Below are 144,179 nucleotides of genomic sequence, written 5' to 3'. Positions count from 1 at the left end.
GGCTATCTTTAAACCTACAACATCACTCAGGGCAGATAGACTCTGGCCTGCTGCAGAATGGGTGTACTTCCCTTTATTTCAGTAACAACACATGGTATCCTGATTCTACAGAGAGGAAGCAGTAGACCATGCTACATTGGCCAATGTATATCAATTTTTAGGCTGTAAATGCTTCCAGTTGCAATGTCTCTCATCTCCTGTCCTCCCTGGGAAATATCTTCAGTGAAACTATCCATGTCTAGTGCTGTCCTAAGCCATCTACAGCATAATGGTTGGGAACAAAACTCTGAGGCACAAAGGGATGAGACTACTGGGAGTGAAATCTTAGTGGGCAATGATTCCTTCTTGAAGGTGGTCTGGGGGTGCCTTTCAAAATACAGTGGAGTTTTCTGCTTCTAAATGTTGCACTGCTGTTTTGTATCGGTAAAGGCATATTCATTTTTACCCTGGAGGGTAGACTTTCATTACTTTAATTGTAACAGTTCATATGCTGCAGAGAGTCTGATTTTTAACATATGTTCCCTGGTATATCAGTCGGAATGAGTTACACTCCTTTAAAAAGTCACTTTACCCAGTACAGGATATTTCTTTTTGTACTAGTTGTTTGGAAATGTTAACACTCAAATGATCACGAGTATCCTTTGAAGTGAATTCTGGTTTGGAGATCGATTGCTGAAATTAGCACCTTGGTTGTTTTTGCTTTAGTCTGTCTGCTTGAGGTCTCTATAACCATGTGGGTTGATTGTTTTACAGCTTGGAGGTTATCTTTGACATCTAAAGGGGCAAAGCACTTAATTTTCTTCGCTTCCCATTTGGGGTTTGGAACTAGAGAACGTCTCAGTCATGAGAGTCTCCAAAATTTCTCTGTCTGACAAATTGAATTACTCAATTTTGATTCAAACTACCAGGACAGACATTTCAGTCTCATGTGAATTACTCAATTTTGATTCAAACTACCAGGACAGATATTTCAGTCTCGTGTGGGAGAGGAAACATGGAGGAGTCTCTGAAGCAGGAAGGTTGTGGGTTGTTTCACACTCAGTATCATCAGTGGGTTACAGTAGAAGTTGATGTAAGGGAAAAGTCTAGTGAGTTGTGGTGCCTCTGTGCTAGACTGGCTAACAGGAGGCACCAGCAAGGCTGCTATTTTCAGGCAACACCTTAAGCCCTGGAAATCAGACCTCTTTATGGAGTCTCAAGGCACCTACAGTCATTAGTCACTTAAAAAAAATCCTGACTCTTGTTTGGATAAGGCTTAAAGGATACTGCAAGGTTATTTTCTTCCTTGCTCACTGGTCTCAGATTGGATTATGCTTCTAAGGAGCGCAGTCTCACGGGAAAGCAAGTAATTTGATGGGTTTCAGATTGTCACTCAGAAAATTCATACAAACATGCCAAGAAGGATTTTTACCGCTCCCAAATGTTTTTCCCCTTTTGCTAAGAATATTTGCAGATCTTGACTAAATTTGTAAAAGAAGATATAAGACACACATTCTTCACTGTGAAATATACATTAAGGAAGTTGGAGTGTGATTTATTTCCCATATATATGTAACTTAATGTTCCACAATCTGCATCCACTATCTCATACTACGAGATGATGGCAACCTGTGTGCATCAAAAAGATTCATCAATAACCCTTTATTTGGAATGCAGCAGGGGAAAGAATATAACAGGAAAACAACTTTGCAGCAATTATCTCAAAATATCTCAAAAACAGCAGCAATAAAACCTTTCCAGAACAAAAATGGCTACATTCCTAAGGATATGTCCAAACTGCTTGAGATAACCAGAGGATACATCTAAATTTCTGACAAGTTAGCAGTTTGAGAAAATCACCACAAATCCTTCTTCATGAGGTCTGAAGCCCAAAATAAAACCTGAAGAGGTTGCAATGGACTCTATGTGGTCTGAGAGAGCAGAAGGGAATTCCAATTGTTATTCTATAGTAGCATGAGAGCTTTTAAACTTCTGCTGAAGTTTCTGGAGTTTATTGCTAGTGACAGCAACTACTTTAGTTCTTCTGTGACTGTCTTGAATTTTGTCCTTGGCAACTGTTAAGGGAAAAGAATCTGTGACTTACTTGAAAGCTTCCATGAAGGGCTCTGTTAGAGACTTTCTACTGTACACTTAGACTTTTGGAGGGCAGTTTTGTGGAACTGCCTGCCTTCTCCTCTCCTGGGCTTAGGGAGTATCTGGAATGAAAAAGCTTGTTCTTCTGATGTGGAAAAAAGACTTCTGAACTGATGGAAATGACAGCTTGGGCAATGCCAGAAGTTTAGGATCCTGCTCCAGGACGTGTAATTAATCACTGGAAGTCTTGTCCCCAGGTTGTCATAGAAACAAAATAAACTGCATAATCTGAAGCAATTGTATTAGCTGAGATTATATAGAAATTTTTAAAAGGAAATATGGTATCAAAAAGGGAAAAGTTGGTCTATAAAAGGATAAGGAAAAAGCTTTTCCAGTGATTGGGTCTCCTCAGGGTGGATTTCTGGCACCTGAATGGTGGCTCTTGTCACCAAGATTTGAGTAGGATGATTCACAGAGTCATAACCTTTTCCTATGTGTTGTGCTGCTCCGCTTATATGTAGGCTATACCAAAAATAATTGTAGTTTGGTGTTGCTGGACAAAACTGTTGCATAGGACTGAGCTAGCTGACACCAGACCAAAGCCTCAGAAATCTTCAAATAGGGAAAATTATTGTCAGGCTTCAAAGTTTCTGAACTGCTCTTTGACTGTTAATTGACTTTGGTGGGACTCAAACCAGGCAAACACTGAAAACTTTTGCTGAGTAAGGGTATGAGGAATGTTAAACTACCAGCTGATTCTAATTTGAATTATTGTCTTAATTAGTCATTTGATTTTGACACATCTAAAACACGTACTCTCTTGGAATAGAGCTTTCTCTTTCTTCTGACTAGCCTGTTTCTCAGTCCTCCTCCACAATTTAACCTGTTCTTCAAACAGCAATATTAGTGCAAGAACAACTAGCACTCTGCCCTTGTCAAGACTGAACTCTCTAATTTTTTTCCCTCCTGAATCATCTGTTGGAAGGATGTGAATCCAGGAAATTATTTTAAAAATATTATCCCTGTGATGGAATATGGCATCTTTGATGTGGGTGACCCATTCAAAAAATACATCCTGCTGGTAGGTTTTGAGCCTTTCATTAAAGTTTAATCGTGACTTCATTATAAAGATGTCAATATAATTTATTTAACTTAAATGTCATACATAGTTAACACTTGGAAAAGTAGTTGACATTTCAATAGTCACATGTAAATGCTCCTGAAGAATAAAACTCCAATATTGTATTCTGCCACTGTGCACTTTTTTGTGGTGAAACTTCTGTTTCAGTTCCCCAAAACTCTGCACATATCCATTATTCTTGGGGCCAACACAGGAATTAGATGTTCCCTCAGGATTGGAGAGTCTGTGCCTTGTTCTCTTGCTACCCCCATGAAAATCCCATGTAATTATTTCTGAGTTTCTTTTCATTGTTTTCGTGACTTGGGAGTACTTGAAGGCAATGAAAAGGATGGAATTTGTTCTAAATTTAGATGAAGCAATTCAGAGCACAAGGTATAGGAGAGATGAAACCAGCCTCTAGTAGCATTCCTGAACCGTGTCTTAAAAAGTCATGGCACATCATGGATCCATCTTCTTTAATAAATTCAGGATGACCACACATGAATTCCTGCCAGTGCATCTCACAGAATTTAAACAATCCCTTTTTGTCTTAAGCATGCAATTTCTGTTTCAGCTCAGGTCTGTGTGTCTGGAGGACACTGGTGAAACCCTTCAAGTGAAATAGAATTCACTGTACCTGCACACATTGCTGAGAGGATTAGTTACAACTGCTGTTTTGATAAACTCCCAGAGCTAATTTCAAGGAGATGTTTCTGTGTTATCAATCAGGTATGTGCACACAGTAGGCTGAGGAGACCATGGTTGAGTTTGCAATACCATGTGGTCTTTTCTGTCTTACATGACCTCTTTTGGAGCCACCTGTTCAGTTTCACTCAGTAAATCCTCTGGGTGATGTATATGGTTGCAATTCATTACTATGCTGACTTCAGACAAGTAAATAGAATTGCACTGCAAATAAATTGTATTCATCATTTAGTTTAAAAAAAACTTTTACTCCTCTTTTACTGAGCACAAAGTTTGCAAGGTTGCAGTAGTTCCAGAAAGAGCAGAGTCTGAGGTCTCTTACATTGTCAAATGACAAGGATCCTGTAGTTGTGAGACAGATTAATAATATATATATTTTCAAAACCTCAATTTGTAACTTGTTTATCATCATTTGATCTCTAATCCAATTTGACTGAGTCTTAACTGAAACTCCTCCTTAATATTTCGTTATCTCCATCAGCTTTGGACTTTTAGCCCATGTTGACAAATTTAAACAGAGAGGCAAGAAATAAAAATAGTTTAGTTAGTAGATTAATTTAACAAGCAAGAGTAGGAGGAAGCTGTTATTTTGTACTTTTAATTTATAGCCATGTGACCAAGAATAAAACCTAGGTTTCACCAACAAACTCATCTGGAGTACATGTGTAAGCAGTTAAAAAAGTATGCTGGACTTTGGCAGCACATCTGTCCTAAATAGTCAAGCAACAGACTGGAAGTTTCTTTTATATTCATTTCACAACAAAATCTTTAACATGAGAGTCTAAAGAGGAGAAAGAGGAAGGGAAAAAAAACAAACCAAAAATCCCCCAACAACACAATCTTCAAACATTTCACCCTCATAAATGAGTTAAATTTCTATTGTGACTTGTTACCAAAATCCAGAGGAACAGTCAGAATATAAATAATTTTAAACCTCCTATTCCCTTCAGACACAGTGACAGCAGATTTCCACAAAGTCACCTCCAAATGCACCATTTGAAGTAAAACTGTGCCCAATAGATACATGGCTACTGACAGCTGCCCTACAGAATTTCAAAGAAATTATGTTCCTTTTTTGGTTTTTTTGGTTTTTTCCCCCCCTATCAGTTAATTACTCTTATGCACTTAGAAGAATAAGATGTGCTCACTCCTGGCATAAGAAGGAATCCACTAGTGTAATGAATCCACTAGTGTAAGTGAGGCATCCACAGTAAGACAGAAGTTTAGTTAAATCAGATTGCACTTCTTTTGTCCTTTCTTATTCTAGTGGATTTAATTGACACAAATCTGTGCAAGCTGTAATGCATTCTGATGGATTTTTACTGACAAAAATATTTTTTATGTAAACCTAATATTCCTTTTCGGACTTCTGTTAATGCTTGGTAGCTAATGGTTTTTATTTCTACTAATATTTCTAGTGTTTTGATAGTATGAGTTCTGTAGTGCTGACTCTAATTGTGCACCCCAGTTAAGAGGAGTAACAATAGGAGATTTGGGGTTCTTTGGGGTGGAAAATTTTACTTTTTTATGTAATTTTAGAAACTTTAATCCACAAAACCACAACAAAATTACGTGGGAAACTCTGGAAAAAAGGAGAATGCAAATTATATGGAAATAATTCATTAAAATATATATTAAAATGTTGATTAACTTGAGTCTGCTTCATATAAAGGCTGTTTAAGAGCCTGACTGACCTCCCTGTGGCTCACTGAGCCCAGTTTTCCTTTGTGCCAGCCTAGTCCTAGGTGAGCCACCATGTTTTGGGCAGAGGAGAGATGTTTGGGGGACTCTTCCATCCTCCTTGTGTTTGAGATCAGGTTTTAGTACAGGGATCTGAATACTGTGAGTGCTCACAAAGCAGCCTGTTGGATCGCTGGGTTGGAAGGTGAATTATGAGGAAATCGCTGTGCATTTTACCTCGTCCTTTGGGAAAATTCAGGTTACCACTGTGCTTCCCTTGAGGTGAGGGAATCCAGACATTTTTGGGATGGAGCAAAAATGTTTGAATGGACAAAGCCATTAAAGCAGGAAAGCACAAATAAGACCACAGCTACCTCTTAGTTTCTAGTTCCTCCTAGCTGAATTTTAAAGACTTCTGCTTTGATGGATGCAGGCTTCAATTAAGGTTTCTCTCTGGCAGTTCTGAGTTAGGGATGTCTTGGGAATGGCTGTCATTAAAACCTCAATATCTGTAAGGACCTGGGTACAATTTTGCAACATCTGGTAGCGGCCACCTGATCTCTGACTACTGGTGCTGATTTGTCCACACTGAGACAATTTCTACCACAGGTATCTCTAACATTTGTTCTCAAGACTGAATGCTTTGCAGGCTGCATCAAGCAGCAAGTAGCTTAAAAGCAAATACTTGCCATTATCTGGAAGGTAAATGTCTTTCAAGCCTCTACAAGATCTACTCGTACTGAGCATCAAACAAATCAGTGTCTGTTATGCATATTGCTCCAAGAACACAAGTACAAGAACAGCTTTGGACAGGTAGTGAACAAGAATTTATTTCTCAACCAGTTTTTTCTCTTCTGTTTTAGTTACAAGAAAACTTTTTGGTTTTTTTGTTTTCAAACGGGACAAAACAATATGAGAAGTCACCCACAACATCTGGTAACATCTAGATAAACATCTCAGTGACTCAGGCTGCTTCTGCCCTGTCTGCCAAGCCTCTACTGCCACCCACCGTGGGTTGTAGAGGAGAAGCTCCAGGTGTGCTTTCAGCTGGAAGTCTTTTGTATCTGTTATGCAGACAAATTGCCAAATGAATCACCAAACCATGTGATTTACTCAGTATGTAGAATTTTGCAATGGGAAAATTGCAACTATAAACAAGCAAATCTTCAAATCTTTTAAAGGGCTGTTTCCATTTGAAAGGATTGCTGAATAATACTGGTTAAATCCTGTAGAAACAGAATTTAAAAACTGCTCAACTGAGCTTGAATTTTGTTCTCTGGAAATACGGAGTAAATGGCCCCAAGTTTTTCATACATTGGTCTCTGAAACAGCATAGGCACATTTGAAAATGCCACACTGTGATAAACCCCCATCTGCTGTCCTTCCTCTGTGGAGAGCTGATGTATGTCATTGTTCTTTGCCCTGGTGCAACCCAGGACTTTCCAACTTGAACCATCACATTTGGGTAATGTCTTAAAATCATTCATATCTGAAAGTACTTGGATGATTATTTACTTAACTTTTACCCCACCAATTGATCCCAGACAGCTCCTCAAAAGCAGCACCTGGTTTCCTGCTGGCTGGGGGCTGCCTGCACCCCACAAAGGCAGGGGGAACTCTGCCTGCAGTGAGCTTGGGCACAGCACTGCTTCCGTGGCCACTGCTCTCTTCAGAGCTGTTCTCACACCAGCTTTCCCAAACAATAAATTTCTCTGATATAAAACAGCACTGTGTAAATTTTATTATTGTATGTCACTAGAACAAACCAAAATGGTCTTAGTGATGAATCAGTTAAGAAAACCCTTCACCCTGTCCTTTTAGTGTCTCATCTCCCCTATAGTGTTTGGGTTTATGGGCTTTTTAAAGGCTCCAGTGATAACTCTCACGAGGAGAGTCTTATATGCAGCCATAGATAAGTGTAGGCAGGAGACGGTCACTGACATGCTGGGAAATCTGCTGTCTCCTCATGCAGGGCAGTCCAAAAATAGTATCCCAACTGGTCCTATTAACTCTTTAAGGTCCTTATCCCACCTTTTGTGCATGTTCTTGGGCTGCCTTTGGTCAACTGACATCACATTTTCCCTTTGGACACCCCATAAATGTGCGATCTGTTTCCTCACGGATTTTGGCATGTTTAGTTGTTCACTGGTGTGCAGCACTTAGCAAGACCTGTCACAGATGTTACCAGTGGAAACAGGCTCTGAAATATTAATGCTTTGTGTTCGCAGACCCTCATTACATCAGCTGAGGCCAGTGTTCTCCAGTGCCCAGAAAGAGGACGCGGAGAGGAGAGCAGAGTGTGCCCTTCCAGAGCCCTGCTGGGTTACAGGCTGGGTAGTCTCTCTTGCCCTCCTGATGTCTGGCACACCCCTGGCTGGGAGAGAGGAGCAGCAGGTCAGCTGCACACCCACAGAGGTCCTGCTGGGAGGTGACAGTGCACAGCAAAGCTCCTTTGGTGGCTGACACAGCTCCACAGTTTGACTGGGGTTCACCTTAGGCAAATGCATCAGGGAGAGGAGCTGCCCCAGGCCGTGCAAGGCAGGGGTGTCACACTGCAGGCTTTCCCCAGAAGGAACAGGAGGGATTGGTTCTGCCCTGCAGTGCCTTGCTAGACTGCCCTGCAAATGATAAATGGCTTCTCTGAGGACTAGTCATAGGGGAAGCTGTCCAGACAAAGTGGGTTTACATCCAAGGCTCTCCTGTGTCTAGCTGACAGTTCTGGTGCTGCTGATGGCCCATACCTGTGGCCAGCCTATCTCTCATTTTTGGTATCACAGTATTTTCCCATCAAAGATGCTTTCAGAAGAACTAATTTTCAGCTGATAGTTTGGTGAAAGCAAAACCTTTTATTTCTGACTACTTTGCCAAGCTTTACTATGAGTTATGCCGTTTTAGATGAAGATGTCTGACACTTTTGCTGCTTCCTCTCATGAACTCTTCCATTTGGCATTAAAGTAATATAGGGAACAGAGTGCCACATTTCCTCTTGGTGGGAGCAGGGACTTCGATTTGTGACTGAAGACAGCTGTAAAACCAAAATATTATGAGGTAAAGTTTAGATCACAGATTAAAATTTTCTGATGGAAGTCATGGAAAACCTTGCCAGTCATCTAGCTGTGTCCCCTTCAGCTTCCACAGCACAAAGCAAGAAAAGCACAGTGTCCAAACAGAAAGGATGTGATCACACATTTTTCAGGTTGCTGCTAACAACAATTTTGTATAAAAACAGATACATCTTGTTGTGGCACAAAGCAGTAATGGGCATGCTGAACTCATAGTATGAAGGTCATTTATGTGAAAAATGTATGGTAAATACTTATTGATAAGTTGCAGGCAACCACAGACAAGAGTGAAGAGCTTTATGTGCTACTAGCATAAAACAGAGTTTTCAATCCAGTGACAGCATTAACCGTTTTGAAACCCCTCAGGGTCAACAGTGCAGGTGTGTCCTCATATGCCCAGGATTCATATGACTTTCTCCATCTGGCTCTTCTCTCAAAACAGTTTTATATTGTTCTACTGACTGCAATATGTATATCATCCTGCTCAGATCTCCAGGAGAGTAGAACTGAGTCAAAAGAGCTGAAGATGAATGAAGTAAAATTTTGAGTGAGACTGGGTTACAGGAAAGCATCCAAAAATGAGCATTTTAAAGGGAATTAGGGAAAAGGTTTAGACAAAGAGGAAAACTTAGGGCAGAGAAAAATTAATAGTTGTTTTGAAGGTACAGAATTCAGTCAGTACAGAGAAATGTAAAATTGCATCTTTAAAAATTTTGCAGAGTATAAAAGAAAGTGCTTTTGTTTTACAAGTTCTAGGTAGGAAAAGGGGGGAAGCGAAGTTTTTTATCTAGGATTGCTAGTGGGTTACTAGACATAACCATTAAAAGTTCTATTATTGATCATTTTAAAAGCTGAACGGGCTTTTTGGATATGTGTGTTATCTCAGAAATTGACTCCATATGAGTGGTATGTGAGTGACATTTTACTGATTCCAGTCCTAGCTGTGTGTGTGACATGGCCTGTCACTGCTTTTTCACCTTTTGTGCACTGGAGCTGTTTGTTCTGGCTTAAAGTTTGCAGAGAATTTAAGACCTGTCATGTAACAAGACAGCAAAACGTGGAAAGGGGCCATAAAAGCCAGAGGAATCTTTGTTATATTAATCTAATATAACTAGGAAACATAGATATACAGCTCTGCTGTACTCTGTCCACATAAGTAGGGGATGCTGAATGCTGATGTTTAAAAGAAAATAATTTTACTCCAATGAGGCAAATGGCCCAAGAGACAGAATCTCCTGTTTTTTTTCTGGCTGAAACTCAGTTGCTGTGTTTTAAGGGCCAGATCACCAGCCGCTGCATTGCTGTTTTGCCTGTGTGTGAGCAGACTTGACATGGCCAGGCAGTGATGTGCAAACCCTAATGGACAAAGGCTAAGGGCTTTGATGGACTGGAGAAGGACACCAGACTGCCCTTGAGAATTACACTGCCACAAGTCTGAGAAGGAGTTGCTTTTCAATTTGATGGATTATTATAAACTGGTCGTGAGTGTGCTCTTTGGGTTTCTCTTCCCTTCCTTTAGCTATCTGGTTTTAACGAAAAGATATTTATTCTTTATTAGCCCTTTGGTGCCTGTCTCCCTATTTCTCTTTTCCAGATACCCCTCACAACTGTTGCATTGTGCTCTCTTTGGGGATTTCCTCAGGAGAGGCACATACCTGTCCTGCAAAGAAAGGATTGTACAGGGGTTGCACACAGTGCCATCAGGAGCCGCAGAAACAGACCCTCATATTTCTTCATCCGTTTTTGCAATAAGGAAAATTCTATCTGACTTTTGTAGCAGTGTTGCTTGTGTTCTCATTGCCTCCCACTTGAGCATAGCAATTCTTGGTCGGGTACAGCATCAGGTTGCAGCGGGGTTAGCATGTGGTAACAAGAATGATGCTGGGGGGCCTGAAGGAGGGAGAGCATTGCTCTAATTTTAAATCACTGAACTGGCAGCTTCATCGTAGATCAGCTTACCCAGACTCAAAGGATATTGCTATCATCTATTTAACTGAAATTAACCTTCACTGGTACGAGGTAATTGCGTTCCAAAATCATTGGCAAACTTCTGTTAATCAGTCCCCATGTGACACTGTCCTTAGGTTTAGGAGCATTATTTTCAAGCTGTGGGAACAGATTTTTAAACTCAGCTTTGGGACTTCCTGAATTCCAGCCAAATTGTGGGCAGCTGAGCATGTGTGCTATGCGGTTTTTAAATCAAATATGTTTTATGCTATGAGAAAACTTTGCACAGGAAGCTGAGTCTGACCTGTGACCAAGCTTACCTGGTTCCTGGGCTCTCTTGTTCTTAGGAGGGAAGAATAAGGTAAGAAGCCTTCTGGTATGTTCTCTTCCTGTGTGCAGTGAAAGTCTCACCTCCCACAGTCTGTGCTCTGTGTAGGGACAGCACTAGCATGGCTGCAGAGGCCTGCTCTGAAAGAAGGCAGGAAGAGACTGGGCAGAGCCAGCGCTAGGGACACCTATTTCTGGAAAAGGGCTGAAAGCCATCAAAGCAATTCATGTTTATGGGTCATGAAGGAGGACAGAAATAGGAAGCTGCCTTGTTCGTGTCCTCATTTAACAATGACTTATGGACATGGGAGAGGAAACTGTTATTGAATGGCAACAGCAGATGCCAAGTCAGGTTACTCTGCTGTCTGAATAGGTTAAATCTAGTGGATACCATCAGAGGGTGTTAGAGTGTCCTAGAGAAAGGACATGTGGATGAGAAGGATGAGCAGTTTTGCTTCTCAGGCTCATCCTTTCCCATAAGCCTGTAAAGAGACCTTCCTATGGAGTGGCATTTGGACATGAGGATGTCTGGTCATTTGAAAGGAATCTTATGGGTTTGAGGAATCAGCCCTACTTACTGATATTTAATGCTATCTAAACATTCAAACCTTCACATTTAGGCAGTCATCTGAAGAAAGAGGTGAGTTAGGACCCATGTGTAAACTCCACAATAGTCCCTTGTTTTATTCTAATGGTTTTCCAGACTGGCAACTATTGTGAAGATACTTTGGGATTGAAGCTTTGCTTACCTTTGTTAAAGCTGACATTGTTGTGATCCTTTTTCTTCTTTTAATATACTGTGACAATCTTCAAACGACTGTTTTCTGCATGTGGCCTTAGAGCCTGTGTGGAAGATTTCTTGTTGTGCCTTGGTTCTCATCAGTGGTGTTAAATTTGTTGAGGGCTGAGTGCAACAAACTCTACTGTAGAGTCATGGGAAGGCCCTGTGTGGCTATAAGGCAAGGTAAGAAGGAGAAGAAAAGGTAAAGTGTTGTTTATTTAAATTTAAGCACAGCTGAGCTGCTAAGCCAGCTCCAGTTCCCCTCCATGCCCAATGCATTCCGTCCTTGTGGGTACTGGTGGTGGTCAGTGCTTCTCAAGGCTCTCTCAGCTGTTTCAAAACACTTGCTCTTCTATTTGATGCTTTCTTGGAAGCCCCCCCAACAAAGTAGGTATGAGCAAATGTGCTTTTGCTTGTGTCATCTTGAGTCCAGGTTCAAGTTGTGTCCAGAAAGAGCTCAGCATTTTGTGTGCCTCAGCCCATATAGAGAGGGAAGCAGCTTACTGGAGTCAGGACCAATAACCAGACCACTTTGTTTCTACTGAAATAGAAGTGATATGGGAAAAGATCAGGCTTTGTTTATTCAGGGTAGAGAAAAGATCCTGTTATGGCTGAGACACAAGGCAGTAGGGTATACACATCTAGATGTAATGCTACTAAGGTGCTTGTAGGAGTGGAGAGCTGCCAGGCATCCGGATTGCATTCTAGTGTCTAAACCAAACAGAGTGGAAAAGTGCCTCTGTGCTTTAATGACCTTTCCTGGGGTCATGTTCTACTCCCATTCATTTGGGGTTTGAATTTTTTTTTCTCTCTTGAGAAAATGTTTAAAAGTTAAAGTTCATAGTGAGTCTTGGATGAATTTCTGAACCCTTCCCAAAGGCCTCTGAAGCACTCACACCTGTCTGTTGATGCTGACTTGTTGCATTCCTTATTTTGTATGAGGTCTCAAAAATTGCCGGGTTTGAGCAGCCTGGTGATGTTCTCCATAAAAAAGAAAACTTTAGGAATACCAAGAGCCTGGATAAATAGTAGAACTATTGCTCTTGTAGGTCACAATTCCTGTGTTCTTAGCCCAGTTTATGCATTGACTCATTGGATGACCTTGGAGAAAGTGTACTGGAACAGGGATTGACTTCATCAGGCTGGTGATTAACTCATCTCAGCCTTGTACTGGTAAAAGAAAGGTTTCTGTGTGAAAAGAAAGCCCCCACCAAGGCCTTAATTCAGCTTTTTCATGCTTGCTGGGCTTTACTCTGAGTATTCTTTTACAAAAACAATGCCATCTTTTATGGATGGGAGGAGTGGAGTTTATCAGAACGGAGTGATATAACAGAAGCTTCCATTTGCTAAAGATTCAATCCAACACCGATGCGAAAATCTAAATGAAGCTCCTCCAAACATTTCTGATCCATGCTGCAATATTATTAGAAACTGGAAATATCTGCATGTTCGTCTTGTTCATAAAAGACTACCCCAGAAACTCACATCCCTTACTCTCAATTATGAAAGAAATATCTAGCTCTTTTCTTCACCGTGTTTTGATAGTGAGGTTGGAGAGTGTTTGCACTGGAAAGTTGCCCAGAGAGAATTTTATTGGTCACATTCAACTTTAAAATGGTTTATCTCTTCCTAAACCCTAGGTTCACAGTATTTAATATTACTAATGGGATGGTGAGATTGCCAAGCCTTTATCAGCATAGAGATATCAGAATGGAAATAGTAAAATGACAAATTAATCTTTGAGTTCTCAATATGTCACCATAGAAACACCCACTGCCCATTATCTGTGTTATGAAAATACCAAGTTCTTAATAACAGACACGTTGGAGGAGCAGTAGAAGTGCTGGGAAATGAATATTGCTGTTGGCCCAGTCCTCCCTTTCCTTATTCATCTTCAGTCACAACCTGGACTTGCAGGCAGCACTGCCTGCCTCCCATGGAGAAAAGTCATTGCCATGCTGTCTTCAAAGGAAAGATAAGAGACAAATTGTTTTTTGGGGGTTTTTTGTTGTTTTTGGTTTTTTGGGTTTTTTTTGTTTTTTTTAATTAATGACGCGAAGTACTCCTATGCATGATGGTTGATCTGTGGTGATAGCAGAGCTCTCTGTGGCTTCACTGTCACTAGGTGAAACTCTTGGGGACCTGACATTTAGTTTAGAGCCTTATAGGTGAGGAGAAAACCAAATAGCAGGCAGCTCGTGGCTTGCAGGGCTGTGATTTAACAAATAGCACCATTTCTAGGCTTTCCCCTCTCCCTGTTGTTCCAGATCCTGACCATACCCATAACATATTCCCAAAGGAAAGAATCAGAAAATGGAAGAATTGCCTATTTGACATTTCTGGCAGATGAGTGGAGAGTTAGCATCAGCAGCATTTGCACCTCTGCCTCTCAAGCTGTTTCCCACTGGCTTTGTTGTGTAAATGAAGTTTAGTCAACTGTCATCTCATTAAACAGCCTGCTTCCCTCTGGGGAGTGAAGGAACTGGAGGTAAGTAACACATTCCTGAAGGTGCTTCCGCTTTCTTCTACACACAGAAATAATTGACCTCTTTGTACTAATCAAATAGAAAGGAATTTTTTTTCATTTATGACTGGAGAGGTGAAAAAGTAGTCTGAGCGAATATTTTTTGATATATTGGGGTGATAATCTTTCCTGAGAAAGAAGGCTCTCCTGGTACATTCTCTAGCATACTCAGAAAGAGTTTATTCTTTCAGTGAAACAAGGGGAATTCAGCCTCTAGTAGTAGTAGTAGGAGGAGGAGGAGAAGAAGATGAAAAGAAGAAGAAGAGGAAGAGGAAGAGGAAGAAGAAGAAGAAGAAGAAGAAGAAGAAGAAGAAGAAGAAGAAGAGGAAGAAGAGGAAGAAGAAGAAGAAGATCAACAACAACAACAACAACAACAGCAACAACGACTGGTCCTGCTTGGACCAGGAATTATGCTGCAAAGAGTAGTGCACCACCCGTGCTGAGGGTTCTGAGCAGAAGAAGCATCCTATCCATATGTTATGGTAACAGTATATTCCAAAGGCTGTTTATAAGCAATGCAACTGGTGCTTTGTAACTTGTCCTAATGAAAGTGGTGATGATTTTACTTGTGGAACAGGCAATGGGACAGAACAGAGATTCTTTCTTTTAATCCAAATGTCCTAAGACATAGAGAGCATATGAAGCCAAATGCAGGTTTAATCTGCCTTAATATGCAGCTGTACCTTTTTTATGAGGAGTGCATACAAAACCTCTCCCTCATGAACAAGGGTTTGATGTTAACTGGTACAGATACAAGCTCACAGTCCTTTGGTATGGCTCTCTAATAGTACTGTTGGCCCATCTCTTCCAAAATCAGATTCCACACACAAAATGTATGTTTAAGTCAAGCTTTCTCTGTGAGACACTTATCCTAAGCTCCACAGAGGCTTTGCAGGTGTGCCAGAAATAACCAGAGCTCACATAGCTGCAGGGAAAATAAAAAGCTCTGTTTATTCACTTAGTGATCTGGCTGCTTGTGTCATCCACAATGTCAGACAGAATGTCAGCACCTCTGTTTAACTTATGTTTCCACTTTTCACAGACCTGATATCCTTAAGTATAACTAATACCTGCTGTATATCTTATGAAGGGTTGGGAAGCATGTCTGAAAATTGCAGTTATATAAGAAATCAGTCGATGCTTGTACACTTTACCAGCCACAGGCTGTCTCACACAACCATGTATAGATAGCAATGATCCTTTCAGCATTTTAGAACAATAGAAAAGCCCCAAATACCAACCTTGCAGATTCTTTCATATTACTTGCCCAGAGCATTTTATTCAACCAGAATAAACACCGTGCTCTGGTGATGACCTAGTGGAGCACACTGCAGGGGAAATCATTAATGCCCACACATTTGTTCCCTTGGTCACCATGGCCTAAGAATAAAAAGTCATCTGTGGTGATACATGTGCACTTTGCAGGGATTAGCACATCTGTATATTTCCATTTTTTAATAAAATGTCAGCTACATGAGTGTTACAGCACTCGTGATGATTACTGTATTGTGCATCTGCTAAAACTAATGAGGCAAGGAATTTCTAAAGTTCAAACACTTTCTTCATTTCCTAAAGCTTAAAGATAGAACACTTCTGGGAACTGAATGCAAATTTCTGAATTGAATTAAGAGGAAAATTGAATTAGGAAGGGGTTTTTTTCATTTTATAAAAGAGTTACGTGTCCTACCACAGCAAAACTGCACACAGTAGACCACACATAGTAAAACTTCACAACTAGATAAATAAAAGTCTTGATTCACATTTATTTTTGGTGGCAAAAGATATGACAGAGCCTCATCTTCTCATACAAATGAGTGAAGTTCTGCTTGTGGAGTTTTTTTGTTTACTTATGTTTGTTTTTTGGTGTGTTTTTGTTTGTTTTTGGTGGTGCTTTTTGTTTAGTTTTGTTTTGGGGGTTTTTTGTTTTGTTTTTTTTTTTTTTTTTTTTGTTGTTGTTGTTGTTGGTTGTTGTTTTTGTGGGTTTTGGTTTTTTTTTTTTTTGATTACTTGGTTGAGGGTCTTTTGGTCTTTTTTTGTTGTTTTTTGTAGGTTTTTTAATACTGTGGATATGGTGTTTGATTTTCCCTAAATAAGTGCAACCCAGTCTTATGTGCATGTATGTATATATATATATATATATATGTATATATATGTGTGTATATATATATGTGTGTGTGTGTGTGTGTGTGTATTCATATATATATAAATATTTTTTCTATTGAATGGGGCTTAAACTTGCATTCTAAGCACATATCCCTACCTAGACTTGTCTGTAGCTGAGGACTGGACTGCTCTTGCCAGCTCTGTACTCAGCTAGTCTGGTGATCCAGACCTGACCACCCTTTCTAGCAAAGCGACCTGCTGAGGCTGACTGCAGCAAGGCATCCATTTCAGCAGAGGGCTGGTCCAGGCAGAGAATATCATGCATATTGAGGTAGTGTGTGATTTATACTGCAGTCCTATTCTTCATTAGCTGTCCATAGAAATAGGCTTAGTGAGCAGATGATGTGGATAACAACTCCACTCTGATAGTGCCAGACATCACCTGGCTTTGAAAGCAAAGGAATTTCCTTGTGTTGGCAACTATGTGTGGTTGGACTAGGGCAGATTTATTTCTTGGTAAAGAGAAAGTAACTGTTCCCTGCCACAGTAGCCTAAAGCCAGCTCTTAATCATCCATCAGCTGACCATTCCTCTGTGGTGTCCTATAACAGCTGTTATGGGCCAAAGATCACAGAACCTTTGGTTGCTTGGTTGTTTTCAGAATTAAATTCCTAGTCCAGAAAAATCTCCTAATCCTATCTCAGTCATAGGAGCAGTTAAATTTTGGATTTGCTTGGACTCTTAATGGAAGGCAGTGTTCTGGTGAGCTGAGACTTCGGCCAGGCTGAGTTTCAGAGATCTAAAGGAGCACATTGCACACCTGCACTGAGGATGTAACATCAGCCACTGTGATCCCAGAAATAAGATCCTCCCAATGTGTTAGTTCCATCCTATGGAGGTTCAGGCAGAGAATAATAAAAAGAGTTTTTGGTGAAGCACAGGATATGAAACTTTAGCAATAGTTCCTAAATCAAAGACATCCTAAAGTACTTTACTTACCTTTTGCATACCACAATTTCAGTCAGTAACTTCCTTATGTCCTTAGCTCCTCCTGTCTGCATTCACATTTACTTTCAGCTTTCCTCACCCTATCCCTATCCTCATCTCACCTATGGACATAGAAAACCTGCATCCTTGTCTCTGGGAATGGTGGAACAACAGACTGAAGTATCTGAAGGTAATACCTCCTCATTTTGGAAATTCATATACTTCCTTTTCCTTCCAATAGGGTGATGCAAAGTATGATAAAGAGCAAAACAGAGTTGGACAAATAATTTAATCACTGTGGTACAGTATTCATTTTTCTGAAATAGAAGTCCTAAATGAAGACAATCCTGTAAATTTTCCTATGGGAATTCATTTTAGTAATGTAAAATTCCTACTTAGATTCAGCAGTGCATTCAATGGTAGAAGGCACAAAACTCAGTAGTAGTCTATTTTTGGGTCATGCCTTTATGTTAAGAACATCTTTTCCCTACTTTTGGGAACATTTGGAATTATGTGGTGAGATTGTCATAGTAGTGCCCTGTGTCTAAGAAAACAGCTTTTACAGTTCTTTTTGCAGAAGGAATATCTGAGGAATCTTAAGGCAGAGAGTGCAGGTTCATCTTACTAAGTTGTGTCTCCCATCCCCTTGTAGGCAAGAGTATAGTAATTCCAAACAATTGTTTAAAGCAGCCTCTGAGTTCCTGGGATAGCTTGAGAAGAGAATTAGGGTTTATAAAACCTCAGTAGCACCCTGCATGGAGATTAGACACGGCTTTTCCAGCCTTGAAGCCTCTACATTGCTGTAGAGACTTTGCTCTGCATTTCCAAGCTTGTGGTGCACAAGGTTTTAAGTGTGAGTTGCATTAGAGCCTGGAGGTTTGAGCTGAGATCCAGAGGAGTGTGTGTGCCCAGGAGCAGCCAGACACACTCCTGTTCAGAGGGCATGCTGTCCTGTGCCTGGAGGAGTCTGCCTTGTCCCTGCAGACTGCTCCAGCAGCCTGCCACGTGGGCAGAACAGGTGCTTGTGGGTGGCAGTATCATTTACCCACTGCCATCAGCATGGAGTCACCCCTCCACGCACTGAACGGGGTCAGCAGCAGTTGTCTGCTCCAGATAATGATCCACACAGGCAAGGGATTAGAGCAGATTGCTGGCTGCAGCCACCTGAGACCATAGTGTGAGTGCTTGGAAATGGGTTGCTGGTTTTGCTTTCTCTCTATATTTGTATTCAGCGTGCTTCATTTAGCATAATGCAGCAGGACACAAACTGATAGTGATGAAAAAGTGTAGAGAATTCTTAATTTAAGAGAATACATGCTAGTAGATGCATAGATCCTGAAGGGGGGGAAAAAAGGAATTACAGGACCAGCACAGATTTCTCTGCAAACATCTTTGAGGAAACCAAACCTGAAAACATTTTCCATATAAGAGGAAGGGAATAAATAAAGCACATCTTTCTCACAGGAAAGAGCTCTGTTCCCAATGTTTCAGCATAGTGCAAACTTCTGTTGACTGCAGAAGTAGAAGCAAAGCTCGGGCTGGTAAGTACCTACGCTCTTGAGCTGTGTTGGACAGAAATAGAGGTAGCTGAAGAGCAAATGACAGCAGAAAGAAGCAGCTGCAGCTCCTTGGTGTGGGCATCTGCACTGTTACTCCAGAACCACATGACCACTGATTTTTGTGAAGCCAAATCTGTTCACAGAAACTCACAGAGCATCTTGATTTAGCTAAATCTCTCAACTTGTAAACTTATTCTTCTATCTCTCAGAGTGCTGGGAATATTCTTTCAATCTGTATGCTGTAACTGTAACCCATCAAGTTATCACTGGGCAATCAGCATCCACCTGTTTACCGTGAGCATCAACAAGAACAGCAGGTTGAAGAAGAACAAACCTGCTTTTCGTCTGCAGGTTACCTCCATCTCATCTTCATCTGACAGTGTGAGACTGCTTCATTAGGAGCCATGTGAGAAGGCACAAACCTGTCTTTTTAAAACTTCAAATGGAATTTAAAAGTGTCTGTATACAACCCTGCTATAACTTTCCTTATCCTTGAGTAGTGCAACACTGATTTCTATTCAAAGTCTTAACTTACCTGAGTAATTTTCCTTTATGCTTTATGGAGAAACCACTTTTACCAGTGAATTATTTTTGCTTTATTTCACATTTATTAAGAAATCAACACTTACAGTGCTTTACACAGGGGCTCACTTGTACAAAGGGCTACTGAATACCATCAACCCCGTCAACCAGAGGCTTCCAGTAAATAGAAAACACCTTGCAGAATTGAGGTCAAAATTAATCTTATCAGGGAAAACAGTGTTTGTTCTGAATATGTAATTTGTATGAATTTTTGCATGTTTCAATAAGCAGAAGATACTCAGCATGTATTGAAGCTGGGGCAGTCCTGCCAGAAGTGTTTCATCAGACCAGTCCTTCCCTGTGAGAGGTCAAGGACATTGAGTACATTGCAAAACTGATCCTGAACATGGATTTATTTCATGGAGTCTTAAAAGAGACTGGTGAAACTTAACAACCTTGTATACTGCAAAAGCCTTTTCAAACAAACACTTATCTAAATGCATTTGTCCCTGAAGGTCAGCACAGGGAAAGGTACAATACATCCACTAATGGCATCTCTCAGATATGGTTTCTCTTGTTGATTTTTGTCTCATCTGGACACCTTCCCTTGTGCTAGGGGTGAACTACAAGAGAAAAGCTTTTCAGAAGCAGCGAGTAGTCAGCAGCCTCCTTCACCATTCTAGAACTGCATGGCTAGCTGCTGGTGCCAGTGGAAGCATGCACAAAGATCTTCACAGGCTTGTACCCTTGGATAAATAGTTGGAAAACCAAGACAGTGGAACAACCACTTGACATTCAGCAGATCTTCCATGGCTAAGATTTTACCTGCTTTGTGGCAGGTAGTAGAGCTTGAGGATAACTACAAAATCAGCCCCAGCTGTCAGAAGAATGAATATGTCTGCTTAAATGCTGTGTTTGATCTGGCCTTTAAATTCTGGCCCAGGTGAAAAGCTGGCATGCTGCTACCTAAATATTCATGGATAACAGCAGCAGAAATGCATGTAATGCACAGAAACCTGTTAGAAATGTCCTGTTTTGCAAGAGTTCTGTCAGTTTTGAAGGCTTTCAGGATTCTTGAGAGCTAGCAAATGTGAAGTTCTTCAGATGACAAACTACTGCTCTTTCTCTCCATTTATTGTATATGCAGAAGGACAAACTCAGAACTGATCCAACTTTTTTTTGGGATGTGGCCGAGGCAAACTTTGCCCTTTTAACTCTTGTTTTTCTTTACAAGCTGTGTTTAAATACTTTGGGCCCATGTAGTTTTTATTACAAGGAAAACATACTTGCTCTGCGCCTCCTCGTGTCACTATTTTGACATACCAACCCCTTCGTTTCTCTCCAGGCAGTCTCTGGAGAGCCTGGATGAGTGTAACAGCTCATTGACTTGCAATGTGATTAATCCTTGGATTAGTAAAAATATGATGCAAACAGATCCTGACCCAGTGCTGAATGCTCTTCTTGCCTGTGCATGCAGTGTTAGGTACCTTACAACTGTCTCGAATTGATCAGGACATCCGGATTTTGTAACTTCATTTTATAACTGTTCCTCTCTCTCAAATTCCATCCTGTGAAGTTCTGAGGATATGTAACAAGAAGCCACCCAGTTACTATTCCTTGCAGCTATCTGCCAGTGTCACCTGCTTCTCTGGCATCATCATGCAAGCATGCACTGTCACACTCCCCACTGGAATCTCAGCTCGCGAGTTGAGATTCACACCATCATTCAGCCTGACAAGAGTGTTGACTCCTGGAGCCAGAGCTGTGCTTGGGAGCACATAAAAGCACCAGAGTCCCCTACAACTTGGCAGGACTTCAAGGACTATCCCAACGAAGAGATCTTGACAGAATAGTTGTAAACTCCACAGGCCCCAAGGGCTCAAACACCATGATATTTATGCTGCAGACTGGATTGCCAAGATAGTATCAGTGTTATGCAGACATCAGTCCCTGGGTAAGAAGTAGCATTTCTCACACCTGTTAATTGGCATTTGAAAAAATTGAAGCTGACTGGAGTGGGCAGCACAACTGAGGAAGACAATGCATGCAAAGGCTGTGTCCAGTGTTTCTTCTGTTCAAAAAGACTTCAGCTGCATGGGTACCACAAATAATTGCAGAAGCCACTATTAACTGAAAGAATTGCATGCTGAATTATTGAAATTCCTGGTATATTTAAGACGGTTGTTTTACAGCCTTTCCAGTTCTTGTTACAACTTCAATCTCTGCAAAAAATGTGAGAAGTCCAGAGCAGTTAAACCCAAAACATACTTAGGAAGCATCTAATAGTACGACCAACTACTTTATGATTACATGCAGGCTTTCAAATGAAGCATGACTTATCTCTAATGAAAATACTGTATCTAAAGTAGGTCCTTCAGAAGTTTCACTAGACTGGTCTGACTGTAGAAGTATGTCCAGGCATTTTTGTATTAGTAGATAGTAATTAAAACATTAAAGAGGAGAGATAAAGCTGGAGACCTTTGGCAGGTAGTGTTTCTGGCACTTGAGGCTGTACAAGTGCAGAAGCACCAAAGTAAATTCATGAAGTCAAGTATTTACAGCAGATTTCAGACTCTACCTGTTGAAGTAAATGGGGCAGTTAATACCTTTGAAAGCTGCTATTTTATGTTCATTCATGGGGGGAAAACCTTAACAAATTCCAAAGAAGTAACTGCATTACTCACCTCTAATCCTCAGATTTTTTTCCTGAGAATTGCAAGGATTATATATTAGCATAACATTTAAAAAGAAATTGGACCACACAAAGTATAATTATGTGACTCAGACAGATTGCTCCATAAGCAAAACAACAGAATAGAATATTCAAAATTCTGCTAATAACTCTGAACTCTATTTTTTTTAATCTAAAGGCAAAGTTTCTGAACAAACTAATTTTAACTTGGAACAATTCCATTCATTTCCAAGAACTTATAATGAAAATAAGGTATATCTTGGTAATATGAGAATCTCAACCATGAGAAGTCAAACCCCAAACCATGTTGAAATTATTCAGCCTCATGTAAAATATCTGGAAATTGCTCCCATCTAGTAGCAGCAATTCATCAGATTCTTAGGAAAAACCTCTCCTCAATGAATGCAAGAAAAATGAGAACAAACAGTAAAATTTTTATGAATAGCTGAAGATATGCATCCTAAAGCTTAACTCAGAATCAGAGCATGGCTTGGGTTGGAATGGATCTTAAAGGTCGCCTAGTTTGAACCTAGCTCCTTTCCATGCCACTCACCAGGTTGCTCAAAGCTGAATCCAGCCTGGCCTTGAACACTTCCCAGGATGGGGCACTTGCAGCTTCTCTGTTCCAGTGCCTCATCACCCTCTGAGTATCAGTTTACTGCTAATATCTAATCCAAATCTCTCCTCTTTTAGTTTTAGACCATTGCCCCTTGTCCTATCTGCTGTAAAAAGTCACTCTCCATCATTTTTATGATCTCTGTTTAAACACAAAAAGGTTCTCTCTGGAACATTGCATGCCTCAGGCTGAATATCTCCAATATCCCTCTAAGTCTGTGCTCCAACCCCCTGATCAGCTTTGTGGCCTCCTCTGGATCCTCTTCAACAGGTTCAGGTCTTTTTCATGCTAGAGAGCCAAGAGCTGGATGCAGCTCCCCTCCAGGTGGGGTCTCACAAGGACGGAGTAGAGGGGCAGAATCACCTCCCTTGACCTGCTTGTCTCATCTGCAAAAATTCCACAATAACATTCCTGCTCAGATTTTCTCCTAGCTGTTTCTCTATTTCTAATAAGAGTAGAGAAAACAACACCCTATGCCAGCTACTGTTGTGCATTTTTCCTCCCTCTCCCCTCACTCCCCATTCTTTATAAGCCCTCGGACTTGTTGCTCTTTTCAATTTTTTTTTTTTTTTCAGATGTCAACCTTTGTACTTTTCTCCTATTGAATCTTGATACAATCTGAAAATTGTATCTTTTCTCCTCTTGAATCTCTCAAATTCTACTGTTTTCTTTTTAGGGTTTTTTGGGGGTTTTTGTTTTTAGGATGGCTTTCCCACCTGTCTCCCCGAGGAGCATCTCTGACATTTGAAGCCGGTGCAAACAGATCCTGCCCGTGAGGTAAAAGGGGCAGGAAAGGGCCGAGGGCAGGGAGCGGGAGAGCTGAAATGAGACCGGAGAAGGACGGAGAGAGGTCCTGCGGGGTCCAGGGTCCCTCTGGCGGCCACCAGCCCCTGTCCCTGTGTCCCCCGCATCCCTGCTGGTCACCCCGCGCTTTAAACCTGCTCGCCCGTCTCTTTTTACTTCTTGGAGCAGCAATTTTCAGCTGTCAAACTCGTTCTCCTTTCCTTTGCTAAGTCCGGTACTTAACCTGCATTATATAAGTGGCTTGAAAAAATGTTGGCTGTGTCAACTGCCAAAAGCTTGACATCAGAATTTAAAGTGCAAAAACGTTTACATGATGCTAGCCTACTATTTCAGCTGATGCTATTTTAAACTTACAAATCTCCATTTATTGACTGAATATTCTTGTCACAAGCACACTTGTGTAGACTTTTGCAGAGAGGGGAAGCACCAAGAGAATCCCTGGCCAGAGTTGCACACTGTGCAAATCAAATTCTGAATACTGCCATAAAGCTTTTCAAATGGCAGCTCATATCTTTAGAACTCACTGCAAGTTTGTGTAAAACTTTGGACCCTGAAAACTAAAAACATTGATTTTGTCCTGCATTTTTGTTCCTGGGATGCTTTGTCTGGTGATGTTAACATGAGGGCTTCAGCTTCTTCTCACTTTCAACTTAAACCCACTAGTAGGAAGCCTATTTTCCTTAGCGGCTTCCAATTAACTGAAAGTTTGAACTCCTGGACTTGCTGTGATTGAAATTATCATATTATGTTGTTTCATCCCCAAATAATGTATTTTGTGAGTCTGCAAGTTTTGATACTGCAGTACTGCATAAAATGGTTTCAATTTCTTCCAAAGCATTATAAGAGAGCTCTTACTTTCCTTTCTTGATTAAGCTTTATTAGAGAGAACAGTTCTCTACACAGGACTTTAGACAAAGACTTCACCATATTTATTAGAATTCATTTCAGGGCTGAACACAAAATTCTCGGAGAGATTCCTTCAGCAGTGTTGAAATAGCATAAGCGGGCATATCTGATGCTGACCATGCATATGATATTCCCAGCAACTGACTGACATGCCTCCAAAAGATCAAATTCAGCCTTCCTTGCATGATGTAAGATAGAAATCTGGCCTAGGATTTAACTGTACCTGGTAATTAAGTTTAAAGAACAATAAGGCCTCACAAACCTCTCCAGGCCTACAGTAAGCATGCTGGAATCTTGGTTGCCATTTCTGCAAACTGTTTACAATTCACATACCTCTGCAAATCCAATCCTGATCTCAAATTGCTGCTCATAAACAACATAGCAGAGATTTGATGTATGAGGACATGCTCTGAATATCCCTTTGCTAGCAGTAGCATGGCTAACTTCTAGCATTAAAAATGCCTCTTATTACAAGCCGTGCTCAATTAACTACTTGAAATATATCTCTCAGCCAATTTTTCTTTTTTGTGACTCGTGGCAAAAAGGCAGGTATAACATGCTTTATTCTCTTGTTCTTTTGCTAGCTGCCTGCAAATGAGTATTTTTCATAACTAGAGTCACGGCAGCCTCTTTAAACCGTCCCAGAATTTCTGCAGCAGTCAATCAAAGCCAGATGCTGTCACCTTCAAAGCACGATACAAAGCTGATCTTTCAGGCAGTGTTCTTCCCTCATCTTAACACATCAGCTGTACATTAGTGAACCTTGCTGGTGCAGTGATTGTGAAACATGAGGTAAACTCTCCTGCTTCATGAACTGTGTTTTATGAGGAAAGAAAGGTCTTTGCAGGACCTATTGTTCAAATAAGAAAGAAAGAAGTTACACACCTATATTTATTTGACTTTACAATATAAAAAATTCAGGGCTCTATCTCCAATATTAGCAGTTTCATGAAGACAGGCAAGTATCCCAACTCTGAGGAACTTGTGAAATGTTGCAGAAGTGAAGCTTGATCTGATTCTAAAAGAATTGTGTTTGAAGAGAGGTTTGAGGGCACGAGAACAGAGAGAGGGGAACTGGGATATACAAGACTGAAAGGAGAATTGACCAAGGTCAGGAACAGGAACAGCTCTCACTCATTTTACATTGCTCTTCCATACCTGTGTTGAACAGGTAAAGCTTATGTTTTATGAGCTTATTTAAATTAGGGAAAAATGTCATGTCCTGAGCTGGGCTTATTCCCAGTGGGCATTGGTGTAATGATAAGTTATTTCTAAGAGAAAAAGGATGGGGATCTTAAAAGAAGCAGAGACACCAAATATGCATTCAGACATGAATACCCCCCATCCTAGTCTCAGGATGTATAAATTGGTTGCAACCGAGGTTCTATCCTTGCACTGTTGAATTTGCTCTTGTCTGGGTTGTGAGGGGTGATACAAAAAAGGGTGACAAAAAAAACAGCCTAAACTCAATTCAGGGAAACTAAACTCAGGGAAACTCAATTCAGGCTCCATGGCACCACTGCAAATTAGATTTAGTAGAGATGTGAATTGACTTGCCATAGTGGAGAAGGATTGGGTGTGACTTTAAAGGAAGAAAGTAGCACCTCAGGATTGTGTTGGGTCTCTTTGATGAAGCTCTTGGTTATGTAAGCATGTGCTTATCTCCAGGATGCTTTCAACAATGAGTCAAAAAAAGTGTCAAAAAACCCCTGCTAATCTATAAAAGAATGAGATTAAATGTTCCTCCTAGATTGATAAATAGTTACAGGTAGAAATGTGGAGTAGGAATAAAATCGTTTTTTCAGTCCTCTGGGGAACCTAGAGGACTGTGCTATCTGACATATTCATAAATGATATACAAAAAAGGAGAAGAAGATAGCAAATTTTGCATACGATAAACTACTCATGACAAGAAAGCCAAGAAATAGCTGTACAGGAGAAGGTGCTGAGCAGAAAGATTTCATGCTATTGGTAGGTTAGAGGATGCAATACCTAGTAAAATCCAATGCTACCAAAGATGCAGAAATGCATTTGGAAGGAAAAAAATCACAGGTACTATGACAGATCCAGCACTAACTACTACCTCTGAAGATGGCACCTATTTCTTTGGAAGTGTCTGCTCACTTTGCAGTGTCAGTTAAGCATACAATGGTAAGAGTTACTGGGAAAGGAAAAGTAAGTAACAGGGACATACCACTGTGCAACTACAGAAATTCATGGTGTGAGTGTATCCTGATGACTGTTTTCAGCTCAGAACTGCTGTCATTGAGAGGACATGCCAGAAATAATAAAAAAAGAAAATGTTTCAAAGGGTGGCAAAGATGAACCAAGATTTGCAGCAGCATCAGTTCAAAGGTCTACTGAGCAAAGATGCTGCTACCTACAAAGAAAGGCATGTTAGAGAGAGAGAAAGGAGAGATGTCTAAACAGACAAACACAGAGAAGGTATCTGGAAAAAGAGTCAAATCTTCGGGAATAAATTGTCTTTTGCATTGTCTAATGCAAAAGATAATTTCTACAGGTAGTGGGGTTTCACTACAGATGGTCTATTTAGACGTTACATAAGGAAGAAAGGATTTTTTACAAGGAAGGTGGTGAGGCACTGAAATAGGATATGTTGGACTTCCCACCTTTGGAAACATTCAAGATCAGGTTGGATGGGACCCTGAGCAACCTGACCTAGTGGAGGATGTCCCAGCTGATTACAGGAGGGTTGGACAAGGTGACATTTAAAGGTATCCTCCAACTCAAACTACGGAATGATTCTGTGATTCTTCTTCATAATGATACAGAACGGAGAGATGTCAAATGAAACAAGGTAGTGCCAGACTTAACATCAAAAGTATGTATTTCATAGTGGGCTCTGAACTGTGGAAAACATTGGCAGAAGTTTGTGAGTGGCAGTGTGGATTAAAAGACAGGATTTGTTCATTGAATGTAAAAATTCTGTTTGACACAAAGAGAAAGCTCAGAATCATTTCTGAGAAAGTGCATAAGCACGACAGTAACCTTCTTTTCCCGCTAGATGTCCCACAAACCCAGCGATTGCAGTCATTCTGCTCAACCGGCACTTCCTTCAGCCACGAAAGTTTATCATCTCTAAATTAAAAAGGTTCTAGCAAAGACAAATTCTTTATTCATCTGTATGCTGATGCTTGAGAAATACTGGAGGAGAAGCTTAATATTAAAAAACCACATTGATTAAACTAGATTTCAGTGGGAATTTATTGTTAGAAGCTGGGCTTCATTCAAGGGTTCAAGTCGAGCAAGTTGTGAAAGTCTAATTGGACCTCAGGGGACAAGAATGAACAAACCAGTTTAGGACCTGGGCTGTAATGCTATTCACAGCTCACACACAAGGGCTCTTAACAAAGCTGGTTCCTAACTTGTTATTAGTAATGTTTGGGGCTTTTTGTTTCTTTTGTGGTACTGCCTTTCTAAATAAGGCTTTTCCTTCCAAAATGTCAACTCTTCTGTCTCTAAACATATATAAGACCCCCACAGAGGTCTTAGCATACAGAGATCCACTTAATAACTCTTCCGCTGAGGATATGGAAATTTAGTTGCCTGAGAATCTGTATCTTTTTATTATGTGAAAAAAAGTCAACAGCTCCTGCTCCTGCTTTTAGGGTGAGAACACAGGATTTGCGAGCTAAAAGATAAAATTTGCTGCAATTATTGACTCTACAGCTATCACAGTGCCCTGGAATTTTTTCCTGTGCTATCTAGGCAGCTGAATTTGGGATACCCTGTCCTAAATGTTGCTAAACTATATTTACAGTGAAAAGTTAATTTTTTTTCATTTTGCAGTAGAAATACTACTCAAAAATGTCTTAATATGCTGGGTTTGCTTTTTTAAAATTTTATTTTATAAATGAAAAGAATTATAAGAACTTTTTTTCTGACATGCTTTCAGTATAGACCAGAGATACTGGCCATAGAGCTGCTAATGCAAGTATTTAGAAAGGTTTCAAGTTGAAGTATTTGCTGAAAGTAACACAGGTACCTATAGATACCTAAACTGCAAGGAAGAATGCAAAATCCACTGTGATCCCAGGTGTGTTGCTCTGTTAACTCATTGCTCTCATTACTTAAAATGTGTAGATTTCTCCACATGGAATTTTCCTGCCTTTACTCCATCCCTGGACCTGATTTTGCCTTTCTGAATTAGGCTAAAAACCACCAGAGCCAACACTGAGGCCTCTATTTGTTCTAATGAACATTTGTTCTGATGAAACACTTTAGGACCTGTCAGGATATGGCATGGTACCTGTTTGAAAGAGAGGAAGAGTTCACAGAAACTAGATTTAGATTACTAGGAGAAAGCTTAGGTCTTGACTATTACATCACTTGCAATGGCTCTCCCTTCAAGTACCTGCTCAGTTAGAGACTGAGAAAATAGAAAAAAATATTTAGTGTCGTGTGTTTTAGTGGGAAGGAAAACTTTCGTGTTTCTACAGCCCTGCCTGGTAGAACTTTTGGTAAAGTTCAAATGAAGATGAAGGGTTTTCTTCTCTAGTTAATGTTTCTTAAAAATCACAGTGTCTTTTTGGGAAGTGGTGTCTTTGTAAAACCAGATAACCAGATAAACTTAGATAGTCTGAAATAGCACAGGTTAGGAATTTTATGGCTATTTCAGTGTTAAAAACGGATTAACAAAGCTTGTCTTCTTTGTTGGCAAAGAGATTTTTAGTGCTTCCTTTTTCTTTCTTTTTTTTTTTTTCTCCTTCTTCTCAAGCCTATCACAAAATTGTATTCCCTTTGGAGAATGAAAATATTTTCATATTTTCAGCATGTTCTCAGCAGTTGCTGCCAAAATCTGGGGTTCTTTGACTTCATATTTCTACTTATGACAAATCTCAGGGGAGACTTTCTAGCAGGCCTGGGGTGAAAAAGGCACCGGAGACTCTGGCTGTACAACGCGTACGAGGGGGAAATTTGCAGTGCAGTGATAAGAGAGCAGCTGAGGAAATGGTTTAGATACTGACCTTCAAGTTAGAAGGGAGAAAAATCTAGGACAGCAGAAGGAAATCTAGTAATTTGAAAGAAACAAAGAGCTTGTGAAAGATGTTTGAGACAAGAATGGAAAGAAGACTCTTGAAGTTGGGAAGGTTTTGAACAGACCTAAGCTTTTCAAAAGCTAGGTTCAGCAGTATTTTGGGAAGGTGAAACAATAGTGGGAATAGAGGGTCATGAGTTGTACGTCTGGGTTCCTGTGGGACACTAGCTCATCCAGTCCAGCTACCTGTGTAAACATCTGTATTCTTGCCCCACAACTGGTCCTGTCAGAGGACTTACTCAGACATTTATTTATTTGACTATTACTAATGTTCTGATTCTCAGATTAAATATTTGCAAACCAATACCATTTGCAACCATTTTTTATGTTATAGAATCATAGAATATCCTGAGTTGGAAGGAACCCACAAGAGTCATTAAAGTCGAACTCCTGCCCCTTCACAGGACAGTCCCAAGAGTCACACCATGCTCCTGAGAGCATTGTCTAAACAATGCTTGAATTCTTTCGGGCTTGGTGTTGTGACCAATTTAATGGGGAGCCTGTTCCAGTGCCCAACCACCCTCTGGGTGAAGAACCTTTTCTAATATCCAACCTGAACCTCTCCTGACACAGCTTCAGGCCATTCCCTTCAGGCCTTCTCTGTGGTCCTGCCACAGAGAAGAGGTCAGTGTCTGCCCCTCCTCTTCCCCTCATGGGGAAGCTGCAACTGCAATGAGGTCTCCAGACTGAACAGATAAAATTACCTCAGTCACACCTCAATGGCTTCCTCTACAGACCCTTTACCTTCCTTGTTGCCCTTCTTTGGACAGTTTAATGTCTCTTTTATGTTGTGGCACCCAAAGCTGCCCCAGCACTTGAGGTGAGGCCGCCCCAGTGCAGAGCAGAGCAGGACAATCCCCTCCCTTGCCCGGCTGGTGATGCTGGGCCTGATGCCCCCAGGGCAGGGCTGGCCCTCCTGGCTGCCAGGGCACTGCTGGCTCCTGTTCAGCTCACCATTGACCAGGAGCCCCGGGTCCCTTTCCATGGCCCTGCTCTCCAGCACCTCCTTCCCCAGCCTGTCAGTACATCCAGGGTTCACCTGGCCCAGGTGCAGAATTCAGCACGTGTCTAAGTTAATTGCTTGGTGATTCCCATCTCTGATTTGTCAAAAAGTCACCCTGCAGGCTCTGTCTGCTCTTGCAGACATCAACAATTCCTCCCAGTTTAGTGTCTTCAGCAAACTTGCTCAGTGTCCATTCCAGTCCTGTGTCCAAGTCATTCATGAAGATGTTGAAGAGCACAGGGCAGAGGATGGAGCCCTGTGGAACCCCACTGGTGACAGGTCACCAGCCTGATGTCGCCCCAGTCACTGTCACCCTTTGTGCCCCACCCGTGAGCCAGGTGCTCACACATCACAGGATGTGTTTATCCAGCTGTGAGCTGGACATTTTGTCCAGAAGGACACTGGGAGACACTGTGGCAAAAGATCTACCAGAATGAAAAAAAATTCCATCAATTGGCTTCCTTTATCAGCTGGGTGGCTTACCTTGCCATGAAAGGAAATCAGGTTTGGTAAGTAGGACTTTCCCCTTATGAAGCTATGCTGGCTGTGACTGATGACTGTGTCACTCTTCAGCTGTTTTTTAGTATCTCCCAGAATAATTTTCTCCATAACTTTACCAGGAACTGAAGTGAAGCTGACAGGTCTGTAGTTTCTAGGATAATACTTCTTGCCTTCTTGCCTGGACATCTTCCAGTCAAATGGGACCTCTCTAAATTTCCAAGACTGCTCAAAAGTCATCAAGAGAGGCCTTGTGATGACATCAGCCAGCTCTTTGAGCATTCTCACATGAATCCCATCAGGCCCCATAGATTTTTAAGGCTTCATCTGGAGCAGCTGATCCCACACTCGTTCGTGGCCAGCTGAGAACTGGTCACTCTCACAGCTGTGTTCCTCCAGCTCAGAGCACTGAGTCTCCTCAGTCCTTCATCTGTATTGAAGACAGAGGCAAAGAAAGCATTTTGCACATCTTCCCTGTCTCTGTCCCTGGTCTGTGAAGGGATCATCCTTCAGCCTGTGACAGGCTGATGCTTTTTCTGCACTGACTTCTGCCAACACTGAATTTGAAACTCTTTTTCATTTGCTCCCACATTTCTGTCCAGCTTCTACACCAACTGAGCTTTGGCCACATGAGTTTTCTCTCTGCTGTAGTATATTTCTCCCACACCACCTAACTTGCTTTCACTGGGAATACACTTTTATTTTTGCCTTAGCTCCTTGTGCCCGTTCCTTATATCAGTGCTGCCCTTTATTTTAAATAAGTTTTTACTTTCCCTGATTTTTACCTTTAGAATATGATCATAGAAATCATTGTCTCATGATTTTTTTGTAGTACTTAATCCACTCCAGTAGCATAGAATCTCTCTTTTTTTACATTAAAAATGTGTCTTATTTGCACATCTGTATTTAAATCTGGTATACAGTCATAAATGTTTGAAAATCACTATTGATTATCTGTGAAATCAGCATAACATTTAAAAAAGAAATGAGATTATACTACCATAATTTTTTAAAATATCTGTAAACATACTTGTTTTGCCAGATTGAAAACTGAGTCTGTCATGAGCCTTTGTAAAGTAGATTTTGAAGCTGGAACATGTTAATTTAAGGACAGTATTTTTAACACTTGTTTTTATTTTGCTCAGGTCTCTGTCTTTGCAAATATTTTGTCTGTTGTTTTTCACTATAATGGACTGAGGAGTTAAATTTTCATATTAGAAAATATTTGCCTGATTGAAGGAATATTTCAATTAGGCAACTACCTCAGGTACCACATTTTGTATTTCAGAAAAACGTAACACTTTCATTTTTTCACCCCACTAAGTTTATTTTACAGTTTGAAAACACATTTTCTTCCAAGTGCCCTGTGAAATGACACTCAAGCAAAAAGTGCCAGAAAGACATCAAGTTTGCAGAGTTAAAAGAGTTTTTATCTTCCTTTGGTGATTTGTTGCCATTCTTGAAAAAGTCCTTTTGGAGTTTTGTTCTTTTGATGTTGAGATCTAGATTAAAAAAAGAAAAAAAAAGATAAATGTGTATTATTGGTTTAATATGTACACTCAAGCCTGATCCAATACACAGAGAAAGCAAAAGCCTTCCATTAGCTTTTATGGGCCCTTTAAACATCAGCATATCCTCCAGAGCAGCAGCTGATAAATTGTTGCTGATTGCGGCCTTTGAAAATGAACCATGCTGGGGTTTTTACCACTTCCAACAGGATCCCACCAAGGTAATCATCATGTACAAAGCTAAGTAGAGAAACTTTTGTTCTGTAGCATATTATTTATGTTTCTCCCCTTGTCTCACAGTATCTCTTTCATTACACTCCCCTTTCCTATTTATTATCTCTGTGATCGGATTCTTTCAGTACGCATAATTTGTTGGAATATAGTTGGTATGAAGGGCACCATAGGAAAAAAGGTTTTATTTCATAAAGAATTGTTTTTAAATGTTGGGCATATTGGCCATTGGTTTCATTTTTATTGCATTATGAAATCATAAGCCACTTGAACACTTGAACTCTTATATCCTTCACAGCAAATAAGCAATGAAGTAATGAATAATACATTTTTTATTTATGTTGCTTCCTGCAAGTTCCATCTAAGGCTATTGGGTGAAGATTTAATTTTAGTGCACTGTGTAGCTAGCAGTTGTACATCCACAATCTATCACAAAATAAATATTTGTATCACTGCATTTAAAAACAAGAGGAAAAACTTGGTGGGGGGGGGGGGGGGGAGGGTGTGCTTCTGTGGAATAAGAATCATTTTGTTTTTGATATCAGTTTTTACCCAAAGATCCTGCTATGGACAGGTGTGGTGAGTTTCCTGTTTATGTTTTATGTGAAGGTGGGTGAAAGTAAATTGTATTTAGGTATCTAAGGAAAAGGCTATGGATAGACAAACTGTTAGCTTAGGTATCCAAGTTAACATTCCTTTGGCAATGAGGGTTGATGTGCCTGCTTTGCAGATGACACACAAGTGTTAGAGCAGCCTCTTGATTATTCCTACCTCAGACATTAGACATATCCAACACATGGGAGCCTCAGGAATTCAAGTGTCTTGCCAACACTCAGATGATATCTTGATGTTTGCAAAATGAAGTATCATTCCCCCGCACCCTCCCTTTCCCATCCATCCTTCTCTTCCATGGCTCATTCCCTCCATTTTTGCTAGCAAAATGACCTGGGGTTAATCTGAGCTATTTTTGTGTTGTTTTATTTTGTTTCAACAGACAGAGTCTTATCCAGCCTTTTTTGAAAATCAGATTTGAGGGGTTATTATCAAAATAACTACACAGTCAGTTCTAAAGGAATAAGAAGACAGGAAAAGGCACATGCACAGGATCAGTAAAACTAACTGAAGCACAGATGTGGCAGTTTTTCAGGTACTGGAATCTTTCCTAAACTAAGCTACAGGCAAATGCTTGTTTTAACCTGAATGCTCATATTCAAACTTTCCAGTGCCTGTTTTGCCTTTAGATCTCCTCTCTTAAGGATGAGGAACTCTTTGTAACACAAGGAACGTTCAGAGGTGGCCTTTGTGATGACTTAAACCATTCCAGTGGCACAGATGGAACAGAGGCACCCTCCAGTCCTAGAAAGACCTCAGAAATTTGGACTGCACTGAGTAGTTCTGAGCCTGCCAAGGCTGAGAGGCCTCCAGAAGGTTCCTTCTCCATAGCTCAGCTCCCTCACCAGCTAGGAGGCTGGAACCCCTTCCTAGTAAAACGCTTTCAGGCTCACTGATGGTGGTCTGAGACTGAGGACTGTCAAACTGTAATGCAGCATGACAATGTGTCCACAATACTCCAGTGACATTGCAGGTAGGCACTGAACGTAAAACAGCCCTGTGAAGATAGTCAGAGACCCTCACAGAATCACTCATGAAACTGATCTGAGGGAGTTTTCTTCCACTGCCAAAACACAGGAAGTATAAAGGTTCTCTTAAACACAATATAATGTGTACGGCAATTCAATTTCTTTCAATGAACTGACCTTATGTCTATGATCTCTGGTGCTGTTAGGCAGAGCGAGGCTCTTCGTAGTTCTTGCTGGTACCCAAAGAGCATTGGTGTCATGACATTGAAGTTTTCTTCCATGAATGTCTTTAATGCCCAGAAGAGTGATACAGAAGGCCCCTCTTAGTCCTGTGAGCCTGTGCTGGGGGCCCTTTTGAACTCCTGTTTGTCCTACAACACCATGGGTGGTATCCCTGAGACACACAGTGGGCCGAAGTAAGACTGTCACTGAAATACAGGGCTAGATCTTAAGCTTCATTACCTCACATTCCAGCTACTTGTATCGGTTACCTTCATGTTTACGAGCTTTCCTTCTTGCTGCAAAGGCTAGGATCTTATTTATTTTTAATGGAAGGTTGATCTTATGTTTCTGGAGCATGGGGCTCTCAGTGTGGTATGGTAATACTTACAATATAGGTTGAATCTCCTAAAGAAAAAAAAATTAGATAAATTGTTAGTTTATCTGGGGGTAAGAACTCACAGTGACTTTCAGTTTTACTGGTATAGATCCTCCACTTGTGATCATTTGTTGCTAAGCTTAACCCCTCTTCCAAAGGTTTCTTCTTGTTCATCACTATTTTCAATTTTAAATACCTAACCTCCACTTTGAAATAAGCTCAAAGCTCAGATCATACTTCACAGCTTCTCTATCTTTGTGCTTCTCTTGGCCTCTCAATGCCTTTCTCAGCCCATTGCTGTCATCAGCTGCTGCCTTTTTCTCATCTCCCACAAAAGACTGACTTCGACAGGCTCAATTAGCATTGAAGTGCATTGGGTGAGTGTTTCCTCAGCACCTGACATGGTGTTCACAGAAAAGGAAATTAAAATTCCCAGTTTTTCTAAATATTCCTGTGTGTCTTCTCCTTTGAAGGGGGTGAATTTTGCATCTTGTACATCTTGATTCTGTTGCTTACCAGCTCTTGGGCCATTGAGGGTTTATCGCCCAGGATCCCTTGCTGACATACACATTTTCCTTGAATATTGTAGCAGAAGTTAGGATGCAGCTTTGCTGATTAAGCAGTGGTATTGAGCAACAATAGCTCTATACATGATCAGAAGTATTTTTCCAACCAGCAGCTCTTCGCAGCACAAAGCCCCCTCTCATCAGGCAATGCCTATGGATATGTGGAATACAAAGTCAGGCTGTGTGCAGGAGCTATTTATCAGAACAGCACCATGCACTTTACCAACCATAGGCAACAGTGGAAAGGGGACCAGGGCATGGAAACTCAGACCAAGAACAAAACTTAGCTCTTGGACACAGGGACCAAATCTGGTAACAGCTAAGCTTGTCATGCAAAGGCCTGTTCAGTACGAGCAGTCCCCCTGAAAATACATCACTGCAAGTGTTCTGCCACAGAAAGAATACGTGTCTGTCCTATTTACTACATGGTAAATTGGATACAGCACAGCTTTCCATCCTTCCACAGTAGGGAGGCCCTGTGCTATAGGAGAAAGGGTAATTCAGGAACATTTGTGCAGAAATTTCTGAGAAATCAGTGATGGAGGTTATAGCGCTGCTCACCTTTCACAAGGAAAAATGATCCATTTTACAGGGGTATACTACAATGTCCACATCTAACAACAGCAAGTTTCCTCACATATCCCACAGAAGTCTCTTTTGCCTCTACACCACTGCTATGTAAATATAAGAAAGGAGATGGGAGTCTCCTTGTTCTTTTTTGTTCTTTCAATCTGAATCTGGACATAAGTCTGAGACAGAGGACTTCAGAGTTACCTTCAGAGCAAATGCTACTAAATACCTCTTATTATTTGATGGTCGTTTTCCACATGAGAATCAGTCTTGCTTCATTTTCTTCTGCCAAAGCTGGATTAGGGGGCTGGGTGGGAGGTTGTGAGATGTCTCCTGATTATGGTCTCAGCACATCCAGCTGAGTGCCACAGAGATTCTTTGAGGTTACATTGCAGCAATGAGTGGATAACCTGCCAATGTGTTCTGTTTCCTCCACAGGGAGTAATTGAGAAGAGCACTCACAGGGGAATTAACATGAGATAACCAAAATACTGCAATTCCCTTGCCAGTCAGTGACCCTCCTGGCAGATAAGCATTCTTCACGCCATGATCTTAAACCAGTGCAGTGAAATGTGTGCTTAGCATTGCTTTGCTGTAAACTGTCTGCTGTCCCAGTAAACGTTTTAACTGCTGGTGTCAAACATGATTATCCTTGGCTGAAATACTAACATTCACAGAGAAATTTGCACCAGCTTGGCTGGAGAGCATCTGTGTCTGGAGCAGTCTGGGCAGCAGGACCTCTTTGGAGACCCAGCACAGAGTGGGCATGCAATATCTTTGCTCATCTCTAACAGCTGGGCTCCTCTAGGCAAAACAGAAAAAACCCCACATCTTCTGTGTGCCCAAAACCACATCTGCACTCCTGACCTGTGACAGAAGCATCCATTTCTGTATGCAGGGTTTTACACTCAGATTTTTCTTTATTGCTGATCCTTGCAGAATGGAAACAGCTGCCAACAGCAACATATTGATGATCCCAGCATCCGTGTACAGAAGGGCAGGAACTTTCTGCTGCAGCACAGGGGTGCAGCCCCAGACTCATGTCTGGTATCTTCAGGAGAGCAGCAGGTAGACAAGAGAGTGGAGATTTTTTCCCTAGAGTACTGAAGCTTTTTTTTCACATACATTTTCCATCAGTAACATTACCTGCTAGCTTAGCATATTTAAATTACTAGAGATTTAGAGAATATTACATTGATTCACTGACAAAGACACTGACCAACTACAGTCAGGTGGAGCCAGTACAGCTAATGCAAGAAAGCACTTTTGTCTTTTATCGCTGTCGTGAGCTGTTGTTTGTGTTTGACTCTCTGTGTGTGTGTGTGTGTGTATGTGTGTGTTTTTAGCAGCTTGGGTATAGAATAAAAGTAACTTCATTCCCTTGACAAAAAATATTAAACATCTGACAAAAAGTGTTATGTTCAGCAAATGCATTCCACATCTATTTTTTTTGCCTTTTAAATTATTTATTCAGTTACACCCCCCATAGCTTCACAGTGCTTTGAAGTCAATGAAAAAGTTTCTCTGTGGATAGGATTCACTCTTTTGTCTTGTCTTACCTGCTATAAGACATATAAAATACAATGCAATAACAAACAAACGGCAACAGATTATATGAAAAAAAAATTAGATTTTTATTACATGAATATCTCAAAGACAAAAAGAAAAGAGTTTATTTCTTCAAAGGGAAAACAGAGAAACAGAGAACAATAATATAAATACTGTAGCAAAACAAATAAATAGATCATATTCCTTGGCTTGCTCTCCTGATTAATTCCAATAAAATGCAAAGATTTTTCTGGTTTTAATTCCAGACAAAACATGAGTGGCTTTTCACTGGTGAAGTCACAGTCTGATGGTCTGAATTTAAGAGAATGGTGGATTCTGAATATCCAGCATCAGCCTGCGAATCAGGTTATATGCAGTCAGACGAAACACACTGGTAATGTAAAATTATAGAGACAATGAACCTGAGGCCGCACCTTGTCCTTAGCAGTGCTGATGGCAAACTTCCCACTGGCTTTAGTCTAAATCTTTGCTTGATTGTGACGTTGGATAAATTATTATTAACTTGAAGCTATGTCACAGAAATGTTAACAAGGCAAAAAGATATAACAAGGACACAAATTTTAGCAGGAAAATGAATCATAATATATTCCATAGAAAATAATTTATGTTCTTGAACTGTAAATTATCCTTGGAGATCACTCTTTTGCAGATTTCTCTAAAACCAAACATCAAGAAAAGATTTACATTTTCTCTTTAGGAACTTCCTTGTTGCATTAGAGAAAATAAAGTCTGACTTAAAACAGAAATTTGAAACTAAGCACTGACATTTTGAAATAAGCACTTTGGTTAGTTTCAAAATGTTGCTTTGAAAAATTGAAGTATTTTCTCAAAATTGCTATTTTCCCAGGGGTGGATGGGACTCTTTAAATTAGGAAATGCAGGAAACCTTTCTCCTCCACTAATTCATCTACTTGACTTTGGAATTTGGGAATGAAGCTGAGGCAGTTTTTGAAGGAAAACTGAGTGTCTATAAAGAAGAATAAACTCTAGTGTATCTCTCCATCTGCACAATATTTGATCATGTCAAATATTTTCTGCATTTTGCAAAGCAGGAACAGAAAGAGACTATACATCTATGCTGTGCTTAACCTAAAAATATCCTGATTTTCACCACAGTGCTAACAAGAACCAAAATTGGTTTGTCCAGTTCACTGTAATGTTTAATAAGCCAATGAATAGAACTTCTGCACATCCCAGGGAGGTAGATTAAAACACTCATTCTACCAATGGTTTTTTTCTAAATATTCCTCAGGAAAGTGCCAGGACCTTCTGCTGCTCTTCAGCACATTCCAGGCTGTGTCACTCACATGTTCCAGAGCTCTGATGCCTAGCACATATCTGTGTTAGAAGCTTTATCCTCCTTCAAGGCCATCACTTCCCTGTCCTGTCTGATTTTCTGCAGATTTTCCTGGGGTGAAAAGAATTCATGCTTCAGACAAACTCAGTCCCCTTGTGCTGGGTACAGCGATGATACTAATCTTGCTAAGCCTAGAAGCTCAGCTCTAATGTCCAACACGGTAAGTCGGTCTCATCCTGTTCCAGTTTCATAGCTGAAGATTTGCAATTTAACCTCACATGATGGTTTTCATCCGGAGGAGCCATTTGTTTCAGCTGGGTGCACTAAGGACATGCCTCAGATGACCAAAAGCTGCCAGACAAGATTGGTGATAGCTGCCAGAGATGTGCTGTGCTTAAACTCACTGTCCCAGCCTCAGTGCTGGCAGAAAGACACTGGGATTACCAGTGGTAAAATTTTATATATATATAAAGAAATGGCTGGCTAACTCAGTCACAGCCTCAGTGCTGGTAGAAAGACACTGGGATTGCCAGTGGAATAATTTATATACATATATAAATACCAATGTAAATGTAAATGTATATGTATATGTATATGCATATGTATATGTATATGTATACGCATATACAGAAACGGCTGGTTAACTCAGTCCTTCACAAACTACACTGTTATGTGTTTCACCTCATCCTAGTTTTTTCCTAACAAAGAGATGAAGTAGCCATCAATCCTGGCTTTCCAGCCTGCTCCAGCATCCTCCCCACCATGTTGTGCCAGGGTATGCACCAGGCTTAGGTCACAGCACAAATGATATGTGCTCTTGCTCATTTCTCTGCTCTTTAACACGCTGCCCCCTGAACTTGAACTTGCTGATAGAAAATTACAAAATGTTCCACCCAGCTGTGCTTTACACTCCACTTATCCCAGATTTCCCCTGGGATAACATGTCACTTCCTTTCAGGTACTAGCTTGCAAGCTTTGCACTGTCACAGCATGAAATCACAAGTCTGGACCTTATTTTGGTTTTTTATTAGTAGCTGATGGACACCAGTAGCCAAGTAGAAAATAGACTGATATCCTGGAATACAGTGAAAAGCAAATGGAGTTGACAGTTGCTGCAGATACCCCAGGTTATCTTCTCATTTCCTCACAGAATGGGAGAAGGTTCATTTTTCAGGGCTTTGCTGTCATTTGGCCATTGTGAGCAAAAGCAGAGCCAGTGCAGCCACCTCTGGCTGTATGGGTGCCAGACAGAGCATTCCAGCCCCAGGGCCACCTTCATAAGCAGCCGTAGGGCATCCTGTTTCTTCATCACTCATTCTCTTTCTTTGGACTATTTTATTTATTACTGGAGGTACAACACAAACACCTCCTTGTGAAGACATTAGGCCTCTTGTTGTTAAGCACTAAGTTGTACTGGATAAGGGAGATCCAGCACAACCCTTCGTTTCTCATTCCCCTGCTTCAAAGGCATGTGAGGCAGTGTGGTTTTGTGTGTTCTGTTATAGCATCCCCTCTGCTCAAACACAAAAAGATATTCCTGGGATGACCCCAGGAATATAAGTTCATACATGGATATCTTTGAAGAGGATTTTTTTTCAAGTAGGACTGCCTGTAGACATAGGAGGTGTAATGTTTTTAAAGTGAAAGAGGGTTAATTCAGACTAGATATAAGGAGGAAATTTTTTATGCTGAGGGTGGTGAAACACTGAAACAGGTGAACCAGAGTAGCTGTGGATGCCCTATCCACGGAAACAGTTAAGGTCTGGTTGGATGGGGCTCTGAGAAAATGGTGCAGTTGAAAATCTCCCTGCTTATGGAGGCTGGACTAGGCAACCTTTAAAGGTCCCTTCCAACCCAAACTGCTCAGTGATCCTATGATTTTTTTTCAGGATAATGCTTTTAAAATATGTATTTTCTGGTTCCAATGTAAAACATCCTAACACCTATGTCATGCAAGTAGTCATCACTGGGCTGTGAGGGCATATGAAAAGGACTGGAGAGATTACTCCTGGCTCCTCTGAACTTCTGTCCTCAAAGAGGGACTGGGGAATAGGTAAGACAGTGGATGTTCAGAAATAATATTATTTGCTTTAAAATAATGTAAAATTACCCAGATGAATAAATTTCCTTCCCACAGATTGCCTTTTGCTGATGGATTTTTTTAGGATTTATGCAGAACGCTTCTTTTTTCCTCCAATTTAAACTACAAAACTGAGTTTTAAAATTTAATTCTCTATATGATCATGTAACTCCTGGAGCTCAAGTTTTATAATGCAAAAATTGTCGCCCCAACTGTTTCCTCAAAAAATTGAGGGATTCAGAGCTCCTACAGAGCTTTTCAATAGAGCTGCAGTTCTGAGCTTGTTCCTTTATCTTCATCTTTGACTTGCTATCTTTAGCACTCTCCCTAGACTTATTTAATGTCTCTGATCTTACATACCCTGCATGCTTACATACTTGGCTCTAGTTTTTCCCCCTGAACTTTGCTCTTCACTGGTTCTTCTCTCTGGCACTCACTTCCTCTCTCTATCAAGATACATCCTCTTTTGGAGTGTGCATCTCAAATCTCCCTGTTTTTCATTATGCTAAACCCATTTCAGGCCTGTAACTATGTACTTTTATCTTTGCCTTGCAAACAAAGTGGATTTAATCTTCTCTTTTAGCTGCTTTTTTATTTTCTTTTATCTTCTGTATTTGTACTGTTTATCTGTTTATAGTCAAGTCTGTGCTAAACATTCTTGCACTCACCTCTGATGAAGCTTTTTTTGACTCTGGTCAAAAAACTAGTACCACTTTCCTGCATGCAGCCATCACTAGTAATTTCTTTGTTGTTGTTCCTTCCTTGTAGTGATTTATGTTGGTATTCCATTGCCTTGATTACGCACGGATGTCATTTACACACACAATTTAGGCAACTGGACCATATTAACCTTGCTTTGAAATGATGGCTCTCACTCTTTCACAGATTAACTCATTACAAAGAAAATCCTGTCCCTCACTTACTAGAAGTTAGGCATTTCATTTCTCCAGCAACTAGAAATACATCCATTTTATCAAAGAATAGCTACTGAGGTACACAGACTTCCAAAGGAAGAAATGGAGAGCTGGACCATTTTGATGAGGCCAAGGGCATCTTATAGACTTAATATCCTCTTAGCAAGGAAAGGTTTGCAAGAGCCTGTGTCTTGTCTAAGTCATCATTCTCCTTTGTTCATGGAGAAAGGGAGGAACAACACAGCCACTGCTGGTATAGAGCCCTCTCTCCCTATCACTTTGTTCAATTCAAAAGGGAAAAGTTTAGCTGTCCTACCTCATCTTTGACCATCTTTTCTCTGTCCAGTTGCATGGGAGGAACAGCAACCATCACAAAAGTAGTTTTGTACCTCAGACTGGGCTGCTGCACTGCAGTGTGGAGGCCATGAAGGACAGCATCAGCTGTACCTACCAAATTGTGTCGGGCGTGCACAACTGTTTACACAGATAGGAGTCAGTTCAAGGTTTCATTTCCTTTGTTTCCAAGAAGTGCTCTGGAAAAGAAATGTTTCAGTTACTTGCAGCTGTCCTACAATTTTCTAATAATCCACTCATTTTCCCTTTTCGTGCAAGTTTTTTCTGGAACATATTTCACCAGTTTTCCTTTGTAAAAGGTATTGTGTCCCTCTATCACCATCTTCCAAAGTAGATCTTCACTCACAGAATCATAAAATTGTTGAAGTTGGAAAAGATGTCTAAGATCAAGTCCAGTCTAGCACCACCATTATGTTCACCATTAAGCCAGTCCTCAAGTGCATATTCACATGTTTCTTGAAGACTTTCAGGGATGGTGACTCCACCACCACCCTGAGCAGCCCACTCCAATGCTTAATACTGTTTCAGTGATTAAATTCTTCCTGATGTCTGACCTGAACATTCTCTGGCACAGCTTGAGGCCATTTCCTCTTCTGCTGTCACTGATTGCCTGGAAGAAGAGGCTGATGCCCACCTGGCTACAACCCCTGTCAGGCGGTTGTAGAGAGTGATAAGGTCTCCCCTGAGCCTCCTTTTCTCAAGGCTAAACACCCCCAGCTCCCTCAGCTGCTTCCCAAAAGACTCGTTCTCCAGACCCTTCCCCAGCCCCACTGCCCTTCTCTGGACCCTTTCCAGCACCTCGACACCTTTCTTGTACTGAGGGGTCCAGAACTGGATAGAGAATGTGACTTGTGGCCTTCACCAGTGCCCAGTGCAGGAGAACAATCCCTCCCTGGTCCTGCTGGCCACACTGTTGCTGATGCAGGCCAGGGTGCCCTTGGCCTTCTTGCCCACCTGGCACACACACTGGCTCATGTTTAGCTGCTGTTGACAGCACTCCTGTTCCTTTCCCACCCAGTAGCTTTCCAGCCACTCTTACCCCAGCCATAGCACTGCCTGGGGCTGCTGTTACCCAAGGCATGACCTGGTTTACTGAGCCTCCTACAATTGTCCTTGGGACATGGACCTAGATCCCAGATCCCAACTGACCCACCAGGTCTTAGACAAGAGAGCAGGATTAGGGCTGGATTGTGAATCTCCAGCCTAAGCTGAGATGGATGGGAGGAGCAGCATCACTTTGTGTGGGGATCAAAGTATAGGCTTTATCCTTACCTCTGGCTCCTCCATTTGTTTTGGAAAAGTCATATAACTTGCCTACAGAATAGCACCACACTGCTCCCTGCCCTTTCAGGGTCAGTGCCCAACAGTGGCTGGCTTCCACAGGAATGAGGGGCACTAATTTTTCTCTGTTCTACTGCTATCCTTTTCCTAAGTTAACGGTTTGCTTCTTGTAGTGTGAGGAGAATGAAGGTCTTTTTATTTTCTTCACCCACTAAGTTGGAGCAGTGTCAATTTAGTTCTCAGACAGCAGGTCACACCAGCCAATAAACAAACCCCAATGATCCCCTACAGCTTTCACAGCCCTGCACTTTGACATTTGATTTCTGAGACTCCCACTGCAGCTGAAAAGGTCTGTTCACATTTTGTTTCTGAGAGCTCTGGATGACATTCAAACTATCTTGTGTACATACAACATGGGTGAGGAATTTAATTGTTTATTACATTGCTAGGTATTCATAAGTGTTTAAAGTGTCCCTAGACCAAGCCCCCAATGCATGGTTGCATTTCCAAGTCCTATTTGTTTTTTAAAATCCTTCTTGTTCGTATGAAGAAAACTAAGCACTGTTTTTTACCACCTAAACCAATTTTTATTTTTGTTTTTCCAGAGTTCAGGAACAATGGGTTTGCAAATAGCAAGAGAAGTGGTTACAGCATGTGATTATAACCAGCAGCTAAGCATATCTGGATGGTTTGCCACAATCATTGTGACACCAACTCTATTGCACTCAAAGGTGACAGATGGGCCAGCAGGGTTCAGATGTCTGTGCTGTCACAAGTGCTTCAAAGTCAGGGGCCAACAGAGCAGTTTGCTATATTTTGGTGTTGCAGAACAGTTTGCTATATTTTGGTGCTGGTTCTGGATTCTGGTAGTGAGTGGAGTCTGCAGTGCAGCTGAGAGCCACAGCCCAAAAGCCAGAGCATTCTGGTGAGACCAGAGACAGAACACTGCAGACACTCTCTTCCTGATGTGGCTGTGCTGGACAGAAAAAACAGTAGCTATTTAAGAATTAAATTCTGCATAAAGTCAGCATTAGATTAGTAGTGAGAGCAAAGGTTACAGTATTTTTTTTCAGCAGTACATATTAATGTAATATCTATAAATATGGAGATATAAATAATTTTATGCTTTTAATTACATGCCACATGCACATAACACAATCACAATAGATTTGGTTAACTGAGATCTTGACAAATTTACAGGCTACAGAAGATGAAAATATATGGAGTCCATTGGTCAGAGAAATTTAAAGAATGACCCTCTTTAATAACTGCCATTCTGCTGCATATGAAGAAGAAAACAGATGGATCCAAGTGGTGTTTTCTTAACAGAAAACAGAATGGCATAACTCTGTGATTGGTGCAGTAATAGAAATAAATCAAAGAAAAATTACTCTAGGAAGATACAGAATGGTATCCTTGAGGAAAGATATCTAAATGCGACACCAACAAAGCAGCATTCAATACATTTTAAATTGGCTTAATCCAAGAGACAGTGTGATGCCTCATAGATATGATATATGTGATTCAAGATTCTATTATTTCTGTTAACAGAGTGCATCTGGAAAGGTCCTAAAGATCTGAGAAATTTTTATGGGCATAATTTGTTTCCTTCTTTCTTTTGAAAATATTTTTTCCTGATGGTAGACAAAGGGAGAACAATCACACCTGTTCTTTCACCATGTAAAATAAAATGTAAAAATAGTTTGTAGTGTTAAATATAACGTCAGGATGCTTTCAATTCATAGGAAGACTCAGTCATTGTCTTCCTCCTGGATGAGTGAGAAAAAGAAAGCCTTGATGACTTCAAAGAAAGGTTTGGAAAACACAGGCTACATAAACACTGGAATCCTATTTCATAAGCAGGCTGTCCCTTCTGCCCTTACTGCTATAAGGTAATGTGCTAGGGCCAGACCCTTGGTGACTGTGAGAGGCAATGTTTTTCTGAAGCTGGTGGAGCATCCTAGGAGCTGCCCTGACTCAAATCAACAAAGGACCTGACATAATAAATTACAAAATATAATATAGCTGATGTAAAGGGGACATACATTTATATCCTTATTGGTCATCTGTGTGTTTGGCAGCAGCAAAGTGACCTCAGGAAACATGGTTGCGAAGCAAAGATACAGGTGGCATTTGTTGCTATGGCAGTTTGAGACAAAACAATGAGCTTAGAGTTACAGAGCAAAAAATTACTTGGTATCTCCTCTTAATAAAATCCCTGGACATCCTGTACCCAGTGTCTATGAGATTTTTCTCTATTATATGGAAGGTCCTTTAGTAACTAGAATAGAGAAATACAGCCTGGTTCACCCTACTTAATCTAAAGTTATGTATGTGCCCTTTATCACTGCACTGTCTTGAGCCTGACCTGAAAAATGATCCTGAACTGAAAAATGGTACTATAAATCCAGAATAGCTCCATAGATATGGGTAGAGGTGGACAGATTACTCTGAGTATAAGCTGTTGTATTTTTGCTTTCAAATTGTGTAAAAGTCAGTATTTCCTTCCTTCTACAAAGCAGGTGGTTTATCTAATATTGATAGAGCTCATTGCTTACTAGAATATAAACATGAAAGAGGCACTATCCAATGTAGTAAGAGCAGCCATTTTTCTGGCTATTCTTGTTCTGTCTGGAAATTTTTATCTGGACAGAATTTAAGGACTTCTGCACATTTTCACAATCCCTCGGAATCAGGCCTAATGAAGGAGCAGAGCTGATGACACTCATTAAGAATCCATATCCCACCCAGTACACATGCTCCTTATACCAGCAGAGTAGGCACTAGACCACGCACACAGAGATGTGTTTCTGAAAGGAAAACCTGGTTAAAGCCACGGTAGTACCACTGAAATGATAATATTTAAGAGTACTACAATTCAAAACAATTTTTAAAAGATGTGGCACATAGTAAGGAAGTCTCTCAAAAACGTGAAGTTCTCAATTCCTATAAAAGAATATTAAAAAAAAGCAACAAACATTTTATTTTTCCCTTTTAGCTCTTTTTTTTTTTTTTCAATATTACAGCTGTTTTAGTTCAGCCTTAGGTTAACTGTCCTTGTTACAGCATATCTGTGCAGATATTAAGACTGCTTAGGAAACCCTAATAATCTGTAGCTTGTGCACCTGAAGAAATAGGGCAGTCTTTAGGGGGCTGGGTCAATGGTTTCCTCTCTCCTGTCTTGTAAGCCAAAGCATAATTTGTTGCTTTTTAACTTTTTGTTAAAAAGTAAATTTGATGGGTTCTTACAGTGTCCGCATCAGGTTTCTCTTCTCACTAAGACTACACAAGACTTTTGCTCTTACACAAGAGCAGTGTAGCTCTGAGACCTTCACACTTTTTGGAAGCTGGATACAAAGTCCTACATATATGCATAAATCAGAATACAAAGTGGTGTTTCCCAACTGCTGCCCTTTTTTGCCTAGAGTAGGAATAGCATGGTTGCAGCTTCATGTATCCCCAAGCACAGAGCTATTAAAAATCATGCCTGAACACCTCAACATTCATCTGACAAGTGCAAAATCCACTGAAGTCACTAAAAGGTTTTCAGTTGACTTTACCAGCTTTGGTTCTAGTCCAGTGAGGCAATTCCATTAATAAATTTTCCAGAACCATGTGGTCTAAGTTACAAAGTGTCTTATTTGTATTAGACCCATAACAAAAAATGCTAAATCAGATGGAGAATTCATATTTGAATTACAAGCTGAATATACCATTCTGTTCCCTGTCTCTGAGAGAAAATAAATTGGTATGTCCATTGGCAAGGACACAGCTGGCCAAATTAATGCATAACTTCAAGTGCAAAACCACTGCCTCACAGTGACTTTGCTCTGCACTTGGGTCTTAGCAGTGGGTACCAGAGAAGCAAATGGCAAGGTGGCCAGCATTGAAACTGGAGTGGAAATTTTTTGAAAACAAGCTCAAGACGGACATTGGGACAGGATATAACAGGACTGTTGGGTGGACATGCATGTCAAAACTGCCTTGGCATTAGAAAACTGTGCTGGAACAATCTGGCCTTGAATTTCAAAGTCAAAGGAAAGGGAGATGCATGAACACACCAGAAGGCAGCACAACTGACCCAGGCTTGAGAGAGTTTTACATAGCATGGATATGTAAAATCCATGAATAGATTTTACAGTTTTACATAGCATGGATATCACATGTGACGTGAGTGCACAGCTGCCCTGCACAGAGACCATCAGTCACCTTCAGAGTTATGCTGCGTCAATGGAATAGTTCCTTCATCTCCTGCATTACAGATCAGCCCCATTTCCCTTGGACTTTGCAGCCCACCAAGACACTTGGAACCTGAAATATGGATCCACAACACAGTCATTATAAACATAAATAAAATGAATGATGACATTTCCTACTCCATAAAATCTGCTGCTCTGTGACTGCTCAAGAGTTCATTTGGTCTTGTGCTCTTGGGGAAACAAAGAATCTCCCAGATCCCTTATGTTAACAGTCTGGGCAGTGCTGTGCTAGTGACTACCACCAAACAGTGGCCCTTGGTAGCCACAGCTGAACTTGTCCGTCTAGAATTTTATGAAACCTACATATTACCCTATGCAGGTAAGCAAAAGGAAATTGCTGTCTTGTTTCAAACATCTTTCAGCCTAAAAATAAGAATAATGATTTTAGGATGAGTACCTCAGTAACCCACTGTTTTCATATTTGCACAAGCAGGAGGCTTTTATAATGACAAGAAAGATGTAAGATCAGATTGAGTTAAGCTTGTGAAATAAATAACATATCTTGTGAAATAAATAACACATCATATTTTTTTAAATCTTCTTAGTAAAAAAAGAGAAAAAGTTAAAAGGTTTCACAACTTATTCACCTTCTAATCCTACCCTAATGCTGTTGGTGCCTTTATGGTTTATTGGCTGGACCTTGCTACCAGCTATTTTTATATAAACATTACTACTCTGCTAGGGCAAATACTAAAAAGTGCCTTTAAGTATATCTTCAAAAATTATGATTTTTAAAAACTCCTTAGAGGCTTGTAAATCTGCAAGACAGCTGGAGTTAATCTCTATGGTATTTTCCCTGTGTTTCAAGACAGTGAATAATGTGTGACAAGTGAAGTTTTCAGTGATCTTTGGAAAGAAACAGAGAAAGAAGATCTTAGATGAATCAATGATCAAAATTAGCTGGACGCCTCTTATTTTTTATATTCATGTAAACTTGGAGACCATGTGATACCTACAAGAGGGTTTTTAATGTCAGGTTCAATAGGTAAACTAGTACATGATGTTATAGCTATGGAAATATGTTGGAACACTCAAGACCATGGCTCCTACAAGGTACATGACACTCATTCAGCAGTTTTCTCCTTGACTTGGAAAGAAAAATTCATCTTATTAAAACTTTTGCTTTTTCCTCCAGTGCTTACATTTCTCTATGGAAGGAGGAGAAGAGAATGACTGAGTGAAAGTGAGCAAGTAGATCTTTTGGCCTTCCACGTCTTCAATGACCTTCCCAGAAATGCCATTCCTTCTGCAAATTCATCTTTTAGTGCCCTCTCTGGCAAGGAAGAAGGGAGGAGTGGATGAGACCCCAGAGTGCTGCACAGTCCTCAGAAGAGCCTTGACAGGTAGGAAAGATAGACAGACGAGAACAGTTTGAAATTCTTCGAGGGCAAATGCAGGGTCCTGCCCCTGGGGAGGAACAGCCCTGGGTACCAGCACAGGCTGGGGCCCAGCCTGGTGGGAAGCAGCTCTGTGGAGCAGGAGCTGGGGCTCCTGGTGGACACCAAACTGTGCATGAGCAGCTGTGCCGTGTGCCCAGGAAGGCCAACAGAATCCTGGATGCCTTTGGAAGAGCACTGCCAGAAATTCAGGGGAGGTGATCCTGCCCTGCCACTCAGCTCTGGTGAGGTCTCACCTGGAGTCTGCTCTGGAGCACAACAGAGATATGGATCTCCTGGAGTGGGTCCAGCAGAGACCTGCAAAGGTGATCAGGGGACTGGAGCATCTCCATTATGAGGAAAGGCTGAGAGAATTGATCCTGTTCAGCCTTGAAAGGGGATAACTGAGAGGGCACCCCATCAGTGTCTGTCAGTGACTGCAGGGAGGGGTTAGAGCAGGGACCGGGCTCTGCTCGGTGCTGCCCAGCAAAAGAACAAGAGGCAAAGGGCAGTGAGAGGTGCACAGGAAATTCCACCTGAACATTGGGAAGAACTTTACTGTGCAGTGCCCCAGCACTGGAACACCTTGCCCACAGAGTCAGTGGAGTCTCTCTCTCTCTGGAGATATCCCATTTTTTTGATGCAATCCTGTGCCGTGTGCTCTGGGATGGCCCTGCTTGGGCAGGGGGTTGGACCAGATGACCCACAGTGGCCCTTCCTACCTGACCCATCCTGTGATTCTGAAATTCTGATCACAAACGTGGGAAAAATATCCTGGCAAATTATATCCTAAGCAGGAGTTATACATCAGTTTGTGAAGATAACAGATGAGAGGGTGGGGAGATGGTACATATTATATTAAACAGAAAAACAGCGAAAGACAATCTTTGAAGTCACTTTTTTTTGAGAGCAGCAGAAGGACTGAAATGGGAAAACAAATAGGAAGATGGTGCCCTGAGCTCCTCAAAGCATTGTTTATCATTCATTTTTCATTATATCATTATCATAAAGAGAAAAGACAAAAAACCCATCATTTTTCCAACACCTCCCACACTTACAAATAATAAATATTTAATATTTGATGCATGTAAACTTTATGAGTGCCTAAAGCAACATCAAGTTTGTAAAAGACCACATTTCTTCCTTCTGCTGCTTTTCATTGCATTTACCATTAGTCCAAAGAACTGACTTGGCAAGAGGAGAACTTGCTTTGCTAAATCACCAGGAATAAACTGGAATTGTTGACTTATTTGAGATGAAAGGATGAGAGAGATGTATAAAAATATGCTCATATTCTTAAGTGAATATTTTTTTGTATTTTGGTCCTTGTGCTTCTGCTATTTCTTTATGAGTTGAATAAAGGACACTGTAAAGAGTGTCTGAGTTCAAAACAATGCTTTCCCCACCTTACCAAAACACAGCCAAGGAAGAGGAAAGGAGAAGGAAAACAAGGTTATTAAACCAGGAACCTACAAATCCACAAACAATTCTGACAGAAAGAATAACTAAATATCTTTCTAAATAACAAGTGTCAGGTTTGACTCTCACAAGCTACCACATGTTGCTGGGCCCCATTTCCATGGGGCTCCTTTGCTTAAGAATCTTCCAATCTTGTAGTTAAATTTATTTAGATTGAACAATCTTTGGAGCTTACTTTGGACATCTGTAGCACACTGAAACCCTAATCTATGACTGAGGAGCTGTCAAATTCGTTGCTACAAGAGTCAGAAAAAGTAATATTTACCAAAAGAAACTAGAGGATTACATTTTTGCATTTGAACACATAGACTACAACATCCATTTTGGAGTGCTGGCACAAATGAGTGATTGTGCACACTCCTAGTCACATTTATTTTAAATTTTAAACAAAGTAACAAAGTCGGCCCACAAACAGAAGACCTATAGTTTATAGCATGTAATCCTATTGTTTTAGCAGTGTAATGCATAGCAGTTCTTCATTATAAATTATTATAAATTATAAATATAGATGATCTAATTATAAATATACTGCAAAGTGTGATAAATAAAAAATGTATAGTGTGTTAGGGAAGAACACTTGATAACACGATAAGTACTAATGTGACATAAAATAAAAAGTGAAAATTAGTGAGGGCAAAAGAGTGAGACAACAATGAGGAATGCAATGTTTTGTACTGGCCAGATGACTGCAGGGCTGTGACCACTATTTTTCTTGTTGCTCATCATCCTCCCATTCCCCACTTTTGTTCTCAGCATTTACTTGTGGCATGCTTGGAAGTCTGAGCCACAACCAGACCTTTCTATGTAATGTCCTGGTCTCTGTGTAGAGCTACAGGTCCTGGCTGTGGTTTGTGAGTCCTGATGGAGTACAAGGAACAAAGTAACCTGTGAAATGTATTTAGTAAAACCATTCTGAAATGTCATAGGAAGCGAAGAGATGGAGGGACCAAAAAATAGCCCATGATACAGCAGGGGGCAAGGAGGTTAGGAGAAAGAGCTGACAGCACATGAATGAAGGTTGTAAAGACTCTCTTCTCTGTAGCACAGTCGTTGCTTGCAGATGCTCCTGTGTGCTTCTGGCAATGCTACAGCCAGTCCATATGAGAGACAAGGGAGGGCAGAAAGAAGAGTGACAAGAGAAGGCTGATGATGTTTGGTCTTGTTTTTTCAGCATTTAGTACCTGTCCATGTGTAGTATGTCTCTGATGTACAGTTGTTTCTATAGTGAGATACAAGTAAATAGGAGGCAGGGATTGGTTTGGGTTCCTTCCCTTAAATGAATTAAATCAGGACTTCATAGACTGTCTTATGGAAAACATAAAGACAGAAAGAGCCTTGAAGGCTCAGTTGAGATCCAGATCTAAAATAAGTTGATAGTGTCAGAAGCTAAGAACCTATTGGGTGAACTCATCCCTTCACTGTTTCCATGTAGTTTAAATTCACATAGACCTTTATGTGTTTCCTAATAATATGCTAAGGAAGAAGCCCTACCAACTCTGCAGGAAAACTAGTTTCGATGATTCTTGAGTTTGTTGGGCAGCCTGAACTTCCTAACTTGTTCAGATGTATATTGGCTGAAAGAAGCTCTACTCAAGACACTTTTTAGTTAAGCCAGGAAAAACCAGTTTATGCAGAAGAGTTATGGCTTAAAGTGAGATATTGTCATATGCACTCTATGCACATCTATAGCATTTTGAAAGTTAGGCAATTATTTATTATAAAGATTAGTAGAAGCAACACATATATTAATTTATTAAACATCACTGGTTTCTAATTTAATAATAACATACAAATTACCATTGGTTTGCTTGTTATTGCTATAAAACAAAATGTGGCTTGCTAAATTAAAGTTTGCTGGTTTTAAGTGATATGACATTTTTGAGGTTTAATTTTGAAAACTAGTAAGTAATAGTTCTTCCATTTTCCATAAATATATGAAGTTACCAAAGTCAATAAAAAGATCTTTTCTTCTATATAATTCTATTTAACACATATACAGATTGGTAAACCTCTTAATCAGTATCTCATTGGAATAAATACCAGGATGGTAAAATAGATAGAGTGACCTTGGCATACTAAAAGGACCTTTATAGGTCAAAAGTTTACACTCTTCCTTTGAGAAGAACCTATGGAAAACTCCTGACAAAAGTCTATAGTGGATCATAAACAAATAGACACAATGCTACATATTTGGAAATTGTCTTTTAAAAAATGCTGATTGTTAAGAAAAAAAAAAAAAGAGAGAGAGAACAACAGAATTTTTAAAGCTTTAATTCATGAGAAAATAATCCATTCTTCATAATTATGAAAATGTCCAGATTCCAAATGTCTTAATCTGTCCCCTATACTCTTATCATAAAAAGATTTATAAAGGTACAAAATATCCCATTTCAACATGAGATGCCCCCATTTTTACACTTCTATCTCAAAAGACTTTTTCACTGTTTTTCTTTTAATCCTATTCTGGACTAAATGTATTCACATGTTCAACAACTCTGGAAATGTTATAAATTTACACTCCTGATTCAAGTGAAGACAAGCTCCAAGGCAAAGATGAGACTCTCTGACCCCCATGAATCACAGTGGAAAAGCCTGCTAACCTCACTGGACAGATTCTTCTGCTCCCCAGCCTCTTATCTTCTCACTTAACTGCCCACAAGCAAAGGTTTCCTTGCTTCTACTAAATAGTTTTGGGGTAAACATCCTGTTTTAGGTCCCTTCCACAGTGATTTATTGTAAAAGCAGGTGTTGAAAATAAGAGTGGGGATCTATTTTTAACTATGAATGAATAATGTTCTAGATGCCTACTAAACACACTTTGTTCCTTAGAGTCCTGATGTGCCAACTTTGAAATTTACCCAAAAAATGAAGTCCTACTACACTGGACCTCCAAAACCTGAAAGGGAGGTTATGGCCATGCTTGAATATTTGGTGCTTTGCATTTATATCTATTTTTACCTTTTCAAGGAAAAGGGGTGGCTCTAGATTCCAGCACTTGGAAATCACATGTTGATATAACAGGCTAATGGAACTGCAAGCTGAATCGGGTTGATCAGTTGATCCTCTGGATGCAGAGCTTTTAAAAGGCGTCTGAGTACATAGAAGTAGGAGACACACTCTCTCCTGCCTTCCCAGGACATCATTCCTTGCACCCCTATTGCTGTATGCATATGCATTGCCTCTTAAGGAAAAGAGGTGAGAGGAAAATTCTCTGTGTTGTATTCCTTTGCTTCACTGAGTAAGAAACTACATGGACTGGAGTCTGATTCCTTCCCAGACCTACAGAGCAAGAGAAAGAATGGAATATTCAACCTGAACACAGGGCTAGTATATCCAAATTCACGTGCTGGCTTAGTCAGCATCTTCCCTGGCAGCAGAGATACTGATGGAAAATTGCCTCCACCACCACTAGACTCCTGGGTTTACGGGCTTTTGAAAGACTGTGTCTCAGTCCTTATCAACAATTATTTACATCCACTGGATAACCAGGCACCTGAAGGATATTTTACATATTCTCTGGAACAAAGCAAAAATCTCATCACTGGTAGAGAGGTGGCTCTGAGGCTGAATCAAATGGCAGACCACTGATTAAAGCTAAATCCAGACAGAACAAGTTTCAGGTAAGGACAAGGAGAGGCAGCTTGAAGAATATGCTGACAAGAGGTAACAATAGCAACTGTGCTTTTCTGGTACAACACACTCCTCCATGATAAAGGTAATTTTTTGTCTGTAAGACAATGCTGTATCTCTCAAGCTGGTCTGAGACAGGCACAAAACTCAGCAACAGTCGAACCTCCCAAAACTCAGCACTGTCAAAAGTTCATGTAACTCTTCACTCATCTTGCCATCTCCCAGATCAGTGAGCAGCAATGCATATGTTTATCCTTTAAACGAAATTCTAAGCTTTAATTCTACATACTCCACCAAAAATGCTTTTCCCTCTGATAGAGGTTGCATTAAAAAATGTGTGCCAAGTTTTATTAATTTTAATCATTATGCTACTGGAAGACAACAGAGACTATGCCAATGAGGAGAGTGTAAAAATCTTACCAGTGAGAAAGCTACTGGGAATTGTGTTGTTATTTAGAGGGAATTCACCAGGCTTGTGGTGGATTACCTTTGTTGGTCAGATTTTCAGGAAGAGCACTTCTCCATACATCCAGAACTGAATATCCTGCTCCATCGCAGCAGAAGGCAAGTTGCCAACTTGCATGGCTGCAGAGATAATCTCCTAAAATTGTAATTAAAATTACAAAACCTGTCTGAATCTTATAACTGCCTGGAACTCAGCAGTATCAACTTTGGTGTTCCAATCATTTTGGCCTCAATATGTCCAACTACAACTTAATCACAGAATACTTTGGGTAGATGGGCATACGTGAGAAGACAAACTACAGTGGTTATTATGAGTACTGCCAGAAAACAAAGTCAGAGGAAGGCAGTGGGGGAGTGAAGGAAGGGAGGAAGGCGATCAAGCAAGAAGAAAAGCAGAAATGGTAATGAATTTGATGACAGCACACTGTACAAACCAAAATTACTCGGAGTGTATATAAAGGACAGGCTTTGCTTTTCTCCACCCTTGGCTGTGATATGCTTGCCATTTTTGCCAAGGAGTGAGCAGTCCATGTGCCTTTGGGGCAAATATGGAGTCCAGAGTTCATTCTCTGCCCTGTGAACTGCAGTTTCTTAGCTCACCACAGTTACTGACCTTGCCAGGAATTCCTGCCATGAGTCCTGCAGCTCTCCCACATGTACTGCAATTCCTCTGTCTCTGCAAAGGCAGGCTGATAAGAGTGTGAGACAGACACACCACTGGCATCCCAATCATGCTAACAAAACTACTCCTCATCATTAATTCCTTTAGCCTCGAGCATATTCTCCTGGCAGTGATCACTCTGAAGCTTGGATGATGCCCTTTCTAAGGGGACCAGGTTTCTGTCTCCTCTCCTTTCCTGAGGCAGGCAAGGGCTGTCCTCTCCACTGTCTCCTGTAAAGGTTTTGATTAAAAGTTGTTGCCTCCAACAACTTCACGAGGTACTTGCAGTACTTTTACAGGATCCCTTCCTCTGATCTTCTGTCCAAAAGGACTTCATCACCATTTCCTTGTCTCCTTTCATACCCTAAAGAGGTACAGATTTCCTTATTTTCCTATATCAGCATTGCTCCCACAGACAGTTTTTCTTCTGATCTCTTCCTGGTTTTTCTCCACATGTCATAAAATTACAGCATGGAACTCATTGAACAGAGTATCAGTTTTACAGATTCACAAAGAGACTGTGTAAACATACATAATTTATATGGACATCAAACCCACTGAAAGTTATCAAAGCAAACAGCAAAATAAACAAATGAAGCAAATTTCCAAACCAAAGCCCACACAAACCCTCAAGACATAACAACTCTGGTGTTTCAGGGTTTATACTGATCTCTAACTAACCAAGCTTAGGATGAGACCTGGAGCAGAGGACAGATAATCTCATGTCTGCTAATAAAAACTTTCTGCACTTCCTTCTCTCTTTTAAATTTCAAAGACGGGATACTGAACCAAATGGATTTGGTCCTTCATCCCACCAATGTTTCATTGCTCTGAAGAGATGCCTTGGATTTCTTGTTTATCTCAGTTTTCTTCTCGTATGGTCAAACTCCAGCACTTCCCTTTGCCTTCCTCCCCCTGCCCTCCCCATCCCCTCTAATCTCCACGGGGGTTTCTATATTAGTCTGAGTGGCTGGATAGGTCTCAGCCTCCATCTGGGGGGGGGGAGGATTAAACTTAATTTATCCTCTTAATTCAGCAACAATTTCCTCACCAAATCCTCTTCCTAGCTTCGCCTTCGCCCCAGCAGCTGGCTAGCATTTCAGCCCCGTACGTTCGGGGGAAAGAAAAAGGAGGAAACCCGTGTCAAATGCCGATGCTCCCTGGAGCGAGCAGCCCCGGGGCTGGGGTCCCGTCGGGCGGAACGGGCCGGGGGGCAGGAACGAGCAGGGGTCCCCGCTGAGGCAGGAGTGACACGCTGTACCCAGGGGTGACACAGGGCCCCAGGTACCCAGGGGTGACACAGGGCCCCGCTGTACCCAGGGGTGGGTGACACAGGGCCCCACTGTTCCCACGGGTGGCTCCTGAGGGCAGGGCCGCGCCGCCGAGCGGCCCCGCGGGCACGGGGTCTCCCGGCAGGGGACGCCGCGACCCCTTCGGCGGGGCTGGGGCGGGCGGCGCCCCGGGGGGAGGCGCCGAGCCGTGCCCCGCTCCGAGCGGCCGTAATCCCATCAAAGGGCCGGAGCCAGCCTCCTCCCCCCTTCCCTCCGTCCCTCCCCGCCCTGCCCGGCGCTCGTCCCAGCCCCGCTGTCCGCTGCTCGCCGCCCCGGCTCCGCTCCGCTCCCGGCAGGGCGCCGGCGCCCCTCGCCCGCGGCCAGCGGCCCCAGCTCCGCGCTCGCTCGGGCGGGGGGACTTGGCGCACATGGAGGTGCCGGGCGGCTGTCACGGCCGCTGCCTCGCCGTGGTGCTGCTCCTGGCTTCGTGCATCGGTTGTGCGGCCACGCCGCGCAGGAACATCCCCCGCCGGCAAGGTAGGACGGGCGGCGGCGGCAGACGAGCGGTGCCCGCCCCGCGACCCGCTCGCCCCGGCGGAGTTCCCTTGGGCGCTGGCGCTGCCCCGGCTCGGCACAGGCGGCCCCGGGGCCCGGGTGGGCAGCGGGCAGCGGCGCAGGTCGGGCCGGTCAGGGAGCTCGTCCGGGAGCCCGGCGGGGCGTACGCCGCTCCTCGCCCTTCGCTGCGAGCCCCTGCCGCCCTGGCGTGGGGAACAGAGGATGCCCAGGCAATGGCAGGGACCCGCCAAGTTGCCGGGTCGCTGTGTGACCCGTCGGATCGGTGTATAACCCGTTGGGTCTGTGTGTGACCCGTCGGGTCGGTGTATAACCCGTTGGGTCTGTGTGTGACCCGTCGGGTCGGTGTGGGACCCGTTTCCTCCGACGTCTTGCACCCAGTGCCGGTGGGTGCGCTCGGTTTACAAACCAGGACCAGGCTGCAGCTACTGCGGAAGAAATTGGCGGAAATTTTATCCGGTTTTCCCTGCATGCCGTTACCTGCGGTGCGGCGTGAGCAGAGTTAGAAGCCAGGTGAACCCCTAAGCAGTCAGGGGTGACCTGTCGGGAAGGCTGTCCGCGGCTGTGACATTGGTATGTGTGTCAGCGAATGCCCTAAGACACGGAGTAGTACATGTGAAAGAAAAATGACGAGAGAAGCAATGATTTTGTCCCAGAAATGCAGCTGTCGTGTACCAAGCATGATGTGGTTGTGTGCCTCCGGGTCCTGCTCCTGGCTGAGCGCTGCCCGTGTCCTGCGGGAGTTCCCGCGGCTGTCGAGGGGAGGTTTGCGCTGATCAAGGAGGTCCTGCACGAGGTTGAAAGTTAAAACCCCGAGTCTGCTGAAATCCTTTTACAGTCTGCAGCATATGAAACAGTAAGGTAAAATGTAAACAATAAGATGAGACATAGTGCATGGTGAAGTTTGACATTTTGTATACTTTACGAATTGCGGTGCTAAGAGAAGATAACAATGCCTGGGACTGTCTCAAACACTGTGGCTGTTCTGGAGTCTGTGACCAACATTGGCTCTTATCACTAAGTTCACTGAGACCATTTCAGCTGAAAATAGAAAAAGTTTAGTAAGTTCTGCCTCATCTCACAAAATGTTTGTAGCTTTTGATCTTTTTTGTATCTATCCCATGGTATTGAAAGATTTTTATTGCTGGTTTTTAGAATCACTATTGTGCCTTTTCTTGCTCACATATGAGAAGAAAACAAGTGCCTGTACAGTTGGAAACTTAATACTTAAATACAGCCTGAGCTTAAAACCCTTACTGGACAGATGGCTAATTTTACTGGTCTGACCTTGTCTCTTAGGGATCTAGTCCCATGATCCTTGGTTGTCATAATAGCCACCATTAAGTACTTGAGGAAATTAGGCAGACAGACGTTGTGAATGAAATGATTAGTAGTTTGCATTAAAAATACTGGGTATGTGGAGTTGGGGAGGCAAATATGTGAATATGTTAAGATATTCTTCCACTGTAACATACTGCTACATGTGTTTCCTGCTAGTCGCAGGAGAATGGCAGACCTGGGGAAAATGTATTTCTATGCATTAAATTAAAATGGCTTAAAGCTTGGAAATTTAACTGTAGTGTTCTGAAGGAAATTAATTAATATGTTTGTATTGTGTTTACCTTACTTTTGTTAGCAGGCATTTTTATGTTAATTTTTATAACAAGCTTCAGATTCACCTACTGATTCAATCATTCCTTTCTTTCTTCTTTTGCTATATAAGAAGTAATGAGTTTTACTGGGCAAAATTTTTTCAAAATCTGTGCAAACATTTGAAAATCCACTTGTAACAAGACTTGCAGAGGGAGAGCCCCTTATATTTTGTGGGGACTGTTGGAATTGAGGGCTCCCAAGCATGCCATGACCGGGTCCTTACTATGAAATATTGCCCTCAAAACACTCAGAACAGGTGTAGTTTCAAGCAGCTGGAACACCTCTGCCTTGTTTTGCAGCATATCATATGCTGGGTGGTTAAGAGTGGAAAAGAACTATAATTTGCTCATACATACAAAATTACACATTCAGTGAGTAAAGAAGAGATAAGATAGTAAAAAGTTCTTTAGGGTTTTTTTTTTAAATTTTGCCCTTTTAATATGGATAGAAGTGAGGCTTGTATAGGAATTTTAACTGAGGTGACAGGAAGAGGTTATATCAAGAGAGAAGTCATAAAACCAATTGATCTTCAATAACAGAAGCTGAATTTGAGGTCCTGTGGATCAAAAGAAAAAAGATAGTAAAATGGATCTCCGTTTTTTCTCAGGTTTCAGTTCAGGATTTAGTTTACAAAGACCAGTTCTGTAATCCCAAGAAAGCAGCAAAGAGAGAAATCTGTTTGTGAAGTTAAAAATATGTAGTAAAATGGCCACAAATGCACCTTCTTAAATTAATCTTCAGGGAAAAGGGCTGTCCTACTCAAATACAAGAGATTCTGATGACTGCTGAAATAATTTGAACATTTATTTACAGTTACATAATACATTTTCTGGAGACAAGAAAACGGGATGACAGACTCTTTGGGAAGGGCTTAAAACAAATCCTTAGACACCGTGTGGTGAATAGTATAGCTGGGAACAGATTAGCCTGGGATTCTCTATATCTTGTACTCCCAGAAGCTGGCACTCATGCTGCTGTTTTCACATTGTTTTCTTGCTTTTGCCTTCTGCAAAGGCACAGGTTTTTGCCATCTCTGTTTCAAGTTTCAACTGATTGAAGAATAGAGAGTCTGAAGCTAGCTCCCAATGCGTTCCTTTGCTACTAATATAAACACAGTATTTAATTTTAATGGTTGTGTGATTTTAGAGAATTTTAGGGAAAAGAGCTGACCAGTCCTGTGGATGTCCATGCCGTAAGGTTGTTGCACTGTATTGCATTGATGCTTCTTTAGTAACAGAGTGTAAAATTCCAACGCCCTGTAGAATAATAAAAGGGGTAAGATGGTCTGCATGGAGAGTAAAAATAATCATATCTGATGCTTAGGAATGCTTCTCCTTTTATAAATATATTATGCTTGCCAGCTAATATAAATAAAGAATTTGGCTTGTATCTCTTTCCCAGATGTCCACAGCAGTAGATATCACCAGCTTTCTGTGTAAATGCTGGAGGAATCAGACCAGTTAAAGCCTGAAGACTTTACAAGAGAGTAGCACTCAAATACCAGGGCCAGAGTTTCAAAAGAGTGCAGATCCTTGGTCAGGACTACAGTAAATGACTTTTTTTTCCAGTGGATTTGGCACTGGGATACTTGAATTATTTAGAAAATCTGACTATAATAAGAGCTGCTACATAAATAACACTTCTGAAATTCTAGCCTCATATTTATGTATCAAAATAGGTCAAACTGCCTTGAAATCAGGTCTACAGATATGAAAAATGCAACAGTCTTTGGGAAAGAAGGTGCTTATTTGAGTTTTTAAATATTACAGTTTTTTGGAACAACAATAGGATGAATTCTTACTCACTGTCATTATAAATCCCACACGTAAAGCATGCAAGGGTAAGGTTGATTTGCTGCTGGATGTGAAGTGTCTGAGAAGAGGAATGACTTGGAAGCTGAATGATTCCTAATGTGAGGGATGTAGAGCTGTCAGAGACTGTGCATACCTGTGAGCTAGAACTAATAAAGAAGATGTGAATAATTTATTTGAGGGAAGATTAGTATCATCCTCTTACAGTTTCAAAAATGCCTGATTTATTCAACACCAATAAAATCAAGCACTTATTATATATGTATTTGTTGTTTGTCACCTTCAGGTGTAAGTTGCATCACAACATTGTGTGACATTTTGATTTTGATTGGAGCTCCTCTTGTGCCTCTGGGATCCATGGGCTGGTAAATTCTGAAAACTGATCAATCACATCACCAGCTCATGCAGATAGGAGCATTCTGAGAATACTTCCCAGGGTAGCAATATGAATATGGTGAATTAGTCCACTTGAGCATGTTACTCTGTGTGTCACTGTTACTCATTTTGGAGTATGTTTTCTGGCTTTAGTTAGTCTCACTTGCAGCAAAATGTCTTGTGCCCTTTCCATCATGTAATTGCAATGTTCCTCTGTACAGGGAAACTTTCAGTAAATGTTTTTCATTGACACCATTTTGCCAGTGTCAATGTCTGAAATGACTATTCAGACTTCCACCGGTGTTCAGAAGGGTAAAATAAACCAAGCATTCTACACCTGATGCTGGGATTCACAATGATGCTTTGAAGAGCGGGGTTGTTTTGGAGTTAGGGCACTACAGTGAGTCTGGGGAAATCTTTCTGCCTTGAGGCTGTCACAGCCTGTCTTTGATGGCTTGCCAGTCCTTCACAGGCCAGATTTTTATTTTTAAAAATGGGATTGGAGTGTTTTTATGCTTTTATCCTTTTCCAACCATGCCACTTTAGACAGTGAAAATACTCCTATAGGGTGCTTATCACAGCTGTACCCCAATTTTAGTCAATGCTTCCACGGTTTAACTGAGTGATAATGTGTGGGTGATTTTCACGGTGTCTTCTGGTGTGCCTTGCAGAAAAAAACCCTCTTTTTCTCTCAGTGACACTGGACTAGGCAGGACACAGCACTGTGTACTGTTTGCAGCTCATTAGAAGTGAACACATCCAACAGTGATACTCACCTTGAACTTAATGGCAGGGATTCTGAGTGTCAGTCACCCAAAAGACATCCTGAGGAACAGAATAGTACCTTGTTTTCTTAAACTGGAAAATTTCAGTATTTGAGTTCTATTCAGTGCCTCTTAAAGCTCATTGATTAGCTGAGAGAATACTTGGAAGTTTGTAACTTCATGCTTAAATTTGCACTCAAATTTTTGCGTGTTTCTATTATCTTTTAATATGTGTTTATGCTTTTTTTAAAATTGAAAATAAAATTAATTCAAAAAAGGTGACTATTATTGCTTCATGTCCTCAAAACAGGACTGATAGGACCCTTTCACAACTTTTCCATCACAAGGAAATGAAACTCTCAAATGCTTATAAAAAGTTTTTCATATTAAAAAGTCATTAAAGGATATTAAAGATACCTGTAATCTAAGCAAACAGCCATGAATAGGTTGTTGCAGAATTTATTATTTCATTGTTGACTGTACAGTTGGGTGCCATATTTATCAGTGAGTGTGTGATGGTGGCCTATGATTGCATAACAAAAGACTTCCTAAATCACAGGGACACAGGAGATTATGTTAGATGTATGATCTTGAATAAAATTTCTTAATTGTTTTCTGTGCAAACAAATGATCTATCTAAAAAAAAAAATCCACAAATCAAACAAATTCCTTGTTCTTCATGACTAATTCTAGCTGAAAGGAAATACTTTTGGGTAAGTCTAGGCAAGATTTTTTCTTTTATTTTTTACTTTTAGTGAACATGCTTTCACATGACAACCAGATTAGTTGTTTCAGATAATGTGACCATCCAAACCACAGCAAAATATCAACATTACTTTTTCAGACTTCTCAGAGCCACTGAGCTGAGAACAAGCACACCAGAATTCATCTTTGAAAGTAACTGCTTCAGGAGGCCATAAGCCACTGAAAATTGAAGGCTTAGGGGGAAAGCTTTCGCACAACCAGGTGCCTAACTCAAACCTAGATAATGATATGCTGTGTGATGATCCATAAAACTCTGCAGGTGAGAGGTGTGTAATGTGAAATACACCAAGTTCATGCCAGTTCCTCCACTGAACACAGGGTAGCTACAGTCAGGAGTAAAGATTACTGTTGAGGAAAGTCCCTCAGGATATTGGCCTCTAATGAAAAAGAAATCCACACGATAATGATAAAGGGAGCCATTTGTTCCCATAAGGGATAGGACAGCTATGTGGTTGTGGGAGAAACCCTTTCTTCTCTTGGGCTGGATCACTGTAGGTGGATAGACAAAGTACATTGGCTTTCTTTTCTTAAAAAGGTGTCTCACTCAAGCATTGCCAAAGTTATCCTGGATAGTTTTTAAAGTAAGGAAATAGCAACTATATGCAGGTGCCAAGAGCTGAACATGGCTTTCTGAGTGTATCCCCAAGTAGTGATAGGATGTCTTCCCCCTTTTATATGTTAACCTTACAGCTAATAGACACATTTTATACAGCAGTGCAGACAGCAGCCGTGTCAAGAGCAGTTCTTCTGAGATGTGGACACTGAGTGGGTCTGAGTTTCCCCACATCCTCAAAGGATAGACAATCCAGTGTTATTTGCACAGAAAGATCTCTGAAGCTGGAAGAATCCCAAAACAGATTACTCTTCAAACCTCTCTCAATTTTAAAAGTAGGTTAAAATTGCTGGCATCTATGAAAACGATGGTATATATCAATACCTATGTACATTTGGAACTTGCAAAATTGTCTTTCTAAAATGATGGGAAATGAACATCCTGTGAATGTTGATCATACTATAGAAATCATTCTGATCTTTCTGTTGTGCCAGAGGTATTGTTGCACATACAAAGTTTTAAATCAAGACTGGCTTTGTGTTTTTACACTCAAAAAATCTTTTGATAAAAAATCCTAAGGGCAAAAATTATACAGTATTTCACTCAAGTTTAATTGCTTTTATGCATTAAAAATTTCAGCTAGAGTATCATTTTAGGAAAAAAGAAGCCAAGCTGTGAACAAAACCCGTCAAACTGTACATGATGGAAAGTATGTGTCTAGGACCAAAATTTTTGTGGTTTAATTAGAGATTGCAGAAGCCAAAATCTGTTCCTTGGAACTGAAATGTGAGGTCTCTTTCATATTCTGCTTTCTAGACAATTACAGGAGAAGGTAACATGTTTCCAAAAATAAGAAGGCATTTTATGGAGATGATTGTTTATGGAGATGTTGGCATTGCAGCTGATACTCCAGCCATGCATGGAGATTGGTGCCCTGCTGGCAATTTTAGTTCCCTTTCCCATTTCATGGCGTTCTTGTTCCCATGTGAACCTGTGGTGTGCAGGTTGCTAATGTTCCCATCTTAACTGATCAGTCACAATGGCAGAGTTGAACTTGGCAGTGAAGAACTGTTTCTCTGTCCATGTGTGTGCCAAAAGACTCCCTCAGGAGGGTGAGGTGAGGCCATTTACCCCTGCAGAGCCATAGGGGCACAGGATGGAGGAAGAAACCTGCAGGATATAAGCAGTTCTTTCAGGGACTTCTGGACAAAGAACAAGACAGCACCTAAAAGGGCTTTAAAGGGGGAAAAAAGTGAGCTGTTTGGACCAGCTGATGCCAAGTAAAGGGCATGGTTTGCATGAGGTGGCCCTCGTAGAGGTTTAGGACAAAGGGTTGGACTCTACAGGCTGCAGGAGGCAGTGAGCAGGGAATGCTTTGAGAGGATTAGGGAGCATTAGATACTGTGTGGACATCATAGCTGTGCCTGGGTCATGTGCTATTTTCTGCCCTATGTATTTGTTCTTTATGCTGGGATATATTTCCATGTCTCATTGTCTCTTGCACCAAAGAGGGTTTTGTCCTTCCCTGTCGGTCTCTCAGCTCTCACATCCTGCTGCTTGTTACTGGTTCTTTGAAAGCACAGGCCGTGTCCCACGCTAAATCAGTGCAGGGATTCAGGTTTAAAAACCACAGTTATTTCAGTCACTTAGTACAGACAAAGAATTTCCTCTGGTTTTACTGATAGTGTTAGTGAATGGAGAGACTTGCTGACTGCAGAAGGTATTGAAATGATCCCATTTCTTATGGAGGAACTGAGCTGGGGAAGAATTTCCTGCTCCTTGAGAAGAAGCCAGATTTTCTTCAGAAGTAAAATACTTGTGGGAATCATACAAGTGTATGTACATGATGAGGAAGTAATGAAGATGGAACTAGGCTTTTCTCAGTGGTGCCCTGTGACAGGGCTGAAGGCAGTGGACACAAAGGGAAAGCAGGAAATTCCCTTTAACATGAGTAAATACTTTTGTTACTGTGAGGGTGACTGAGAATTTAGCCTCCAGAGGCCATGGAGTCTCTGTCCTTGGGGATATTCAAACCTCTCTTTGCAAAGTCTTGGGCAGTCTGGTGCAGCTGAGCCTGCTCTGAGCAGGGGTTTGGACTGGCTGATCTCCAAATGTGCCTTCCAGCCTCGCTCCCTCTGTGATTTTGCAGAGTGTCACGAGGATCTCCTGAAAATGTCTGTTTCACCTTGCAGGTTTAGCTTCCTTTGAGCTCTCACTGGGTCCATGCACCCAGTCATGGACTGAAAACACCAACTGGGCCAACCACTGTGCTTTCTGCAGAGAAATTAGTGTTTTCTGGCGTTGTGATCAGTATAAAGTGTTTGATGGGAGGTGTCTACACTTTGTGTTGTGTACCTCTATGAGGCCTGTGCCAGACTCTCAGGGATAATAAACCCACACGCTGATTTTTGTGATACTTTCTGGGGCAGGACCAGATCGTTTGTGTCCAAGAATAATGAGCTTCAAAACAGTCACTCAGGACTTGGAAGGATTGTGGGAACCCAAATGCTGCACGTGTCACATCCTCCCCCTGCACATTTGTGGCCTGTCACATGGTCAGCTTTGTCCTCTTTACACTTTAATCTTTCTGCATGTGTGTATGTAATGCATGTGTGGTTGTCTGATTGTAATTTTTTTCTATCTGACCACTATTCAGGAAGCTCCCCTTTAATTATTTTCTTGTACCAAGTAAGATGTTTCTTCAAGAACTGTTTTGTTCTGGGTTTCAACAAGAAAGAAATGTGTAGTAGATAAAGTGAACAATTAAGGTACATCAAGGAGAACACTTTTCAACTCTCATGAACAATTTTGCCATGTGTTCCATTGAGTTAATAAGATTTGGACAGCAAACACCTGAAAAATAAGTGATATTAATGGGATAATAAATTTTCAAGTTATTTATTTGGCATTTTTAAAATTTCACTGGCCTTTTTACTTTTTGAACTGCTGTGGTTTGTGAAGCTCCTCCACAGTGCTTCCTAGCACCTTGGAGGCATAACCCATGAGACAAAAGAGGTGGGAGGAGATGCCAGGATATGGTACTGGCATGCTGGTTCCTACGCAGCCCACCCCACTGCTTACAAAATCTATTACAAAATCTATCACACAGACAGGGTGATGTACTGTTGCTTTGAGAACTGCTGAAGCAGCTGATGGGAAGGCAGGCAGTGTGCTGGCAGCAGGCAGGGCTGACTGCAGCCTGCCAGTCACTGGACACATCCACAGGGACCAGGCAGGTTGGAGCCCAGACTGGAAACCCCAAGCCAGGAAAAGTGTTGAGCTTTGCACTCGAGCAGCTTGTAGGCTGGAGAAGGGAGAGGTGAGCCTCGGTGCCATCCCATCCCTTCTCCAAGAACAGGAACCTGGTTAACAATTTCCTCTGCCAGGCCAAGGTGCTGCAGAGATATCAGGAGCTGGGACAGCCATGCCCCAGCACTGGGGCTTCAGTGGGGAAAGCACAAGCCTGGTTTTAGAGGAGTAAGTGCTAGGTTTGACTCAGACTTTCAGAAATGCACTGGAAATTATGCAAGTGGAGTGTCTTGGTAGGGTTTTTTTTAGGCACCTATACTCCATTTCTTCTGGAAGTGGAAAATGCTTCCATTAGGAAAGCATAACTTCCACCAGGTTATCCAGGTGCAGGTACAAGGTATGAATGTATGCACTTGTGTGAATCAAACTGGCCTCTGAGCAGTAATTATTAAAAACACAAGCTTGTAAGAGTTGCCTAGAGACTGCCTGATGTGCTCATTTTGACTAGGGCAAGACAGCTACAAACTTTGCTCAGAGATATGATGTCCCCTGCTTTTTATAACCTTCAGCACCAGGAGTTCTTCAAAAGTGTGTCCAGGGCATAACCATGCATAGCCAGAATTTTTTATATATAGCACTCCAAAAGTGTTTTGTTTTTTTTTAAAGTAGTTACTGATTTTCCTTTTCAGTTGTGGATGTCCCTGTTGCACTGTGCTGAGCTCACCTCCTCTCTCCTTCCCTTTGCTGCAGCTGGAGCCTTCCTGGGAGCAGAGCCTTGCTCCAGGAATGAGTGTCAGGAAAGAACTTCCCCTTGCTGCCTTTCTGTTCAGTGATCTGCAGGGCCAAGGTACAGCAGGAAAAGCCACGACAAAGCCACCTGTGACATTGTGCCTGTTTGCTCTTAATGGGATTCGTGGTGTTGCACTGTAGCTTAAGTTCTGAGCTTTGTATCCTTCATTCCCCTTTGCTGGGCTATAAAAATCCCAGTGACTGTCACCTCAGTTGTCCCTAGGGCAGATAACAGATGCTGTATAAGCATCAGCAAAACATCACATGAGTCCAAGCCTGTTATTTATTAAAATGTTGAGAGATTTTTTTTTAAATTGTGGTTTCTTTTGCAGTATTTTTAAAGGACTAATGAAGGTCAGGTTAGTCTCTCCAAGGATTTGTGCCCTGTGGTTTGAATCCAAAACCATGGTACCTCTCTAGGGCCATGTTACCTGCCATCTCTGCTGCAGGATCATTCAGAGAAATGACTATCAAGATTTTCAGTGTGTGGATGTTGCTGCTCCGGGTGCAGAACCAGGACAGGCTGGCTGAGATTTTCCAGCTTTGAGTCCTTGTCCTTTGTAGTTGTTGTGGCTGCGACATTCTTGCTCTCTTACGTACTGCAGCTGGGCAGTGGGAGCTGGAAAAGGCTTCAAAGAAATTTAAAGATGGCATATTTTTTTCATTTAGAATTTCCTGACCTTTTCAGTTTGTCACATTGTCTTCCTTCCACTGTGGTGTTTGCATAACTTTCAGTCTGTAAAATAAGGGAAGCAAAAGACCTTATCACTGTTTATTGTTTAATAAATAAGAATTTCACCAATATTTCAGTGAAAGAGTGAATGGGCTGTTCTACACTTTGTTTCACCTCTTGGAGTGGACAAGCTTTTTTCCTTTGAAAACAGCTATTACAATGATAAAATGCTATTTTAATAAAATTCATAGGGAGTTTTTCTTGTGAATTGGTGAACACAAATAATGTTTCAAACAGAAGAAATTCAGAGGAATTTCTGGAAAGTGTGTTTTTTTCAGAAAACTTCAATTTATAATTAATTTGAATTGTTTTTCTTGAGCTTTTTTTACTCCTCTTTTCTTATATTGTGACATTTTAGTAGTGACAGCTGGCATTTCATCAACAAGTTTCACTTGTTTCATGAAATGGGAGACACATCAACCTGGAAAATAAGTGGCCCTTCAGTCAGTACCTCCTAGGCTGTTACCCATAGAGATTTAGGAGTAAAATAGTGAAATGCTTATCTCCTTTCATTGGCTTGTGCTCTCTCGTTAAGAGTAGTACAGAAAATGTAGTATATGTAGTTTGATTTTCCAAACTACAAACTCATAAAGATGAAATTAACCATCTGTTTTCCCTTGAATGTATTCCTGTATTATTGCATGTGGATTGTATCAGTGAATTTGCATGTTGTTTCAGGATCTGCAAGTAACTGTGACTACCTGCATGCCTTGATACAGCAGCAACATCTAAAAAAAAAAGATTAAATTCAAAATATTATTAAAATTCTAAAAGAAAGATTTCTAACAGAAATCCTTTCAGATATTCCATTCATCAGTATTTAAGATTAAAACTGTTTTCAATCACTAGTATTTTAATCTAATTTTAAATTTGAATCAGTTTTGAAATTTGCTCTAAAATAGTAGTACTAGTAGTATATACTAGTCGAGATAAGCTTTATCCAGCTCATCCAAAGTGCTTCAAATGTGAAGCTTATGAGCATTAGAAATGTATTTGGCTTGAAGTTGAGGTTTTTTCTCACAACTGTTCATCACTGTAGTAAGATTTTGGTTTCCATCCATGACCAGAAGGAAGGAAGGAAGAGCTTCCTGTGTAAGCAGTTTTTTTTGGAGTAGCTGGAGGAAAGGATCCGGATGAGGTGGCTGCTCCTGAGCCCTGCACGAGGCCAGCATGGCTGGCCTGGGAGCAGAGGGTGGATTCACTGGAAGTGTTTCTGCTGTGTACCCAAGGTAACTGCACAAAATCACAGGGGCAGACATGGAAGTGACATTTCTGCTGGTGGATTCAGTGACGGCACTGGTAGAATGGTAGCATGCTCAGGGGTTGAAGGGACCTTAAAGACCCTCGAATCCCAATCCCCTTGCCAGAGGGACACCTCCCACTAGACTGGGTTGCTCAAGGCCTTATCTAACCCGGCTATGAACATTGCCAAGGTTGGGGCATCCATGGCCTCTTTGTGCAGCCTGTGACAGTGCCTCACCACCCTCACAGCAAAGAATTTCAGCTCTTCATTGCAGTAAAGGATAACGCCATTGATGGGCCCAGGCTGGGGACAATTCCCAGGAGGCACACCTTTAGCCTGTGGGCACCCTGATGGTAGCCCATGGGTGTCTAATATTTGGACAGAGGCTGTTGTATGTGGCAGTGAGTGCCACAATAGAAGTGAGACTTGTATTGATGGCATGAGCTTTTTCACCATTTTTAATTTGAGTTGCTTTTGTGAAGCAGAAATTTAAATAATGGTCATTATTTTGAAATAGCAAAATTTACTCCACCTCAGGAAGACTTCTTATGTATTCTTCAGCCTACTTGGAGAGCTTCTTTGGTGACTTTTTTACTGGTTTAGTGTTTTTTGCATATTTTAGAAGTATGGAACCAAAGACGTATAAACGGGAAGGAGAATAGCTGTAAGCAGAAGAGTAAACACAACATTGTCAGTTCAACATTGTTTATCTAATGAGGCTAAATCCTCATTAAGTTCTTGTGTATGATATACTTTCACAATGTATGGTCATAATATATGTGTGAGAGTACTCCCCCTTGATTAATGGCTCCTTTGCATGGCACTGGAGTCATTGCTTCCATTACCATAAGAGCATTTTGGACAGTATTGAACTGTCTGTGCCTGATGGGCCAGAAAGGAGAATGACTGTGTTTGTACAAAACATGTTTAATTTTATTATTTATATAAATTGGCTCCTTGTTCTTTATGATCAGAGCAAACTTCCACGCCTTCTTAGGTATTCACTGACCCAGCTGCAGAGGGCACTGGCAGGGGGATCATCGCTCAGGCAGATCTTCAGAGCATGTACAAGGAGTGGATATGTCTCACCCCCCTTGTCTGCAGATTCCCAATCCACAGGGTGCACAAGGGAGGAGGCTCTGTTGTGGTTTTGCACTGTGCCTGGTCCTACCAGATTAACAGAGGTTTCATGCTGAGTTTTGAGAAGACCAAATTCTGACCCCAATTGTGGGAGAAACTACAAATACCCCAAGAGTTTTACCCTTGAAAACTCTTTATTATTTTTAATAGTCTAAACATGATGTTTGACATAAAGATGTAAATGTTTAGACCAGCTTCAATATCTGTGTTTAGTGTGTTTAATACATGATGCTCTGTAAAATCATGCAAAATACATTAAGCTCAGGTTTATCTCAAAATGGTTTGTCAGTAGAGCAGTGACATGTGCTGCAGCAGTTGTGGTCAGCTGACAAACCTCTTTGATATGGTTGTTCAAAAGCCATGACATCTCCTGCAGCTCAGTGCCACAAACAGTGCTTGTGTCAGACCCTGCCGTCACTTTGCCGTGGCTGAGAAGGAAAAGTTCAGTCCAGAAATGGACATTTTTTACTTTCTGCCAGCTTGTGCGAAATTCTGACAAGCAGAAGTGACTCTGAATCCCCAGATGCACATCACTGGGCTGTCAGGCCAGGAGTGGTGACAGCAGAGGACTCTGGGGCTGCCATGCTGCATGAGATACTCCTCTCTGCCTTGCCCTCTAGCCTCCCCAGGAAATAACTCTGTGCAGGGGTCACAGCTGCCACTGGCTTTCCTCTTCCTCTTGGCTGCTGGTGGGGGCATGAGGCAGCAGGTTCCCTGCAGTGTTGGTGCCATGTGCCTGCCTGTCACAGACAGGGCAGAGTCCAGTGTGTGCTGAGCCTGGCCATCACCTGAGGCTGCTTGCAAAGACACTGCTTGGGCTGATGGTGCTTATTCCTGGCTCCCAAGCAAGCATCCAGCCTACTTGGGACATACACCTGTTGTGTTAGGGGAATTCCCTAACTTCTAGGGATAGCTAAACAGGGAGGATAAAAATATAGGCCTCTCTGGCTCCTTGCTCTTATTTTCCCTGGCATAGTCCAGGGCTTTGTATTTACTTCACAGTGACAATTTATAGGCCTGTGTAACTGAGGTCACTGTTTGGCTCTCTGTGTCTCTTTCATCATCTGCAACCTGGAGATAGTAGTGTTTTCTAGGGCTGAGTGAATAATTCATTATGTGGCTCCTTATTAAACAGATGTTGTCTCTCTGTTTGCAGATAGTCTACAAATGGATTGCATTTTGTTCAAATTTATTTGTTGTTCCAAATTATTCACCAAATACTTTCAGTAAATAATGTTATTGGCCTATAGTGCATTCAGAATATGAATTTGAAACTTGCCTTACATGACTATTTGTCATTGCTGGTTAAAATTCATTATTTAAGCAACTATGCCTTCCAGCAAATTTGTCTCATAGAGCTTCCCCAGAAAGTAACACAAGGATGCTATGAATATGTTAAAAGTGAATGTTTAGGGGGTATTCTTTCTTCCTTATTACTAATGCAGCTGAAATGCTAATCCATCTCTTTGGGTGTTGTGAAGATTGGAAAGCTGTTTTCTGAATGTGAAATGCTTTTTAAGTGGACACTGATACACCAGCCCTGGTGTATCATTCCTTTAGGTAGCAGGTGGTATGTGGTTCCACCTACTGCTGAGTGCAGGGCAGAAGGTGAGCATAGGAGGTAGCACATGCTGTTTTCAGAGCCACTGGGCCAAGCAGGAATCCATGGGGCTAAGTCCGTGCTAATGAAGAAAATGGGTGAGGGCCCAGGGAACGTGGCATGGCTTGGCTCTCTTCCACACGGTTGAATTTTGCTTCCCCAAAGATGTCCATACTGACTTACACCTGTGGTGTATGAGAGGTGCTATCTTCAGACCATTCTTGGGAGACCTTCCCAGTAGTCCAAATCTCTGCCACAGCTGTACTGTACTGTACAAGCAGTATGAATGTGTGAATGTCACTGTCTTTGGGTCCTGGGTAGTATCCAGCATGTCACGAACAAATGTAAAAGCCTATGAGTTGTTCGGTGGCATTGCTTGAAGCACTGGGTGGTCCTAAGCTAAGCAACAGCTTGCCCACTAAGAAGAGATGTCCCCCTTTGCACCCCCTCTCCTGGTGTTCCACTGCTACCTTGGAAGTCAGAAATGGAGAGGGAAAAGGAGCACACAAGTCAAATTTGAGTAGTGGTATGTGTCTGACAGTTTGGAGTGAGAGCAGCACAGGCCTATTCTTGAAAGACATACCTGCCAGGCAGCCAGAGGAGAGGGGTTTTGTGCTACGGCTCCTCACACAATGCCGTTTTGTTTTTAGCAGATAGGCTGGGGCCTCCTCTGGATATTCTGCTGGATTCACTGAACTGCACGGCGTTCAGCGTGCAATGGAAGATGCCAAAGCAGCACACGAGCACCGTCACAGGGTACACGGTAAGTGATGCTCTGTGCTGCTGCCTGGCCCAGGCTGCACACTCTGAACCCAGCAGCACAGCCCTGCTCCTCACAAACAGTGCCACTGCCCAGAAAACAGCCAGGGGACAGTGGGCTTGAGCGGACTGAACTGTAACCTTAAAAAACAAGCAGCTCATGTTCTCGAAACAAGCTGTGATGGGCATTTGGATTGGATGCCAAGGGCCTGCAGTGGATATAGATTGCTGTTTTGTTGTGGTTTTCCTTCAAGTGCTCTCTGATAAAACAGTAAAGTGGAGCAGAGCAGGTTGATATTGCACTGTGCAAGTGAGGGTCATGCAGATCCTTAGACTTGTACTTCCAGCCTGAGGATTACTTTAGCAGGAATATGTTTTCAAACTAAGCCTCTAAAACTTCTCAGACTTGCAGTAGGTACAAGGAAAGGACTGTTTCATGGAATCTCTTCCTAGATAGGTACTGTGCTGCATAGAGTCCCTGGGAACCCACCTGCAGCCATAAATATCAAAAGGGCTTTTGTTTTATTCCCCCTACCTCCGAAGTCAGTTTCTGTTAAAGAAGCTGAATGATTTTCCTGTTGCACTCAGCAGTTTTTTTGGGAAGTCTCTGACCCCCATCAAGCCTCTGCCATGTTACCTTCTGCCTATAGGACAAAAGAGAAGGGCTAGGCTAAACTGGTTACTGTATTTTAGTGTGCAAGTAGAAAAACAATGAGCACTAACATGCCATTCATTCATTTTTGTTAGGTATTGTTTTAACAGGTATTCCATGGCAATGAAACTCAGTCCCAAAACAGAAGTGTGTCAGTGAGAAATTAGGACCAAAGATGCGAGATGTTGACTAGAATATGTTGCTTTCCCTCTCAACAACAAAAAAACCTGAATAGCAGTTTTTTTTATTAGCATTTTCTGTGGACAGATTTGAAATTTCCAGAAATAAAATGCCCAAAATTCAGCTTTATGTAAAAAGGTGGGAAGCAGAATACTACTGAGTACCTTACTATTAATGTACACTAAGATAAAGAGAAAAATCCCTGCAATAGATATTTCTGATACGCATGCTCCTTTATCCCACGAGTCTTGTAAATGGCACCAGTGTAGCCCAGCTGCAGAGTTCATTTTATTGTTATGAAAGTGCTATGAACTAGCATATAGTAGTCTAAAACTCCAAAAAGACTTGCTGACAGCCAGGAGCTGCCTCAGGTAGGCTCTGTGTGTAGCTGGGTGCACCCTTCTCTGTGAAAGCAGAGGTGCAGGGAGTAAGTGGCCTAAGTCATACACAGTGGTCACTCTTCATGCATGCAGATCAAGAATCTGAGCTCCACTTCTTTTATTAAGCCTTGAGCTGGTGTGTGGCATGATCATAAAACCAATGACAAGCAGCAACAATAGTGCTCTACCCAAAATGTCTTCACTGAAGTGTCTTGACCCTCTGGCATCTCTGGGTCTATGTGCACAGGAAAGCTGATTGTCTGTCTCATTAGTCCCCAGTGGCAACAGATATGGAGAGACATTTTATGATAGAGCAATTTTTATAATGTCATAATCATGAAATGTCAACATCTTTCTTGCATGAAGTAAGGTGTCTGTATAGTGCAGACTAGTCCCACAGCTCTTCAGCTGTCCATTTAACCACAGACTCATGATGCACAATGAAACAGCTCAGGCCTGTGCTACAAGCACTACGAATGTGTTCCACATTAGGTAGGTGTATTCACTGTTTGATGGTGTCCTTTGGTCACACTGACAACTTCTAGCAAATATGTAAGGAGTATTAAAGGACTTCAGCTTTTCCTGCATTTGAAAAGGCAGGGGATCATGGGCTCACATTCTGTCCTCAGTATGAGAGTGATGCACTGGTGCACACATTCTTAAGCGATTCTGAAATACTGAGCTATTGCTGTAACCGGTTTGACTATATCTTCTTCCCAAGGTCTTTTACTCAGAAGTTGAAGGTGACAAAGCAGTTAAACAGCTCTCACACGATGTTCCCCTGAGTCTGGGTATGATTAGCATGGTGAGTATTTCTTTTCAGCAATCAGACCACTGGAGCAGAACATGCAAGTGGAAACTTGCAACTGTCTCCTTGTAGTTTTGTGAAATATGGTGGTGAGGATCCAAGTCCCAAATCTGCTCTGGATATTGAGCAGAAGGAAATCACAGTGTTTTTGTGTTTGAGTGATGCACTTTTCCTCCTTCTTGTCTTGCTGTTTTATCATGTAAAACTATTGGGACTTGCTCACAGCTTCCTAGTACTGACCTTTGTCAGGAAATCTACTGAAATAGAACTTTTAATCTTAAATGCATGCATTTTCACACATGCAAGGGGTGGAATTGCACGAGTCTGTGAGAGAGAGCTGCATTATCACTGTATGTGTATTGCAGTGTCTGACACAGCTGTGTGATTAACACACAGAGTGTTTCCATTTCTGTGTGAGACTGTGGCCTCCTGAAATATGGCCACTTTAGTTGCTGTTCTGCAAGTTCATATTGTAGAAGATTCCCCCAGTTGCTGGTGTTTATTTTGCTCTTGAAAGGAGTACTTTTTCTCATTGCTCTCCATTGTTTTTAAAGTTATGTTTTTCCTTTTATAGCTTTGGGTTTTTTTCCCATTTTCCCCTTCTCTTTCCTCCTTCCCTTTTTCTGCCCCACTTCCTCACTAGAAGCAATAGTGAGGAGGGTGTTCAGATTTCCTGCAGGTTTCCATCACTCTGGTTGTCAGTTCTGACTTCTGCAGGATTCTGGGATCACAGTGAATAAAACAATATTGTTGTCATGATATATCATTTCTTTATTCATGCATTATTTTCTCCCTTCTTATCTTTATCTCTGTATTCCTTTCTTGCCTTTTTTGTTTCTTAAAAACTAGTTTCGCTAGTAGTGCTGAGAAAGATCAAACAGCACTGTTATTTTATCTTAATCCTAACAGTAGTACTTCTTAATCAGTGGGAGAGGAAAGTCTGTATCCCCGTACTCATGCAGATGATTAACAGCCACATAGACTGCTATATGCTGGAGCATTGGTCTTGTTTTAATTCCCTGACCCATTATTTATGTGTTTTTGCCATCACTTTTTATTATTTTAGTTTTTAACAAGTCCTATTTGCTTTTTCCCAGGGTCAACTTGAAGGACAAGCAATTTTTGTAAGTATTGCTTCACATGAAACTTGGTCACAGATGTGATTAAAAATAAAATTGAATGTTTCTGACTCGGTCTCTCCACAGACACATGCAAAAGTTGATCTCAAAAGTTGATTCTATGTAGCACTTACACGTGATCTTTTTTGGTCAAAATGTAGCAGATAGTAGTCTCAAAAAGCTCAAAATCCACAGGTGGACAGGGTGGATACGTATAGGCAAAGTAGCTCCCTTTTTAGCAATGAATTTTTCTCAGTCACCAGAGGTATCTATGGATGTCTTGTTTTGATGGAGTAAATTTTGTGAAAAAATGAGATATATCCAGGCAGTGAGGATTTAGAGATTATGGGGACAGTCAAGTAGTCAGGCAGACAGTAGAAGGGAAGAACAAAGTCTGGCATTTGGAGAGGAGATGAAGAGGGAAAAACCTGAGCCAGTCCAGAGAGAGCCAAGGAGGAGGAGGAGCACAGGAAGAGGCCAGCCTTGCAAGGCCCAGGAGGAAGGAGTGGGAGACTAGCTACTGGTATAAAACAAGTTTGAAAGAAATACCAACTCTCCTAATGGCTTTGCAGCTGGTGAATTAATCAGATTGATTATTTCCAGTCCTGCACTCAGTCCAGTCTGCTTCCTGTGAGCAGTAAACAGGTTGGGTTTATTGTGGGCAGGAAGCAAGCAGAAGGTGCTTGGGTTTGGATGGGAGAAGGACAGCAATTTCAGTGTTTAACTGAAATCCTTAGCATCAACAGCCTCTTGCAAACTTTTGTTTTCTGAGAGCTATTTTAGGAATAGAGAAATCTCACATGGTTGGTGGAGCTCACAGAGCTTCTGTGGTCTGAAATAAGGGCAGTTTGTTTGGACTACAGGAGGCTGAGTCCTCAGGATGCACTTGAACCAGGACTATCTGGTTCAATCCTAGATGAGCTGAGTCTGGATTATGGCATTTCAGAACTGAGGTTCCATGCTGGGCACTTTTTTTCTGCTTGATAAAAATAACACTTCTGAGGGGTACTTGTGGAGAAGTATGAATGGCTGGGATTAATCAGCTCCCAGCTGTCATTAATCCTCCAGGAAGTGGTGTTCTCGATGAAATGCTTTCTGTTGTATTCATACCAAACTCAACAGAAATCTGCAATAGTTTTGTGGTTAAGTCTGCATAGTTCATGTTTCCGTCACTCCTCTCCTGGTGCTGGTGTGACCCTGCTGCTTTCTTGGAGGCTTCTCTGGGCCACGTGGGACTGCTTTAGCAGCAAGAGCTGATTTGCACTGCATGTTCCTGTTTATGTGTCTGTGTGTTAGCAAAGTGGATAATGTATTATTGTATATTATTTCATCGTAAAGCAGAAAATATGTAAGTGACAGCAGCCAGGGGAAGTGCAGATGCAGTTCCTTTTAGTACAGCAGTTGTTCTAATGGGGCATAATATTCAGGAACTCCAGTACACGTAAAAAACAAGAAAAATCAATAAAAATTAGTAGGCTGTAAAGGTGGGAGGTTTTAGGCTGGGCACAGAGCCCTGGAGAGCAGCACTGCTCCCTGTCAAATCACAAACATACCAGTACAAAATGGGAAGTGACCAGCTGAGACCAGTAGTTCAGGGAAGGAGTTGTCGCCAGGGGAGAGAGTGTCATTAAAACCAGCTCAGTTCCTGCAGCTGTGCTGTAATCCAGAGTTTGATGGTCTTTTGGATTAAAACAAAACAGAAAACAGACATTCCTCTGGAAAACAATTTGTAATCCTGGTTTCTGTGAGGCAGCTTACTGAGCCTCACTGTTTCAACACACTTGTAGGAAAGGGAAGCAGTGTGGCAGGGCAGGGAGGGATATATGGGATAATCCGTGTGAAATTGGCTCCCCTGCCACTGAAAAGGCATCACATTGCCTCACCCTGTTCAACAATGTGAGATTGTAACGAGAACACCAAATGTCATTTATCAGGATTTTAGCAAGAGAGTTGTGCAAGACAAGAAGGTGAAGCTGGTGACTATTGAAGCGTCATCAGTAATTGAGTGTTGAGTTTGGGGCATCAGGCTTCAAAATATAGAGCTAAGCTGAGTGGAGGGGGCACTACAAAAATGATGAGGATAACTCTTCCATATACTACCTAAATTTGTTATCTGTGAGGCTTCTCTGTCTCTTCTGAGAGGGACAGAACTTGGATTTAAGACCTGTCCTTTAAATACAAGGAAAAAATAAATTACTATGTATTCCAAGGCTACTGGACAGTGGGGCACAATGAACTGTGTTTCTTTTCCAGAATCTGATTTGAAAATGTTCCTGGTGTGAGGAGGGTATTCCCCGACATTGCCACAGGTTAGGGTAGATTGATGGTGTCCTGACTTTTTACTTATTCACTGATATCCCTGTCCTTGAAGATGAGATGTTTGGTTTCAGAGACACTCGCTGTGTGTTCCAGGGCTGTGTTCATGGAGAGGGCACTGCAGGAGGAGGCAGGTAGCCATGAGTGTAAGACATGAGTACACCTTGCTGAGGTTTTGAGGGCACACACATTGAACTTGCTGAATACCTTAGAAGATGTCAGGGCTTTGATCTTGACTGGGCAGGAACTCAAAGAAATTCTCTCAGTTCAGTTTATTGTAGACTTGAGTCTGGAGGTAATAATATGAGGTGCATACATGAATATCTAACTCTCTCCAAGGGCCAAGTTCTATTTCATACTATTCCTGAATAGTGTGAAAACAGTAAGACAGATAAATGAAGGATTTTTCCTCCTAAGCATAAGTGTAATAAAGAGGAATACTGGCAGGAAAAAAATGCAGATAGTTTAAGGGCAGACAGACAGTATGTATGTCATGGAGGATAGAAAGGCAGGAGCAGGGGATCAGTTCTGTCACCAGAAGGAGGTACAGGGTTTTCAGCAACTGGCTTCTCAGATCACATTGTAAAAGACCTCAGTCCCTTCAGCTATGAGACTGAAACACCCAGATTAATCTTTCAGAGTGAGTGTTCTTGCTGCCTCTCTCTGGACAGTTACTATTCCAGCATTGTTATCATCTCAGATTCATCTCAGTCCTGTCCAGATCATTTGAGCAGATCAAGGGTGAATGATGGAAAAACAAGATAGTGGTCAAGTGATCCATGTTAATAGGAAATCAGTGTTGGACCTCCAAAACCAGGTCCACAGAAATGACAGATGGCAGGGTGTTGCTGAACAATGTTGTAGTAATAATGTAAGTTCCCCAAAGAGTAGAGAGGAAGTGGATTTTTCCAAAAGACCATCAAAAGGAAATTTAGCAGTTAGTAAGATTTTGGGATTGTTTACTATTTTAATGCAACTGGAAGTGCAGATTTGTTCCAATATGAAGAAAAGTGAGAACTCTACATTTTCAAATACACTTTGACTAATGTGTTTAACATCAGAGAATGAAACCCAGAAGAATAATAGCTGTAAAACAGGTTTTTTGTAAGTGCTTATTTTTCACACCATAACAGTCTGTGGTATAGAACCTGATATTTCTCTTTCCTTGTATATGCTGTCAAAATTCATAAGTCTGGGATTAACATAGACATTCCAGGTAGGCTGCAGGTAAAGAATACTCAGTTGCTGTACACATGTATGTACTCTCCATTAAAGATCAGATCTAAATGTCTGATGCCGATCCATGTGATGTGAAGCAGTCAGTGATGAAATGTAATGTTTTGGTGATGTTTTCTATTTTCTGGGAGATTTGAACAGGCTCCTCTGAAGAGTATTCATCAGCCCAAGCTCTCCACATGGAGCTGAGTGCTGTCTCCTTTACGGTAGTTGTCTGTGGGTTAATCTTTTTGTGTTTATGGCAGAAGGACAAATAAGGGAAATGCTTGCTTCAGGTCAAGGCTGTTAGCTGAGCTCATAAAATTGTGAGAGATGATGGGATAGGGCTCTGCTCCGTGAGAAATTAAGGATCATCAGTTCACACTGCATCAAATTGCTTCGCTCTCAGGAGGTTTTATGGCCTCTGAATTTAAAAGAGAAATAAAAACAAACAAGAAAAAAAAAAGAGGAAAACACACCAGACTGATACCAAATGCTAGCAGTTGGCTCAACAGAGGAAATAATATGTGCCTTTGACTTCACCATGCATTGGATATAAAATGCAAATATCTGCAACCTTATGAGTTATGCTGAGAAATGGGTCCAGGTCGACCTTGTGGATTTCCCTGGGGCGAAGCTGCAGCTTGAGAGGAAACATGATTCTATTTGTGTTTGTTGTTTCTGAGCTGTACTGGGCAGGGGACAATCTCCCATGGAGAGTACAGGGAAAACACCATGAAAGACCCCTGGGTCCCAGCTCACAGCACACACAGAAGTGCTGTCACAACGTGCTTTTCTGCTCTTGACTTGGCAGGATGTTGTTATTGGTGACCTGAAGCCGGGCACTGCGCACCGCGTTAGCGTTGGAGCGTACAGCTGGGCAGGGAAAGGACGGCCCAGCATGCCCAGGGAGGTGACAACTTTACCCCAAGGTAACTCTGTCTGCAGGGCTCTGCTGCACAGCTGGCAGGGCACATGCCTGTAGCACGCACACTTGACCTCTGTCGTGTGCAGCATCATGGTATTTCACTGGTACTTTTCCACACATGTAGGGTTTTAGAGGGGCAATTGCGTGAGGGGAGAAGCCTATGAATTTGATTGCTAAGTCAGTGTGTGTTGGGTGTTGTGTGCAGCAACCCAGCTGCTTCTCTAATGCTGCTCCTTTGCACTTCTTCTTAGATAAGTGCATGCCTCCTGGGCCACCCTATCAGCCCCAGATCGTGGTGGTTTCTGATTCAGAAGTTGCGTTGTCCTGGAAGCCTGGAGTGAGTGAAGGAAGTTCTCCCATCCAGTACTACATGGTGGAGTTTATCAGGCAAGTTTGCTAGTGGAGTCTGAATTTCAGTGTTTGAGCACTATAGTGTTTTGGGGTTTTTTTTAACCTCAACTGCGCTGTTCAACTGCATATAGATATGATTTATTTACTTTGTATTGTATGCTTAGTTTTCCTCTCAGTGTGTGTTGAATTACCATGGAAATTTAAAGACAAAACCAGAAAGGATCCAATTTGTTATAAAATCACCAATAAGTTGTACTTTCTGATGGAAAAAAAAATAAGGTCTGATTTGATCTGTTTCCTCTCACAGCGGCCTGGATTAATGAAGTTTAAGTTTCTCCTGTTATCAAATGCTGTCAAATCATGCTGAGAAAAGGATGTTTGGCAGAGTGGTTTCCCTGGGCTGCTTTAGAAAATAATCTGAGGACTGGAAATTCAGTGTGTTTGACAGTTTTACCTGACAAAGTTATAATATCATAGAAATATCAGTTTTGGAAGGGATCATCCAGCCCAATCATCAACCCAACACTGTAGCCCCTAAAGGAATAAATCACATAATTCAGTGCCAGACCCAGACACCTCTTGAACATGAAGTTGTTTTGTCTTGATTTTGCAGAATTTAGACTTGCTTTGTTATGCTAATGCTAATCAAGTTTACATGAAAAGTTGATCTCTCTGTTTAGATCTGGGGGAAAAGTGGGGTGTTGGTGCAGTGCTTTTTTTGTTCTTTTATGATGAACTCTTAAAATTCTCAACAATAGAACTGAACTGTCAGAAGTTTCCAGTCAAATTGGTTTTATAAACTGCATAAAAAGGGCCAGGAGGAGGTGATTGTATCTGCAAGCATGAACAAGTATTTGTACTTGACTGTTCATATGCGTGTGTGAGCTAATATCTGCATACAAATCTATTTATTTGTCTTCGTGTTTACCCTTACAGTGAATGTAAAATTCACCCTTTTAATCCTTTGAGCAAATACTTGATTAGAGGTTGTAGTTGAGGTTCCTGGAAAAGAGAGAATTGATTCTTAAACTACTCAAATGTGTAAAAGGTCAAAAAAAATTGTTCTTAAGGAAAACATAGTAATTTTTTAAAAAGAATTGTTGTTGTTAGAACACACAGGAAGAACTTGATTTTCAAAGTATGGGTACAATCTAGAAGATATTGATATAGCAAAAAGAATAGCAAAAAGATATTGATATAGCAAAAAGAATACCCAGACCGAAAACCTACTTGTTAACTGGTGCACTTTGTTGGGCTGAAAGCCCCCACATTTAGCTGGAGGCCATCCAATATTCAGTGCACTGCGAGGCAGGACATGAGAGCTGAAGATCCTTATCTCCTTTGTGTAATGTCTGCTGTAGATCTACAGTGAAATTTCTTCAATATCTATTTTTGAACACAATTTTTATCTGAGCTTTTTGCTCTCTCTCCATCTATTCTCTCTCATTTACTCAGTTGATGGAGAAGGGATTTTGTTGCCTTCTCATTTACTGCACAGTGGAACCTGGAGGCTTATGTAAACTTCTTCATAGCACCAGGAGCCTGCTAATGGAAGAAGTGGGCACCATCATCTCTATCTGACACACCAAAAGTGCACCCTTGAATGTTTTTGTTCAGCCAGGGAGTGGAAAGCTGCTGTTTAGGTCAAAAGATGCAAGTGATTGAAATTTCAGTGTTTCATTGGCTTTAGACTTTGGGAAAGAATTTGCTAACAGCAAAATGTTTTGATTACATTGTTTAGTTTGAGGTTTAAAGCTAAGTTGAAAGTGCCTTTGTTAATCTTGGGATTATGCTCTCTTAGCCTTGGAAACTTGGTTGTATATTTGGAGTAAGTTCAATGAGCCATAAGCCCTAATGGCAGCTAAAGGTAAACATTTAACTTTAAGCTTCGTTGTCTTTTGCTGCATATAGTTTTAATTACTATAAAATGTATTATCATGAGTTAAAGCCAGTAAATTAAAGCCAGTAAATTTAGTCTTACCATTGTAAGACTAAAACAAATCAGTTCAAGTAAATTAGAATTAGGTCCTCTAATGTCAAAGAAATACACCATTATCCTGTGATTTTGCAAAATTAATAACTTTCTAATGCAAATCTGTACTTTTTCTTGGGCACTGCACAAATGCCTAAACACTCTGACATTATTTAAGCAATTTTCATCTCCTTAGAATTAACTTTATGATTTTAACCATAGGAAAAACATGCTAGGACAAAGCACTCCTCTCAATTGCTCAGCTATGATACTGGTGAAATTCATTGCATTCATGAAAACTCAGTATATTAATTGTTTTGAGATACAGGAATCTAATCAGAACCAGAGCTAGCTGATATGGTGCTTTATTTAAGCTCTTGCCTAAGGGACTTCCCTTGGCACCCAAGGAAGTAGTTGGTTCAGTACAGGCAGTGGAGGGTAGCAGACAGCTTCAGGTAAAAGATGAGCTGAGCTAATTCAGACTCTACTGTGCTGCTGACTAACAGAGATCACAATCCCACTTGTCTAAATGCTGGAAGCCTGGAGGGAGACTGTAGGATTCATTCTTCACTGGATAGTTATAAGGGAATAAAACAGATATATATATATATATATGTCTGTGCGACTTTTTAGGCTCAGTGTAAATATTCTATTGGTTAATGGTGAAAAGTATTTAATGAAAAATTACATTATTATGGAAGTCTCTAAAGTGAGACCCCAGACTTAAGCATATGAGCTTAGGTGTTTTTCCTAAAGATGCTATGCAAAATTAATTCTTAAAAATGTCTTGGATATTTTCACTCAAATACTCAAATTTTTAATCAGTTAAATGCCTACATGATCTTTTAAACTTGGTGATTAACTTACCTGAATTTTTATAGCCACATAGCAGCTACAGAACCACAAGTGTTTAGCAGCACATGCCCTAAAACAATCAGGTCACTTTCTTTTCATCTCATTGGTATGTAGATGAAATCAAAAGCTTTTAATATTAATCTTGGCATGCAAAGGAAATTTTTCAGTATCTTGGTAGTGACATGAAACTTCTGCTGCAATGAACTAGTCAGGTTCTGCTGATAAAACTGGGAGATTTATTAGTATTCAGATGTTAGGGTGGTGCAGATTCAGCATAGTGTTGTGCACAGATTTCTTGATTAGTTTGAAGCCTTCCCTCTCCCTCCCAGAAAATTCTACCCCTGAATCCATTCCCTGCTGAACTGTCTCTGGCACTGCACTGAACCAGACAGTCATTGTTTGCTTTTGTTTGCAAAGAACCTGAAACAACAGATCTGACCGGGGAGACACCTCCCAGTGTCTAGGAAAAAATACTTTTAATACTGTTTCCCTGATTATTGGATGAAACAGGCATATTTGACTCAGAATATAGCTCACTGCTTGTGAGATTAACTCCTTGAAGGAGAAGGTAACTGATGAAGAAGGAGGAGTGAAAGATATTAGGGAGGAAGTGCTTAACAATATTATATTGTATCAGAAGAATATCTAACAGGAAAAAAAGTTACCAAAATTGTTCACTTTTCCTTTCCTCACAGATGGCCTGGCATATCAGTTGATCTATTTTTCACAAAGTGTCACAGTAATGTGAAATAATAATAGTTACTAAAAATAATATGTTATAGTGCAGTATATTATACAAGACATTTTTCCATCGCAAATGATGATGTATTGTACTTGTCATCATATTTATTATTTGCTGGAATACTTTTTAAAACCACTATAAGATGAATTTTCCCCTTGAGATGAGTACAAATACAGCATGGAAGAACAATCAGAAACGTTAGAAAAATTGGATTGCTAGGGGGTGCCTCACACTTAAATAATTTCCAGGTGATTTTAAAAGGAAGTTCAAGTGACTATAAAATTGCTGCTCTCTGCATCAGAAAGAATTACCTTCTTGGATTGAATCAGTTCCCAAGTTACAACATAAAGCAATAATCCAAAATTTTGGGTACATTTGTCATGGAATTCTGCCCTTGGTTTATACCCATCCAGTCTTATTTGCTTTAGCCATATATTTATTATCTTAAAACCACCATGACTTGTGTCAGATTTTTTTCCTGCATATCATTTATGTGTTGGAGATGCAGAGCTGCATCAAGAGCAGGCAATGTCCATGGAAGGTGTCTGATTTCCCCAGTCACAGATACAGTGCTTGGAGCTGCCCTGCAAGGTGCTGTCCCTTGTGTTGGGGAATGTACTGCTGCAGAAAAATGGGAAAAGTGGTATCAGAATGAGCCCTTCCAGTGTAAAAGTTGACAACACATTGAAATAAAACATAAAGAAAAGGAACATGAAGACAGTTTTCAACAAAATGTTCCCATCTCAGGGAACATGGGAGCTGGCTTGCCCTGGATGCACTCACCAGCTGAATTTGTGTTCCCTTCCCCATCTGTTTGCCATGTTTTCATCTCATACTGTTTTGTTCACACACGGAGCATTCTGGAGAAGTAGCAAAGGTCAAGTGATAAATCTCCCTCTTTCCCTCTCCTTCAGCTGCAGATCCTTACATGTTTGCAGGCATTTCCTTTATTATAAACTTCTGCAGAAGGAAATGTTGGGAGGGACAGTCAGTGTGTTTGAAGCCTAGCCTGCTGTTTGTGTTATCTCCAAATCTTTTCAGGGTGCAGTGCCTCCTTTGGGTCCCTTCATCAAAGGTGTGTTGTTTCCACTTGGGCGGACACACGGGCAAGGTCTGTTGCAAAGAGGCAGCTCTTGAGCTAGCAGGAATTCCTTGGATGGGAATTAAAACCAAAAAATGATGTGTACAGGAAAATTGAAAACACTACTAAGCGAGCCTTTGGAAGGAGGCAGTGTTAACAGCTTTCATTTGGGAAACACTATATATTTTCATTTTGGCCCAGGCATCAAAAGCTCAGAGAAGGGAAACAATGGAAGAGTAGCCAAAATAAATGCTCTCTGTCTACCAGGAAATGGTGGTGAAGGGTGACTTAAGATGGTCTGTTTAGCTATCACTACATCTTGTACGTTTGTCTGATTTTGTTTTTATATTTAGTGAGACAATGAAATACTCATGTCCTGTGTGCCACTGTGCACTTGAGACAGGCAGCTGGGAACTGCTGCTTTGCCACTGCATTTGCCATGCTGGCACAAAGCAATGGACTTCAGTAATCAATAAATCCTGTATTGACCACTAAAAGAAAACATAAATTAACTTCGGCATTTCCTTCCAGCTGAAAATAAACAAATACAAAATGCCTGCCTTGTGCTATAATTTTTAATTTGAAGACTGTTGGAGACATTTGCAGCTAGTCCTGTGTAAACACTGGTAGATTCAGGGTGCACTTGGAGGTTATTTCCTGTAATAAATATTGCAAGGACACTGGAATAATTTTCTCTGCAAGCTATTTCTGTCCTTATTTTACTTTCATAAACTTTAATTTTAATATTTTGGGTGGCCTAGAGTGAATGTTTACATTACTCTGTTGTTTGTATTTGTTTAGCTTCTTATTTTGTTCTCTCTTTGATAAGAAGAGGCCACTTTTGGAGAGAGTGGAAATGGTGTGAAAACTTCAGAGTACTTGAAGTTGCCCACCCCTTTACAATGTGCCTGTATGCATGAACTTAGAACACTTGATAACAAACTGCCATGTGAATGATTATACTGGTTTCACTTGAAATATAATGGCACCTAGAGAAGTACTTATTGGCAGCTGGCTTGCAGTATGAATTGGGAGTTAACCAGGCATTGTCCAAAAGCAGCTATAGGAATGTTGTTACAAAGTCTGGGCACACAGGCCATGTTCTGTGCATTTTTGTTCTGTGGGTTTTGTGGGTTGTCTGTGTGGGGTTTTTTGGTGGTATTGTTTGGGCTTTTTTGGTTTGGGTTGCTTTTTTTTGTCTGTTTGTTTTTCTGAAGAGAAGACTTTGGATCTGTATGTTCCTATGTAAGTGGATTAACCTGATTACTTGGGAGATCAAATGTTGGATTCTCATCTTGCTAATGCTTGTGTATGTTTGAAGGGACTTACTGACTTATTGGCATTAGAACACAAACTCTTAAGAAATAAATCAAGACCTTTCCCTCTATTGCAAACTATTGCTTTATATAGCCACGTAGGGAGGCGGGAACTGTGGGTAAGAGACCCTCACCTGAAAACTATGAATCCAAAATCCACAAACCAGATAAACTTAACTAGATTTGTCAGTTGTTCCTTGATTTTATAAGCAAAATCTGAGTAACTGTGTTTGTATGATTATACAGTTTTGACATCACAGGCTTCACAGCTTGGTAACGATGGGTTGCACAGTCTGATCCTTTAAGAGTGAAGGGTTTCGGTGATGATTTAGTAGACTTCTGTCTCATGTATTAGTGTATTTCCTGGAAAAGTATAAATGCAGCTAATTTATACAGCCAGCTTTAATTATTCAAGATCTGGTCTTTGTTTGATCCTCAAGGCCAGACCTTGACAGCAACTGGACGGTAATAAGAGAGCAGATCCAGATGGAGTCCATGGTTCTCAAAGGACTTCTCCCAAACACCAAGTATCAGTTTGCCATCCGAGCAGCAAACTCCTTTGGATCCAGCGCCGCCAGTGCGCCAAGCGACGTCATCCGCACATTCAGTGAGTACAGATACCTTTTTGTCATTAAAGCCGAACAAAAATGAAGTGTATCTGCAAATAAAGTGTATCTGGGGCAGCTGTGGAGGCCTGCTGGTGGAAAGAGTTGCTCTCCAGGCACAGTCACCTCCATTCTGACACCGCTCAGTCCTGACTGAGGAGCATGCTGCAAGCACCCTGTGAAAGACCAGCCATGAGCAAAGAGCTGAAAAGACCCAGGCAGCATCACTCTTGTGCCATTTCTTTGCTCTGGAGGTCACTGACAGGTATTTTTGGATCACTACTTTCTGAATTTTGTGCTGGCTTCATGCAGTACTAATAATTGAATATCAAGGGGAGAAATGAGAGACACAAGTCTATTGTTCATTTTTTCTATTCTTTGAAGCTGAACCTTATATATTACATTTATAATTTCAGCAACTCAGAGAGATCAAATCAAACTTGTACAGTTTTCTGAGGAGTAAGACTCTTAACTAATAAACGCAGTCATGAAAATAATTATATAAGGGAATAAGCACCCCTTTTTGATCAGAAGCTGCATAGCAAAAATATGAGGTGAACCTGCCAACATATCAAATTGTTAAATATTATATTTACATTTGTGTAGCAATATAGACCATGCACACTGCAGTAAGTGTTGGTCCAGTTGCTGCTGGGCTTCTTCAGCAGCAACTGAGGCAATTCTCTGCCACTACCAGTGTCTCTGTAGGCTGACTTTAAGGGGCTATTTCTCCTCATCACACCCAAATTCATAGCTTGTATGTGAGAATCCCAACCACGACAACATAGAGCATATTGGGAATCACACAAATCACATCTTCTAACAGCAAAAAACCCAATGTCACAAAGAGAAACAGTGTAGGAAACACAGCCAAAGCCAGCAGGGTATGGGGACTAACTGAGCTATATCATTAATGTTCCAAACTTTTTCTATACAAATGCGTGTCAGTACTTTTAAGTTTAAGTGCCTTTTTTTTCCTTTTCTCACTCTCTCAATTGCAAACCATCTCTAATTAACTAGTGAAAATGAGCAGCAATTATTCAGGTAGGACTGTGAGCTCTGCAAGGAAAGTTTGCATGCTGCAAAAACACAAACAACATGCTTAGTGATCCACCAGGTAAACCTGATAAAGATTTATTTCTGAACTGCCTCTCTGTTGTGGAATCCCTTTTCTCATTGACTCTAATATGGAAGTTTCCATTCCTTTTGTCCCTCTGTCATAAATTCAGTTACTTGAACAGTTTGCCTGTAGTTTGCTATGGCTGCTGAGCTCATAAGTTTGACTTCTGAAGTAAATGTTTGTGAAAACCTTGTGCAGTGTACTCTGGAGTTCCTTGGCCCATGGATCCTCCAGGGTCAACTCCTGCTGCCTCAGGCACACGTGTGCTTCCTGGTATCTTGTTTATCTTTGGATGCTAGCAGCTGCATCCTTTGGTCAGAAAAGATAAAGTGTTTAGCTCTGTTAATAAGGGTGGAATCATCCTCATGCTGTGCTTATTACTGCAGTACTCCAGGGAAAGCACTTTGCCTTGGAAGCTGCTTGTTCTGCAGAGGCCTGCCAAGATGTCTCTAGAACATGGGTTTCTGTCATTAGAGCTTGGAATCAAATTCACATCTGCTGTGCATAAGCATTGACTTCTAGAGAGGTTCATAAGGGACATTAGCTTGAATCTCTATGCCTGGATCAGATCTGAAAATTCAGTATATTATGCATTTTGCACTGCTCTTTGATTGGACTTAAATGTCTGTGCTGGCCCAGGGTAGGCACATTGGTGCTGCAGTGGCTGAGAGGTTCATTTCCCTGCTCCAAGGGCCTGGCAGTGCTTGGCAGAGACCCTCATGAGCAGGCAGGGCTCCTGCAGGGCAGGGCCATGCCATGTCCGTGATGTGCTCCAGCCCTGCTCCAGGCTACTTGTACTTGGGGCTACTGTGGTGCTCTGGACCCTTTGGCAAATGTTGTTCTTTTGTCAGTATACTATTTGAAAATAGGCTTAAAAGCTACATATAGCCACTACCCATGAAAACCTGCAGTATCTTCTGGATACCTGTTGTCACAACAACCAGATTTGTGCAGAGCAAGAAGTGTTGCTCAGAAGTGTCAGGGAGGCATGCCTTTAGAAATAAATTATTTTGTTTTCTGAAGGGAGGAGTGCAGCTGAGATGATAGTCTAGCTGATAGCAGCTCTCACTTGTCTTTACTTGTGGTGTCTGTGTAGGAGACTGACTTGATGTTAGCCAGATACACAAGTACTCTGCATATTACTAGAAAAGCTAAACTTTAATGAAGAAAATTTTTCTTCATTAAAGCTGTGTGTAGCCTGAACATTTATTTTTTCCCAAAACATTAAGAACCTCTGAAGAATGATTTAATGCACAAGTTTCAGAAAAAAAAAACAGGAACAGAAAAAAACTCCAAACTACACACTGTGCTCAAGGGCATCCAATTAAAACTCACTCCTAATTCACATTATGTATCTGAAGGTACCCTCCTGCTTCTAGCATCCAGAAAGCCCAGAATTTTGGTCCAGTTAATCACTCACTTCAGCTGCTCAGGAGTTAGTGTTCAGCAGATTTGAGGTCCTCAAAGTTTTGTGGTTTTCATCAGTCACTGGAGGAGGGCATGTGCCATTCACAGATACCTGATAGTCCCCGGGGGCTGGCTCAGGTGGCACCAGCTGCTTGAGTGTCTCAAAGTGCCAGCCAGTGCCCTCTTTGTCACCTGCGAGTTTGAAAAGGTTCCAGACAGGTGGTATCTCTGAAACTGAAGCACCTTTTTTCTTCAGAATGCACATCATAAGAATTACCACCTTCATTATTACTGTGATTCCTTCTTCTACCTAAGCAGTGAAACATGCCACATGCCACAGATTTTTGATGCTATTTTCGGTCTGCCTATGTATTCTTCAGAAATTCCTGAAATGTCTTAGAAAGCTGGCAGAAGTTATGTCTGACTCCTTTGCATTACATTTAGCTCACATGGTGCTGGCACTAAGGTCCTTAGTGTGTTTGGATTTTAAAAATTTGCAGATTTACACTTGTGTGCTGGATTTTTTATGCATGACTTGATATAAGTAGTGCTTTTCTGCTGTTTGTTTTAATTGATTAACAAATTCCCAACATTACCTCAAACACAGAGGACCCTCAGGGTCCATGATGTCTTGCACAAGTTCTCTTGCAGCTCTTGCAGGCAGGCTGAGGCAGAGATGAGTCCATGCTACTTGGGGATGTTTTCTGTTGAGGTTTATCTCATTCTCATAGGTAGTTCACTCATTTTGTTTTTAAAATGGGGGTGGATTTGCAGTACTCTTGACTGCATTGTTTCAGGTCAGCATAGGAAAACATCGTCTTGATTTGCTCCACTAAAGGGATGCTGACAGTTTCACCTAATGTGACAGAGCTCCCAAGGCCCTTGAAAATAGAACATGTGGCCTTGATTATAAGCAGTTACCCCCTTACCTACTAAAAAATGCCTGCTTCGTTAATTGCTCCATTTTCAGAGAGTAAAGAGAGGGCAAGTTTCCCCAAGGGTTCTCATTTATTTGTGATTTGGTTTCATTAATTTTTTTTCTAGAGGGAAATGATGCAATAAATCAATTTTTTGTTGCCTTTCTTAATTACAGTTGCACATTGTGGGTGTTTCACCTACATGGTTGTTGGGATTTTGTTTTGTAAAATCTTTCAAAATGTCATGGACAATTCACTGGAAAACAAAAGATTGCACATACTCAGTTTAGAAACAACAAAATAAACGGTCCCAAAGAATGAAACAAAAAAAATGTCATCACCTGCAATGCTTAAATACCCTTCATCTCCTCGGGAAACAGATGGGGTTTGCACTGTGCCTGCAAGGTCGCCAGCCTTGGGCTTTACCAGACCAACAGAGGAAGTGTCTCCTGTTAAAAATACCCTCCTACTTGTCTCCACAACAAACGTGACAGAAGTGCCTGCTCAAGCAGGGCACATCCCTTCCTCTGCTCCTGGCTGCCACTGCCAGGATCACACAGAGCAGGGCATTGCCACAGATGCTTATATATTCTGCATGGAGCTTGAATGTGTCAGCTGAGGCTCAGGCACAAAAAAAAGGGGCAGTCTCTGGGGCCCAAACCTTGATTTAAATGGTGGTGGTGTGTCCTGGAGATAGTAAAGGGAGAAGGTTTTCCACAGAACTGTTTCCCACACATGTCCGGAGAATTTACAAAAGCAGCGTTGGTACTTGTAGGGACAGTGACAAAAAGCAAGAGACAGGCCAAGCGATATGCAGGGTCACACTGTGAGTCACTGAAAGGCATAAAATGTGTTTTAAAATGTTCCTGATGTATTTTGGATTAAGACCTGTGTGGGATTCTGGATGAAGCCAGTGAGTCTGTTAACACTTCCATTCAATCTGTCTGTGTTACAGTGCCCCCTGTTCTACCTCCTACACTCTCTCAGGTCTCTTCATCAGAATGATGATGGCAACCTAATTAGCAAAACAAAAGTTTTTTCTGGCTTTATATTTGTTTTGAGAAGGATTTCTTTAGTATAACTTAATCCCTAATTATTTGGAAAGAAGATGTCTAAAGTTCATGACCCCCAGAAGTTCCTCAATTATTTGTAAAACAGGATTATAGGACCTGGTAAAAGGTCTTACTCAGACTTCATCTCCTTGTACACTGGAACACTGATTTACTTAAATATATCCTGCTTATAATCTCTGCAGTCATTGTTTTGGTATTTGCAGAGTACCACTTTGCTTAATTGTCCCTGATTTACCACCCATTACGAGATGAGTTCTCCAGGAGAGCAACACAGTGCACTTAAGAGATAGGCTGATGTCATGGTTTATCTACAAAAAGTCCTGTTAATTTCTCTGCATCCTGTTTTGTAGTTATATTGCACCACATCACATGTGGCTATCATGTTATGTCCAGTGAGCGATGACCAAATGTAGGGAAGAACAAGGCAGCTGAGAAGCCAGTGGTCTGACACCTCATCAGTCCTGTGTATACTCACCTGTGGAAGTCCAGACATGGTCAGGAGTGAGTGCACCCACTAGCTGCATTGCTACCAAGTGCATTGCATGTTACCAAAACTGCTCACACATCAGCAGGTAGAGCAATGTGACATGTGCTGGCTGAAATGCAGATAACTAGAGTCAGGAAGGGGGAAAATTGGAGACCTGTGGATGTTAGGACATCTTCTTAAGTCACACTAATTCTGGTGACACCAAACTTACATAGTGAATGTCTTTGAAGAAGGGGCTCAAAGCAGTCTTTTCTACCAGACACAATGAGCCATGCCTTCTTTGTTCTCTCCAGGCTCTAAATGTTGTACCAGTTCAATAACGTGAAAGGAGCCGTGGTCCAGTTTGAAATAGTGGGTACATTTGGTGTCCCAAGGTCTTCTGTTGGAAAAGCATGGAACATTTTGATCTGCTGGATGAAAGAGGCATACCTGCTGTTTGGAGAACTGCCAGTCTCTTCTACGCTAGCACATCTCATTGCATGCTGGTGGTTATTAATGTATTTTAGTGATAACCACTCAAATCAGGAGGGTTACATTTCTGTGAAACTGGTATGACATTAAAATCATACCCATACATGCAAATGCATTTATCTGAATATTAATTCCAGAGCTAACATTTTCCTATATATGAATATATGGATACTTCATTTTCTGCATTGCTTCACTCCTGCCATCCTCATTGAACTTACATCCCATTAAGCCAATAGAACATTTGATTGGAAGGAAAATAAAATATGACAGCATTTTGACCATAACAGATGTTTATTTTGTAGCTTATGACTTTTAAGTCAGAAAATGGAGTTTGTGTATTACAGCTTGTTTGGATACAGATTAGATTGTTTCCCTTGACACATCATTGTGAGTTTTCCCTTCTTTATTCCAAATTATCTTTATGGCTCCCATTGCTCTTAGGCAAATTATACTTTTATATATTGAAAGAACAAAATTAGCTCTGAAATACTTTCAGACATAATATAAAGGCAATAAGTAATAGTGCTGGAAATGATGCAACTTCTAAAACATTTAACTAACTTCAGTCAGGGGTTTTGTTTGTCTTCACCCTGAGGTGAAGGGAATGGAAGTTTCTTTTTAAGGGACTGTTCCCTGGGCAAGGCCTGATGAGCTTGACATCTCAATGGACTGGGAGCTGCCAGAGGATGCAGAAGGAATTAGCATTAACCATTTGCAAACATCAATGCCTGATCATCCTCCCTGGTGTTTCAGAGACACTTGGTCTGGAAAAAGATCAATAAGAGAATCAAGAATGAGGACTTAATTAGCATTGAAGGCGAAGGGATCAGTAACCGATAGGAAACCAAATACTAAGAACTGTGTAACTTAGGACCAATGAACCAATGGATTTCTCTTGGTTTTGACTGTATAAGTATGTGAAAAATCTAGTAAAGAGCCATGTGTGATGGAATGATTTTCTCTGCCCAACCCAGGCACTGTGTGGATGAAATTATTTCTGTTACAGATCCTGGCAAGAATAAAGTAATGCCTTAATTTTGTAATACTTAAAAAATGTTGTTGGAGAGCTTTTGCTTTTCCTGTGGTTTTGGTGACAGTAGCATGGACCTGATTTAAAAGCAACAGTGTTCAGGGAGCTGAAATTGCTGCAAATGCTGGGAGCTGAGTTAGTGCTGTCCTTTCCCATGGCATCGAGGTGTGAGCAGGATGAAACTGAACATCTCTTTCCCAGCCACTGGCTGCCAGAAGCCATTGCAGTGGGTGATGGGTGCAAGCTGAGAACATTTTATGGGAAACAAATGGCCACAGAGGTCGTTGGTGACTCCCTCAGTGAGGAGTGGAAGGGATATTGAGTTAAAGCAAAGAGTTGTTTGGACATAACTGCTAGCTGCAACATAAGGAGAGAAAGTTTTTGGTTAAAACTGATGTTCTCCAGCAGTAAGGTCAAGAGCATACCTGGATTGCTCTCCAAGTGGAGTTTTTGTTGTCATGGTTTGATGCTGGCGCAATGCCAGTGCTCCAATGAAAATACATTCTCTCTGGTGTCTGCTGTGAGATGTGACTAGGAATAGAGCAAAGCAGGCTCTAACTTAGGAATACAGAAGAGAAAACTTTATTTATCTACAACTATATGTACAAAGAAATACACAGAAAGAATGAAAACTTTCTAAAAACACTCCTCCTCCCCCCCACCAAATTTCCAATACATCTATCCTTCAGATCACCAACTATCACTACTCTTTAGGTAATCAATTCTCAGTTCATCAAGGAGTGAGGAGTCTCTCTTGTGCTGCAGGCTTCTCCTGGAAAGACAGTTGAGACCTCTTGTGTTTCGTGTCACATGCGGCACCGCCTGGAGATCATTTGCTATCATGACATCTTCTTTCTATGCTCAGTGCTCTCACCACTGCAGCTGCTACAGGGACTACAGCTGCTTCTAGGGTTTTCTTTTTAAAGGTACTTTGTCCAGGCCTTGTTGCCCTCCTCTGGATGCATTCGAGCATCTCAGCATCCTTCCTAAGGGCCCAGACCTGGACACAGCACTCCAAAGAAAAGCACAGTCTCTCACTTTTCGGGCACCTGTCCTCCCCAAATTTCACTCTCTGGGGCTGAGAGGTCTCAAGAACAGAGATCTTCTCCTCCACTGAAGATCGAGGGCATCAACTACTCTCTTCACCTGTTGTCTGTTCATGCACTCCTTCACATAACATCACTGCACTCTCTTGGCTCTGAGCCATTGCCTCCCCCTAAATGCAGTCTCTGTGTCACAGGAAAAATGGTTCTGTCCATGGCTATACAAGAAAAGTCCAGCCAAAGGCCACTCCATCATCTCCTCCCACCCAAGATTATTCTCCCCTTCTCTCGTGGCCCATTTCCTCTTATCTCATCTCTCTCTTCTCATTCACCTCCAGGAGGATCAGCATTTGTAAGGTTTCCATCATCTAGGAAGAGGGTTAAAAATCTCAGGCTCTGCCTTCCAGAACTCCCATGGCTGCCCTGTCGGGCACCTTCTCTCTGCAGCCCCCACCCCCTTCTCCTTCTCGGCCGCCCGTGCTGTCAAATTTCAGGGTGGCACAGGCACAGTCACAGGCTCGCTCTCTCTCTCTCCTGGTGGGGGGAGAGTGGCTGCCTGATGCTTCTTGGTGCTCCTCCACCCTCCCATCCTCAAGGGCCTCTTCCGCTCCCCTCTCTGTCTAAGGCCTCGGCCTACCTCACCTGGCCTCATGGCTTCCCTTCCCCCATCCACCCACAGCAGCTGGGCAGGGGAGAGATCTGAACCTTTCCCTGATCAGAACCAAGAGAAGGTTTTCCTGGGAGTTCTCTGCTTTTAACCCCCTGTGTTCTCAGAGGCGTATCCATGTCCTCAGTGGCCACACCAGGTGCCAATATTCAAATCTGAACACCTATTGGTTTGACCACAGCATCTCAAAAAAACTCACTTCCTCTCATACCACGGCAGTTGTACACTTGTAAAGCTTGTCTCTGAGAAGTAACTGGCAAAAACTGCAGCTAGGACCTGAGAGGACTGGAACTTTTGCAAAGGGGGAAAAGAAATCTCCTGGCCAGGTAGCATGTGGTCAGTCTAAGAGGGCCGTCCCAAAAGAGATAAAAAACATAAGGGGGTCTTAAATGGCTACCCTAAAAGAGAAATACATTTTTGCTGAGGAGCTGATAAAGGTGCCAATTGCCTTGAAAGCTGAAACAACAGCTTGTCCTCAGGGCTGAGGCAGAACTGATGGCCCAAAAGCAGCTAGCCCAGAACCCAGACACCTATTTGTGCAGAGCTGAAGGGCTCTAGAATGCAAATCAACATCTTTGAGGGAAGCCTGGATGCCAATCTGGATGCAGTGCTGGACCACCCTGCACATGACCTCACCCCCAGGGAGGAGTTTGCCCCACAGCCAGACTCCTCTCCACAACACTGGACTCTGCCCACCTGTAAAAGATGAGGAGGCAGAGAGGGAGGCAGGGCTTCCTGACCATGATGCCACTGATGCCACCTCCCTTCACACCTTGGAGGAGGGGGATAACTGATCGGAGCCACCCTCTCTGATAATCACCCTCAGGCCTGCTCTTTTTTAAGGCATTAGCATGTGATGAAGCAGAGCTGATGGTGATGATATCACACCCTGCAACAGAATTAACTAAATTACAAAGGGCAGAGACTCTTGAAAATTTTACTAATGTTGGAAAATTAAATCAAGCTTTCTGAAAAAAAAGCACATGGTTTTTAGACTATGCTATGTCTTTTAATCTCAGCTATGTCTTTTAATCAGAGTGTATAATGTTGCTTGAGAAGTTTGGACTTGTTGGGAAGAGGGGAACTGATCCCCCTCTACCCACTCCAACATGTGATAAAAATATTGGGAGTGTGGGAGAAATGGTGAGCTTCCAAACAATGCCTGAGAGGGTGTTGATACCCCATTGGCTTTTTCCCAGGTTATTTTTATTCATTCCAAAATTTAAAGATTAGTGCTGAGACAAAAAACTCTCAGAACCACTCCCAGAAGGTGAGATGGAAGTGGGAGCCAAATCAGAATATCCCAAAAAGCTTACTAAAAATGCATGGAAATTTAGTTTCCCTGTATTTTCAATGAAACTTTGTGAACAGTGTTCAGTGTGCCCAGGTGGCCAAGAAGGCCAGTGGCATCCTGGCCAGTCTCAGGTACAGTGTGGCCAGCAGGAGCAGGGCAGGGATTGTCCCCTAGCATGTGGCACTGGTGAGGCCACACCTTGAGTGCTATGTCCAGGCCTGGGCCCTTAGGAAGGATGTTGAGATGCTCAAATGCATCCAGAGGAGGGCAACAAGGCCTGGAACACAAACCCTGTGAAGAATGGCTGAGTGAGCTGGGTTGTTTAGCCTGGAAAAAAAAAGGGCTCAGTGGACCTTATCACTCACACCCTATCACTCTCTACAGCTACCTGAGAAGAGATTTAGGTTACTGGCGGGTCAGTCTCTTCTCCAACCACTGATGCAACAAGCGGTAAACATCTTTTGCTGCACCAGGGGAAGTTTAGGCTAGACATTAGGAAGAAATTCTTCACTTCCAGAGTGATTGGGCTCTAGAATCACCTGCCCAGGGAGGTGCTGTAGTCACCATCCCTGCACATGTCTAAAAAATGACTGGATGTGGCACACTGCCATGGTTTTGTTGATAAGGTGGTCTTAGGTCATAGGTGGGACTTAATTATCTCAAAGATCTTTTCCAACATAGTTAATTCTGTGATGCTGTGATTCAGTGAGCTGGAAATTGCTGTGAATGCTGGGAGCTGAGTTAGTGCTGCCCCTTCCAGCAGCATCAAGGTGTGACCATGATGAAACTGAACACCTCTTTCCCAGCCACTGGCTGCCAAATGCTCACTAAAGTGGACAATGGGTGCAAACTGAGAACATTTTATGAGAAACAAATGGCCACGGAGCCATTCTGATTCCCTTGGTGAGGAGTGGGAGGGATATGTCATCTGGATCAGTGGTGGCAATGACAAAAGTTTCTCCATGAAGCAAGGTGTCCTACCTCACAGATGTGTCTGCCTTCTGCTCAGCAAGGAGCATTCCTGTTATCAGCCCAGAGGAACTGGAGAGAGAAAGCACAAATCCATTTGTAGTTGCATTGTTGATGCAAAGTTGAGTGTCCTGAAGTCTGTCATAGTGAAAAAGAGTGAAAAGGACATGCTGGGGATGACTGACACAACCCTGTCTAAGAGGACCAGCAGAGTCCCCAAGCTGTCCAACCTGTCTAAGAAGAATGATGTTTGCCAGTATGTTGTGAGGAAGCCTCTGAGCAAGGGGGGCAAGAAACCCAGAACCAAGGCTCATAAAATCCAGTGACTCAAGTGCTGCAGGATAAGTGCAGGCATGTTGCTCTGAAGAAGCAGGGCACTCAAAAGAACAAGGAAGAAGCAGAATACAAAGCTCTTGGCCAAGAGAATGAACAAAGCCAATGAGAAAGGCTGGGAGCAAATTGTGAACTGGAGCTGGCTTTCTTTGTTGGGAGCTTCTACATCTAAATCAAGGCAGAAATAAGGACATTGTATGTGATACTAAAAAGATATTGTACTAAAAAGATATTGTGATTTATTGTATTACCAATAAATCCCTTTTGTGGTGAACTTAAAAAAACCCCCCTACATGACATCCAAAATAAAATTATCACAACACAGAACAAAAATGAACAACTTGCACAAAATTCACTCCTTTGTCCTTCACCACCATTACAAGACAAATTCCCCATGATCATTCTACTCTGTAATACTTAACACTTTTCAGTGCTTGTTTTGCCCATTACTTCTCCCAGTTACTGTCCTTATCTGAAAATCTTCATGATTGCCCACATTCTCCAGTAAGAGGACTGGGTTAACCTGGGCCAGATGCCGGGCCCCCACCAAAGCCTCTCTCTCTCTCCTCTCTGCAGCTGGACAGAGGAGAAAAAAATTTATGAAGGGTTCATGTGTTGAGGTAAGGACCTGTAGAGATCACTCATCAAATACCATCACAGACAAAACAGCTCAACTTGGAGATAAGAAGTGAATTTATTACCATCAAAATCAGAGCAGGATGATGAGAAGTAAAACCCTTAGAAACACCTTTCCCACCCCATTCCGTCCTTCCATCTACCTCCTACCCCAGTAGTGCAAGGAGAGAGGGAATAGGGATTGTGGTCAGTTCATCACCCAGGGCTTCTTTCACTGCTGAGGGAGAGGAGTCACTCCCTGCTGCACTGTGGGGTCCCTCCTGTGGGATTCAGTTCTCCATGAACTTCTCCAGCATGGCTCCATCTCATGGACAGCAGCTCCCTGCAGATTACTGCAGTGTGAGTGCATCCCATGGGCAGCAGCACCCCTCAAACACTGGGTCACTCTTCAGTGGGGTGCAGTCCTTCAGGGACCGGCTGATCCAGCCTGGGAGCAGGGCCCTCTTCCCACAGGTCTCCCTCAGGCTCCTCTCAGGCACCCAGCAGCTCTGCTGTGGCTCCTCCAGGGGCTGCAGGGGAATCTCTGCATTCCTGTGCACCTCCCTGTGCTGCAGGGGCACAGCTCCTCACCAGGGCTGCACCAGGGGCTGCAGGGGAATCTCTGCTCTCCCCGGGCCTGCAGGGCCTGCAGGGGCACAGCTGCCTCACCAGGGGCTGCAGGGGAATCTCTGCTCCCCCTGGGCCTGCAGGGCCTGCAGGGGCACAGCTGCCTCACCCAGGGCTGCACCAGGGGCTGCAGGGGAATCTCTGCTCTGGGCCTGGAGCAGCTCCTGCCCCTCCTCCTTCACTGACCTTGATGTCCACATGTTGTTCTCATATATTCTCATCTCCTACTCTTCTCTGTCAGGGATTAAAACTGCACCACAAACTTTGTTTTGATTTCTTCTTAAATATGTTATCACGGAGGCATTGCCATCATTTCCCATTGGCCAGCATGTCCATCTTTGGGGCCACCAGAGATTGGCTTTGCTGGATATGGAAGAAGCTTCTGGCAGCTTCTTACAGAAGCCACTCCTCTAACCCCACCCTGCTACAAAAACCAGGCATTGCAAAACCAATCCAACTGCAAATCATATTTGTAATGCATATATTTGTGGCTTTACACACTGGAACTCTCTTGTAGAAATGCATGTCTTACAGAATCACTGTTTACCAAAGAAAGGGATGTGATGCAATGATAGGTAGAACTTGCAGCTTGACTAGATGATTATTGTAGGTTCCTTCCAACTGAATAATTTTCTACTCTACTCTGCTTTGCTGTACTCTGCTCTACTCTACTCTACTCTACTCTACTCTACTCTACTCTACTCTACTCTTCTCTGCTTTAGTCTCCCTAGCTTCCTTCCTGCCTGGTGTAAAATTGTTCTGGATGATGATTAACCTGAATGATTATAAAGGTGAATATTAGGAGTAAGAGGGTTTTTTTACATTTTTATTTCAGCATGGTGAAATTCATTCCAGTTTTTGTAGGACTGGGACCAGTTCATAAATGTGCAGTCTGATTTCCTAACACTTAATCCTTTGCCTGTGCATTCACAGTCAGTAGCAGAAATAATCTGGATGTAGTTTGTCCTATTTGCCTCATCTTGTTACCAGTCATAGAGGGGAGCTCTCTTCTTGGCTCATTTGGTTGAACTCAGTGCTGAATACTTCTATTTAATGTACACATAAAATGTATTATTTACAGATGACTAGGTATACATGTTAGAGTGGAAAGACTTACACACATTCTGCCCCAGTCCAGCATGCTTTCTATGTTGCAAGTGTGTATGCTTCATTATCTCTACTCATTTGTTTCTAATTTTTCTGTATGCTGATGTAATGTGCAAAGCTCATTGATAAGTAACCCCTGCAGAGCATAGGGAGTGTGGCCAGTCAGTCAGCCAGGGCGCACATTCATCTCTGATGCACATATGTTGGATTTCACAGTTGCCTGCCAGGAATTCTGGGTTGCAATCACAGCAAAGGAGGAGAGAGTATAAAAAGATTTAGGTAGGTACACTCAGCTTAGTAGAGAGACTTTGTAAACCAAAGGTTGCTTATGTTGTTTTTAAGTGATGGAAAAATACTGTATGGAAAAGGCAGTTATATAAGTCTGTTGTTTTAATGGTTTAAAGACATTTGTTCTCAGCCTCACTGCAATGACAAGTAACTGTAATGGTTTGGTTACTTTTACTGTATTTCTTACAATACCTAGTGAATTTTAATAGTTAAAAAGCACAAACCACTGTTTAGGCAGAATTTGCTATGTGAAGTGCAGAAAAGTACAGACACTTTCTGTGAAATAGAAATGAGGATCCCCTTACTGTTCAAACCGTCCATTCCCAGCCCAGAGTCCTCCAAAGTGCAGTTCAGCACTCTGGGAAGTGGCAGAAGTAGATTATGTACTTGCAAAACACATGGCCATAGAAATCACTGAATATCCTGAGGTGGAAGGAACCAAGAAGGATCATGGAGTCCAACTTCTGGCCCTGCACAGGACAGCCCCAATAATCCCACCATGTGCCTGAGAGAATTGTCCAAGTGCTTCTTGAGCTCTGTGAGGCTTGGTGCCGTGACCACTTCCCTAGGGACCCTGTTCCAGTGCCCAACAACCGTCTGGGTGAAGGTGTTTGTGCATGCTTTTTGTTTCAAGGTGCTGAATTGTGTTTTAAAAAATAGTATAAGAATACACACAGGACGCTAATTTCAGGAGTTTTTGAGTCAGTGGAGGTAGATTAAGTCCTAAATAGAGTGTATCTTACCTGTACACATCACTTTTGCTTTTCCTATTTATTTTCTCTTTTGCTGTTCCAGTAAGGCACTGTATTTCCAAAAGGGAAAAGCTTGACTTAAAAACAATTCAGTCAAAAAAGTCTGAAACCTTTGTCCTGGAAAAATGATGAATACAAGTCAGTTTGCAGAGAGAGAACTGAGCTTTGCCTGCTTTTTTTGTTAAATCACCTAGTAAGTGACTAAATGAACGTCTTCACTTTGTTTTAAGCTGTGTGTATACCACTTGGACAGGATCTGCCTTCTCCAGACTGACACTTGCATTGTCTGCACAGCATGAACATTAGCATCAGTTTAGGTTTAAGTGTTGTGAATCGGGGGAGTGGTAAGATCTGAATTGCTGTGTGCAAAGAGAAAAAACTATATGAAGTGAATATGCCAGTTATGTCTTTTCAGGCTCTGAGGAGTTGGGAAGTGGAAGCTTTGGGCATCGGTACATCACAGACACAGTGACTGGTGATGGTGATGGATTTGATATCGATGATTCAGACTATGACATTTATATAGAAGAGGTACATGTCAAGATTTGTTGTTGGCACTTCTGTTTTCTTTATAGTCTGAATATTTTAGAGTGTCTGGTCCTGTCAAGAAGTTTAATATCTGATATTAAGTGCTTAGATATAGTGATGTGGTCCCTTCTTTTTCTTCATTGAGGATGAGTTTGTTGCCTCAGATCTGTATCTTAAAATACGTTAATTTTGTTTCCCCACAGAATTTTAACCTTACTGAATTGGTGTTTCTTTACTTCCTTTCAGCTCAGACCACTTCCTGCTATTAAAGGGGGCAACAGAAAATTTCTGGTCGAAACTAAAGTCACTCCAGGGTCTAGTTCCAGGCTCCTGTCACGGGTCCTGACAACCACTTCCGAGCCCACTGCTGTCCCTGCTGCCAGCCCGGGGCCCTCAGTGTCCCCGCCGGTGCCGCGGCTCTCCGAGCTCTCCTGCGACGAGGCCGTGTGCTCCGCCGACAGCTTCTGCATCAACGACTACGACCGCGGCGGCTCCCGCTGCCACTGCAACCTGGGCAAAGCAGGGGAGGCCTGCCAGGAAGGTGGGCTTCTTTCTGGGTGCCCACGGCTGCTGGCTGCTCTTTGCCTGGGTCAAGGAGTGGCTTTGCAGAGAGCCTGCCAATGTGCACTTTGGGAACAGCCAGCTGGGCTTTGTGGATCCCTACCCACAAATTGCAGTTCTGGCATTGCCCCATTTGCTTTTTTTTCCTCAGGTGGGAAAAAGTAATTCCCTAATAAAGCTGAATGCTGAACCTGTGTAAAAATGCACAGGGGCGGGTAATCATCCTTGCCCCACCTAGAGTCAGGGGATGGTGGAGCAGGTATGCTGTTAATCTCCCAGGTGTGACAGGGTCCAATCATGGCACCCTCAGATGGAAAGTGAAGACATTCAGCCCCTCTTTGACAGTTGCATTTTAGCAGCAGCTTAAGCCCTGAACCACCCCCATTTTCTGTGTAGTCCAGATGATACTGGTCCCACAGCAGGGATGTGAGAAAACTCCCATTATAAAAATACCTCCAAAGGAGGCTTTCCCCATGGTCTGCAAGTCTGCAGTGTAGCACTCATGTCAGGCAAACTGGGCAAGGGAGGAACAAAATCTCATCCCCAGTACAAAAAGCATGTGAGGAAGTGTTTGCGTTAGTCAGGACTTTCCACCCATCCTACTGCTCTTTTCAGGGCAGCTGAGCCATGGCAAGAACTTGCTGAGCTGAAGGAGGCTGTCCTACTTCTTCCCTCGCTGCCCTCTAGAGACCTAAACCCACCCTTTCACAAGGTTAACGCTGAGCAGATCACTGGGTGAGTCAGTCTAGCTCCCTCACTAGGCCTTAAGCAGGTCACTTTTTCCCTCTGAAGTAATTTTTCTTCTGGTTTGGTGACCAAGGATTCAGATGAATGCCAGCACTCATGAAAAGAAAATGTCCCATTGGCTATGGAGGTGCTGTTCCTCCAGCTAAGAGGGAGCTGATCTGCCCATCCCTCTGCATGCTGATCTGATCTGGCAACAATGTGCCATACAGCAGAGCAGGGATACAGGTTTCTTCTACGGGGTCATGTTAGACTTTCATGTTTCACAGAGTCATGCATCAGGGATACAGACACTGAGGGTGCTTCATCTTCTTTAACTGGAGTGCTGGAACAAAGAGAGCTCCTTCTGAAAACAATTTGATGTGACTCAGCCACGTGGAACAGCTGCAGATATGATTTTAGGCCTTGATCAAGTATGAAGAGTTGAGGATTTATTTGAACTGACAAGGCCATATACAACTTGTAAAGCAGTCTATTAACACCAGCCCAAACCCTCTGTTTTTCACAGGGGAGGATGTTATTCCAGAGTAAACATCATGTGCCAATGCTCCTTTGTACAGAGTTTGTCTTCAGCAGCCAGTATTGTTAAATAATATATTAGTCTGATGGAAACAGATTTTCTTCACATTCAACAGCTGCCTGGCACTCTGGTCCAGTCAGTTCTGCTTGTGATCAGGACATGAGATAATTGTTCTCTGCTAAGGTTGCATTCAGGTTTATAGCACCAATCCCCTTCAACTCAGCCTAAAATGTATGCCTTCAAGCAAAAACGCTGAGAGAACTCTACCCAGATTCAAAAACTGAGTGAGAAAACTCAGTATTTAAATAGCAAAGAGGAATAGGAATCCACATCCTTCCTTCCTCATTAGACTTAAAACCACTGTCCATATAAAAGCTCAGGCCTGAAACTGTCTCTCCTCAGTGCTTCTTAGGAAAATAGGCTGCAAAGGTAATTTTTCAGCTGACAGTGGCTAGCAGTAAGACATCTCTAATTTTCATTTTCTCTTGGTGTCAGGATCTAACACAAGACAGCAAAGGGTGAAGGTTAATAATGCCATTTGACAAGAGCAGTTAAAAGGGCCACTGTTGCAGCCAGGGATGGAAAGATGCCTGCAAGGATTCTCTTTTCCCCATCGCTCCTTTTAGCTTCTGCCCTGAGCTGACTTGAGAGAAGTGCTGGAAGCTGCTGGGCTGTTATGAGACATCCAGTGATTCTCCAGATGCTGGATGCAGCAGCTACAGAGTAGCAGTGACTAATGCTGCCTAGAGTCTGGCCATATTTCCCATGTGTGTGTTTTTGTAATCCTGCAGAACAGAAAATTACTTTGTCCTCTCTTTCTTAAATCAGTACTTAAAAGAAGATAAATATAAAGTTGATGTGGTCTTTCTTCTACAACAAGGATGAAAACCTGCCAAAATTTCCTCTGAATTCTCTGATTAAACTATTGAGCATTATTTGGCCCTCGGTATCCTGTTTCTTTCCAAGTTCACCAGGTCCTTGGGAATAAAGGAATTAGCTGTAAAAAATGGTGGGAGGACAAGGCAATAGGTTAACTGATTGTTGACTGCTACTGCCTAATGGTTGTCTCTGGAGGAACTCTGCCTTTCATTGCCATCTGATGTTATCTAGTACTAAATGTGTATATTGATTTTTATTCAGAAGAGAACTGCTAAATAACATGCTTCCCTCTTTGCTTTTCAGATATTAATATCCAGTATCCCCAGTTCTTTGGCTACTCATATATCACCTTTGAACCACTGAAAAAGTCCTATCAGACATTTCAAATTACTCTTGAATTCAGGGTAAGTTTAAGGAATTCTCGGACTTGTGTTTTAAATTTTATTTATTTACTCTGATGTGGTGGACAATAGAGCAGTAACTTAGCTTCAGTATAGCTTCAGTGTAATTGTGGCGAACCTGTGTGTAACCTTCATCTGTGGAGATCTGGCTTGACCCTCAGTGAATGTGAATTAAGTTTGTAAGCAGCTGAAGGGTTTTCATCCATGGTTGGTAGGCACTGTGTGAGAGAATCCATGGGACTGGTAGCTGTGGACTAGCAGCAATGTACATTAGTGAGGTTACAGCCAGGTGGATGAGCTGCAGGCTGAAGAACACACAGAATTTTTGTGAATTAGACTTTGAAGTGGTATACAGTATCTTTGTGGACAAGAGATGATGATCCTGTCATACTAAGCAAAACACTGCCCTATGTATAGCATTCCTTTCCCACTCTGCAGGATGTAAGTGGACATTATTTTCTCCCTCTGAAGTCTGCCACACGGGCTACTGATACATCCAGGATATTGTATTACTTAAAATGCAGGACTAAAGTGGGGATACATCCCATGCTGGCTTGTGTTAGTGCTGTCTGTTCACTATGGACAGAACATGTAGGGCTGCCTGTAGGGAAGGTGGCCAAGCTCTTGGATGCATCCCTACCCCCACATGAAGCAGACTCCCCAGCCTCACAATCTGGGAAGGAGACTGCTACTAAAGCAGCAGCAATCAGTTGCCTCAGTGCTGATTTTACACTCCCCTGGCAATTTGCCATTTTAAAATGCAAGATGGCTGCAAAAAGCCACTGTGTCAGCTGCTATGAGCATATGGAGAAATGCTGCCAGCACAGCCTGTTTGGCTTGAGGAGTGTCAGTCTCATGGAACATGTGAAGTAGGGTGTACATATTCATACACAGTGAGTCTGATGTGTCAACACTTACCAGGCTTGCTAAGACATTCTTGCTAGACATTTTACTCAGGAGTCTCATATGGGATATGTCTGACAGTCTTTAATACTTCCAGACTTTTTTTTCTGGTCTGATAGTATCATACTTTAAGAGGTGGTCTTAAATTGTTTAACCATTAAGGCAGTGATTTTCCAGGTTTTTCAAATGCAGGATTCAAAACTGATCAAACAATTTCTGATTCGGCAAGTTAAAAACTCATTCTAAAAAATGATGACCCTTTTCTGGAGACAAGTCCCCCACTGCTGCGTGCTTTTATCTGTAATTGTGAGGCTTTGATTTTTCATGTTGGTGCAATGATTGCAGGCTGAATCCGAGGATGGTTTGCTGCTGTACTGTGGAGAAAATGAACATGGTCGTGGTGATTTTATGTCACTGGCAATCATCCGACGTAGCCTCCAGTTCAGGTAAAACCTCCATCCCAAATCTGATGTAAAGAGACAGGGCTATTGCTGCCTCCTGGGACTGCTACATGTGATGAATATCTCCAGTGTCTTTGACTTCTGCCCCATACAGTGCACCAAATGGACAGTATAATTTCATTTAAGAGTACTTCAATACTTTTTTCTCTCATCTTTCTTTAGTGTGTGAACATGCACCCTGTTGAGTTCTTTTATTCAGACCTCAGAGTAAAGGCAAAATGATCAGTTTTCTTTAAGACATTTGTTTGGGGCTCATAGCTATGTCACCAGAAATGCCAGTGAGCCACTGTATTTGCTGAGCTGATGGTGCATTGATGGTATATTGAGTCAGTGTTTTTGCTTCACAGAAAATGGCTTGCAGATGATGTAGCAAAACAAAGGATGTAGTGACAGCAAGGGGCCAGGAACTTTATCCTATATGTTTTGTTTAGATGATACCTTGTTTAGGTTTCTTAAATGAAGATGGAGAGTGTTTCTTGTAGTCTGATAGATATGAAGCAATTGAGAGTGTATTTCCAGGATCTCCTAAATTGGGAGGGTGAATCCTTTAAAAGTGGGGAATAACAAAGTGGGTGATGTGCCTTAGTTGTGTTTCTGTTCACCTGCACTGCATGACAGTCAGGGAAAATGGGACATTTTGTGCACATTCAGCTCTACTGGAGGTCTTCCTGTCAATTGGCACTGAGTTTTAAGTAGACTAGCAGAGTTAATAATGCATCACTGCCTTTCACCGGGGAGCTAGAAAAATTCCCAGGAGAAATTACTGTGATAGCAGGAGCTCAGATTGTAATACCCTCCATCCTGAAAGAGTTTCAGCTGTTGGCAAGCTTAGCAAGCTTAGCAATGCGCTTGGTTCGAACAGAGAATGCAAAATCTTCTCCACGCTGAAAGACAGGTAATGAAGTTTGGAACAGATCTTATGTAGGCTTGCTGTCTGAATTTCCTGTGATAATATGCAGTGTGGAACAGAGAGATTCGTGAGTACAAAAAGAATGTTTGGAGTCTAAAACCAACTTTTGGTTATTTGGGCAATGTAAGATTGTCACCTTGCCCTCTCTATCTCACGATCCCAGGTTCAACTGTGGCACAGGAGTTGGAGTCATAACGAGTGAAAACAAAATCAAGCTGGGGAACTGGCACAGTGTCACATTGTTCAGAGATGGAGTGAATGGCTGGCTCAGGATGGACAACAATGCTCCAGTGACAGGAAAATCTCAGGTTTGTAATCCTGCACTTGTGGCTCAATGTTGGGGTCTCTCAAGGTTGTGATGATGTTTCTTTTCTTGCCACCAGAAGTCTGATCAGATTTAAAAGATACAGTCTTATTTATTGATGTTAGGACGTTTAGTGAACTGAGATCAGAGTGCAGATTATTCTTCCAAATACATAATTTAGAAATCACAGAGATAGATATCTCAGGGCTGAATCCCATCATTCTTTTCCTTTGTGTTCCGTGTTTGCTCTGCTACTCTTCATCTACCCTATGCCAGTCTCTAATACAGGCCATTAGAAGTTTACTAGATTGCTCAGCTGCTGTCCCTGATTGTTTTCTTTTTCAAGCCTCAGAGAACTGCTCTGCTTCCTCAGACATAAAAATGAGATGCATATGTGTGTATGAGTATATATTTATGTATAAGATGCATATACCCACATGAGATTTGTGTACAGAGGTATAATTACATGCATATTCTGGACAATGATTTAAGCATAGTAATGGAGATAGACATTCTGCCCTGACTTATGATAACACCAGCAAGTTCATACAAGGCTGACAAGATAAAATATAATACAGGAAGATGCTTTGACTTGCTCATCTGTTGCTGGGCCAGAAAACAAAATTAAGGCACTGGAAGAAAAGGCAATTTCAAATTGTTTCAGATGTCTTTCCTTTGATAGCCACTATTAACATGCCATCCCTAGCCCTGAAAGAAAGCAGCTTCAGATGTCTTATTACTTTCCACTTTTATGTGCAGGCACTGAAGAGAAAAAATTGCAGTGTATTGAGTTCTCATCAGTTGGCAATGACAGAGGAAAGAATTTCAGTGTGTCATGTGTTGCAGTTACCAATGCTATGAGGCCATGCAAAGGGCAGATGTGAATCAGGAGAGATGTGTACAGCTTCTGCAGTGTACTGTGCAAGTGAGCACCTGCAGACTCAATAACCTCAGCTTATTTAGCCTGGCCAAATCTAGGCTATGGTGATAGAATATATTGTTATAAGCACTATGGGGGCAGGGCAGGGGTGAAAAATCCTGAAAGATTTTAGGCTAGAGGTCAGTGCTGTCAAAAGCACAGGTTGGTAAAACCTGGCCCCAAATAACTGAGAATTTTAACTATTTTCTTCTAAAGGTCTGTGGGGTTTTGAAAGAGCTGTTGAGTAGGAGGCAAAAGTAGTATTTTGATCAGTTTGTGGAAGGAATTGTGACTCATTTGGCCACAGTAGCCTGGAGTTTGGGTCAGTGGTCCAAAAAGGTTCTGTTGGTTTTGATGTTTTTTTTTCTTTCACTGTAGCAATTTTAGTAAACTTATACATGTAGATTTCTATAGATTTATTAAAGAGATGGGCAGTACTTTTAACAATTGCAAAGTGAGCAGAACCCCGCTGAAGTTGCGACTTTACTGGCTTTTGCCTTCTCTTTGTTTTTTTACCTTTTTTGTCATTTCATAATTTTTAAATACCAAACACTTGCTGGGTTCTGTCCAAAAGACAATATCTCATTGGTCTATCCCTCAGGGCTTGCAGTTTAGAAGACAAACAATTTTTTGGCAGAAAGAAAGGAAGAAATCACAGCAAAAGACAGACCATGCTTTCTCCTCAAAGCAGTGGTTTCTAGTCTTTTTTATTGTGCTTTTAGTAGTTCATGTTATCGTGATGGGATACAGGTGAAAAAGTTTTGTTTCAAATGGTGGACTGATTTAGGAAATGACTAATGGGAAGGAATTACCAATGAAACAACATTTCCTGACACAGTTTTTCATGGGGGAAGAAAATAGATTGTAAAGCACTGTGGCTTAATGATTTTTGCTGTGTTATATCTGTTATACAGCGTGCTGTGCTCTGCTCTCCCCTAGGGCCAGTACAGCAAGATCACGTTCCAGACTCCCTTCTACGTTGGCGGTGCTCCCAGCGTGTACTGGCTGGTCAGGGCCGCCGGCACCAACCGCGGCTTCCAGGGCTGCGTCCAGGCCCTCAGCATCAATGGGAAGACAATTGACATGAGACCCTGGCCATTAGGGAAAGCTCTCAGTGGTGCTGACGTTGGTGAGTGTAATGGTGTGGGGCCTTTAATCAGTGACTAACCGGGGGTTGCTTTTTATCCTGTTGGGACAAATTGAGCGATGGTCCAGGTCTGAGGCGGGGAAGACGTGGTCTCTACTTTTGGCCTGGCTTTCCTCTGTTCCTTTGCACATTGCTCTTGCTGGGTCTGTAGTAGGACAGTTCATCACACTGGACCAGCAAGCCCTTTGAGGACACCCTGTGCACAGCAAGTAGTAAACCCATTTTCATGAGCGAACAGTAGGATCTGTGTTGCAGATATCATTACAACTGCGCCGGTGTTTCTGCCAGCAGCTCTCAGGGCACCACTTCGTGCCCCTGACTGACACAGTCATGTCCTCAGAAATCAATAGTCTGTATGCTGAGCTTGCCTTTGAAACAATATGGGCCCAACAAAATGCATTTTGCCTAAAGACATCATTGCACTTGTCCAAAGTAACACATGGATCTCTGAGGCCCTGTGGATGTTACAGAGGGCTTTCTGTGTTACACCCAGCCACTGCTGAAGCATATAGGCTTTCCTGTATACCGTCCTTTGTTTTGCTATCCAGAGACATGGATGTGATTTAAAAATAGCTTGGAATAAATACTTCCAGCAGCTTTTTGAAGTGTTGTTATAAAATTATTTTTCCTTCACAGAGTAAAAAATGGAGAAGTAGGGAAGCTAATTAACTAGTCCTGTCTTATTTGTTCATCTATTTCATCCTTTTAATGGGCACTTAGAAAAAGGCAGGGCTACAAAATTCTTGCTTTAGTGATCTCCCAGTCTAAACAGTATAAGGGTAAACCCAAGACAGAAGGCAAGTGCTAGCAGCAAGAAATAGATTCCATACCACTGAACTCTCCCTGCCATGCTTCAGCCACAAAGTCATCTTTCTTCTCTTCTGTGCTGTGCATCTGACATTCCAAGAAGGAAATGATTTATGAGAAACTTCGTAACAATTGCGCTGTATTCTCTAGATAACATGGCCAAACTTCTGTGCAATGTAGGGGTAGAACAGACTGGCCAAAGAAACAGTTGCTGAAAAGAGTAAAATTTTGGAATCAGAGTGTAATTTCACGATAGACTGAGAATCTATGGAATTTAGACAGATGAAAGCCCTGCTGAACTACTCTTGCCCTAATCTCTATTGCCTTTTGGGATGCAGCTAGCTTCATTCCCATCCATGAATGCTCCACATACTGCTGCATTAACAATCAACATCAGTGAAAATAAATGCTGTGCTCTGCCATGTGTGACTCGAAACTGACTGATAAAGCCTTGCTGTCCTTGTGTCACTGCACACATTTATATGAAACGGTAACAGAAGAGACTTGCAAACAATAGGTCATGTAAGTATAACTCAAAAAAATTGCAAGTAAGCTCTGCTAGGGTTTAGAAATGACTTTTGCAAGTTAGTCACTTGGGGATTTTTTTCTGTTGGCACAGTATATAAATTGGGAGTGCTGTGCTACATGGATCACAGAACTGAGGGTGGTGAGGAGAGGGGTCCATCCATCTCTCTGTTCTCCCTTCTGGCTACAGCAGAGATCCTACTGTGAGCTGAGGGAGCAGCAGAGGACAGTCCAACCACTGGGCATGGTTTGGAGCAGACATGGCAGGACGTGGGAGTCCTGATGCAGTTTCTCTCATCTTCATCTGCCATTGGAGCCAAGCAAATGCAGCCACCACACTTGTGGTTTGCCTCGTCAGCATAGTCACCTATGCTGGCCCAAAGGCTGTGAAAAGCCACTGGGACATTGGGAGAGCAATGTCCTTAAACATCAAGACTACTCCAGTTCAAGCTGTTTCTCAAATCAGGGGTCCCGTGACTGGTCCTGTTGCTGTTGTCTTCCTTGTTCTTTTCTGTTTCTCAAAGACTTTGTTTAACTCTGATCTGTTTGAACACACTGTCAACATTAACTCTGGAGCAGAGGCAGCAAAGATGAGCATTGATGCACAGAGATCACACACTTGATGCATAGAGATCCTTGTTTACACATGTCTTGGCTCTGTTTCCTTGCCTGTAAAACAGGGCTAGTGCTATTCTGTCAGGGTCATGATAGTTGGTGAGTGTATGAGGGATCTGAGGGACAAGATACCTGTCCTGCCTTGGTTTAATTGTGGCCATTACAGTGCAAGACAGCTTAATGAGCACAGCCAGCACCCTGATCCCATGGCTGGGCATGGGGCAGATAGAACTGTCCCCTTCCATGGAAAAGGAGCATTTTTTCCCTGCTGGGGTACTTTAATGTTTTGTCTGTGCTCCTCGGGTGAGCCCTGGAGTCCTGTGTCATGGACATACAGGCTGCTGTACTCAGACCTGCCCTCCCTACCATGAAAAGTGGTCCTCTTAGGAGATTTGTAGATGAGCAATAGGAGATAAGTCTGGTCTATCAGGGAGTGGTACCAAACGACCTGTGAGTTGTTTCTGCTTCTGCCCTGAGTTAGTTAGAAAAGGTTGTTTTCCACTGTGGAGAGCAGAGTGATTGGACCAGCACATCCACCATTTACGTCTGCATTTTTGTTTGTGGAATTCAAACTGTAAAGCTGGTGCTGTACAAACACCAGTGCCTTACTGAAGATGTGTAAAGACCTGCTCTTGAAACTGTCCTTGCAATCAGAGTGCTGTGTTTAAACAAAAACAAAAGTGCATATCCCCTTCTTGCAATAATTTTTTAAGACTTCTTTTAATCACTTCAAGTTGCAAAACACTTCCCCAGTGTTTATTGCCAGAACTGCCTCATGAAACCTTTATCATCTCAGAGGTGATACTTCAATGTCCCTCAAAATAAATGTGTAATTTTTTAGTTTGTTAAAAGAGACTAAGCCCCTCCAAATGGTGTGCTTACCACTGTACACCACAACTTGGTCTCTCTTAATGTATACAGATAATGTAATCAGCTTGTTACTATTGATGAGGGGAGAGTTATTTGATCAGAAACTAAAGGAGAAAATAAATTCAACAAGAACATCAATCAGGTGTACATTTGATGGTTGTGTAGTTTCAGTTTGACAGTTTTATAGATATCCGTTTTAAAAAGCAAATGAGAATTTATTTGTTCTACAATGATTTCAGCTAAAATCCAGCAAGAAGAAAAAACCTCCTTGTTATTTAAGTTGATGGGCCAGCATAGTAGAGATACTTCTTAAAAAGTCCATATGTTGATGATATGGATCCCTTTTAGTGTGGACAAGAGGGTCGACAACCTCATTTTGGTTAATAAGATTAGTTGATAATGATTAACACCTCCCATGCTCAGCATGGCATGAATTTATAGTGAGCAAAGAAGCACTTAAGATAATTACAATTAAACCAGGCTTGGTGCATGTAAACAATTCAGAGAAATTTGTATCTTATGAGAAAATAGGAAGAAGAGCAGAAAATAAGTAGACCAAGGAATGATTGAATGTTATTTCTATCATGATTTGCTTCTAAGAGCTACTTTTTGCTATTTATAAGGTGTCTTGCTGGTCTTATATATAAAAAAAAATACTAACTATCAAGTTCCCTTTTCTAAATTACACACCATTTGACAAATTGGGAAAGAAGCTAGGCATAAGAGCAAATTGTGTTGGTTAGTAGCAGCGATCAACAGCCAAATAAATCTTCTTTGACAAACTTCTCCAATAACTTGATGGTCTGACTCCTGTGTTTAGGTGAGTGTAGCAGTGGCATCTGTGATGAGGCAGCCTGCATCAACAGTGGCACCTGCACTGCAAGCAAAGCAGACTCTTACATTTGCCTTTGTCCTCTTGGATTTAAGGGTCATCATTGTGAGGAAGGTGAGTGGATACTGGGATTCCTCTGTTTCTTTGTGTGTGTTATTTAGTGTTCAATGTGTTTTCCACTTAATGACATCTGAGGAGGTCTCATACTGTTACACTGACAGAAGAGAATACTTGTTAATTTATCTATTTAAAGTCAGGTACTGAAATCCTTCCCTTACTGCTTTGGAGCTACATCCAGCTCCTACATAATCTGTAATTCTCAAACCTCTTTGCTTATTTAAACTAACTGTGCTTAAGCATCTTGAAATTCCTATTCAGAACTTAAAATAATGTACCACTCTACAGCTGCATATTAATCCTAAAAATCCTTCCTCTAAAACCAGTGTCAGTTGTATATTTTGAAATGTAAAGGACATAATGTCAATTGCCTGCTAATATCAGAGATGCAAGTAGTAAAATACATCTGGTGTTATTTTTTATGCTGTAGAAATTTTCATGCTACCACCCACTGTGTGCATGCTTGCTACTTTGAGAGGCACTATTATGAATCACTAAAGAAAAGGTACAAAATGCTTTACAGTACAAATATATTCTTGGAAAAGGAATGGATTAACTATTATTGGGTAGGATTATAAAATATTTTCAATTTAGATGAAAAAAAAATCAGGCTGTTTTGCTAATCATTAGCTTAAGTACTTAACACAAGGAACAGACACTGGTTGGTAAGAGTCAATCCTTTATGTTTGAGCCTCAAGTGACCTGCTTGTGATTTCTGGGTTTCCAGCACTCACCTTGGCCGTACCTCAGTTCAACGAATCCTTGAGATCATTTGCTAGCACACCCTGGCCCTTGGAACCACAGAATTACCTTTCCTTCATGGAGTTTGAGCTGACATTTCGTCCAGATTTAGAGACTGGTGTCCTTTTGTACAGCTACGACACAGACAGCAAGGACTTCCTCTCCATCACCCTGGTGGCTGGCTACGTGGAGTTCAGGTTTGACTGCGGCTCAGGAACAGCTGTTATCAGGTAAATGCATGGTTAACACCTCCCAAAGCTGGTGTTTGCTTCCCAGCAGTGCCACGGTGCTCATCCAGCAGAGGAGGGGGCTGGAAAGGGTCACAGCCTGTCATGAAGTGTGCGAGCCCCTTGGTCTCTTGGGCCTGCTTCTGAGGAAGCACAGAATCACTATTAATCACAATAATTTTGGTCAAGGATACAGGATTTTTTTCCTATGTCAGTGTATTTCAAAGCTTTATGCTTTGTCTTACTGAACATGTTATATTTGCATCTGTATGGTATTGCAGTAATTCCCTTCTTGCTCCCATGACACTGTTAGGGGATCTATGGTATAGGTTATGGTATAGGTATATCCCCACTGTTAGGGGATTTTATGCGTATACTTTCTAGCCATAGGATTTCACAATATTGGCACTTATGTGAGCATCCTCCTTTCTGATTTCCAGTTCCAAGCAGGGGTGCCAGGCTGGAGGTGGGGCAAGAAGAGACAGCTCCATGTCCCTCCACTTCCTCATAGTGCTGATTTTGAGGGACCTGAGGCTAGCATCCAATTTATACAACGTAAGCTGTCTAAAACATAAATATGTGGTTTAACCTGGTCACCACAGTTCCCAGACAGACCTTCTGTAAGTGACTCATTGCATCCTAAAATTAATGTCTAGGAGGATAGAAGCAATGAAATACCTCAAAACCACTGTTCTCTCCCCCTGTGTAGCTGAGTGCCCAGTCACTGGGCAGCTGTTCCTGGGCTTTCTGAAAAGGCACTGGGCTGAACAGAGGCACTGAGTATCTTGGATTATGGCCCAGGAGGCTGCCAGTTTGACCAGGCTGACCTGATTTTTAGAAATGATCTATATAAAGTTTATGCAAAATGTGTACACTCTGCAAGTCTTGCATGCCAATGATTCCTGTGGATGGGCATCAGGAATTTTGACTATACTGTGATTAGGGAAAATGCACTGATTTTGCAATGAATGAGGACTCAAGCAAACAAACCCATTCAGTTTTGCAGACAAAATTAGATATGAAATATAAAGGAAGCAAATGCAAAATAATGCACAAGCCTAACAATGCACAGCTGTGGAAAAACAGTTAGTGTGGTCAGACAGAGAAGGATCCTGGAGTTGTCATGGATAGCTCTGTGGAAGCAAAGCAAGCTGTTTAGAGACAAATACAGATACCTAAGTACAATGCAGAGAATTATTAGGAATGGAATAAGGAAGAATGCCTCTGCTGAAGCCCACAATGCACCCTGTCTTGAAAACTTGCTGCTATTCTGGTCGCATCATTTCAAAAGAAATTAGCAAAATTAAGAAGGAAGAATAGTTTTGACATGCAGGAGAGGGAATGAAATATCTTCCACAGCAGGAAAACTCTTCCGCAGCAGGACCTTTCAGCCTGGAAAAGAAAGATACTTTGGTGGAAGTATGATAGAAGTTTTAAAATAATAAATGGCATGGAGATTAATGAGTATTCGGTATTTTTTCAATGTGCAAAGAAAATAAGGAACCAAAGAAAATAAGACTTTTTTTCTTTGGGTTTGGGGTTTGGTTTTTTTTTTTTCAGAGGAGTACATAAATAAGTTGTGGAAACTAATTGTCACAGCAAGTTACAGATGCCAAAACTATAAATAGGTTAAAAAAAATTGGAGAAATTTGAAGAAAGCTCCATTGAGGGAGATCAAATGCAGTCATACGGATGCAGCCTCTGACTCAGGAAATTGCTAAATGACAAGTTGCCAGAAGCTGAGAGGATATATCAAGGGAAGAATCACTTCATACTTGCCCTATTCCATTCTCTTGCTGAAAAGTGGCAGAAATAGCTAATTTTGGAGACCTTTTCTCCAACTCAGAATAGCCCTTCTTACCTTCAATCTTTAGTGATTGCAGCCTTCTAATTCCTGTTACTGGCAACCATAAAATATTACAGTAGAATTTTTTTCTTCCAAGAATATTGTAGCACTTCAAAACACCTTGTACTACATTTTAACTGATATGTAGTGTTATGAAATGTAGAGTGAGCCACAAGCATATGCCTGGGAGTAGAAACTGCCCCTTTCTGCTGGAAAGCAGAAGAGCAAGCTGGATGGCAGCTACTGCCTGAGCTACATGCACTGGAGGAAAAGAGCGTGGTGAGGTAGCTGAGGAATGGATGAGACTCAGGAGACCATCAGGATTCAGTGAAAGTTGTCAGGCTGTCCTGTTAGCTCTTTTTCTAGATAAAATGCGCAACCTGCACTCTGTCATCAGCTCTGTCAGAGATTAAATATGACAAATAGATTCTCTGTTTTTCATGCCTGCCTGGTCAATGTCCACTTAAAAGTCCATTTTAATCATACTGTGTCATGCCTACACTGCGTCTGTAACAGGGGTATAGCTCTGATCATCCTGATACCTCTGCCATAGGACCTCCAGGCTGTTAGATTTTGTATAATAATGAGAACACAGCCATAATAACTTTATAATTAGGATGAGGCAAGCTTATTTGTGTATGTCAGCTGCAGCAGTAGGAGAGCTGATGCTGGTGAAGGTTGTGATTTCCTGATAGATGGAAGCAGCACAGTGTGCTCTGGGGGCTCCACAGGCAGAAGGGATGCAGAATCTGAGCACTGAAATGTCTCAGAGGAGAAGCTGTTGGGAATTCCCTTGGCCAAGCAGCATCAGGGTCTTCATGATCTGGTATGTTTTTTAAGCTTTGGTTTACATGGGAAAAAGTAACCCCACAGCACATGAAGAGACAGGAATGTTCAAACATCACAAGAAAGTGTTACCAAACTCATGGTGGTTTCAAAAAGCCCATGATTCCACAAAAGAGCTCTGAAGTGATGACTCTGCAAGGCCTAATCATCCCTGATTGTAATTAAATCTAGGAAAGCAGGAGGGTCAGCAGGATGAGACCTAAGCAGCAGAGGAGATAATGTCTGTATGGCCACTTACTATGTAGCCAAACCTATCTGATTCCTTTATGTGTATATGTTGACTTCTTCAAGGTGATTAGATTTCCTTAGCTGTTGATTTACCCAAGACAGTTAAACCCTCAATGGTGCTACATAAGAAGGAGGACGAGTGACTGGCATTGCTTGATAATATTTTTAGTGGAGGTTTTGTGAACCAAGTATCATTCAGAAGTGTCAAGTAATACTGCCAGCATCATTAAAATAGACAAAAATGAGCTTTACCAAAACTTGAAGGATCAGAAAAAAAAACCACAACAGAAATGCTTCAAAACTGATGTTGATTGTTAAGAAAAAAAAAGAAAATATTACTTTCATATTTTCAAAATTATGTAAGTTTTTAAATCAGATTTGAATCACTATTGACTCACTATTCCAGATTACAATTTTTTCCATGTTTTTCATTTCAAAATACTTTTTTGTTTTGTTTTGTTTTGAAATGCAAGTATTCTGAAAATACAAAACATTATTTCATCCCCAGAAATTGTGTATTTTTTTACTGAAGCTAGGAAGTCTTAGGGGTCTGAGATAACACAGTTCTGATTTTTCCACCTTGGTCAGTAAATCAAACACAAGTTTCCATTCCTCCTGGAGGAAAGTCTGCTACATCTCATTTAGACATAAAATGTTTTAAGCAGTGTAGTAAAATGGCGTTTGAAAACAAGATACAAAGATCTATAGAACTTGTGAAGGGGAATGTGGTTTTGCCCTTCATACAGGCTGCTATTCATATTAGTGCTGTGCCAGTAAAGATTGTAAGAACTGTTTAAAAATGCTTCCTTTGAGACTGGTGAATACGTTGCACAACTGGGGATTATTGTTCTTAGCCAAGATCTCATCACATCATTAGGATAATTTTTTAATTACTTCCCTTCTATGTACAGCATCCGGGCTGCATGTGTGTGTGTCAATGTCAATGTAACAGGATGCATAAATAGAGCTGATAAACCAACACAAAGTAGTTCTGATTTAAAAAAGGATGAAGAATGTGGGGCTAGACCAACCATTAAGTGGGAAGCTTTTAGTGAATTGAGGATGTACAGCTGAGACAAAAACACATTTTTATGTGTTATAAATGACTGAGCAGATAAACTAGCACAGAGGTGTCTAAAGTGTGTGCTGGTGATAGTGTTTCATTTATAAATAAAACTAGAGTGCTTGTTATTTGCTCTAGATATATGGTCTTTGCTGATGGGGCTCAGAAGATTGTTACTTCCTTATAAGGGAAGAATCACAGTGGCTGATATTTCTTTTTTATTTAGAAAATCATCCCAGAGGACTTGACTTTTTAACATTGCAGAGTATCAGAAAGGCACAGTGTTACATGCTTGAAAATTTTCTTGCCCTTAAAACAGGAGTGAGGAGCCTGTCAGCCTGGGCCAGTGGCACGAGCTGCGAGTGTCTCGCACGGCCAAGAATGGGATCCTGCAGGTGGACACGCAGAGGCCAGTGGAAGGGATGGCAGAGGTGAGCTCCTGGCAGACTTGTCCTGAAGGCAGCTGTTAGACATGCAAACTGATTGCATGGTAGACTGGACAGTTGCTCTCAAAGCTCTTACCAGCTTAAAACAGTGTACACTTTAGGGTAACATTTTCTTAGGCCCAGAGTTGGGAATTTGTGCGTAAGGTCTTGCCTCTGAGGGCAAGGACACCCATAAAGGCAGGGATCCCACTGGAACCCGACTGTGCCTGCTCCTGACATGGAACTGGACTCCCATTTTTGTTCTGGCTCATATATCCTCCTGAGGTTTTTCTGTTGGCTCTTGTTGTGGCCAAGTCTGTTGAGCAATGTGTGCACTATGAGAGGTGTAATTTGGGGAAGTATCGTGCTGAAAAGTATATGCCCAGTTTTTTTTTACCTCTTCCTGAATGTTGTCCTGGAAAGGTAGGCCTGAAGAGAATTGTTTCTTTGTCTTCTTCTTGCTAAAGTAATTTGCAGGCCAGAGTAAGTGCTGGAGCAGTTAGACAGTTGATGACTTGCTTTTTGTTCTTCACTCACCAAGTGATCATAGTGAGTCAAATTTGTGATAAAGTGAAACTGTACTTGTACCAAGCAGGATATTCACTCTAAGCACTTAAATGCCTGCACAGAGATACATTTTCTGTCTTGATAAAAGTCAAGGCTAGACCTGCATGGGAAATGTCTTTTACCTAGTGGAGAGTGCAGACAGAAAACCAGACTCCAGATCCTGTAGCAAAAAAATCCCATAGCAGAAAAATCTCATAGCAGGCTTTTCAGAAAACTGGGAAACTTTTTTATCAAAACTTTGACTTTTCTTCAAAAATTTAAACAAATTGAAATTCCAGTTGTCTGTCAGGAAACAAATTGAGTGAGAAACATTTGACTGGAGCACTCAAGATTTCTTTAGATAGATGAGTTAAGGTGAACACTCCCATTTTTTTCCTCTTAAGTGCTGCATTGCAATGCTCCAAGAGGAGGGTGACTGGGAACCATGAAGGCACAGAAGCTCCTGCAGGACTGGAGTTACACAGTTATTCTGTATTTAGCTGTTAAATGTCTTCCCATTAACTCCAGGATCCTGAATATTCCCATCAGGTATCCTGAGCAGCTGCTTCTGGTAATTGATGCAAACTCAATGTCTCTTTAATTTAGCCCCATATCTTCCAGTAGGTTATCTCTTAGATGTTGGAAATACTGAGTGAGTCTCTGCTGCATGAACTTTGCTCTGATTTTAGCTTTATGAACCCAATTCTGGTTCCAGATTTACATCACTGTACCTCAAGTCTTTGCAAATATAGCTAGATGTGTAGTCAGAAAACACAATGAGTCATTTTCCTTTCTTTCTTCCTTCAGTATTGCCATTTTGAAATACTTGAGATTTTTCAGCTACTTCTGACAGGGATAGTGTAAAGTCAGTCAAGAGTGTCCCACAATGGCTTTCTTGATTGTACAAAGAAGAAGCATTGAAATAAGCTATAGGACAACTCATGTAGGCTCATCTGAAGATAGAAGCATGGTTCCAGCTACTCTAATAAAATATTATTCTATGTGTCTTGCAGGGGGCTTTTACACAGATTAAATGCAGCTCTGAAATATTCATTGGTGGAGTCCCTAATTATGATGATGTGAAGAAGAACTCTGGGATACTCAGACCCTTCAGTGGGAGCATCCAGAAGGTGTGTGCCCAGAGAAACACACTGTGGGCATTTATTTCTGTTGTATCCATGCATGCTTTTTGTGCAAACCTGCCATTATTCGACTGGCAATATTCAAAATAATCAAGGATTTCTCCTCAGGAGCCCAACATGAAGTGGTTAAATTATTATTTCACAGTGAAAAGTCTGCCTAGTGCATCTTACACCACCATGGAGATGAGCACCATACTGCTTTCCCCTCTTACAATGTTATATGAGGCACATAAATGGAGGAGATGTTTTCCATTGTTAGCAGACCTTAGGGATGATGTTCCCGTGTGGTCACCTCAGCATGCGTGCAGTTTGTAAAGGCCTAGTAAATCATCAAATGAAAGTGCAAGCTGAACTTACATTTTTCTTTCTAAACATACCTAAAATAATTGGATAAAGTTGAAAGGTTGGCCCTGAATCCTCACAGTGTTAGAGGAGTGAATTGCATCAGATTAGTGCAAAGAAATAACAAATAACCCCACAATTTTAATAGTAGGGTTTTTTTAAAAAAAAAATAATTTAAAGCTCTACAGTTAACAATTGCTCCAGGATAGAAAAATAATTGTAGTTCAGTGTAAATGGTTCAGTCACTCAGTCTGACACTTTTTACTGCCTTTGTCAGCTGTCCAGCAGAAAGCACGAAGTTCAGGAAAACTGAGGGAGTGAATAATAGTGATAGGAACAGGTCAGACATGTGAAGATCATTGGGAAGGTAGACTTGACTAAACACAATGTATTTTGGGATGCAAGACAGAGACCCTGGGAGCAATTAACAGAGGTTACAATTACAAGGTCAGGGGTTGTACAATAAAGGCACTGATAAGTATTGGGAAATGCAGAGTGTGAGCCTTTATCTCTATGATGTAGTTAGTAAGGTGGATTTGTATTCTCAGAGGCATGAATGGGATGTCAAGGAAAAGTACTGCCTGCCTTTTGGGCGCTGGGAACATTTGGTTGCCTTCTTTACACATGGTAGGATTTTGGAAAACTATACAGAAACAGAGCTACAAACATCACCAAGTACTGGAAAATATGCTGTGCATAGAAAGACCTAAGATCACAATACGTTTAGTTTAGTTAGATAAGTCTGAGAAGTGACTTTATTGTGGTCTTCTAGTTCCTAGATAAGGATGAGATTTCTTTGGATACATGGTCATGGAATTATGCAGAAAAAGACATTATGAGAGACAAGGGCTGAAAACTGAATAGAAGTTTAAAACAAAAGATGTGTTTTTATGAGTGGAGGCTTGTTAACCTCTGCAACAAAATTTTGAAAGAAGCTGAAAATATAATGGAGTCTTCCCTGGTTCATTACATGACAGGACTGGATATTTTTTCTGCTGTTAGAGTTGTGTGCTCTTCTCTGGTCTGGATCCCTTAAGGTGCATTGTCCAAGTTATCAGGAGCCAGAGCAGCTATTGCCTTTCTCAGTCCTGGCTTTAAAATCTATTGTTTGTAAAGATGTACTTATTTTGATGTAGCTGAGATCAGATGCTGTGCCTGCATGCAATCTCTCTTGCTGAGATGTCAGCTGAGATATACAAATGTTGGTTTATTTTGGAGAACATATGCTGCTGACATATTGGAAAAATCCCAGCATTTAGCAGTTCTCTTCCATTTATATACAAACAGTTTTGTGAAGTCATTATTTATGTTTTCCATTCATCTTAACTCTAGCTTCTTTCAGGCAAGATGAGATACTAGAAAGCAATAGAAAATGTGAAAAACAAGCTGTTCTGTTTAGTATTTCTGTTGTCAACACTCATCTCCTGGGGGGTTTTCTGATCTCAGAAATGCTTTTCCTCAGCAGCACTCATCTAATTTTACCATCCCAGCTCACAGTTCAGCTACAAGCAGTATTGCACCACTGTTCAGGCAAGGGCCTGAAAATTCCACACAGCTTCACCCCTTATAGGGGTTGCCTGAGGCTGTTTCACAGGACACAAAAGAGATTATTCTCCAGGGCATCAGGAGGAGCAAAAGTATGAGTTGGACCTCTGCAGCTGGAAAACACACAAGAATAGGATTTGGCCAAGCTTTGAGAGTTACATTTCAATGAAGTCTTTCAGAGGAATCATCTAACTAGCAGTAGGATACTCTGGATTTGGAAGTTTTAACATTGTCTTTTCACACCTTTTTTTTTTTTTTTGAACATATAGATTATCTTGAATGACCGGACAATTGATGTGAAACAGGATTTCAGTTTTGGAATCAACCTGATAAATGCTGCCCACCCCTGTGTGACCTCACCGTGTGCCAATGGAGGCACCTGTGTTCCCAAGAAGGACAGCTACGAGTGTGACTGTCCCCTAGGCTTTGATGGGCAGCACTGCCAAAAAGGTAACAAGGGCTGGATATCAACCCAGGGGTCAGGAGCTGATCACAAAAATAAGGAAGATTTAGCACCTGCAACTGCTACTGTACACATGCCTTTAAATAGAAAGCCTGGAGGCCAGAGCACCTCTATTATCTGTGCACTTTCCATGTATCTAGGGAAGAATTTGTTTTGTTATTTAGGAATGTGGTAACTGTTATCCCAGCACGGGGCTAGGATCCATAGATAGCAGCCTGGTATCTGGTTGCTTATGGTGAACAACACTGAACACTCACACTTGGTACACATCCCACCTTGTGCCGTGCAGTGCAAAGGGGGAATTCCTGCCAGGGTCCTCCAGCCAGCAGTTATGTTACATCCTGAAGCATGGGCATGGATAGCCCTTGTAATTTTATCTGCCATACAACTGAGAGCAAACGCTGCTCTCACACACAGAAGGGTCTGCCCCTGTTCTAGGCACTGACTGCTCTGATGGAGAGATTGCACCATCTGCACAGATCCTGCCTTGGTGGGGCAAAGGAGACCACCAAGGAGAAAACTCATCCACGTGCACATTATTCTCTTTTCTTTGGAGCCACTGTAATAGTTTAAACTCTAGATTCAGGAAAGGGATAAGATTGCAAGAGAAGTGTTTAAAAACTGTGCTTTGGGTTATTCCACTAGATGGAGTCTTTTTACTTCTGTCAAGCTTGATCTTAAAAAATTCCTGAGGGGAGGTTTTGTAATGTAACAGTAAACTCGGTTCAAAAGAGCTGGCTGACATTATTGTCTTCACCCACTGCTTCATTTCTCACAGTCATAAACTTCAAAGTTAAATGTAGTGGTTTTGGTTAAATTGGAATGAATATATTGGCTATTTTTTCAAAACAGACAATATCTTAGAACAAAAGCATTATAATAAAATGCAATGCGAGAAACCTCTTTGCTTACGTTGTTGTGGTCTAACTAAGAGCTGGAACAACGTCATTTACACTGGCTTTTTTGTAGAGATGCAGGAGAATTGGGATTTTGACTTTCTAGGTATGTGCAGGGTGCTAAATTCCTGAATTCAAGATGATGTCTGCAGCAGTACCAACACGTGTCCCAGGGCAGTCATTCACGGGAATGCTTTGCAGCCGGGTGAGTGACTGCCTGCCTGTCTGGTGGGCAGTGCTGGGGCTGCAGCTCCCCACCCCTGCTCAGCTCCTGGCCTGTGCTGAGCCCAGGGAACAGTGTCTGAGCTCGTGCTACCAGCAGTGGTGCCACTTGGCTGGCATGTCCTCCCTGTTGTCACCTCAGTGGATGTCCAGGCTTTCAGAGACAGTCTGAAGCACTTTTGCCTATGACTTAGCCAGATGCTGGGTGCTGCTGCCTATGTGAATCCAATCTTTATTCATTTTTAAGGGTGTCCAAAAGCATGAGCCAGCTGGTTTCTGTTCCTGATACCTGTGGCTCCTATTCAGGTGCAGCTCAACCTCCCTGAACTCGTGCAGCCTCAGCTGCCCGAAAAAATGGAAAGGTTTTCTGATAGATGGGCACAGAGCATGGAGTTGCTGCTGAACCTCAGCCTTGATGAGAACCACCTGAAACAGATTCCTCAAAATAATCCTTACCTGTGTCTCTGTTGGGATGTAGACATTGTTAAAGTGAGATGCACATCTGTGTCACTTCTGTTTCACCACAGGGTTTTGGTTAGTGCACTCAGAAGATATGTGAGGTGAAGGTGCTGTCTCCATCCTTCTTGGTGATAGGCTGTTGTAAAAAAACCTAAAAAACAAAGTGCTTTTGATGGAGCTCACCTCATTGGTCAAAATTATACACACCACTTAAAACCTCAAATAATGCTGGTATGAAGTATATGAGATATTCATTCATATTGTAATGGATCATTTGCTGAAAATTCAGTAGAGTTTTTGCTGGCATTGCTAAGTTTTATATCTTCTGTCCAAGCTGGAGGAGTGCTAAAGATATTTTTATACTTTAACTGTAAGATAGAATAGAACAGAAAACTCTTGTTTTCTCTTGGCTAGAGCTGATCCCTGGGTAAAATCTGGTGAGTCACTGAGATTTGAGAAACAGGACTAGCAGAAGAATTTGCTGCTGGTCCCACCTGTTTGTCCCTTTGTGTGTTTTGAGCAGACAAAGATAGATACTTGGAGCAAACCAGTTATGAAAATGGTACTACCTTCACAGATGATTGTAGCCACTTATGCAAATGTTAGGTGGGAGATTACACATTTGTGGAAAAGTGGATATGAAATTGGGCTAAAGGCGATTTTTATGCTTTAGAATAATAAACCCAGAATGTTCTTGTTTTGTTTTGTGCTGACTCATTGCAGAGTGTGGAAGTTACTGCCTGAACAGTAAGTACTGCAAATTGTGTGAAAACTGCTCTGTCATTGTGTGTTTGTCGGGATGCTGGGTTTCCATTGAGCCTGTCAAGTTTCTGTCATTAAGCCAAAATATTTTCTAAGGTTATATAGTACTTCCTTAAACATCATGCTGTTGATATTTCAAACTTCATCCAACGCATTTGCCAAGCTCAGAACAGTGGCTATAGAGCTGTCCCTGTATTTGCAGAGCAGAGGGCCAGGTAGCTGGCTGAGGGTTTAGTGTTGTGACTTGAGGCTGCCCTGCAGTCCAGAACTCACACCTGCTTGGCATGAGGGCTTTGGTGCTGGTCTGCTGAATCATGATGAGCAAAGAATGAAGGTGTGTAGTCCTAGATCTCCTTACTGGCTCTGCTCCCTTGCAACTGCAAAGATCCTGGCTGCATCAAGGGCACTGCTAAAATTTGCTTGTTTTTCTGCACTCAGACTCAGAGAAACAAACAAAGAGCAAGCAGAGGTAAATGCCCATTAAGCTCTCTAGAGGAAATCAGAGTACTCTGGCACAGGCAAAGGTGGCTGCATGGCATGGGCACCTTCCCTTGCTCAAGGCAAGAGCAGTGGGGCTCCAGTGCAGGATGTGGAGGGACAACAAGGGCTCCTTTCATGCTCTGCTGCCATCAGAGGCTGTCCAGTGCAAGAAGTGTCAGACCTGGCGAGGAATGTTTGGCCAGTGTAACACAACTTTCTGCAATCTTCCAACGCCATTGGCAGACTGCAGGCTGGACATGGCCTGTGGTGGTTTCTTTAGACACATTAGGCAGCTTTCCTGATTTCACTAAGGATGAAAACAGTCATTCATCACTATCTAAAATTCTCAGTCTTGGCACCTAGAGCTAAATTTCATATTACTGTTGCTGGCTGCCAGACACACCAATTGTTGCATATCTGTGTCACAGTGAGCTCTGAAAGCCCAGACAGACCCTGTGTTGCGTAAAGAAAGCAAGCATCCTTGCCCTGGAAAGCTTGAAATTTATATAGATGGGATTAGCTGTGGGTTGAAGGGATTATTCCTCAGTAAGAAAATAGGATGAAGGCACCTATTTTAAGTAATTTATACAACTAGCTTATATTAATGCAGCAGTCAGTTATGGGAGATCAGCAACAAACTGTAGGATGCTCACTCAACAAAAAAATCTGTTTGGGCCGGTGCCCATAGCCTGGTGAAGGGCTCTGTATCAGGGATGTTCTGTGGTTTATGTCACACAGCTGAGTTATTTTGCCAAAGTCTTCTCTGTGGGCAGCAGTGCACCCACTCCAGTTCTGGCTGCAGTGTTTGCCACTGTCCCAGCCATACACCATAGGGGCACCTGGGGCTGTCCCTAGAGAAATGCTGTATGGGGGACACAGAAGAAGACCCCCAAGGCTACACTGCAGTGTTGAGTGCACCAAAGGGCTCCACAGCCTCTGCCATGCAGCCTTTAGCATAGCCCCGGCTGTTTTCAATAGACTAAAGTGATGTGGGGCTCTGTGACTGCTCCCTGAGACAGCCTGCCCCCCACACTGCACCCCAGGGCTGAGCTCTGGGCAGGCAGCAGCCACTCAGGGCAGTCACAGACACTGAAACAGAAAACAGGGGCAGCTCACAGGTTGTGTGTGCTGCCTCAGCCTCCTTGGCAGGGTGAGAGGTCCCTAATGTGCTCTGCATGTGGTGCTCTGTTAGCAGCTGGGGAGGAGTTTCTCAGCCTATAAACAAAGGTGGTTAATACACAGTCTTTGGCAAGAGGGAGTGTTGGAACACATAGAGAATCAAGGAATGTGGAAATGGGGGTAAAGAGAAAATTTGCAATGTTTTCCCAATGCTTCGTAATTTTCTGCACTAACATTTGTAGTGGAGCAATACATTAGGCTCCTGACATGGAGGCTGTAAGCAGAGGGACTGTCAGCCATTTAAACTCCCTTAACTGCTGCCCCTACATTTGGGCAAAATCTGGCAGTGCCTGTTTGCAGAGCAGTGTGGGTTCAGCTCAGTTCTGTGCCACTGGTAGGTACCTGCCACTGCAGCAGTAAATCAGTAATAGAGTCGTGTCACATTTTTTCCTTCCATTTCCAAGTCAGCTATCTGACACTTATCTTCATTTTGTTGTATTTACTTCTCAGCCATTACAGAAGCAATTGAAATCCCACAATTTATTGGTCGCAGTTACCTCACATATGATAATCCAGATATCCTGAAAAGGTAATGTATCTCCTGTAGACCTAATTATTCTGTTTCTTAAATGTTATAATGTTAGGAGCCTTATGTGAGAGAAAGTAGTATATGTGCATGTTTTAAGCTGTACTTACAATATTTCTAACTGTACTTCTGCCATATTTTTAAATTTCAGGGGAAAATACATTTTAAGTGCATATCCTTGTGGCTTAGTTTATTATACTTGTGCATCTTGCAGCCTGTCAAGAAACAGGGAGAGGGGCTGGTTTTCCTTGAGGGCAAAGAATAGCCATACGGGGCTTGTGTCTCAAAAGAGACTAAGGACCTTAACTCCTTTTTAACTCCTGCTTTAGCCTAACATTTAGATTCTCAAGGTTACTTTTTTGACCTCTTCCTATCCTAGAACATCCCCACATTCCAGCAAATTTTGGCTTGTTTCAACAAATTCCTCCATCTACCTTTATTTCAGTCACTGAGTAGAGAAGGGTTCACCAGCGTCCTCACCTCCCACCTACTGGGACTTACTGATTTGCCCTTCTAATGCTCCTTCCTCTGGCTTCTGAGGGCATCACAGCTACTGGGCATTCTCAAAATCTGCTTTTTGGGCTAGATTTCACACTAGGCTAGTGGAATAAAAGGATTTTCTCTTAATTGTATGGGATTACCTTGCAGTTATTGTGTAGAGAGATGAGTTAAATTCCCATGCTCTGAAATGATGGAAATGGGGATGTGAGCCAGAATCCTTCACAGATCAGCATGTAAATGAGTTGCAGGAGAGTAACCCACTAGACCAGCAGAGACTAAATACTGCATCATCTTTTATGCCTTTTTGAAAGAAGACTGGCACAATTTAGTATTTTACTATTATTTCCTTCTTCTGCATTAAACAGGGTATCAGGAACAAGAACGAACGTGTTCATGAGGTTTAAAACCACAATGAAGGAAGGCCTTTTGATGTGGAGGGGAAACAGTCCCATGCGACCCAACAGTGATTTCATCTCTCTAGGCCTTCAGGAAGGAGCATTAATATTCAGGTGAGCTTTTCTTTCCCTTGTTTGTGTAACACACAGGGCTCAAAGGAATTGCTGCAACACATACAGTGCACTTGTCCTTTGGCACAGTGTGAGACACTCTCATCCTCAAAGTTTTGTTCAATGATGGTTCCCATTTGCTGTCTGGGAGGGAATGTAAGTTGAATAGGTGATGTGCTGCAAGATTTGCATCACTCCTCCTTCCCAGTTTTTCAGGTACCAGGGCGTTATTGTGATTTTCTGAAAGCCTTCTTATGAGGGGGTGAATACTCTTGGTAAGCCCTCCCCATACCCATTAAATCTGTCTCAGGCGGAGCAGGGCAGGGCTGGCAGGGGACAAAGACAAACTTTGGTGGTGCCACTGCTCACTGTGGGCTCACCCTTTGCCAGACAGTGCACACAGGAGCAGGGCTTCCACCACCCCAAACCCCCAGATATCCTGCCCTGTGACGCACACACACAGCTGTCACCACACCTTGTTTCTGCCACCATCCACAGAATCATTAATTAAGCAGTAATACCGCTGCCAAAATGGTGAAACTGGGGAGTGTTGGGAAATGCTGGGGTCTTGCTCCAGCATCTCTTTCTCCCTTGCAGTCACTCAGGCACACCCTGTGCAAGTCTTTGCATGGTGCTTTTTTGGGAGTCCTGTGTTTTGAAAGGCTTGTGCACCTCATGGTGCTCCTTTAGGTTGTGTTAGACAAACACTGAAACAGCAAATCACAGATGCCATCACTGTCATGGATTGTTGTGAGATACCATTGATCATGTGGCAGAGAGTATTATTCAAGCTATTTTTTTTTTACTTTACTTAACTGGCTGCTCTTTGCTACCATGAATGTATAGATAAGTTGCACATTTCTATTTAAATTAATTTCTTTTAAAGCTTTTTTTAAAAATGTGATTTAACAGTGGTTAACTTGGCAAAAACTCTTAGTTTCCTCATTGATTTATAAACAAGGAACTGACTCTGCAGAAGGGGTGTGTTGTTTAAATGTCTTTGGAAGGGACTGTCTTTCTAGCATGCATGATACTAAGTGGCCACTCTGTTCTGTTTCCAAAACACAGTGCAATTTTTATTAGGTTGTTGCTCTTCCTCAGAGGTAGTCAAAAGCTTTAGTCCAAACCAGCTGAATTTTACTGAAATATTTGTACGTTCCACATTAATTTAGGAAGGTGAAAAATTAATCTACCAAAATAAAACCCTCATAAGCCATAACTGCTTACTGAAGGGGAGCATCGGAGAAGATGGTGAAAGGACAAATGCAGAAAAAAAATTCTGAAAGCTTGATCCTCATGCTAGATTTTCATCTTTTGAGAGGTGAAGTCAAGAGACTATCAGGGCTGTGAATTTGTCTGAAGAATTTTCCTGCAGTTCAAGTTTAGATGTCTGTGTTCTGATCCAATTTGAAATCCAAACCACACTTCTACTTTCCCATTTTCTATGGCCTTATTCCCTGTACAGTGTACTTACTGCTAGAAATTCTTTCTGTTGCACCCTGCTTCTGTCAAAGGTTACTCCACTGTTGTAGGGAGATAGCTGTTGTAGTGGGATTCATAAGGGATATGAATCTCATTTATGTTATCAAAGGTCTAACATTTTGGTGCAGTCCTGAACACTCAAATCCTCTTGTTGTTTTTGACCTAGACTGGTGTCTGCATCCTGGGTAAAAGGGGGTGCTTGCCTGAGACTCACTTAAACCCCTGGAGAGGACACAAATTTAGGGTAACCAGCTTGCACTGGACAGCTCACAGTTTAATGTGCTGTTCTTCAGAACCTCAGCCTGGCCATGAGTTCATTCCATGTTCAGTCTTTTTTGGAGAGATGGTGATGTTGGCTTTAATCCCTCCTGCTTTGTACAGGCTGAAGTCCAGCAGCAGCTAGCTCATCCGGAGCACTCAATAGCTCACTGTGCTGTAGCAGCTACTTCTCTTTTGTTAAGGTTGGCCCAAGCTTCAGGGACCCAGAAATTAAGATGCCTGAAGTGTAAACATGATGGGGACATTATATCTGCTGAGTTATTTTAGTAGAAGCACGCACAAAGAAATAATTAGAGTGGCAAGCTGAAGCAGCTGCATTTATTAGACTTCATCTTTTCTAACATCACAGGTCTAAACCTTCCCTATATTTCAGACGGTTTGTAGACCAATTATGGGTTGCATGCTTATTTGGTCTTGCAGAAATTTATTTATTTGCCATATTTGGAACTGTAGATCACTGACCTTGAGAGTCACCTGCTTTGGGGAAGAATGGCCATGCAGAGGCTCTCATCCTGCTCCCATGGGAAGGTGGTGATGGCACCCACTCTGACTCAGGGAGTTCTCCTGCTTGTCCATGAGACTGACTTTACAAAATAAGAGCACTGCTGCTGGGACTCCACTGCTTGCCCCAGAATCTGAGCCAAAAGGGAGTAAGGATGCCTGAGCAGGTCCTTTCAAGGAAGGCAGTAACATTTCAATTTTTTTTTAACTGTAGCTACAATTTGGGCAGCGGCATTGCCTCCATCACAGTGAACGGCTCTTTCAGCGACGGCCGGTGGCACAGAGTCAAAGCTGTTCGGTGAGTGGGCAGGCTCCATCTGGGGGGATCTGGGTGGCACAGAGCCAGAGCTGTTCAATAAGTGGGCAGGCTCCATCTGGGGGGATCTGGGTGGCACAGAGCCAGAGCTGTTCAATAAGTGGGCAGGCTCCATCTGGGGGCACCTGGGGGCCACCCTGCCATTAAAGATGCTGGTTGGTGTCCCTGGGGGCTGGTGGGGTGTGAATCACTGCGGCTCCACACTCACACCTCGCTTAGGAGTGGAGCTGTTAGCAGCTTGGCTGTTTCAGGATGAAGTGCACAAGGATTGCTGTGTTTGAGGTGACAGTGCCAGCTCGGCACAGCTCAGGGCAGGCTGCCAAAATCATGCAGGGCTATTCTGGGGCTGTGACAGACATTCTGTTAAACCCGTACCATTTCGGTCAAGAGTATTTTTCTTTAATGTCTGCATTTTAAAATTCCCTGGTGAGCGTTTTGTGGGCTGGCACAAGCATTGGAGCACAGACAGTGTAAACCTAGTTTTTCTATTTGGAGGAGGTGCAGACATCTTGCCGTGCATATATAACTCATATTTATAACTCATTACCTCATGGGAGGCAGCTGTGTCCAGCAGGGAAAGCATACATCCCTCTCTTTATGAGAGGTTGATTCCCTGGAAATCACATTTAGCTCAACTTGTTACCAAATTCAGGGAGAATAGGACCCATCAAGTAGCTTTCCTGTTAATACTGTTATTAACCATATGTAAAATATCTCTAGTGAGTAACAAAACTGCCTAAAAGTAAGTTTTACCATAGCTTGCCCATTTTTCCCTGGTGTTGAAACTTCTGCTCTTCACTTTTAACATTATATTTGATTTTTAACAATAGGTCAGAATGTGCCCTTCCCCTCTGTCCCCTACCTGTACAATCTGATTATTTTCCAGCACTTTCTGCTCTGAAAATGTGTCCTGCACACTTTGCAGGTCTTTTACATCTATAAAAAAAAATCCTAAAACCTGAAAAGTCTGGATGGCCTGAGTACACTGTGTCTGTGGGGCTTCCCATTTCCATCCAAGCCTTCACCATGAGCCCAGCTCAGCTCTGAGTTGCTGTGGTCTCCTGGCAAGTGGAAATGCCACTGCTCCTCCTCCCTTCTGACTGTAGGCTGGATGAATGAGAGTGGTTTGCTTTTTGTTTCAGGGATGGACAGTCTGGCAAAGTAACCGTGGACGATTATGGTGCCAGGACCGGTAAATCCCCTGGGAAGATGAGGCAGTTAAATATCAATGGAGATCTCTACATAGGTGGGTGCTAATTATTCACATTCAGGACACATAAGTGAGGTCAGCTGCAAGGCAGGGCTGTCCAGCTCTGTCCAGCTCCTGGTGGAGGTGTCACAGAGCAGCCTCCAGTCTGCCACAGGAGTTTTGTGTGAGGAGGCCTCTCTGAGTGGAACGGGGGAATGGGAATCAGGAGGGATGAGCACTATAGGACACCCTGTGTACTCCTGGCAGGTACACAGAGAAACAGCCAGAGGCAGCTAGAAACCCCACACCTGGGCACAAGCTGACTCAGCTCTTACTGATGATACAATTTCTGAAATAAATAATTAGTGTCCTAATTCATTACCTCCTGCTTATCCCCTCTGTAGTTTCAAGTGCTTAAAACCGTTACTTAAAACAACACAAAGCAACCTATAAATCAAAATTCCCTTCTGAGTTGCATTACTAGGGGTGGCATTGCTGGGTGTGCAGCCTGCCAGGCAGGAGCAGAGGCCCGAGCTGGTGAGGAGGAGTTTCTGAGAGCTGCCTTTCCCGCAGGGGGCATGAGGGAAATCGCCCTGCACACGAACCGGCAGTACCTGCGCGGGCTGGTGGGCTGCATCTCCCACCTCACGCTCTCCACTGACTACCACATCTCGCTGGTGGAGGATGCTGCCAACGGGAAGAACATCAACACGTGTGGGACCAAGTGACAAGAGCGGGACCCCGGTGCTGAGGACCCGTCGTGTGCGTGCGTGTGTGGCTGAGCGGGAGCCGGCTGACACCGACCCCTGCAGCCAGACCATGCTGCCCGTCTGGGAAGGTGACAAAGCCAAAGGGAAACCCAAAAGCAAGGAAAAAAAAGAACATTATTCCCCTCTCATTCCCTCTCCTTTCCTGTCCAAATGAAACCAAGCATTTTGTGTATGAACCGTGCCCTCTACCCCTTAAGTGTTTAGTGAGTGCTAAGGGTTGTGCATTAGTGCAAACGGCAAAGTGTGATGTTACGAGTAGCTCAGTGACTGTGTTTTGTGGTCCTTAGGTTATCTTTTGTAGTATCAGAGGAAGCAACCTTGAAACACCTGCAATCATCCCACCCTGCAGTGATACAGTGACTGTGCTGTTCAACAAATGCACCATCGGGCAGCATACTCCTGCATTCACATGTGGGTTCTGGAACAAGCTGTTCTCCCTACCACTCTCTGATTTAGCTAAATTATGTTTCATCCTGTGTAGCAGGATAACAGTTACAATGACTGGTTTCAAAACATTGTTGTTTGTTGAGGAGGAAAGTTCTTACAAGTCTACTTTTTTATTACAAGCAACAAAAAAAATGAACCAATTTTGTAGAAGTAATTTTATACTTGTCTATTTTTTATAGCACCAGCAGCAGACCTGCTTACATGGCATCACTTTTAACATCTACATGTACTATACAATTAGCTCTTTGCACACTTTCCTAAAAATAGAAAAGTGACCTGTGGCTTAATGTCTGTATTATACAGTTTTAATGGGGATATTTGTGAGTTATGACCAGTTTTACATTTGACTCTTTTTGTTCTGTAAATTTTGACAGTTTAAAATTGTACATTATGAAGCTTTCCTGTCTTAAACAGATTAAAAGATTAGGAAAAAAAAGGAGCAAATACTTGCTACTGTGGTATTATAATTTTATTTTTTTTTTTAGAAAAGTGAGAAAAGCTATTGCAAGAGACCTTGCTAGGTCACAGTCCTCTTAAAATGTTATGTTTTCTAGGCACTGGACCAGCACTTGCACAACCTTGATTGCCAAAGTATAATTTAAGCAGGCAAACAGAGTGCTGTTGAGACACTGAAAGAGTGGTCCAGAATTTCATAACTTGGAGATTTTTCTTCCTTAATTCTCTGTTCAAAGTGGATGAGTGAGCCTGTGAAGGGGCTGGGGGGAGGAAGAGAGACCAGCCATGCAGCAGGGCACCCCACAGCCTGCCGTGCCTGTGGCAGGGGAGCCACAAACTTCCCCAGGGGCACAGGCTCATCGGAATGCCTGTGAGCTGAAAGGACCTGATGTGGTGAAAGCAATGGATGTGAGGAGGTTCCGGCTGCATTTTTAGTGTGCTCAGAGTGCTCCTGGCCCCCTGAGAGCTCACACACATTCCCTAGATTCAGCCCATCTACACCTAGATAATGGTACAGACAAATTCCTGCCAAGGATACCCCAGCTCCTGTCCTGCATGCTAAAGGGACACCCTGATCTCTTAGATGAAAGATCTTGTGCTCCTTAAAGTAGCAGTGGTCAAAAACAAATGCAGGCACTTACTACAAACAGAAAATAAAAGGAAAATGGCAGCGGTGGTGCCATCATGTGATGTGCACCTGTGTCTGCCCCCTGTTCAAATGATACTTTGGGAGAAAAAGTCTGTAGAAGACACAGACTTCAGCTTGCAGAGGAACTGGAGACACTCATGGCTCTCCTCCCAGGAGAAGCAAAGTTTTGTTTGGCTTGGGAGCCCCATGGGGAAGGAGAAATCCTCTATGGCTGGGAAAAAGCATGATAAAATATACCAGATCAAGATGTGCCTTTTAAACAAAAGTAAATGGAATTGGATGCCTTGGGATATAAAAGGAAAATGTGTAGAGTTGGAAAAGGAGTGAAAACTAAAATTTCTGGAGGCTGAAGATTTTTTTGTCTACTCAGTGTAGCCCTGTGGGAGTGGCCTGACACAGCCTTGGGTCGTGTCTGAGCTGCTGGCTGCCTGAGAGGGAAAATTCACATCCTATGAGCTTGAGGGGTTTTCCAGACGCTAGTGACCTGTCGTGACCTGGCACAGAGTAGGGAGATTTGTCTGGCTGTACCCCTGATCCTCTGGACATGCTGGGCTGCTGTGGATGGGGCTCTACCGTGGTGCACAAACAGCATCATCCTCTGCTCTGTCTTACGTGCCTCGCCTTTCCCATCCTTTCGTTCCTGTCACAGAGTTTGGAGACCAGTTCCAAGACAAACATCTGGTGGGAGAGGTCTCTATTTTAAGATAATTTACTGCAGAATACCGGGTGCTTTGGTACGAGGCGGTGCTTCTCCAAAACAAAAGCAGCTCTTCTGAAATGTCGGGCAGGGAGGGGCTTGGGTAGGAAATACCTCTGTCGTTGCTGTGGGAAAAGAAGAGCAGCTCCCCATATGCCTGATTCCAACTCTGCCTATCAGAATTCGGGACTGGCAACATCACCCTGCAGTAGTGCAGGCTGAGCAGGAGCAGTGCAACTGCAGCGGTGCAGGCCGAGCAGTTTAAATAGTTAAAAAAAGGATCCTTCCTGCATCCTTCTAAAGACAGTCTGAGAAACATCCCTCTTGTACGTCTCCGCTCTTCCTGTATAGCTGGGGCATGGGTTTCCACTGTGGTTTCCACTTCAAGGGCTGAACAGGAGACAGATACAAGAAAATCAGGAACATCTGACCACATGTGGAGGCTCTGCCCCTCTCACCCTCTGCCACCCTCCCCACTGACGCAGGGTCAGGGAAGGAGAAGGGAAAGGTGGACAGGGAATGGCAGAGTGATTAGTCATTTTCGCAGGAACTGGCCTGCATGTGCTGCTCTCTGTCTCCAGGAATGTTTATTAGGCACATTACTCATTGCTTGGGCTGACTCAGATGCAAGGCATGACCCCAGTGCTGAGCAGGGTAAGCTCCTGCCAGTTGGAGCCGTGTCCCTTTTGCTGCAGCTACCTGAGCAAACCAACAGAGAAGGCAACAGCCACAAGGCCACCAGGTAAGAGCTTGTACCTCTCTTTGCAATTTAATCTCCTTCCTTAAACTGCAGCTCTTATTTTTCTTACTAGTTTTCCACATTATTCCCAGAACATGTAACATTCCACTTGGTAGGGCTGAACACCTGCCTTGGTGCCAGCTTTGGTGGGCTGAGTCAGGCTTTGTGCTGAGCACTGGCTGCTGGCTGGAGCTGCTTGCTGCTTGCCCCTCACTCTGCCAGGGCAAAGTGTGTCCTGCTGCTGTCCACCACTCCTCCATCTCCGTGGGAACCAGCTGCTAGGAGTCAGCAGTTAGGTTTAATCTGCTTCATCCTAAAGGAAAATAAGGATAAAAGAAAAAGAAAGCAAGTCCAGGGGTTCTAAAGCCAGATGGGACTTAGCAATGCTCCCTATGGTTGGAAAATCCTTGCTGCACTGGGTTGTCCTGGGTCAGCTGGAGCTCATTTCCATCCCAGTCCTCCCAGCTTGGCCCCAGGGAGCAAAAGAGTGAAGAGGAGGAGGAGGAGGAGGAGGAGGAGGACGGGGCTGCCAGGGTTGGGAAATTGCCCATTCCCAGGATGGAGTATTACCCTGAAATAGCTGCCTATTGTAAAAGTTGCTATTTTGTCAGCCAGGCTTTCCTTTTGAGAAAAAGTTTTCATTCTGTTTGCATGGCAAAGTAAGCTGGGTGGAAAATGTATTGTTCCAGCTCTGCATGTTCAGCTGCCTCCACGACAGCATCACCCCTCAAGGGGAAAATCTCCTCACTTTGAAGGAGTAGATAAGGTACAGTCCTGGTTTACTCAGGGAGAGCAACAGCCACATCCCATCAGACAGATATGTCATTTATCACCATTTAATTTCTTGGGTGGTGGAGGGTGGGGTGGGGGTGTTTCCCTTCCCCAACTCTCTCCCACTCCATTTTTCATTGGTTTGAGTCATTGTGGGCACTGTGATGTTGTGACCTTGATTCTGCTCTTAGGCATTTCACTCATGAATTACAGCCTGGAGCCAGCACCTGTGGTCACTGCATCTCTGCAAGGTCCTGGCTGTCTGTCCCTGTGGACAGGACTGGCTCATCTGTGAGTGCCTTCTTGTCAAGCCCCTTGTGATGGAGACTGCCTGGCAGCGCTGTGACCGACTGCCCTGATTTCTTTTGAATATCCATTCACTGTCACAGCATTTTCCTTTGTTCATTGTGCACTAAGACAAAGACGACATTGTTCCTCTTCCCCTGCTCTTTCTTTTTAAATTTTCCCTCAGTCTTTCTTTCTAGGAAAACAACCGTGCCAGTTCTTTCAACACCATCCCCACAGGCCATTTTTTCCAGCACTTTTTGTTACTGAGATATATGGAGAAGCATGGAAGAAATAGAGCTGCAGAGCACGGACACCCCATGTTCTGTCTCAGAAAATAGCAGCTTTCCAACCCAATTTTTTGTTTTGCAGACTCTTAAATAGTTTCTGTTGGCAGTAGTGGCAGCCTACATCATCACTTTTTGTTGACATGGCAGAATTTTCCTAAATTTTTCTGTCTTTTGAAAACATGGGAAGAGCAATATCTAATATTTTCTTTACCATTTCACTTGCTTCCATTTTTTTTCCCTCTCTACAATTTTTAGTTTTGGTGTCAGCAAAGCAGAATTTGAAAATGGAATCACCCATTTATAATCATGATTAGGCAGCTTCATTTGAACGGATTGTTTTTACCATAACACAGATTTCTTTTAATGTGTAACAAATGTTTCATACAGAGGGACTTTAAGCTTTTTTTGTGTATTGAGAGAAGCTTTTGGTGGTTGCAGATCCAGGGGAATGTATACTTTGATGCCACATTGGGAGCAACCAGCACTGGCAGCAAAGGGAGAGTCAAACAGAAGATAAGATTGTGTGCTGGAACCAGACAGAAAATATGGATGGTCTGACCCCCTCTCTCCACTCTCATTGTGATGGTGATGTATGGGACAGTTCATGGTCCCTGCAAAAAACCTCCTGTGTTCATGGTCCTCTGCTGCTGCTGCTGCTGTGTGTCTCCATGATGATTGTATCTACTCATTCCAGCTGCCCAGGAGCTGTGTTAAATATACAGCCCAGCTGGGTTAACCTGGTTTTGCCAAGCATTGAATTAGCTACATCTGATCACGTGCAATATCTTCAGAAGATATTGCAAAGCCATCATCCTGTTAATTCTTTTAGACCTGAGACACAGATAGAGTGAGTCCTGTCTGGAGCTCTTCCCTGGTGTCCCTGCTCTGAGCAGAGCAGTAGCAGGGCTGGAGAGGGCAGCTGTGGGTTTCACTTTTGGAACTTCCCTCATTCCCACAGCTCCAAGTGTCTTTTCAGAGCAGCACTCTTCGGCCCCACTAAAAGAGCTGAATCCCCCATCTCCCCAGTGCTCAGAGGAGTTCCCACACCCTGCCCAGTTGCTGTCACATCCAAATGCACCAATCTGCTGTTGTGAGGCAAGGAATTGACTCTGACTTTCAAGGATGCCTCCAAAGAGACGGAGAGAGCACAATGCCATCATTCCATGATGGTTTTTTTGTGACGTGCCGTGGTGCAGCACCTGTCATTACGCACATTGCTAGGCTCAGGTGTCCTTCCCAAGTAAAGGTGCTGTGGGTTGGATGAGCCACAAAATTCTTTGGCTGTCACAAAGATACATCACAAATGACAAGCCATCATAAGTGGCCTCAAACATAAGGCCCATCACCATTAGCTGGTCATCTCAGTTCCACTATAGCATGCTGAGAAAGTGTCCTACACCACGCAAACCAACCCCAGAAACAGCCTGGGCCCTTCATCCTGCCACTCCATCCCAGCACAGGGATGTCCCCCATGCAGAGTCTGCAGGGGCTGATGTCTGCACACCCCCAGCCCAGCTGTGCAGGGGGATCACACACCAAACCCCAGCTCTGTTAGAGCCACAAGCCAAGGAGGACACAGGTAAGTGACCTGGACTTTTTCCTGTCCCTGCATTGTACACCAAGAACAGGAGGGCTTCAGTGGCCCCTGGAAATGGTAGGGTCTGTTGTGCTGAGGAGAAGCCGCCTGGGGAGTATTTGTTACCATCCACTCTGCCTATCAGGAAGCCAAGGCTGTGCTTGCTAGATCCTGTGGTTGTTTACTCTGGCACAAAATTCAAATAACTCTGTTTGTTCTGGGGCATGAGCAGAATTTAACTCTTAAAAAATAAACGGGAAAGCAAAGAATATGAAGACATATAAGAGTGTAAGAAAATATATTTATTAAATTTCATGGCAATACTATGGCAAAATTGTTAAACACATGCTTACTTTTAGACACCCAAGCAATACAACAGGAGTTACATCAAGCAAGCAAACTAGGTTTAAAATGTATGCAAAGTTGTATCTTAGTGTTAGATTAGTCTTAAATGTCAACTGCCACACTGAAATAGTATATCCCCAACATGATCCCATGCTTCCTTTTTTAAGCATGCATTTGTTTAACTGCTTAGCTGATAAATTTTCATATTGATACACTTTGTTGAATCAGTATTTTACTTGGCATGCTACAGCTTTATTAAAGTGCCTTGTGATGATTTTGCTAAAATTGTGAAAGAAGTAATTTTTCAATAGCAGACTTGGAAGCTGGAAAATTTCAGTATCATTCAGCAACAAAAATATGCTGAATGACTTATTAGATTTAGTGTGTTATGAAGACTATTTTTTCAGCTCAATCTCATTAATAGAAGTTAATTCTCAGCATTAACTTCTATAGATGACTATGTCAAATTGGCAAACAATATTTTCACTAGTATTAAACAAAAGTCCATTAAAATCTTCATAAAAACAGAACATAAAAACATCTCTAAGCAAATTATTTATGCTGTAAAAAATATGGTATAAAAAGAGCTAAAAAAAACATTGAACCTATTCACAGTATATGTTTAAAGTTACAGCATTATAGTACAATGTTGTGTGTTTTTTTCAGGTGACCTGTATGATTCCACCAGTTCTGATATTTTGTGTGCCACAACAGGCTCAAAGTTGAAATTGCTGTTACCTTCAAGTAGGATTTCAGATATGATGATTCAGTTGTCTTCTCCTTTTGTTATCCCCAGCTTTACAAACTTTTGACATGGTATCAAAACGTAAAAGGTTTCCAAAGCCATTCTTGAACCACATGTAGAAAACATGGACAGAGTGGCGTTTAAGGATTCTTTTTTTATTGTGTTACTACTAAAGGGTGCGACCTTTCTATTTTACTTTGCCCTGCTCGAGCTACTAATTTTTAAAGTTTTCTTAATCCACGTAATGAAAAAGTGAAATTTTCACTTTTTGCTTTGTTCCTGGGTTAGTCTTACTCCCTACCTTTTGCACAACATGAGACCAAGTGAGCTGCAAAGGTATTGACCCTTCTAGTGGAAGTTGTCCATAAATCTCCACTGAAGCTTGCTTTCAGTCAAAATGGAGATTTGGGACTGTCCTAGAAATTTTGTTGGGTATCAAATTGAAAACCAAGGATTTCATCTGCTCTGGTGCACCACAAAGTCACCTGGACAGTGCTGTCACAGAAGAGAGTGAGACTGGAGAGGGATTAACCCCATCCTCTCAGGAAACACCCTGCCATTAGACCACCTCACCTGCATGGGCATGCTGAGCCCCTGCCCTCCAAAACCCAGAATTCCTCTTGAGTTTTTTTTGTTTCAGTCGTAAAAGCAGAAGGAATTAATAGATGTTTTTGTGGGGGAGAAGTATTGTCATGCACACTGGGACAACTTATAAAGTTACAGAAAGCCTGCCAATATAATCTGAGATTTGTTTGTATAACATGCTAAAAGGAAACAAACATTGGTTATCTGAGAAGCACTGGGAAAAATCCAGAGTTATATAAATGGGGGAGGGGAAAGAAAATTGTGGTGGAAGAAACTATTTTACAGCTCCTAACAAGATATCTAAGACAGTCTTAAACTGGAATAAAGGGAATAAAACACTTAAACACTTCAAAATCCTTGTCTAGCATTCGGGATCTGGGACTGTGTTTCCAGGCTGGCTAAGGAATAGACAAGGGGAAAAAACCAACAAATACTGCCAACAGCCAACAGCATCTTTGAGCCTCATCCACGGAGGGCACCATTTAATGCAAGCACCACAAGTGTTGCAAAGTGTGTTGGGAGGAGCACAAGACAGCAGGTGCTGCCTCCAGACAAAACTGTCTCAGAAGGTATATATTCATGTACAGGACTCCAAAAAAATCACTTTGGCAATTGTAAGCCGACTTCCTCTGCCATATGCACCTAGGCACATGATGATGCAAGCACATGTGTGCGTAAAGGGTTAGGACTTAGTGTTATAAATATTAAATGCCATTTGCATTGAAGTCTTCATCAAAGTCTGTGGCAGAACATAAGATGCTATTTACATGGGAAGCTCTTCACAGATTTATGGTACACAGAGGCTTGTTAGCAATCTCATTCTTTAAATGTTACATTTTTCTAATATCTGTCAAATTATGTTATTATATTTCTATCTACTTGTAGGGGTACAAGTATTCTATTTACAAAGCAGTATTTATTTAAAAACAGAGCACACAATTTATCATTGCCTTTTCAGAGTGGTGTCTAATCACCTTCTCCCTCCAGTGCACCCAATCACTTTCCTTTTTGCTCCTATTCATGTTCAACTGAGTGAACTCATGACCACAGGAAACACCACAGCACTCAGCTTTACCCAGCTGAACCTATCAACAACAACATAAAAAGGTGTTTTGAAAATGCCTCTCCAGAGCAGCCTAAAGCTTGAGGTCAGCAGGAGTGTGCTGCTGCCACGTTTCTGGCAAAGTCAAGTTCTGGTCCCCCACACAAACCAAGGATGAAGAAACGTGGCAGATCTGCCAATTGTGCCATGACAAGCAGCACAGCGACTGGCTCCCTTTGGAAATGGTTTACCCATGAAAGCAGCAACTAGGGATCATAAAGACAGCAAATGTCAGTTATCGGGTTCTAGGTCTGCCTATACTGCCACTGCATAGCAGGGGAGGTAATTCACTGCCTGCCTGAAATATTATCTTGCTATTTTGTTGATATATTAACTAGTAGTTCTGTGAGGTATATCACATGCAGATCTACCATCCCAAAATCTGACACAAACGTGAGATCCCACATCTCGGGCATGTCAAAAAACCGAAAATAATGAATGTGTCAAATAGGAGAGTGCACAAAGATACATCAAATGTGACTGATGTTCCACACGTACAGTGAACAGTACAAAAACCTATTACAAAACTTAAATTGTCACATATGACAGGCATGGCTCAAAAATAAAAAGCAGCAGAACCAACGACTTTCTTCAGAAAGCAACTGCTTGGCATTAATACCCTACATCTCCGAACACTGATCCTGGAGGACTGAAGTTGGGCATGACACAATCCCTTCTGGTCATATCCCTTCTGGAAGTTGTTGGATTTTGCTTTTTGTTTGGTTCTTTTTAATTTTTTTTTTAAAGCTGCACTTTCTACTCTTCTAAAAATGAAGTAAAAAGGCAAAAGAACTAAAAATAAATGTTCAATAAAGGGTAAGATTTTTCACAAAAGGACGGTAAGGAAATGCTGTTTAAACTTTAGGACTCCTAAGATATTTTTCAGAAAAGAAACTTGTCCGAAGAGGCTCATCAGGAAGCTAGAAGGCACTAGTACAAAGAATCTGATCCCCTCTGAAACTTACAACTGTTATCAAAGCATTTAGAGGCTATGAGAGAGCACCATGCTTTGAGAGAGTATTTGGTTCAAAGACATTCCTAAAGATGCTTCACTGGTTTAACATGGCACTTGGGCTCAGAAAGCAAGTCTGTTCCCTGACTCTCCTGGTCATTCATCCCTACTGCTCCGGGTACCTAGGGGTGGCTGATCACATTAGCAGACCACCTCTCCCCAAGCATCTGAATTCACTGCTGAAGATCTGAGACAGGCATTTGAAAGGCAGCACTGAATAGGCTCAAGGGAAACCACAGAGGTGAAGCAGCTGAGCTTTCAAGTGCTGGAATGACAACTGTTTACTGGCTCATCAGCACTAAGTGACAATGACAGCTACAGATACTGCACACGCTTGTGTCTCTCCCACATCTGCCCCACTCTCCTTACTGAAGCCATTCCTGTTAAAGGACCTTTCTGACCCGCATCCTGAAAGTCAGAACACCAGGTATATTGTCAAGAATTAGAAAAAAAAAAAAAGAGATTAATAACTAGGTCAGAGGGAGTTTATAAGATCAACATTGAGGCAGAATATACATTTGTGGAGCCTTTCCTTACCTAATCACTAAGAAATGAAGCAATTTAAAATGTTGTTGTCTTTACTGAATAGGAGGAGCAGCACATTGGAAACCTGAGTATGTGATGCTTACGTGTAAGTGATTCACCATATGAACACCGACAATGGTCCTGAACTGCTTCCTGTGAGAGCTCTGTGTGTTCTCTGCAGCTGCCTTGATTTCCAGTCTCCAAATTAAAAATTGCCAGTACTCTCAAATAGCAGTTTGATTTTGTTTCTTGCAATACACAGCCATATGAAAAGCACAGTTATTCTTCACGGTCAGCTGTTCTGCTACAGAGAGTTTTTTTTTTCAGTTGGATCACCATGCAATACTGATTGCTCCTCTGTACTGAGAATCTGCTCTATAAAAAAACCCCTAACCACTACCCATACACGCTGTCCATGACATCATCTGCTTTCAATTAAAAGCATATAGCAGCAAAAGCTAAAATCCATCTTAGGAGATGGACACATTAAGCCAAATCTACACTAGTGAAATGAAATATTCTAAAAAACAATAATTATGAAAAACAGTTGTTACTATTAGGATTTAGCCTCCTCCCAGCTATCAGTCACAAAGGGCTTAACTGCTTCCTTTCATATGTTAATGTTCTAAGTAATATGCTATGACACTTCTCTTGTGCTGATGCTTGGTCACAAATGGACGTCACTGCCTGTGTTTCCACTTGCAGCCTGCTAACTCACAGACTCAACAGATGAAGCCTATTTGCACTTTCTGTCCTCTCAGAGGCACCTTGCACTCTGCCAGACCTGCAGACCAATCTGTTTTTTACTATTTTCACAGCTCACTAGTCCGGGAGGCACACACAAGGAGGCTGTTACCTATTGTGGTAATTATTTAGTGCTTTGCCTTTTTGTCAGTTCTGAAACATCTCTACACATTCGTTCTGCGGAGATGGCAGAGACATGCCAGCCTCTGAAACTGAAACACTCATTGCTGTGATTAGGTTTAACCTTAAGCTTGGTTTTATTTTGATGGCCAGATCATGTGGTTTGGAGACCAAATGTCTGTCA

At 42.0% G+C, this 144,179-nt stretch overlaps 1 protein-coding gene across 2 annotated transcripts; it reads left to right on the top strand.

Moving 5' to 3' along the window:
* Positions 1-57,084: 57,084 nt before the first annotated feature.
* Positions 57,085-133,696, top strand: EGFLAM (EGF like, fibronectin type III and laminin G domains). 2 transcript variants are annotated; one of them, XM_054283439.1, is made up of 24 exons: positions 57,085-57,193; positions 72,558-72,667; positions 74,597-74,680; positions 75,781-75,807; positions 80,147-80,264; positions 80,512-80,647; positions 87,018-87,184; positions 101,798-101,913; positions 102,157-102,451; positions 104,918-105,018; positions 106,264-106,364; positions 107,453-107,597; positions 109,452-109,641; positions 113,297-113,422; positions 114,153-114,396; positions 118,696-118,807; positions 120,361-120,477; positions 122,646-122,826; positions 125,140-125,163; positions 127,288-127,366; positions 128,230-128,373; positions 130,847-130,930; positions 132,091-132,194; positions 132,711-133,696. In XM_054283439.1, the coding sequence occupies exons 1-24, from the start codon at positions 57,085-57,087 to the stop codon at positions 132,863-132,865; spliced, it is 3,069 nt and encodes a 1,022-aa protein (XP_054139414.1). In that variant the 3' UTR covers positions 132,866-133,696. The 2 variants fall into 2 exon arrangements, with proteins under 2 accessions (XP_054139414.1, XP_054139413.1); XM_054283438.1 differs by having other exon boundaries at positions 72,555-72,667.
* The last annotated feature ends 10,483 nt before the right edge of the window (positions 133,697-144,179 follow it).

This window comes from Melozone crissalis, unplaced genomic scaffold (assembly GCF_028551555.1).
Source record: "Melozone crissalis strain CALT ecotype California unplaced genomic scaffold, PUWL_Pcris_2 ptg000036l_1, whole genome shotgun sequence".
NCBI lineage: Eukaryota > Metazoa > Chordata > Aves > Passeriformes > Passerellidae > Melozone > Melozone crissalis.
Note: the sequence above shows the minus strand (reverse complement) of the source record. Positions and strands in the feature narration are given on the sequence as shown.

Coding starts and splice junctions, on each gene's coding strand:
- EGFLAM (XM_054283438.1), top strand. CDS start 57,085: ATGGAGGTGCCGGGCGGCTGTCACGGCCGCTGCCTCGCCGTGGTGCTG. Junction 75,808..80,146: donor TTGAAGGACAAGCAATTTTT/GTAAGTATTGCT, acceptor TTGACTTGGCAG/GATGTTGTTATTGGTGACCT. Junction 128,374..130,846: donor GAAGGAGCATTAATATTCAG/GTGAGCTTTTCT, acceptor TTTTAACTGTAG/CTACAATTTGGGCAGCGGCA.